General features: G+C 45.0%; 5 protein-coding genes and 3 long non-coding RNA genes across 12 annotated transcripts in view; 2 read left to right on the top strand and 6 right to left on the bottom strand.

The window, feature by feature from the left end:
* Positions 1-23194: 23194 nt before the first annotated feature.
* ACY1 (aminoacylase 1) lies at positions 23195-50123 on the bottom strand. Of its 2 annotated transcripts, none has more exons than XM_083726628.1 (15): positions 49796-50123; positions 47017-47167; positions 40766-40830; positions 37799-37903; positions 34762-34856; positions 32966-33042; positions 31376-31465; positions 30942-30998; positions 29607-29680; positions 29295-29344; positions 28412-28556; positions 27312-27380; positions 26914-26993; positions 26457-26517; positions 23195-26343 (listed from the first exon to the last, which is right to left on the bottom strand). In XM_083726628.1, the coding sequence occupies exons 2-15, from the start codon at positions 47132-47134 to the stop codon at positions 26179-26181; spliced, it is 1251 nt and encodes a 416-aa protein (XP_083582754.1). In that variant the 5' UTR covers positions 47135-47167; positions 49796-50123; the 3' UTR covers positions 23195-26178. The 2 variants fall into 2 exon arrangements, with proteins under 2 accessions (XP_083582754.1, XP_083582753.1); XM_083726627.1 differs by lacking the exon at positions 49796-50123 and adding an exon at positions 49430-49740.
* Positions 50124-57848: 7725 nt separating this feature from the next.
* On the bottom strand, positions 57849-70782 carry LOC310838810 (uncharacterized protein). The gene is made up of 5 exons (XM_083726604.1): positions 68636-70782; positions 65627-65903; positions 64047-64162; positions 61193-61428; positions 57849-59122 (listed from the first exon to the last, which is right to left on the bottom strand). Exons 1-5 carry the CDS (start codon positions 69450-69452, stop codon positions 58940-58942), a joined length of 1629 nt encoding a protein of 542 aa, XP_083582730.1. The 5' UTR covers positions 69453-70782; the 3' UTR covers positions 57849-58939.
* Positions 70783-74461: 3679 nt separating this feature from the next.
* On the top strand, positions 74462-83266 carry LOC310838846 (putative protein-lysine deacylase ABHD14B). 2 transcript variants are annotated; one of them, XM_083726702.1, is made up of 5 exons: positions 74462-74665; positions 75463-77199; positions 77372-78116; positions 79221-79462; positions 81538-83266. In XM_083726702.1, the coding sequence occupies exons 3-5, from the start codon at positions 77903-77905 to the stop codon at positions 81718-81720; spliced, it is 639 nt and encodes a 212-aa protein (XP_083582828.1). In that variant the 5' UTR covers positions 74462-74665; positions 75463-77199; positions 77372-77902; the 3' UTR covers positions 81721-83266. The 2 variants fall into 2 exon arrangements, with proteins under 2 accessions (XP_083582828.1, XP_083582827.1); XM_083726701.1 differs by having other exon boundaries at positions 74463-74665; positions 75463-75613; positions 77875-78116.
* Positions 83267-87735: 4469 nt separating this feature from the next.
* Positions 87736-89062, bottom strand: LOC310838873. Its single transcript, XR_014561194.1, has 2 exons — positions 88958-89062; positions 87736-88318 (listed from the first exon to the last, which is right to left on the bottom strand). It is a non-coding gene; the product is annotated as an uncharacterized lncRNA (long non-coding RNA).
* PCBP4 (poly(rC) binding protein 4) lies at positions 88586-128463 on the top strand. 2 transcript variants are annotated; one of them, XM_083726630.1, is made up of 13 exons: positions 88586-88891; positions 108794-108962; positions 109645-109668; positions 109767-109799; positions 110626-110742; positions 111511-111642; positions 113488-113616; positions 116265-116339; positions 118669-118713; positions 120151-120226; positions 121427-121479; positions 123492-123661; positions 125177-128463. In XM_083726630.1, the coding sequence occupies exons 2-13, from the start codon at positions 108852-108854 to the stop codon at positions 125475-125477; spliced, it is 1266 nt and encodes a 421-aa protein (XP_083582756.1). In that variant the 5' UTR covers positions 88586-88891; positions 108794-108851; the 3' UTR covers positions 125478-128463. The 2 variants fall into 2 exon arrangements, with proteins under 2 accessions (XP_083582756.1, XP_083582755.1); XM_083726629.1 differs by lacking the exon at positions 88586-88891 and adding an exon at positions 88920-89226.
* On the bottom strand, positions 96888-102055 carry LOC310838880. The gene is made up of 2 exons (XR_014561202.1): positions 101105-102055; positions 96888-96976 (listed from the first exon to the last, which is right to left on the bottom strand). It is a non-coding gene; the product is annotated as an uncharacterized lncRNA (long non-coding RNA).
* LOC310838862 lies at positions 110575-114186 on the bottom strand. The gene is made up of 2 exons (XR_014561181.1): positions 113827-114186; positions 110575-110820 (listed from the first exon to the last, which is right to left on the bottom strand). It is a non-coding gene; the product is annotated as an uncharacterized lncRNA (long non-coding RNA).
* A 9112-nt stretch (positions 128464-137575) lies between the features above and the next one.
* The window catches only part of GPR62 (G protein-coupled receptor 62), a 12040-nt gene continuing 7181 nt past the window's right edge, over positions 137576-142434 (bottom strand). The window contains exons 1-2 of one of the 2 annotated variants that reach the window (XM_083726631.1): positions 140655-140795; positions 137576-139088 (exon numbers count right to left, since the gene is read on the bottom strand). In XM_083726631.1, coding sequence (XP_083582757.1) covers positions 137751-138986 — 1236 coding nt within the window. In that variant the 5' untranslated portion in view covers positions 138987-139088; positions 140655-140795 and the 3' untranslated portion in view covers positions 137576-137750. Of the gene's footprint in view, positions 139089-140654; positions 140796-142434 lie in introns of those variants that run through there. The other variant, XM_083726632.1, reaches the window with a different exon arrangement.

The following is a 142434-nucleotide window of genomic DNA, read 5'->3' as shown; positions in this document are numbered from 1 at the left end:
ACTGTGTTTGTTGCAGGGAGACCTCCGACTGAACTGATGCATTATCCACAGAAAGTTTGCAAACTTTTCAGTCACTCAGGGAGTGATGCAATCTGCAGCAAAATGTTTGCAGTGATACTGCTGGGAGCCAGCTTCACCTTTTGCAGAGTTCAGCTAAAAAACATCAAAACCCGTTTAGCGAGGGTTGCCATAGGTCCGGAGGAAATTTCGGTACAATGTCCGGGTTTTTGAAGCTCAACAACTCTTTATTGTCCCGATTTTTTACTTCTTGAAATATGGCAACCCTAGTTTAACTAGAGGCCATGGCAGGACAAAACCATGATTGTGGTTCCCCAGCCCTCCCACCAAATCTCTCTGTCAAGCTACCAGCTGCACGCGGCATTGGATTTTCTTTCTCCCAGATGCTGTGCCCAACCATCAGGCAACAGTGCCGTTATCGAAGGTGGCCAGCGTCGCTTGCCTGACAAGCTAGATGTCTAACTGGCTGAGCCCCAGGAGGGGAAACAGAGACATAATTAAAAGCTTCCAGCCTGCAAGGTCAAAGGGAAAAACAAAAGGCTTCCCTTTCCCTAAAACACTCAAGGCTTCTCTGACCTTTCCCTCTCTCTGGGGGCAAGTTCTCTAGGCCACTGACTTCATGAAAGGCTCATTAATACTAGAGGATCCCCTTCCAAGCTCCCTGCTCTAGGGTTTCAAGACTCCTAATTAAAATAGAAGCCAAAAGCATGAGGTTCACGTTTTGCTTGTGAGATCTTGGATGGACACTGAGTGATGGTGTGTCAGCCTCCCAAGCAGGGAGCAATGCCCCAGTTGAGTCGTCCTTCCAAGAGGCTACTTTCTCCACACCTAACGCCACCACCTTCCTCTCAAATTTCCTAATATTGCCTTTGTAATCCATCCTGCTCTCACAGCTGCACAGAGCAAGCTAAAACTGCCTCTGATCCTGCTGGCTGGCTGGCTAGATGTTTCAAAAGAGACAGGGGACTGTGATTTGAAGAGAACTTAAAAGAGAGAATGGTTGGGGATGAGGGATATGTGTGTGTGATTTCTTGTTAGCAGTTGGTTTTCCATTCCTGTTTAGGTTGTCGAATGCTTCAAATGCCTTTGTTCAGCAAGCAACCCCAGATCAAGCACGTATCTAGATTATAAAGTATGTCTCTTCCTGGTGCTGGTTACTCTTTCAGAAACATAAAAATGATCAGAGCCCTGATTTGGCTATACTTTTATATTTTTTCCAGAGTGCATTCAATTTTCCATAGCTTTAAATATATTTAATTTAGGGGTTTAATGGCTTAAGGATGGCCAAAAAAAAGGAATATGTTTTAAGTCAACCTGATGAGGTATTTTTCTCCAAGCTGGTTTTGTTCATGCTATAATTCAGTATGGCTATCAAATGTAAATAGGAGTGGCACCCTCATTCTCACACACAGGTTATATATAGAAGGAGACTTGACATTTTAGAGCCAAGTGCTATTCTCTAGGCCTATCTACAAAACAAATGTAGACCAGGATAACAACCATTTAAATGTAAAGAACTGGATTAAAAAATAAAAATAAATTCACCCCAGGTTAATTTCTTCTAACAAAAGACTCTAAGCACTAAAATAAGAATTCCCAGCATTGCTTGTTGTATTTGTTTGTTGCATTTATAGACCCCTCCCCATTTTTCTCTAAGGAGTTCAAGGAAGCAAACATAGTTCTCCCCCTCATTTAATCCCCGCAACAACCCTGTGAAGTAGGTTAGACTGAGAGACTGTGGGTTGGCTCAAGGTCACTCAGTAAGCTTCATGGCTGAGTGGGGATTTGAACCCTTGTCTCTCAAGTACTAGTCTAACCATTGCACCACACTGCCTTCTGCAACCTGATGTCCTCCAGATGTTGTTTGGTAGCTAGGCTAGCTGGAACTGATAGTAATGTTTTGGTTGGTTGTTTTTGTTACACACAGGCCCAAGTCAGAAGCTTGTCAAAAGGTCAACCCATTCTCACTGCAGCAGGTATAGGGAATAGTAGGATGGGTAACAAGAGGCCTTTGGGTGCCCATCTGAACACTGGAGCAAGCTGCCGGGGGGGGGGGGGGCATCCACATTTTTCCTCCTAAGCTTTTCCACTCCATAGCTCAGCTGGGAGGTGCACGAGCTTTTCATCTGCATCTTGGCTAAGGTCAAGGAGAGGGGGAACTTTCTTGGCTGTCATCCTCCAGGCATAGAACAAATTGCAGCAGTCCAAGAAATGAGTCCATTGCTCCTAGGCTCCTTCCCTCGAGCCTATCAGTGCAAACATATGCAGAATTCCTCTAAGCGCAGCAGCTTCCCAACCAATACACTGAACTCCATCTAGGTGCTCAAAGGCAGGTCAGTGAAGAGAATGGAGCCCCATAAATCACACACTAACAGACTTATCTCTGGATAGTGTTTCTTAGGCTTGAACTCCAACTGGAAATGAATCACAGCGAGAGAGGAATGGGCCTCTTCATTTAGAGCAACATTCACGCACTGCCAATGCTGCGCAGACGGTACCAGCCGGGCCCCAGAGACAAAATGCCTCCCTGCTCTCCCCACTTCCAGCAAGAATGTGACCCTCCTACCCATTCCGCTTCGGCTCTGCCCACTAGTACTCAACCCCATCAAACCTGTACAGCTAAGACTCACTTTGAACATGATTCCAGCCATGTGTCAAAAGCTTGTCCCTGCAGCAGCATCCCACGCACCTGTGCCACATCTAGTCTGACCTGCGACTGTGCAAGGATTCCGGGCTCAGCAAGGTACGGCCTTGAGCTGGCATGCTCACACTGCACCTGCAAAAACCAGTGACCCAATTTAGATGTGACGCTAGGTACTTGATTCTGAACATTAAGGGTGAGGAAACTTTTTGCAGTCCAAGGGCCGAATTCCCCCATGGGGAAGTTTTGGTGCAGCTGTGTGCAATATATGGATCTGGCGGTTGTAAAGTAAGCGCAGTTGCAAGGCAAGGCCCCAAACCCTTCCCTTTGTTGGAATAAAGACACTTGACACCAGTATTTTAGGTTAATGGGCTAAAAAAGGCCACAACTTAATTGGTTACAGAATGTAAGTGGCATTGGCTTAGGCCAGGGGTCAACAAACTTTTAGCAGGGGGCTGGTCCACTGTCCCTCAGACCTTGTGGGGGGCCGGACTATATTTTGAAAAAATAACAATGAACAAATTCCTATGCCCCACAAATAACCCAGAGATGCCTTTTTAATAAAAGGACACATTCTACTCATGTAAAAACATGCTAATTCCCGGACTGTCCACGGGACAGATTTAGAAGGCGATTGGGCCGGATCCTGCCCTCGGGCCTTAGTTTGCCTACCCATGGCTTAGGCATTGGAACCGAACTGACTATATCTGACTCCTGCCCACCTGCAGGAAGTCTCAGAAGGGTTAACCACCAGTAGGGGGAGCTCAGTTGATGCACATCAATTAGGAACTCCCCCAGGGTCACCAATAGGGGTCGTGCCATGGCCATAGTCCCCGCCTTGGCTTCAGATGGGGCCATGCCCCCCAGATTCCTTTAATGGAATACCCTTGAAATAGCAGGAACCAGAAAAGGGGCGAGTTCCCACCCTGCGGGCTGCTTAAATAGAGCACACCACACCCCCTGGCCGACTGGATTGGTCGGCTTGGGGCATAATGCGGAGGGGATTCCCTATGACGAGGGGGCTAGCCACAACCCTGCGCATGGGGTGGGCTCGTGTCCAGCCTGCAACTCCATTACCCCGGAGAAGGGAAATGGCTTTAGAATCAATGTCATTAGTCAGCACTAGTGATATTAGAGGTATACAAGATCTGCCAAAGAAAGCATAGTGTTATCTGTTATTCTCTCTGCTCCTTCACATACCCTCCAACATTTCTCCAATGAGCATAGGGACATCCTAAGGAAAAGTGGGACATTCCAGGGTCAAACCAGAAACTGGGACAGCTTCTCTAAATCAGGGACACCCCTGGAAAATAGGGACACATGGAGGGTCTGCCTTCATACACAGCACCCACAACAGAACATTACAGTTGGCGTAATCTGGCCAGGCAAAGTCAGAAGTTTCTACACACAAACACACCTCTCTCCCTCTTCAGGCAAGCAAGAGACCCTGGCAAACTTCTTGTACCCTGTCAGCGCACAGAAAGGAGAGGCCTAGCACACTTTTTCCAGGTAAACCCTTTGGAATCAAAGTGATGTCATCAGAACCACAACCATTCTTAGCTTGGCAGAATTCTCCATTTTGTGCCGCCCTTGATCAAGTTCTGAAGCTAACAACTTTAATGAGCAGGACAAGGATAGCTGTAGACCAAGGGTGCCCGCTGTGGTGCCCATGGGCACCAGTGTGCCTGCCCAGTACCTTGTATGGCACCCGTGAATGCTCCCATTAAATAACTTATCAAAAGTCCACGATGTGTGAGAGACTCTTTGCTGCTCCTGCTCACATCTTGTTTGCACTGGCTTGGCTTCTACACTGAATATGCACCTTAAACATGCTCACATTTATTGGATGTCAGGACTGGACACACAGCAAACTTTTTATACTGAACAAAGGAGAGGTGCAAAGAGCTGCTCTCTGTGAGTGAGTGCAATGATGGCTGACGCAGGTGCCTTTTCCTCATTTATGGGGTAGGACTGATAGGGAGCTTAATGGTGTGGGGGGGTATGCCCACTGGCGTATGAAGGGGGGCGGGGGAGTGCACCACCCCCGGCACCATTTGGGGAAAGGGTGCCATCACAGCCACACACACACATCCCTGGGACGCACGCCACACGCAGCACAACCCCGGACGCGCACCATGCCCCCCTGTTCTCTACTCCGGGGTTGTAGCATGTTGCTCTGCCACTGGGTATGCCTTCACCATTTTATAGCCCCATCTCTTTTTCTACTGTTTTAGATATGGTAGCCATTTTTTGTTATGCCACACCTACACAGCAGACATTTTGAGTTATATGCCCCCTGGCAGCCATTTTGTAGCAGGCACCTACAAAACTTTCTCAAAATTCAAAGTAGGGCCCCAAAAGATTGACAACCTCTGCTCTAGACAGTAAATTATAGTGAGGAGTGTTATGAAGTTGTTTAACACCCTTCACATTGCCCATTGGGGGGGGGGAGTTCTCCACAGCTACGATGACCTTTCATAAGTCATAAGTCCTTATTTCTCAGGTATTACAGCAAAAAACAGCACTGAAGGAGTTAATGTTACGGGGATTTTTTTTGCTTTCTTTTATTGGTTATCATAGCAAAAGAAATTTCACTAGCTATGGTCCCCTTTGTATGTAATAATGAAATTGGGAACAAACAAGATAATTGTAACAAGATTACATTTTTCCTGATCTAATTTGCATCCATAAACGTTTCAAGGTTGAATCAATTTAAACTTTCTGTTCCTTGCCTTTCTAGCATATGTGAGTTTTGGGTTTTTTCTTCTTCATAAATATGGGTAATTTAAGAGCCAAGATTTTAAAAGCAAAAAGTAGAGACAGATTTGATATTTCAGACCTGCTGCAATCCTTGAGAATGAGTTTCGTTTAACTCCATAGCCTTCACTTTTGAGTAAGCATGCATAGGATCAGGTGGGTCAATTTTCTTGGGAGAAATTTGAACCCTCAAGTTCAAATAAAGCCAAGATACTGTACTTTAAAACAAAAAGAAAACAGTGGTACATGTGTTGCATTTGATCCCATGCTGGTAATTGCCAAAAGGTTTCTGAGCACAGTGCCACTGAAATGGTGTGTTAAAGAAATTCTAACACATGCAGCTACAGTTTATGGATGACTCATACTTTACGGGGTTGAGGAGAGGTTGTGAAGTTCTAGACAAAAGCAAACAGGTTGTCAAACATTCAGTTCAACAGACTGATGCAATGTTAATACAATCCCTCTTTGTATTTTAACACAGAATGGACATTCCTCCACTCTTTAAATTCCAAAATTGTTTGGGTTTTTTATAAATAAATAAAAACAGCTAGTCTGGTGTTTTATAAAACGTGTTTACAATTTTGCAAAACCATTTTTTTTAATTCTCCCGGAAATGTCACTTTATAAATTTTAATCAAAACCATATAACCAATGTGAGATTTCAAACACAGCATCTATATCAGGGGGAAGATGTTTGCAAAGGCTCAATATTCTATCACCCAATAACCTATACAATTTTGTCAACTGGTTGTGTTTCCTCAACTGTGAGAAAAAGCCACAGTGTAAATGCTGAGGGGCTTTCTCTTTCTTCCCGTTGCTTCACATGCTCCAAACCGAACTGTAGTGAAAATCAAGGCATAAGCTTACATTATGGGGAATGAGGCTTTATGAGATCCAATGGAATTGTATCCAACATAACGCTAAGTGAATGTTCCATCAGTGCAAGAATTTCTGCTTCTCCATCTCTCCTCCCTCTGTCCATCCTAAATCTGCTTTATCCCATCAAACCTCTGGAGCAGATTTGGGGAGGACACAGGACACACAATGAGAGAGTCCTGTTGCACAAGTGGAAATCCTTGCACTGATGGAATGCGGTAGTTGAATACTGTCCACAGCCTTTATTATCCCCAAAGACATAGGACTCAGCTATACAGCTGTGAATAAAATGTTTTAAGTGTGTTTTAAGTGCAGTATACAATGGGACACTAGATGGTGATGGTGAGCCTTATGGAAAATTCAAAGTTTTTAAAAACGCTTTAAAAAACATTTCCAGAACATTTTTATATGTATGTATGTATGTATGTATGTAGATTTCACCATAGTATATGACATGCTACTGTACGTGTGCACACACGCATGCACGCACACAAATACACACACACACAAAACACACACAGACACAATACTTTGTTTCCATCATGTTCCTCTTCCATACTAAATATGATTATTTTGAAAAATTAAACTGTTATTTCAGGACCTGCCTTTTTGGTACTTGTTCCATTTCCCAAATCTTAAAATAAGAGGGGGAAGCAGTCTTTATTTTGCTCCCCCAAAAGGGCAAAATGTCACTGAAATCCAGAGGTCTTTGCAAAAAACAAAACAAAAACAAAACATTCTATTATAAAAAAGAGGTTGAATTAGTAAGCCTGAAATTCTTAATCAGAAAATTCAAGTCTGAGGTAGTTGGCCTGGAAGGGTTCATGGGAGGGAAACTGTTGCCCCTGACTTTTTCTGGGGCTTTTAAAGGAGCCTGCATCCCATTAAGAGAACCATGGAACTAGAAAATCAAAAATCTTTCAGAGATTTACTGATACCTTAGGAATGGAGTTGTATGCTTGGCTAGTAGCCATGAATGAAGCTATCCTCTACATATTTATTCAATAATTTGGAGATCTTGGTTAACCTAACAGGCATCACATAACTCTTTGAAGTTTCTCAGATCTGTTGGATGATGTATGAAAAAGCACTTCTCCTGTTGCAAACCTGTTTCCCGTTAATTTCATTACATGTCCCTTACCTCGTTTATAACAAGGACACGTGATTGATCCTTATTCATTTCATCCACAACACTCCTGCATCATCTATCTCCATCAAACAATCCTGCAGGCAGCAATACCTGAAATATCTCTGTTAATTTGTAGGGAGAAAATGGACCAGATTCCTAACTAACACTGGTATAACCTTTGATGGAGAAACTTAGCCCAGGGCTTGTTGCCTGGGGCGCCAAATGGGAAACTCCAAACAAGAGCATAGGCGCCGACTCCATGGGGCCATCCGCCCCCCCAATAATTTAAGAAAATTATTACCGTAAATTTCGCTCTATAACACACAGATTTTTTCTCCTAAAAAGTAAGGGGAAATATCTGTGCGTGTTATTGAGCGAATGTGTGGTCCCTGGAGCCGGAGCGCAGGGGCAAAAATCAGGCAAAAATAAGATCGGGCGGTCGGCGGAGGGAAGGCAGAAGCTGCTGCTTTCCTGCATTCTGCCTCAGGGTCTTACTGCCCACCCGCTTCTGTTGCTGCGTTTGCTCAAACTCAACAAAGAGCAAGGAATCCCCTGCCCTCCTGGCAAGCAGAGGGTTAAGGAAAGGATCGAGTCCTTCCTTCTAATTCTTTCCTAGTCACACTGCGTGCAGGCTCCAGCCCACCACCTCCTCCTCTCCGTGCTCTAGGGACTCGCAGGCAGCCGAAAAACATGCAGGTGGGAGAGAGAGAGAGGGCTGGCTTGGGGGGGGGACTTTTGCCTTCCTTTCCTCCCCCCCACCCCGTTAAACTCCTCCCCTGCATTCTTAGCCAGCTGCTTCTCCGCACACCCCTCTTGTGCTTCTTGTCCCTTCTGTGTTTTTCCTTCCCTCCCCATTTAAAACGTGGTGACAAAGCACGGATCCACATGGATCCTCAGGATTTTTGCATTGGGTCACCCCAAATTCACCATCAGATCACATAGCATGTCCATGGCTACAGTCTGTACCAAAAAAATCACCCACCCACTGTTGCCTGGGGCTGCAATGGTGCAAAAACGTGGTTACAAAGCATGGATCCACAGGATCTTTGCACTGGGTCACCCCAAATTCACCATCAGATCACATAGCATGTCCATGGCTACATCTTGCACCAAAAAAATCACGCACCCACTGTTGCCTAGGGTCACAGTGGTGCAAAAACGTGGTTACAAAGCATGGATCCACATGGATCCTCAGGATTTTTGCATTGGGCTACTCCAAACTCACTGTCAGATATTAAAAATCTTTATAAAATAGAGAATTAAATACATACAGAATGTTAAATTTTCAGTTTTGAAATATTAGTACTAGTTTAGTACTGTATTTCTATATTACTATAGTACTGTATTAGTTATTTTCAAATACTTAAATATTTTTAGGGTGTAAGACCCAATTAAAGCCCGTTATTTACATACAGTATTACAGTATTTACATACAGTATTAGGCATACTGTATTAACTTTATTAACTGTATTAAAGCATTAACTTTGAGATGTTATTTTTATTTAATGAACCCTCAGCCTTATTCAAAGTAAGCTTAAATTAGCTATTTCACTTATTAATCAAAGTGCTATTACTGTGCGACAGCAATATTTTATGTTTTATTCTTTTAATGATAGTTTAGGATTTATTTAAATATCATTTTAGTCTTTTCAGAGCTATATATTCACTGCTCTGTAATAGTCTATAAGCATAATTGTTACTGTAAATTAAATTAGCTTTTTACGAAAATACCGTGTGTGTTTATGTTTTGTTTCTTTTTTCAAAGCCAAAAATGTTTCAGGCTTGTCGAGTTTCCCGGAGTGTGGAGTTATAGAGAGTCGAGTTTTCGGGGTTCTAATGTTGATCATATGACTCTAAAATACTTTTAAAAAACTTTAAAACTCACTAATTTTCATCTAAAATTTAGAAAACTTCCTGGGGCAGGACCCCGGTATGGGCCCCCCCAATATTTTTTATAAGTCGGCGCCCCTGAACAAGAGGCAGGCTTGAGTGAAGCTTTTGGGCATATATTGAGTATACATGCACACAAGTAGTCCTATTGAAAACCCTGCTGGGTCTACAAAGTCCTCTGGGTTAGTAGAATTCTTATACATGTCCTTTTGGGCATACATGCGATGGCTTCCAGCCTATAAAAGGGATACAGAAAAAGGTTCCATATTGATTACATCAGAGCTTTCCAAACTCTGTGTCGCGACACGTTAATGTGTCAGCTGCAGTGTGTAGGTGTGTCGCAAGAAAGCTCCTGGAGCTGAAAAGGGGTCAGTTTAACCTCCATTTGGCTAGTAAAACTGAATTACTATGCTGCAAAACGATGCATGTTTTAAGAGTATGCCACCAACAGGAAAAGCTGTGTATTACATCATACCCCCTCAACTGCCCCGATTAAATCAGGGCATCCCATGGGGGGGGGGGCTGTGCTCTCTGCTCTCTGCCTCACTCTGTCTAATGATAGGACAGCCCCACTAGTGACATCATAAACAGGTAGGAAAAGGCACTTTCGGGTAAGCTAAGATGACTGGCTTCTAAGTCTGCTGTTGCCTATGTGCTCTGCAGAACAGACACCAAGTACAGCACAATCCTATGGGTGTTAGTTTGGACAGACAGCCATGCTCATAGGACTGGACCTACTGCCATTTTGGCTTTTCCTCTTGCAGAACTGTCTCCTCATCGGGACGCTATAAGTTCAATTATCAAGCTTTAAGGCTGCACACCTATTTTGCCTTCATTCCCCTTCACTCCCCATTCCCTTTACATTTTACATTATGCATGTTCAATTGCATGCCAGCAGGCGGGATTATCTGTACAGTACTTACAAAAAATTAGGTGTTTTATGAATGAAGAATAAAAATCCCATTGATGCCAATGATGCCTGCTCCCAAAGTAAGCACACATAGGTTGAAGCCTAAATGTTGCATAGGGCTAAATTTATCCCATGCAATGACCCTGACTGGGATGTCACGTTGGGATGCAGGAAGAGTGTGAATGAAGACATTACCCCTCCTAATGAGAACATTTCTGATGATTAAATAAGAGGGAGACCTCTAGCTTCAGAAAACTAATATTTTGACAGAGATTAATGGGTCTGGAAGCAATTGGATTTGCTGGTAACCTAAGAGAAAACATGTGTTCTGATTTATGTGGGGATAGCATGGGGAAAACAGACAAGAGGCTAGGAAGGAGGATTCCTAGGTGGTTGCCTAACTCTAGTTTGTAATACAACAAGATCCACTCCTTAGCAACACAAAACCTGGAGCATCTCCTAATTCAGTGTTTCCCAACCTTGTGCCTCCAGATGTTTTTGGCCTACAACTCCCATCATCCCTGACCACTGGTCTTGCTAGCTAGGGATGATGGGAGTTGTAGGCCAAAAACATCTGGAGGCACAAGGTTGGGAAACACTGTCCTAATTGCAAGTTAAGAAGCTCAAACCTGTTGCAGCCAGTCCCTCTATAATATTGTGCAAGCTGGTGACACACCCCATCTACCTTCTTTTACAAAGGCAGTCCTTTTCTCATACTAGTTGTCTAGCATCCTCTACAAGATATTGTTTTTTCCTCCATATGAGAGTAATAAGAGGGTTCAAAGGTTAACACAGTAAGAGCAAGTACTGCCTGGAAATCCTAATGTTACCTGGATTTATATTTTATACTCAAGTACTGCCTGGCATGCTCTGGTCCATGGGGTCACGAAGCGTCGGACATGACTAAATGACTAAACAACTACTCTGGTCTGTAGTCTAAGAATTTGCTTTTAAAGTCAGACACTGAAAGGATAAGAAATCTTTTGGGGAAACACATCTCTTCTATGCCACCCACATAACCCCCATGCCTTGGGGGGGGGGGGAATAGTGTCACGTGTCAATCCAGTGCTGTGCCAGACATGGATGAAGCTGGCACATACCATACATGGATTATTTGAGGCAGAAGTTCCAGTCCAAGAAAAAGATCCTAATTTTGCCTACCCCAGGGGTTGTCAATGTGGTGCATCCCATACGTTGTTGGACTCCAACTGCTATCATCCCTGATCATTAGCTATGCTGGTTGAGGTCATGGAACTTGGAGTTCAACAATATCTGGAAAGAACCACATTGACTAGCCCCTACAATTCAGAACGTCCACCATGTCAGCTTTGTCTGTAGGACAAACAACACATTAATTTAAAATAAAATGGGTTATTACAATGAAAGTTCTTGGTTTAGTTAATTTCATAGGGTTGTTTTCAATAAGCAAAAATACGTTTTCAGCGGCAAATCTGAAACGTTATTGGCAACAGCTGATAACACTTTTCCAATTATTGAATGCTTTTGGAAGAGAGTAGGCCATCTCAGAAAAGTACAAGTGAGATGCCCCTTGACTGCCTAGTGCACTAGAAGGTGGTCACACAGGCCAAATGCTTTGGCACTTCTTATGACCTTGGGCATGGGGAAAGGGTAAAAGAGCCAGATGTGCCTAGTGCTTCCGGAACAACTGCAGTTCATAATCTCCCTGCAGCAGCAGAAAGTCCCAAATCTGATGAGACTTTGAAGTGGGGTTCTTAGGAAGGCCCTTTGGTCTTTTCCCTGGTTTGTATCCCTTTGAGCTGGGATCACAGGAGCCTACCAAAAGATAAGCACACAGGAGGAAACCATCAAGCGCAGCAGGTCTTGCTTTTGGAGATATGGTTCCCCTCAAGGTATTTATGAAGAGTGCGATAAGACCCTATAAGTGCAGCGGGGGCAGAAGACTACAGTAGGGTGTAAAATGTCTGGACATGACCCAGAGCCAGGCCTTCTGAGTGCTGCTATAGATAAGCAAAGCATGACTATCTCAACTTATAGCCTGAAACGATTCATTTTTTAGACTTGAGATTGGGCAACAGTTTACTTGGCAACAGACCGATCCCAAGGGGACAAGTGGATTAGGCCTGGAGGAAGAATAATCAGTACAGGTCACCCCACACCAGCAAGGAAATAACAACAACAACAATTTAATTTCCTACTTCTTAAATCATGGGTAACCAAAGTGGTTCCCTCCAGATGTTTCGGGATACAACTCCCAATGTCTCTGTTGGCCATGCTGAGGGGAACTGATGAGGTTATCATACAAAACATTTGGAGGGCACCTGTTAAGTTCTTATTTAAGGCAAGATTACTCACTTTGTAGGAGTAGATAACAATAGGCATAGGGAAGTAAAGCAACTAAAAGAATCAGCTATCATGTAGAATCTTAGCTCTAACCCATAATAACTGGAGACAGAATTTATCGTTTGCTATACTACACCTCCACTTTGGCTACCTGTCTTAGATCTCAGAAAGACAGTTACTGCAGCAGAGCAGTACTAGCTAGAAGCCATTCTAGCAACAAAAAACCCCACAGCAAACATTACATGAATAGTACAAGGTGGGCAGTACATTAGGCAGAGGGAGGCAGCTGCCTTAGGCAGCTGATTTGCAGTGTCAGGAAAATGCAGCAAACTGCTAGTTACTTAATTAATTAAGATTGCTTTTTTTACAGCCCACAATCAAGATGCTTATGGAATTTTCTGCCTCAGGTACCAAAATAACTTGGGTCCAAAGCTCCTTTGACTTGGGAAGGAGCACCATTTGATGCTCTGCCTCAGGCAGCAAAATATCATGAAAGGCAAAGAGAAGATGAGCTGGTGATTTGTACTTCCTCTTTATGCTTCTAATGTAGCATCTGAGTTACATTCATACATTTATGCAGTTTATATTATGAGGAGTTATATTGGGTTGTACTCAACGTTACCAGTAAGTGGCACTTTGCTGAGGTCAGGCTCAGGGGAAGGAGAGAGGAGAAAGACCCATAGTGCAAAATAAAGTCACTCCACTCACACTTTTTTTTTAGTTGAATATCGCCCCATGTTGGAATAAAGTGAGACACCAGTTAAAGCCAGGAGAGTCTTGGCCTGCCTTCTGCTTTTGTGCATATAGAGTACAAAGTGCTAACTGATCATGAGCACATTACCAGGCATGAAGATAAGTAACTATATATGTTGTGAGTCTATATGCAGCATGAAACAAACCAGACTTTCACATTTCTTTGTTTTAGAAGCTGAACTTCAAATGTGCAGGCCTTATCCTTTTCCTGTGCAAAACTCATGCACCAGCCACCCATACTTTCCCAGGACTCTTGTCCCCAGCTCCTAAGGATGGGCATCGTGTGTGCTCCATCACCTACCCTGGGACTTACCGTATTCCCAGAGACCCTACGGAGTGGCAATGCATCTTGGGAGATGACTTCATTAAGTCCTTCTGGGGATAACTGTAGCCAACTCATTGCCGGCTAATTAAACACACATTATAGTCAGATAAAAGGCTGCTGAAGTTTGCAAGGAGTCATGCCAGCTTCACTCTCACTTCCTCAATTAAGCAGAAATGCAAATCCAATGGAGCTGTAATTGGAGTCAGATGCTTTCATTAAGCAGCACACATTGGCTCTATTGTCTGAGTGCATATCTCCTCTGCGGGAGCACCATGGTCCCTACTGTTAGATTTAATGGGATGCGCTCTGCAGGGGCAAGGAGTCAGTCAAACAGCAGAGATGCTATTTGTTACAGTCCAGACCAAGGCTGCTGTCACCCAGGACCCTAAAGATGGATGCCACTGTGCCAGGGCCACGCTGTGCAAAAGTATGGTGGCAGCTTCCAACCCCCTGTTGAAAAAAACCATGAAACGGAAGGGTTGTTGTCACTCCCTAGTGATGCTTGACTGATGCTTTGGCATAGAAGTGATCCGTTTATCCTCATGGCTTTTAGAGGTAGTGAAAACTCTGCACTCTCCTTATGCCCTAGGATTTTTGTTGTTGTTTAGTCGTTTAGTCGTGTCCGACTCTTCGTGACCCCATGGACCAAAGCACACCAGGAACTCCTGTCTTCCACTGCCTCCCGCAGTTTGGTCAAACTCATGCTGGTAACCTCGAAAACACTATCCAACCATCTCGTCCTCTGTCGCCCCCTTCTCCTTGTGCCCTCCATCTTTCCCAACATCAGGGTCTTCTCCAGGGAGTCTTATCCAGGGAGGATAGAAGAGCAATATTGTTGTATAATCAGCTGCCAAATGAAGTGTTGTGGAATTCTAAATTCTGACCAGCTTCTGTGCAACCAAATCCAGCCAAAGGTAGCCATGTACCTTGTTGTTGGGAGACCATGCACAATGATGCTTAGGTTCCACCATTATCATCTTCCTTATGCTGCTGCTTTGATGTTCTCAAGAAGATTCTCTTCAGCAGTGTCTGCATGATTCTATTTCTGGTAGGTCTTTGAGGTGCAGATTATTGCAAAGAGCACAAGGCCTGCATATTCACTAAGCACTGTGAGCAATGTTCCACTTAATGCATTGTAAGAAAGCACAACTGTTATCTCTCAGGGTGCAAAATGAAATTTTAAACTCCAATTAGTCTCGCTCACTTTAAAAATGTCCTAATATCCATCTAGAACCTGAGCCTCAAGTTCATACCTATAGCCCTAGATAGCATCTACAAATCCTATAGGACTGAATATGAAAAATCTCACCACCTTAAAATGGCAAAGGAATTATGAGCTTATACATACCAGCCACATCTATTGACAGAGCAAGTTACTTGAGGCAGATAAAGGGCAGCTTTGCACTTGCATGGATGTCTCTTGTTATTTCATGACTTGTGACTTGCAACTGAACATGTGACCTTGCCTCAGCTGAGAATTGTTGGGCTTGGATTCAGGTCACCCAAGTGATATGAAAGCTCTGTCTGTGGCATTTTAAAGTGTGATGTCTGTTTCACAAATCCAAGTCTTCACTTCTTGTGGGAGGAATAAAGTGGGTAATATATATATGTGTGCAAACTCTCAGGATGTGCAAACCCTCAGGATATATATGCAAACTCTTGGGGTCCACATGTGTTAACAAATCTGTCATCATTGCACAAACTATTAGGAAAAGAGTGAGATGGGCAAGAGCCAGTTACACAGCAAGGAAGGCCACATCCTGAAGACACTACAGATTGGCCAAGCCAGCAGATGACAGAGCAGGGGCAGCAGCTGCTGATCATAACTGAAAGGCACCAGAAAAGTTGTGTAGATTAGAAAAGAGGGAGGGAATTGCAGTTTTAAGTCTGTACTGTGTTTGCAGAATAGTGTGGCAAGCAGTCACACCTCAGCACTGAACTGGGGGGGAAAGGGAGGTCACAGCTATGAAAGCAAAGCTTTGTTTGTCAAGGGGGTGCCTCGTTTCCTCTCACTGTCCGACGGCACAAGCAGAGAAAGGGTCAGTTTCTGGTTACAATGAGAGAGCTTCAGCTCTTTCGAGGAGGGAAGGCAACTGACCATGTGCAGAGGCTCCCGCCCTTTCCATTAACATTCCTCACCCACCAACGAAGCCTAAAATTGCCACTCAGTGATCCAGAGACAGCCCACCCCACCCCCCGAAATCCAAGTAATACTACCAATGGCCTTATTGTTCCAGGCACGTTGAGCTTGCCCAAAATGCCTTTGCCGCCACACATGCCTCAGGTCAGATCTCCCTCACCCACATCCACTTGCTCCCCATTCAGTGGCTTCCTTAGAGAAAGGAGATGAAAGTGGGAAGCAGATGCCAGGGCAGAATTTTCTGCTCCACTAAGAACCAGTGACCAAGGTTCGAGCTGAGGCTTTTAAAGGGAAAGAGGTTTTGGAGTTAGGCATCAGTCAGAGAGGACTGGTGTATTTCAGTGATAGGAATGTCACTGAATCAAAAGCTGAAGTTTGCCAGGGAATAATAAAAACCCACTATTTGCAAGTCAGGCTTTGTTATTATACAGGGAGCTAAATTATTTTTGTTTGTTTCTGACTGGAATCTAGCCTAGGACGGTTGCAGCCAGATTAACTCTACATAGCTGGTGGTTCCAAAGTGTCATGTTCGCCCGAGATAACCTTCACTTCCTCACCTCTCCCCACCACCCCTGGCTTTTGACCTTTCCCCCATTATCTAAGGATGAAGGAACTGAATGCTACTGAGCATTCCTCCAGAATAAAGTTGGGATATTTGTGTGGAGATCAGGAAACTTGCTCCTCAGATACCTCTGCTCAGTCTCTTTCTGAGTAGCTGTAGAATTTCATTCCACAGATCTGTCAGCAAAAAAATCTAGTTCTGAGGGAAGGTATTATCTTCTCTTTCATGCCAAGCCATTGGTTTTTAACTCTTAATCCATCAATCTGTCTTACTAGATGTCCACTATAGTAGCCCACCTAGAGACAGTTTACCTCAGAATACCAGATGATGCAGAAGGCCATTGTGATAATGCCTTACTTGTGAACTCCCAGAAGCTGTTGACTATCAAAAGCAGAATGTTGGACAAGATACATTTCAGTCTGATCCATTCTTAAGTTCAATAAAAGGCAGCTTCCATCTTGGAATTGAAAGCTGTCATTTTCAGTCATTCTTCCACAGTATCCCAGGATTAGTCAACTCTTCCCCAAGTACTCTTTATGTAACCTCTATGGCAATGCCTTATGTTTCTTGGAAGTTCAAGACATGGGAGTTGTAAGCCTGCGGTACTTCAGATAGATGCTTCCATTCTGTGCCAAGACGCAAAGGTCAACACAAAGACTCTCCTTAGCATCAAAGGCCTTGTTCCATTCTCTCTGATCCCATTAAGCTCTGGGTTTTACTGAAACGAAGACTGGTTGGTGTTTTGCTTGGAACGGGCCTGACTAACATGGCAACTTAACATAGTATTTACAAAGCTCTTTAGGTAGGGGACGCTGACACAAAAGGTCTTTGTTTCTTCATTAGAACATCATGCTTTAAAGAGTAGTGAATGTTATGGTCACAAAGTGGATAATCTACCATCCCCACTTGAAGCAAGCTAAGGGGACTATCACTGTTAGGTTTCACACTTAACACTGCCTGTTTGACCCCATTTTTTTAAAAGCTGCTCTTTCATCTACTCTATCTTTGGAAATTCCTTTCCCATTTGTTTTCACCTCAAGTTTTGCACTGATAGATTTGCAGGCAACTTTAAGGTCAGCTATGCCGTAGTCTGGATCTTAACATGCAACAGAATGAGGTGCTAAAATCCTGAAGTGGTAGAGTGGACTGTACCACTTCAGACTGCAAGGAGGGGAATTAGTTTCTGAATGCTCTCTTGTGTACAGAAATTCAATGCAAGTAGAAAACTAGCACAGTAATGAGAAAAGCTTTAGCTCAACCTTCTCCCTGCTGAGCTAATTTTCTACTTGAAGATATTCCCACCCCTTCATATGTAGAGGATCATCTACTGCATATTCCCCACTTGCAGGCTGAAGTGGTACAATCCATTGTGCAACTTCATGTGTCGATTCAGCCTGAGTCCCTACTACTAAAGATCAACTGGAGATGTCAAAGAACTGAACTTGGAATCTCTCCATGTAAAGCATGGGAGATTCTAATAGGCTATAATCTCTGTACAGTACTGCCAGAACAACCACTTACCTGCTCTCATCAGTCAGTCCAGTCTCATTCAAATCCATCATCCAGATCAGTCAGAACTCAGGTGGTGGAAAGGAGCAGCAATGTACTGCAATGGGACATGGAGCAAGTAGGAAGGGTATGGCCTCTTGCAGGCCAGCCCACCCATGAGGCCAAGTAAGGCCATTGCCTCAGGCGGCAGGATCCTCAGGGGCAGCACATCCTAATGTACAGTAGATCTTTATTCCCCACTCCTTATTTCTGACGTAGATCTTCACTCAACCCTTATTCACTTGCGGGGGGGGGGGGACACCATTTGGTGGTTCACCTCAATTGTCAAAATGTCTTGGGCCAGCCCTGGCCTCTTGAACCAGCTAGATGGTACTGTTGGAGAGCAGTAACTGGGATGTTAACGCCTTGGACAGAGGCTGCTTAAATTTCTTACTACATCTTTGTGAATTGTGTGCACCTTTTCCACATTAGGCATCATCATTTACAAACGGCACAATAGCTTATCTTCCATGTACAGAGAGAGCAAACTCATTCAGTTCACAGAAATGAGCTACAGTTGCTTAACTACACACAACCATTATCTACACGGTTAATCTAGTTGCCACCTTCACAGCATGGAATCCCTCACGGTTAGTTTTAGCTGGGAGAGGTTAGCTTCCCAGTTGGTAAATTGTTATTCTTGGTGAATGCCGTTTTCACTGCTCAACAACTCGTTCTCAATGCTAGGCCTAGCTAATCACCAATGCTCTAAGCCAGAGGTTTATTTGGCTAGTAATTCCAGAGGCAGGGCCCTGTGGCTTTGGTGGTAAAGTCATCTGGCAGCCAGCTGGTTCCTACCCCCAACTTTCTTCAGGTTTCTCTTCCCTGCTGAATCAATGAAATATTTCAAAATGTTTCCTGCTCCCAATCATCAGCCTTATACTCAACTGTGATCCAAAAACAAGCTAATATGCAAAATATATACCAAAGAGATGGCTGAGCCACACTAGAAGCTCTTGCATTCAGAATTATTGCCCAGAGGCCTTATTTCAATAGGCTGAAGAAATAAGGTCTGAACTGGTCAATCAGTGAGGCTTATATTCACTACAGGGAAGCTTAAACAGAGCAGTCTGTGGTTAAGTACAGCGAAGGAACAGGGATGAGTCGTAACACTATAATGAGGCAAGAGAGCACAGAACAGCAGTATAAACAAATAAATCCTCATATGCAACAATGAGGCATTTAGTATTAAATGTAATGTGAGATTACCTTCCATTTTCACATACACTTCTGGAAGTGAGGTGGGGATGAAAAAGGGCTCAGCAATCACTGCTAGGTAGACCAGATGAAAAGGGACCTTGTACTTTTAATCACTGCATAGAAGAGGGAATTTTTTCAAGGGGTGGGGGAAGAAACACTGCACCAGCTGAAATTTCCACTTTTACAAACTATTAAAGGTGTAAGGGCCTGACTTCCTTAGCGTCCATGCAGTCACCATAAATTACTTGCTGCAATTCAAAAGTTGTTTATTATTGTAGTGTTGGTCACCAAATGAAACAGGAGAAGCTAGAGGCATTGTAGTTAATGTTGTATTTTCAAAAACTTCTCTTGCTTTTCATGGCAAAAAAAACTCACTAATTTCAGGGCAAATGGGAGAATGTTTGCTCCCAACCCACAGGGCTTGAATACTGCCCTGTTGCCTTGAAAAACAGACACATTTCTGTGTTTCTTTGGGCTCCTTAGGAGTCAGCTAGCCAGGCATGCTTGGAGAAGAGCCAACAACTAGTTGAGAAGCAGGATAGGTGGGAAGGAACAGGTTAAGTAGATTACCATTGAAGCTTGTAAGCCACCATTCTATGCATAAAAGGTAAAGGTAAAGGTACCCCTGCCCGTACGGGCCAGTCTTGACAGACTCTGGGGTTGTGCGCCCATCTCACTCAAGAGGCCAGGGGCCAGCGCTGTCCGGAGACACTTCCGGGTCACGTGGCCAGCGTGACATCGCTGCTCTGGCATGCCGTGCAGCTATTTTCAGCTGGCCACACCCACCTCTCACTTACCTGACATGATCTGACTAATCACCTTCAGGAGAGGTAAAACTACATCTGCCAAGGAATCACTGGGACTGCACAGGTGCATCGATTGTTCCTTTGGCAATGAAGCTTCATTTGGTGCTGCTTAAATCCAACTCCAACTGCAAATCCCACTGGGATCAGCTCCAGCTGGAGGCTCCCAAGCCAAGTTCACCAGTGGAGTCAATCCCTCTTGAAAGCAGAGCTTGTATTTGGTGCTAAATCAATCAATCAGTAAATGCAAGGCCAACGTTCAGCAGGAATCTTTGCAGACACAGCTTGGATTCAAACCAGGGTTGCAGAGGAAATATCACCTGACCTCGTATGACACCAGGTGATACGACAGGTAGGCAGCCTCATTCACATGTCAAAAGTGGGCTGTAGAGACTGAGCTGGATTCAGTCCCCACTCCCATGCATGCTTCCATAAGTACATCTGGTACCCTCCTCCTGCCATGCCTGGAACTAATATGTATAACAAATACAAATGAACATCTTTAATCTGAGAAAGACAATATGGGGTGTTTTAAGTTGGTAGACTGACTTGCTTTTAACTAATCATATGCAATATGATCCTATGCTTGTTTGCACAGAAGTCAGTCCCAAGGTCCCTTATTCCCTAGTAAATATGGCTGTATCCTTTTTTATCGAGTTCCCAGTAACTCCAAACACAGGTGCCATTTTTAAACTATTGAATGAAAATAATTTCCTTTGTTGGTAATATGGATAAATAATTTCTTTTTGTGACACCAACTTCAGCACATTGCCTGGATTAAGAAATGTTAATAGATGTTTTGTAATGCAATAAACCCCTCTATTCACTGGATACCATTATGTCACGAAATATAAATCTATTAATCAAATTAATGGTTGCTTTTGGCCCTAAGAATTGCAAATCCCACTGGCTCAACTTAAAATTATAGCATTCTTCTATATTAATATTCCATAACAGATTTGCCAATGTGAAAAAAGGAAGCCGAAACACTAAACTTTTCAACTAGGATAGGCTTCTTTTGAGACACGACTAATCCAGAATCCTCATCTCCAGTGCTATTTTTCTGGGAAAAGAGGTGCCGGAACTCACCATGAATGCCTCCTTCTCTTAGAATGGCAATGGCTCCCACCTGAGAGGTGCCTGAATTGAGTTCTGGCAAATTCCCCCTGGAGATCTCTCATTTTGCCTCCTAAGACCCAGCAATAATCAGGCAATGGGATTAGTTATTGGCCAACTGCATCTTTGGCATAGGAAGAAACAGACTGGAGATAGACCCTGTGCCATCTCCTTAAGGGGTTAAGATCTTGACTTCAAGAAACTGAACTGAACTATTGAGACCTGCCCCACTGCTAATCCATCTCACCCCATTGTGCCTGTCATCGCAATTGCTCACTCATCATTTTCTATCAGGTTGAGCAGGTTTGGGGCCCCCAAGAGAGAGCCCCTGCCTTGGGAGACGTGGATCTCATTTGTGAGGAGAGGGAAAGTTCAGACCCAAAGCATAATATTTTTGCATTTCATCTGATTTCAATTTTGACGGCTGCCTTTAAGTTATTCCGCTTGCTGTTGTGTTTTGAGTGGAGAGGAGACAGCAGGGCGGCAGAGTAAGGGGGCTTCTGCAAATATTTGCACGCAACCTCAACAGGCTGTTGTGGAAACAACTTTCCCTCCAAAGAGGGAAACCATGCTGTTCCCATGTGATGCCCTTCCCCAAACATCTCATTGCACCATGTGGATGTTTGCACTGTGGCGTAAGGAGTGCAAGTCAGAATTATGCCACTCCACACCTGGCTTGATTTATCCGGCGGGAGAAAATGTCCAGCGTGACATACAAGCTTTGGGGCCCAACTTGATCCAGGTCAAATCCCAGATGTGACTGGGCTGTGTCTATTCCGGGAGGCTTTGATCCCACCTGTGTTTCATATTCTTTGAACAACACCCCCCAGCAGATATTACTGGGTTCTGAGCATGCCCTGTCTACCTGTACAGTGTATTGAGAAGCAGATTCAAATGAATATACAAGAACACCATTACCGAGTCAAACCAGCCGTCTCCCTAAGACACAGTTGTTTCTTTAGCCAGTACCAGATGCGTAGATCAGAGGAATTGTAACAGAGCAACAGCACAAGAGTACTGTGGTTCTCCATCAAGCCCTCCCTAGTGGTCTCCCAACATTTGGTTTTGCTTTTTTGACAGCTGCAGCAAATTGAGTGGATGTTTCCCACAAGCTGACCACAGTTATTCCAGGATCTTTCCCCCTTCCTCCAAGTGTTTTCAACTAATTCAGATCTCAAGAATATTGAACGTGTATAGCGAGAAGTATTCCACCCCCCTGATATAATCGTAGTTGGAGTCTCTCCACTGCTACTAAAGTGACCAATGTGAAACGTCCACTGCCTGCTTCTTTTAGCCTTGCGAAGTTCTTTCCAGTTTGCTTTAGAGGGACCAGTGCTTAATGCTTCTGCCAAGCTTCACATCCCTTTCCAGGTTCATAATACAGATGAGGCAGAACGCAGGGCATACTCTGCAATGTACATTTCACACTGAAACCAGCCACTGGCAGCTTTTTTTTTTTTTTTTTTGGAACCAATTTTTGTTACCAATTCAGCACACTCTTATGTCATAACTATCTCACAATGTGAACATTTCAGATGAAAGGTATTTCCTCCCCTCCCCCCCCATCCATTTGTGGGCCACTGATGTCCATTCAAGGACACGGTGTTAGGGTTTCCTGCTTGTTTGTTTTGCAAACACAGGAATAACCAAGCCAATCCTCTAATCCAGCGGGCATATGCCTCCCTGCATGGGCTTCTCAGCGGAAAAGTGGGAAGTATAGCAGATCATCTTCTGGCCTTCCCCCACACCCCTTACATATTTGCAGCACAGAGAAGGGATTTATAACTGCAGTGGGTGCATCCCTTTCTTCCTCAACCTCCTCCTTAATTAGTAAGCACACTACTAATCAGTTCAGTCATTTCATATTCATTCAAAATTGCTGGATAAATACTATGTGTGCTTTGAAACTTGTGACGTACTCTAAAAACTCTCTTCTTTGAGCATGTTTGCCAACGTGATTCCTACAACCAAAAAGAAATGGATAAAACAGCAGCAGCCAGCAGCCAAGTACTTAGGGATTTGCATTGCCCCTTTCTGCACCAAACTGCAGCAAACACTACAATGCAGATAGTGCCCTGTAAAGTGGGAATCAGCCTTTGCCAGAGGATAGTCAGGTGTAGGGCGCCATCTGGTGGAAAACAAAGAAATTATAGTACCACATCCTCCTCAAGGAACATTTTATAACATCAACAAAACTGAACACATTTTGAGTTTTTGAAATCTGAATATATTTTAATACCTTCATCCTATTTTTGTTTTAAAATCATGTTTGTATATTTCTGGCCTTTTGACATGGAACATTGTAAGCAAATTTGAAGTTTTCTAATGTTTCTAAATCGGAACAAGCTTGTTATTATTTTCGTTTAGCCAGCAAGCAGATTAGATAATTTAAGACTACAGAGGGCCAGGTGTCAAATCCTCAAAACCTCAGACAAATAAGCCCTTAGACATAATTCGCAGGGGAATGCAGAACAACTGTCAGCATTCAATGATCATGTTCATTATCTCCATATTCATGCCTTACGCACCTTTACAATTTTTTGTTGGCCTGCAGTACTTAAATCTTCTCAATGTGAATAAAAATATATGTATGCTGAGATATGCATCTTTTGGTGGAAGCTATGCACATTTAGGGTTTCTACCTGTGAAAAGGTGTGCTTACGAGGCGATAGGGAGATGTAGACACAATCAGCACAAACCACCAGGAAGTTTAATGGCACTTGCAGAGGAGAACTTACTGGTTGATTGCGCACTTTCAAGTCAAGCATTATTCAATGTGACATACTATATATGCTGTACTGCCAGGTTCCATATACCTTACTTGCTAACCTAAGAGAGGGAGGAGTGCAGGGATGGTCCATCTTGCAAGCAGCACCTCCCTTTCCCCACCAGAGGAAGCAGCTTGTGCAATGCAGGGAGCTACACGCTCCCTGCACTTTTCCCAGGATGACTGAGGGGGGGGGGGGGGGGCTGTACCTCTTTCTCAAATGAGAGGAAAAACAACATTGCAGGTGTGGAAGGCTCCTCCTCTTGTGCAATGCAGGCATTGCTGACTATGCAGCCTGTGCCACTATTAAGGCTTTTTGCTCCACAAAGAAGCAGTGCTTAAAATTGTCAAATACATTTACTTGGGATGGGGTGTGGCACCTTGGATCCCAGAGGCAACACCCCTTTGGGATTCAAACAACCACTTGCTGTTTTTTTCTTCTTCTTCACTAAACTTATTTGAGAGGAGGGGCAATATACCTCCATAAAGAGGTGATGTTATGGGGATGAATATCAAGGCAGCTCTATAAACATAGGTTTACTGATGCAAAGGTACACTTGCCAAGAGGAGGATTGTATCACAATATTTACATTATGTATCCCTCTCCCTTGTAGTTATTCATTAACTTCTCATATTGCCATTCATAAAGGTAGCCATTCAACTCTTTGCCCATGGCAGCAGTCTTGTGAACACTTACCAAAGAGTAAGCCTCACTGAAAACAGTGGGAGTCATTGCCAAACATGCTTAGGGTTGAGTTGTAAAACAAGCATCTTGTGGGGGGTTTTTTGCTTTAGGTTTTTAAAAAGTATGCTGATTTATAGGCCTACTCTGGCATCAGGGCATTTTGGGATACGAAACAAAGTGAACCCCATTTTCTTCCTCATTATACTTCAGTGGATGATATTATACTGATACTAGCAAGGACATATGTCAAATTAAAGCATCATGCCATTATCCAATCTATTGCTCAAGCCGCATGCGGATAACAGTGAGATGAAGGGGCAGGTATTCCTCATTACTTAAGTACATGTTGATCTACAATGTCAGCAACTGTGAGTATAGTTTCTAGGGAATTTGCTGGCAATTCCAGATGATGTTATCAAATATCATGTAAACCTGAGGATGAGGAATTATATTGTAGCATAATGTGAAAAACGATCTTTCCAAGCAAGGGCAAGTTTTGCTAAAAGCATCATAAAGTAGTGTTGTTCCCTTGGAGCGTTATGGGGCGGGGAGGAGATGGCTGTCCTTTATGGCTGAATCTTGTTCACCCAACTCTTACCTGCATGGGAATGGCAAGTGTTAGCAGTAACTCGTTACAGTTCAACAGAAAATTAAGGCACCATGCTGCAGCCAGCTCCTCTGCTGTTAAGTCCCAAAGAGTGAATATCCAGAGAGACACCCATCCCCACGTCAATCCTACTTTGGTGTGTGGGGAAGGCAGGTTCCAAGTAAGGCAATATTAATTACTATCTCCCTCAGCAAACCTGCCTTTTCCTTCATCTTCACCAAGTTCTGTAGGAAGATCTCATGTGGCAAAGTGCCCATGGCAACATTTCATGCCCCGCTACGAGTGAGGGGCACAGAGTGTGTAGATTTGCCCAACACCATACAGGATATAATGGAGGTAAAACAGAGGCTTTTCCACGGTGCCTGGACTCCCACTGAAAATTTGAGATTGCTGGATCTTTGAGAACTAGGCATGCCTTGTAGCAGAGAAAACCAACTAGGTGTCAAGAGCATCAACCCGCAAAAGGAAAGAAGGAACCGGGGGGAGCTCGATTAATCCTGCAGCTTAGGACTTACCCTGCTTTTCCAGTTGCTTTGGCCTTGGGTTTGGTATGTGGAGAAGGGAATCACATGGCAGAAGGGTGCAGCATTGGTGTTAAGGGGAGAAGGCGGTGAAAGGAGCCAGTGACAAGGCAATAACGTTCTGCCACAAAACCCAAGAAACCTCAGTGGTGAGAACCTCAGTCCTACAAACCTGGTGCGTGAGGATTATCCTTTAAAACGCAACATGGGTAGCTGGTGATGATAAAGAGCTGGAGCTCTGGGACCTGATGCAGGAACTGTGCAAACAAGGGTCTTGACTGTAAGTGCTTTGGTAAGGAGCAGAGAAACAGTTGCCGACGCCTACAGAGCCCCACTTTATATGTACTGGTGTAAGTGTACATTTCTGCTTCCAACATGCTTTGCCCCCCCCCCCTTGTGTACCACTCAGGGATGCTGGAATGCAACAGTCTGCTTTGGGTGTGATCTCAGCAAGCCCTAGCCCTCAATCAAAACATCTAAGGCCTACGTCCCCTCTAGCAGGGTCCCGTCTCAAAATAGGAAGCAATGCAGGTTTTCAGCTTCTCTCTCTCTCGTTCTTTGGTTTCTCTCTCCCTCGGACTGCTGCCTTCTGCTCTGCCTGCCCCTATTCAGGCCTCTGCTTGCAGGGGAAGGACACTGGCCAGTGCAGAGATGAGATGGGCGTAGATCTCAATCCCGTGAAGGAAGACCTGCTCATTCAGGAACTCGTTGTGGTCATGCAACAGCACAGGGGTGCGGTTCATTGGGGAGAAGCCGATAGCCGGGTGTCCCGCCTGCAACACAGTGGGAGGAGGAGGGGGAAGAGGAGACAGGAGAAGCTCAACCAAAGTACTGGAAGAAATCAACTGACAAGATAAATGCACACAGGAAATGCACTTGCACTCACCGCTCTGATATAGCGGCTGTCTGTGGCAGCAGGGAAGATCTCGCATTGCAGCTTCATGTTCCTGACAAAGACAGAGATACTATGACAGGGGAGCTCCCGTTGCTAAGCTAGGCTTTTCTTTCTCCTGTCATGGAGGCTCCGAGCTGTCTGAAGGTGGGATTCAGATGGTGAGAATTTTTAAAAATGGAGCACAGGGGACCTCAGATGAACAGAATGGGAGACGTTGGGAAGGGTGAGGATAACTGGGCCACTCTCCTGTTCTCCATACTGATCCTTAGGGGAGTCTTTTTCTGAATGCCTTGAATGTTAGGTTCCCCCCCTCACACATCCCTCCCTCCAAAATGATGTTGTGTTTACAGTTCCTTCTGCATCCGGCAGGTGAAAACAGCCACCAGCCTCCACAGGAGTCTTCATAAGAGTGAGTGTGAGAATGGGGGGAATGAGGCATCTTACTCACATGTCCCTGCAGGTGCCACTGAACGCCTTCCACCAGGGGTCAGATTCCTCTGTGGAGGTCACCGACTGATCCGTGTATTTCTAGCCCAAAGAAAAGGGTAGAGGGTGAAGCTTGGAGGAGGCAACAGGGCACCTACAGTGCAGGAGACTTGTGGCAAGGGCTCGGCAGAAGCAGCAGCAGGAGTGCGAGAGGTTGAGGGAGACAAGGCAGAAGGGCAGCCATATTGAGAGAGGAGAGGCCAAAGAGGGAGATGGAGGAGAGAGGGAGAGAGAGAGGTGGCAGCAGCAGCTTCAGCAGCACAGGCGGCCATGTAGCCATAAGCCAGGAACAGAGCTAGGTGCCTAGATCTAAGGGGGTGGCAACAGGCTGCTGGAATATTCCCTCGTCTCCACAGTTACCTGGTGGAACTCATAGCTAACACCTTCTCCAGCCGCCCGGCACCAGGCTGTGAGCTGCTCCTCAAATGCCTGCAGAGCAGAAACAAAGCAAGATGGAGTGTTATTTATTTCATCCAGGAATTGCTTCCTGTGAAACATCTTGAATCTGTTTAACAATAAAAACATCATCAGTAAAAACATATAAAAGTCATTTCAGATATAATAACAGATAACAGACCGGGTTGGTTTTTTTTTTAAAAAAAAAACCAACTTATAAGGCTTGTTTAAGAAAGCACAGTCTTCAATAGGTGCTGGAAAAATAGAATCTCTCTGATCTGTACGTAGCAGGAAGGAGGTCCAAAGGGTAAGTACTGCCACACTAAAGGCAATGTACATTGTACAGAAAGGACCTCCTGATGAAACGGTATCTGGAGAGGGTTCTCTCATGCGGAGTTCTCAGCTGGGTGTAAAAGGGGTTAGTTGATGTCAGAATGATTCTGATTTCAATTTATCCCACAGTCCTTCTAACTCATCCCAGAATCCTCTGCACTCCTTCCTGCCATTCTTACCCCCACAAATATATATAAAAAATCAAATGCTCCTTAAGCTTAACCACTGATCCAAGGATCCATGCTGGCTTAGAACCATGCCAAACCTCAGAGGCTTCCCTCAACTGCTTCCCCAACCAGCTCCTTCCTCTCTTGCAGCCTCTGAAGGCAGGTCCTGCAACTGGAGACGATCCTTCAGGGCAAGGAGGGAAAGTGGAATGGGAGAGTCAGCAGGGCTCTTGGATGTACCTTACAGACAAAGAAATCAGCCCCTTCAATTCTCCTAATCATAACCAGGAAGGGTTGCAAGGTGCTTTCATGTGATCAATGATAACCAATGCAAGACAAAAAAAAAAAGTAACATTTCGTAATATTTTATAGGATGTCTCAAACAATTTTAACGTAAGAAGCCTAGGAATGAGAGCTCAAGGTGACACAGTCCAATGCAGGAAGGATAAGCATACACTCCCCAGCCATTTCCCAGTAAGCATATTCCAGGCAATACCCCACAGCCTGAAAATTAGTCGCCATTCCCCTACCTCCTTCCTTTCTGTCAGTAGCCAGATACTGTACCTTTAAATCTACTGTGGGAGGGATGCGGATGTCAAAGGCAGCAGACATCTCAGAAGGGACCACATTGAAGGAGATGCCCCCATTGAGCATGGTCAGGTTGAGGGAAGTGACGTCACCCAAGGTAAGGTGCTTCTCTGATTTCAACCTGCAAGAAACAAGGGAGAAAGACTTTCACCCCACATCTTTGAAACTCTGCACTTAATTGCTCCCTAAGTACCAAGGGTGAAGAAACAGGAGGCTAAAATCACTGTTCCAAGTATTGGCAGGAACAGTGGGTATTTTCAATCATCAGAGCAGCTAATATTCCCACCCATAAGAAGCGGAGTCCAAATGACAGGTGACTCATACAGCAGCTTACAAGTGGTCTTGGAAACATAGACACGTTCCACTGCAAGCCTCTTGTCTCAGGAAACAATGAGTGCCACTAATGCTGGGATAGGGGACCAGAATTCTTCCAGATGTTGTTGGCCTACAGCTCCCATCATCCCTCACCACTGGCTATGCTGGTTGGAGCTGGTGGAAGTTGTAGTCCAACAACATCTGGAGGGCCATGGATCAGTCCCCTCCCTGCTATAAAGCTTCTCTACCTTTGCCCAGCAGGGCTGCTGCTCATGGGCTCTATGACAACCTGAATGTGCTGCTCAACCCACGCAGATGGCAACGAGTCACACATCAGTGTGGCCCAATGAATAATGCTAGCATCAGTCCTAAGGGAGGGCTCTATCTCAGTTACGAGGACAAACTTAAGGACTGAAAGGCCTTTGCACATTAGAAATGGTCGCCAAATAAATAGCAAACAAAAGTGAGCCATAGAGAAGGTCAGGAGATACACCCCTTCCCAACGCAGTCAGGCTTCCCATAGGGGCTCCTTTTCCCTCCTCACCTTTGTTTCTCACGCTCTCTAAACTCCAGGAAGGAAGTAATCACTCTGTGCTATGGGCAAGAAAGCAGAAAAGTCAATGCAACAATATGGAAACATAGATGCATATTCTTATGAACAAATGTTTTTCAAGGTGGCCCAGCAGCTGGATGGCACCAGGCTCAAAGGCTTGTGTAAAGAAAGGTCTATGAAAACAGAGCTCAGCTCGGATGGCTGAAGGCATTGCTTTTAGATCTAAGCAAACAATTCTGTCCCCTGCCAAACAAAAGCAGCCTCGCCTCCCACACCACTTCGCCCCTATTCCTAATCTCTTACCATCTTTTCAGCAGCTGTGTTCTCAATGAATCTGGATCCATGTCCTGGGTTCCCTTCTACCTTCACTTTAATCCCTGCAAAGTATTCAGAGGAGACACAAAACATGAATGGTAAGCAAGGTAGTCAAAGCAACACCTTGATGCCCAGCTCCTACAGTAAGTGAGAACCACATTCAACACATCTTTTAGAGGAAGCGTGCCATGATCCAAAGGATCAACATGCACAAAGAAGAGAGAATAGTATTGGAGTGTTGTACAGACCCCCACGGCTGACGAGTCAAACGGCTTCTGCAGTTAAATAGTAGGCTTGTTTCTTCAGCAACAGAAACTGTTGCTGCAAAAGCCCCTGCAACCTAGCCAATTTGCATCCATATTGCATACACTGTTTTTCAACTTATATGGGGAAATGGCATAGTCTATACTTTAAGAGCCCCATTTGTGGGCATCGTACTAAGAGGGCAACAGAGATGGGCTAGAGCACCATAGGAATATATTGAGGAAGAGCAAGGGAGATGGCAGTAAGGCAGCAGATGAGACATTGGACTGTGGCAGTATCCCAAAGAGAGGGAGCCAGAAAGCAAGCATGGGTGAAGGGGAGAAAATGTGAGGCAAAGCCATCTAGGAAGGGGAATAAAAGCAGCAAACTATAGTAAATCAGCTTTATGGCAATGTTACCATTTGTATATCCAACAAATGGTGGATATCCTGTTACCTTGATATGAATCCCCACTCCCTTTTACAGATATAAGGCAGGGAATGCTGGCAATCACACTTATACGATCGGTTAACACTCACATGTGAATGCCGACTTTCAGACATTCACTGCAAAATTATCCGAATTCACAAGTTACAAGCCCTGACTGAAAATCCCAAGGTTTAAAAAACCACTCAAGGAAGGAGGCTTAAAATTCCAAGTTGATTCCAGTGATGTTAACTGTGACTAAAAATCCACAGATTCGAATCTACCGTGAAAGTGAAAAACAGCTGTGGCTAAGAATTATGAAGTCCCAAACCAATTTCAACAGGATGCTGGTCTCATTATCTGCTCTGGCTCCTTCATAAAGCCCCAAAAGCTCTAGGAAGGTTTTACATGTGTGACTATTTTACAGTGAAGACATGGGTATGGCAGAACTCCAGAAACTACTCAGAAGAATTCGTGATTTCCCTGTGAAAGACGCTCAGCAATTCTTTCTTTCAAAAGATATTATCTCTCCCAAGATCTGTATTGAAAATGCAAGCAAACATCATGTAAGACCAGAAGTAGCCATGAGGAAACCACAAACAGAGACAAAAATCCAAACACACAAACATAGAAGGAATCCCGGATTGTACTCACACCACGGACATTTTTCGCCATAGAATACAGTGAAAGTGTCTGTTGGGTTTGCCAGGCCTGCGGGAAGAGAGAGAATGGAATTAGCAAACAACACATTTAGCTAGAAGACACAGTAGGCTTTCTGAAGCGCCTTTTGACCAGGAAACAGACCGTCAAAGTGGCTGAGAATTCATTAATCTCATGCAAGTGAGTTCATCATTTGCCTTGCACCAGTAAAACAAAGAATCTTCACCACTGTATGCCCATTTTTGACAGTAAGCCTGTGACCAAACAGAATCTCATTCTCTCTCTCTCCCTCTCTCTTTCTGGCAATGAGAGAGGAAGTGTGCCCAGGTAATCATCAAGGATAAACTGAAGCAAGGGTAAAGCAAAATGTATGGGCTGGTTCCCTCATACCCTCAAGTCCAAAATAGCTTCCCTGATGGGAGCCTCACCTTCATCCAAGGCAAAGCCAACATTAAGCGTTGCAAACTCAGGACGTTTCACAAACATTTCCATCCCCTTGTGGCCCCCGATCTCTTCATCTGCAGGGGAGGGAAAAGAGACCAGGTAAGTGAATCACCAATCACCATATAAACCCCTTTGTTTTCATTCTCCGGAGACCAACCACATCTCTCTCTGCACTTGAGAATCAAAACGGGCCCAAGAGCTTATGGCAACTCACAGTTCCCTATGGGAACCTGGAGGGATTTCACTTGTGGCGATTCAACTCACAGTGATGATCCACCTTACCAATGACACAGAGATTTGTGATGTTCAAATTGTTTCCTGCTGTGTAGCAGGAGCCAGTCAGTCTGCTCAGGAGAGCCAGGAAACTGCAGACTGTACTAATACTGAAAAGGCTGCAGAAATAGCAGGTATCAGTATCTGGTTACCTGGGCTGCAACAGAGGGCCAGAAGAAACATGCCATGGGAGAACGGTGCTTGGATCCCCTCGGATGTATTTTTATTGAATTAAACCTATGTGGTTATATGTTGCAGAGGAGGTAGGGGGGCATGAACCTATATTGCAGTTTATAGCAGCAGTTTGTGGGGATGTGGGGAGTGATTAAGTCATGGAAGTAGTGTGAAGGGAAAGGGTTAAACACCCACCCCTCCAGTGGCATGGTCTCAACCCAAATTGGGAGGCATCATGATTGCTTTTAACCACAAAAAGGGCATAAGGAGAGAACACAGACTTTCCATTTACATCCAGTCAGGCCCAAAATCCTTGGTACATGCATCCTCTGTACATGTACATGTAATCCTTGTACATGCATCCTCTGCAGGTGCCCTCTAGTGTTCCAAGGATGGAACAAGAATGGCTGTCTATTAAAGGATCTACAAGCAAAAACCTTGTTTGGGGCAGCTACAAAGACCACATAAAGAAAAGCCCAGCTGGATCAGGCTACAGGCCCACTTACATTATTCTCACAATGGCCAAACAGATGGGAAGTTTGCAAGCAAGACTTGAGTGCAACAGCGCTCTCCCCACTTGTGATCCCCAGCAACTGGTATTCAGAGGCATACAGCCTCCCGCAGTGGAGGAGGAACAGCCACCGCCACTACCAGATATTAAATTCTGGTTCCCCTCAGCCACCTCCTATAGCATCTCTTAAACAGACAACCACCAAAGGAGATGGGAGTGACTTATTTTCTTTTGTTTTGGGTGAGTCTGGTTATTGAGAGGGGATTAGGACAGTCAATTCAGTGAAGGTTTGTATGGCAGGGATTAAAAAGTTGGGTTGACTTGCCTGGTGTAATTTACAAGCTGAGAGGGGAGGGGAGGGACATGAACTTCTACTAGCCGCCCCGAGCCCAGTATTGGCTGGGGAGGGCGGGGTATAAATAAAATTTTATTATTATTATTACTACTACTACTACCACTACTTCAACTGTCTTTTGGGAGGGAGATCTAAGGAAAGAGGAGGGCTGGGCCTTTTAAAGTTCATTCAAAAGGGTTGAGAGAAATATGGAAGGAGGAGAAACTATTAGGGGCAAGAAATACAAGTAAATGGGAAAGAATAAGCCCTTGGTTAACTCACCTGGAACAAAACTCATATGAACAGTACGTGGGAACTGTCTCCCTTCGGCTTTCAGTTTCCGGATGGCCTCTATGTACCTGGAAGGAAAGGAGCCTTATTTAGTGGCTGATGATACCCATGGGACAACCCAGAGATGCTTGGTCTACACCCAGTCAGGATCATGCACAGGTGCAGGAATGATAAAGGAGGGAAAGGGAGGGTGGGTTTTTGGGGGGTGGCAACTGGAAGCTAGCTGAAGCCTGGATCAGAGTCCATTGACTTCTAAGATATACCATACAGGGCAGAGCAAGACAAGTAATTCGTATTAAAGGTAAAGGTACCCCTGCCCGTACGGGCCAGTCTTGACAGACTCTGGGGTTGTGCGCCCATCTCACTTAAGAGGCCAGGGGCCAGCGCTGTCCGAAGACACTTCCGGGTCACGTGGCCAGCGTGACATCGCTGCTCTGGCGAGCCAGAGCCGCACACGGAAACGCCGTTTACCTTCCCGCTGGTAAGCGGTCCCTATTTATCTACTTGCACCTGGAGGTGCTTTCGAACTGCTAGGTTGGCAGGCGCTGGGACCGAGCAACAGGAGCGCACCCCGCCGCAGGGATTCGAACCGCCGACCTTTCGATCGGCAAGTCCTAGGTGCTGAGGCTTTAACCCACAGCGCCACACATTAATAAGAATATGGGGGTGCTCCTGGTTCTGCCTTTATTGCTGGAGGCTCAGATAGCCTTGGTGGCTATGAATGCCTTTTACCAGCTACAGCTAGTCTGCCAGCTATGGCCATTCTCATAGTTTGGCCACGATAATTCATGCATTGGTAATTTGCTCTATGTGGGGTTACTCTTGAGCCTTTTCTGGAAGTTCCAGCTACTGCAAAATGCTGCAGCTAGAGTGTTGATGCAGACGGACTATCACCCAACATACAACTCCAATGCTCAAAAGCTTGCACCGACTGGCTATATGCTACTGGGAGAGGTTCAAGGTTCTTATATTAATTTACGAGGCCTTTACAACTTGGATCCAGGATACCTCAAGGGCTGCCTGGTTCCATAGATTCGTGTCCGACCACTGATGTCTTTGAGGGAGTCACCATCAGGGATCCCCCATGGCTCGCATGCACAGTTTGTATCTACCAGAAGCTGTGCATTCAGTACATGGGTGTAGCCAAGGAGGGGGCAGGGGGGCAGCTTTCCCCCCCCCATCAAGTAAAACAATAGAAATACTTAACTAACTGACCAATCACGTCAGTCCTGCCCCCCTCCGCCCGCAGCAAATATCCTGGCTATGCCCATGCGTCAGTACTGTGAGCTTAATTTTATGGAACTTCCTTCCAGTTGAGATCAGACGGGTTCCCCTCCCTGTTGGACTTCCGATGACTACTGAAGACTTTTTTTATTCAAGCAGGTATTTTAACTGAATTCTGATTTTATGGTTTTAGATGATTTTTATTTTTATTGTGTTGAGTTACTTGTATACTGCTTACGATGTAATTAAGCAGCACATAATGTAATAAAATAAAAACAAAATGGCTACAAAAGTTATACAAAACTTTGCTACTTGCAGGATTTAACCACCCACATACTATTCGGGCAGCATTTGTGTGTATTAGCAGTCTATCTATTCCTGTTTACCTTTGGGGCACTGAACCCATTACCATTTAACCCAAGGCACACTGGCCAATCAGCATTAAGTTTTCCACTGACTTCTGTACCCACTAAAGTGAACTTGAAATGATCACTCTATGTGAACTACGATAGGATGAGATCATCTCAGTCATGTGTCCTCTCCCCCACCATGGATGGACTTACTGGATAGAAACACATTTCATATCTTGGGCTCCACGTGCATAGATGTTTCCCTCAGAATCCTTGAAGGCTGAAAACGGATCATAGCGCCAATATTCCTGTGGGAAGGAAAACAGCACAGAACACCTCAGGAAGATGGGAGTGATGGGAGGACATGAGGCACTGAAAATGTGACATCCTATTACAGCACAGGGGAAATCCTATGTATTTGGAATATTAGGAGCAAATATATGAGCTCTTTGATTCCTCAACTCCTGTCTGGAAAGACTCGCAAATATTATGTCAGACACTCAAGTACTAACTTTGGGCCAAATCGCTTCCACATAACAAAGGCAAACAGGAATATTTCCCCACTGTGATAGCTTGAGTTGTGATAGCAAACTGACACCTGTAATGTTGCCACTGGTGGATGAAGGTGAGGGCGGGGGGAGCGGTCCGCCTCAGGTGCCATCTCTAGGGGGGGTGACAAAATTCCCCTGTGCAGATCTTCGCAGTGGCGCTCCTCCCACGCCAGATGTCTCGTGCACCCTGGCAGGCGGCGCTGGCACCCCTGGCGGGCATTACATGCACCCACCGATCCCACTTCCTTCCTCTCCCTTCCCTCCTCCATGATTTACTTGCCTGCCTCCTTTGTGTCCTCTCCCCTGCCTGCCTGCGAGCGTCCTGGTGGTGCGCTGCCGGTGGCAAGCCTCCCAGGATGCTCAAAGAGGAAGGAAGCGGGATTGGTGGATGGGAGGGGCTCCCTCCATGCCCCACCCCCCTTGGGAGCGCGCCATGCCTGGGCAGCGCGGACATATGCTCCACCACTGAATGTTGCAGGGGCACCAATTCAGTGCTGAATGCAGAGTGAAGCAGGTTTTAGGAACTACTGTACCTTATGCTAAGTCAGGCCATCTAGTTTGGTATTTTAGGCTGGCAGTAGCTCTCCAGGGTTTCAGAAGGGGTCATTTCTAGTCACATCTGGAGATGCCACAGATCGAGGCTTGAATGTTTTGCATGCAAAGCATGTGCTCCACCACCAAATTAAGGCCCTGCCTCAATCTTCCCACCCAAGCGTAGAACAAGCAAGCATTTCCAAGAAAGTGATCCTAACACAATGTGTCAGCTAAGGAAACAAATGAGGAAACACCCATTGCTTTCCATCCAGAGGTATCCAAGTGGTTGAAAACAAGGAAAGCAATTTTTATATTTCATTTGCAGGCAAGGAGTTCTTAGGAAACAACCTGTTATATGATTTGGTTTTGAAACTAGGAATCCCTTTTTATTGCATTTAACTGCTTTAAGGAATATGGCTATCTCCCCTGACTCAGACGTAACTTAGTAAATATTAACCCAATCTGGACATTCTATGTATCAAGTTATACGAAATGATTTGACTACCAAATATGTAATACACTTGAAATAGCTTTGTGGGATAGGTAAAACAGTATGGCATTATGAATCTATGTTTTGGCCATAATTTCCAGGGTTTTAGGCACTCAAAGTGTTATAGCACTTCAAACTTCAGAAAGATTTCCCTGATTATTATATATCTGGTAGCAGGCTTCTTACCTTCATTTTTGTGTATAGTATGTCCAAATCAGTCCATTTTTCATAACTACAAAGAGTTTCACGAAAAGTAGTCTAGCCCATGCTGTGCAATGATATGTGACCTTTTTGAAGGTGGCATCCATCCATATCTTCTTTGTCACCCTATGCGATTTGGCATGTGTGCCTGCTTTAAACACTCTGACTACAAGTGCAATTAGAAAAACAACACTGTGGGAGACTAACTACAGTGGTACCTCAGTTTTCGAACCTCTTAGTTCACGAACAACTTGGAACCTGAACGCTGCAGAACCGGAAGTAGGTGCTCTGTTTTGCATCCCCCTGTGTTTCCTGTTGCACTGCTAATTTGCGCCCCCCTCCCATTGTAATTCAAGCCTTCCGTTTCAGATTGCTGTGTTCTGAGGTGATATTTGGAGCTTATATTTGGTGCTTTTGTTTCTGCTATTTATTTTGCGTTTTTCTTTTGAGGCTTTTTCAGTTAATTTGTTTTTGAGACTGTGTGGATCCTAGTTCAGCTACTGATTGATTGATTGATTGATTGATCGATTAATTGATTGTGTGACTGCGGAGATGGATAAAAGCAGGTAAGGGAAAAAAATACTTTTAATTTTTATCATCTACACTACTGTTTTATTTATAGTGGTACCCCGGGTTATGAACTTAATTCATTCCGGAGGTCCGTTCTTAACTTGAGGCATGCTTTCACCAATGGGGCCTCCTGCTACTGACGTGCCACAGATGCACAATTTCTGTTCTCATTCTGGGGCAAAGTTTGCAACCCAAGGTACTACTTCTGGTTTAGCAGAGTTTGTAAGCCGAAGTGTTTGTAACTTGAGGTACCACTGTATTTTATAGTACAGTACATAGTTTATTGCCTTCATTTTATGGATCAATGGTCTTGTAAGATAGTAAAATTCATGTTAAATTTCTGTTTTAGGGGTTGTTTTTAAAAGTCTGGTACGGATTAATCTGTTTTGCATTACTTTCTATGGGAATGCATGCCTTGGTTTTGGAACGCTTTGGTTTTGGAACAAACTTCTGGAACAGATTAAGTTTGAGAACCATGGTACCACTCTATTAAAGAAACCATCTAAATGCCTACAGCTCTTTATTTCTCCCTGTAGGTGGCACTCTGCTGGTATAAAGCTGGGGACTAGAATAACGAAGAGGGCAGAGTTTCCTTGAGTTTACTCAAAGGTATCTTGCATCTCATCCCTCAACTGTTGTAATCCTAGGAAGTGCTAACTCTACGGTATGTATTACTAATCCCCCAGGATGACACAGGTGTTGATGTGAATGAAAACGCATCGTACCAATATGAGCACCATAACCTGTGTCCTCTATATATTCAAAACAAGAAGCAAGCAAGGATTATCACACTTCCCTGGGTCTTTCAAAGCATTCTGAAGGAGGGGGCACATTTGTACCACCAACGCCCTTTCTGAACAGCAACATCACATGCAAGATGCAGAGACCTGAATCCCCTTCTAACCTCAAACACTGGCACGACGTCTGTATGGGAATTCAGCAGTATGGAGCGGAGATGAGGGTTTGTGCCTTTCCAGGTCAGGATGGTGATCACACGGCCAGGGCAGACCTGCAACAGAACACCAAGTCAGTTGTGGGTTGCTCGTCCTGCCACTAGATCAGTATGGACAAAAAGCTCCACAGATGGTTCCCAAGTACTTGGAAATGGTTTTTCTGTGCAATCCAAAGAGGCAGCAAGAGGGGCTGATGGATGATGATGATGATGATGATGATGATGAGAGAGAAGCACCCTGTTCTGGCTCACACTCTTCTACCTTATTGTGGTTTGGACTTTATAGTCATTTTTTAGTTTCCATAGGGTCTTATTTTCTTCTCTGCAAATTGTTCCATTAAATTAAGCGAGAATCTGATGGACAGCAAGCGCACTGGAGCCTTAAGGTGGCTTTGTCTCAATTCAGGTTTCTGCAGTAGCCACTTGTGGGAAAATAAGCATCACCGTGAGGTGACGAGGCAGTAAAAACTTTTTAAAACTGCCACTTGTGGGGCAAATGGGTAGCGAGGGAAGCATTATAGGTGAGTAGTTTCTGTAGACTTGTTTGCAAGGCTGAGCATAGTGTGGGTTGTATTCCAACCAAGTTCTACTCAGAGTAGACCTACTGGAATTAATAAATCCGAGCCATTCAGGTCCATTAATGTCAACGGATCTACTCTAAGTAGGACCGGCATTGGATAGAACCCTGTTCATTGTGAGTTAAAGAAACAGGTGTGAGATACAGTGCCACAGGCTGAATCAAAATGAGCTTCGGAATTCAGGCAAACACAGTGTCTCCTTATGGCGAAATCAGGCAGCCCCAATCTGCTTCTGAGGATCCAGGTCCATACCTGCAGTCTTCCAATGGCATAATAAAATACAGTACTTTCCAACACAGAGAAGTTCCAGAGATCACTGGACGGAGTCTGGAAGAGATACACGACTCTGGGAAATTCATATAGGCTTATGGTTGCTAGTCCTTTTAAAGTACCCTTGACTATTATGATAAAGACTGAGGTAGAGGCAAACTCAAATATTTGAAACTGACCCATTTAAATTTTAACATTTTGGGGGGGAATTAGCCTTTAACTATACATAGGAATAGAGAAAAGAACACAAATCACTCCTTTAAAAATAAAAGTTTTCGTTTTTGCATGGCATTAATTTGTAACAATAATCAGTCTAAATACAGGCCCTAATGCAGGGAAGGTCATGCTGGATCTGTTCAAGAATAGCCTGAGAACATGGTAATAAGAGATTAATGGGATAGCCAGCTCATGAAGAGATTATAGGCTGCACGAGGGCTGCAACAAATTATAAAACAGCCAATATGAGCACCAGCATTATCAGAATGCTTCCCGCAGCGTGGCTTCATCAGAAGGTTGCCTGAGAATAAATCTGAAGACATTCCTCACCAACACTACCTTGAACCACACAAATCAAGGGGGCATAATTGATCAAAACTTGTTCAAGACTGCCTATGAAACCATTTATTTATTCTGCTTCTATTCCACCCTTCAAGTCAGGCCAACACATGTGGTCCTGAAGAGCCTGAATTCCTCCCTCTTCCCCACCAAAAAAACCATTTTGCTCCATCCCAAGTCCTCCCTTGATCTTCAGTTCTTCTTCCCCATGGCCTCCATTGTCTAGCATCTAGTCTAGCATCCTGCTCTCACAGTGGCCAACCAGATGCCTGTGAGAAACCTGCAAGCAGGACCCAAGCACAAGAGCTTCCTGTGGTTTCCAGCAACTGATATTCAGAAGCATTAGTGCCTCTGACTCTGGATAGGAGGGGAGACTCTGGATTTCTCTTTGTACAACAGAATGTTTTTTCCCCTGCACACCCCCTAAATCTGTTCTAGGGGTTCCCCCAACCCTTGGGGGACTCAGGGCACACCCAGGGAGGAAAGGGGGGAGTCCCATTGTGCAAGTGGAAATCCTTGCATTGGCAGGACTCATTAGGCGAATATGGCCCTAGGCTCTTTGGAACCTCTGCTAGGCACTATTTTGAGGTCATTAATTAGCGGCTCTGACTCCAGCCTCCGTACTAGGTGCTGGTATTGGACACCAGTATTGTAATAGAACCGGTGATCATTTGTGTAAAACATTATCACCAGCAGCAGAGAGGATTTACACGATTAACAAATAAGGAATGCCAACATTCTTTCACTACTAGGATTGACTGATTATCTGTATCTTAGGCCCAAACCGTCAATAATAAGTCTTCTCTGGAGAAGCGTTAAAGAGCACATTTCTGTGGCCACAAGGAAATAATAAGGGGTTGTAAACTTAATGCAGTGATTCCAACTACGGAATCTAAAATTGTGGTCTACATTTCACCCATGACTAACAGGAGCTTTGTGGACACTTTGCTCATGTGAATCCAACGCCATCTTCTTATTCCTGGTACTTAAAACAGATGGCAGTTTGACACTGACAACAATCCAAGAATGTTAAGAAATATCCCTCTTGCAGAGGTTAAGAGAATAAGCAGATGAGACAGAATTTAAAAGACATGTACCGTTGTGATATCAAATTTGAGTCTGTGGTGGTGTAACTAGAGCTCTGCATTATAATTCTTTAGGCAGTATAGTTTTACAGTTTTATTTACGCCTCTCATTTTGCTAGCTCGTTATTAATACTGATGTTTTGTTGTTTTTGCATCTGGTATGAATAGTTTTATTCATGCTCATTGTACCCAGCTCTGGAATGTGTCTTGGTCAAGGGAGGCCTAGAAGTACTTTAAATGAACAAACAGACAATGTTCTTGAGAGCCAGGAACCATTTACTTTAGCCCAAAGCTTCCTGTACGCCAGGAGATTAATGGCACCTCCTTTACCAAGTCATAAGCTTTGAGAGACTACGTAACAGTAAATTGGAGATGGGTGATCAGACATCCTGACAGAACTGAGACGGGGCAATGGCTTTCTCATTAATTACCTCCACTTTCTGACACTGTAGGCCAAGTTCAGAGCCTATTCTCTCCAAGAATTTCACTGCTGTGTCTGGAAGGAGAGAGGAGAGGAGAAGCAGCTGTAAAAACCACATATCAATGAAATACATCGCTTTAACCACCTTTCGGTCAATGACATTTATTTTACGTATGCATTTACTAAAAGCATTTATGAAATGGCCTTAAGAGACAGCCAGTGAGGTATAGTGGTTAGAGTGTTGGACTGAGATTGGGAGACCAGGGTTCAAATCCTCACTTAGCTATGAAGCTCACTGGGTGACCTTGCGCCAATCACTCACTCTCAGCCTAGTCTACCTCACAGGGTTGCTGTAAGGATAAAATGGGGAGGAAGAAGAAGCATGCACACCACCTCAAGCTCCTTGGAGGAGAGGCAACATAGAAATGCAATAATAAATACATAAAACAATAAATTACCAAGGCAGCATACAACATGAAGCAATTCAATAAAACTTACTCAAATCATCAGTGTAGCCTCTACAAAAAGCTGCACATCCATAGTTCCCAATGCTGTATGAGCAGTAGAACTTTTCCCCAGAGGTGGACAGCAAATGGTGTTGAAGCATCGGACAAGGTTTTAAAATATTTTTGGGAACACATCTTGTTTGCATACCCTGGCTTTTACATGTTTCTTTGCAAAATGTCGCAAAGGCCTCTTGTTTGAGCCCTCTGTTTCATATTAGCTAAAGCAGTTCTTTGTCTTAAGTATTTTCCATTAAACGTTTCAAATTATAGTAAAGCATTACTGTGTTATATTCTTATTTATTACTTGCTCTTCTCCCCAAGGTGGGTTACAACATACACCTCATGTCAAAAGGTAGGGTAAAGAGATGTATAAAGACGTATTCGGAAAGACACATAGCCAAAAACATAAAATCATCTGGTAAATATGGCGCCACACTGGTTCTCCGAAGTCCATCCAACACTCTGCCAGTTGGATCATAGTTATTCTCCTTTTTCTTGTCCAAAATTGTGAACCCGTTTTGCCTTCTGATAACACGCTGGAATGCTCTCCCATCACTCTAATATTTCTATGTACAAAGATGAGGCTTCAGGAGAGAGGCTGATCTCTCACTCCACACAGGTTTTTGCAGATAGACACAGTTGGGCAAGGGGGAAACAACAAGAGCAACTTGCACCTTTTCATTTTTTTTTCTCTGAAGCCCAGTGTGTCAAGTAAAGAAAAGGCCTGTCTTGTCCTCCCCTTCCGCTATTCTTCTGCCTGAATATTGCTCTGAGGATTATTTTGACATATTTTGTCATTTAATCTGGAAAGGTTCTCAAGACTTGTCTGTGCTACTAATTTCCAATGCTTCCCATTGCACACTTTATATCCATCCATTCTCCCTGCCCCCCACCCAGTTGACTAGCCAGTTTGACAGGGACCAGCCAAGGCATGATGAGAAGTTAAAGCTTTCTAAAGATGGTAGGCCTGCATGGAGCAGCGTTGCCTTATTTTCCTTGTAGATTAAAAGTACAACTTCTGCAAGGACTACAGGGTCCACTGCATACTACTGTACTGACTGTGTCCAGAGAGCGTTAAGTTTTTGTTTTTTTGTTTTTTTGTTTTTTTTTTGCAAAGCTAGCCCTCTCCTTCTGGCAGCCCCTCTCTATTTCAGAACCTTCTATGTGGGCCTCCTTGACCCAGTAGGGCAAAACAAACGGAGGGGGGTAAAAAAAAATTGCTTTCATTCTGTGGTTCCTCTCAGGAGTTTACTTGGCCAAGCAAACAGGAAACAGACCTTATTAAGTCCCCTTTGATGGATTCTTCTCCCTGCAGGGCCCCTCCAGCAAAACAGGGGAGGGTGGGGGGATTTCAACAACAAATCTTTTCTCCCTGCAAACGCTTTGTGCTGGAGTTTTCTGGCGCAGTCCTCCTATTGCCCTTCTCTCCTTGGACACAGGAAACAATTCATACAGTTTCATTCTGCCTAGCTCAAAAGTGTGCAACAATGATAGTCCAGTAAGAACCTAATGGTTTCATCGGGTGATGCCCTCTTCATGGACCCAAGCCAAGACTTTCTCCACTGAGACTTTTTCACAAGCAACACTTAAATGGGCTTCTCCTGCTTCTGTCAGTGAAAAACGCACAACAGCTAATTATGGCTCTCTTGCACTTTTCTTTCTCCCACTAACATTCACAAAGTGGGATGCATCCCAGGCTGCATATCCTATACAGCTAAATAGGATTGTGACATTTTACCTACAGTATTTTTCAGTATATTCTTCGGCTGAAAAAGGCTCCTAGACCAGCTTACAACAGCCTGTAATAAGATGGACCCTACCCTCAGGTTTTTAATTTAAAATACACAAAACGGAAGGAAAACGAATTGCTAAGGAGGAGGAAAAAGGCAAACCTGCGAGAGCAATCCTAACCCCAGCCAGACAGCAGCTGAAGTCTAATGCCACCAAGTGATGGCAGTGGGTGGGTGGGTAGCTCAGGATCTAGTGCAGGCATAGGCAAACTCCGGCCCTCCAGATGTTTGGGACTACAATTCCCATCATCCCTAGGTAACAGGACCAGTGGTCAGGGATGATGGGAATTGTAGTCCCAAACATCTGGAGGGCCGGAGTTTGCCTATGCCTGATCAAGTGGATCCCAGGCCAGGCTAAAGGCCATAGCTGTTTTGAAAAATGATCTATAAAATCCCCTCCGCCCCAGCCATCACCGCATGCAGAAGATGGGAGGGGGGATTGCATGCTAAGGCAATAATTCTTAGTTACAAAAGTTCTTGTAAGTGTTCTTTCTGGCAAAGCAGCGGAGCAGTAAGCCATTGCTTTGCTTGAACTGAAGCAAGTTGACATAAGTAAAATGCAAATAGTAATCCAGTGCAGGTTTGTAATAATAAAATTGGTTTTTTTTGTTTTATTTTTTCCCCAAAATGACTTGGCCAGTTTTCTTTAGACTATTCACAGAACCAGCCAGAAACACAGTTGGTGACAGTGTGAACAAAAGACTGAATGAGGTTGCCCATAGCAATCCTGTCATGTGTACCCTCTGCCATGCCTGGGATTTGATTTTCAGTGTGCATTACACAAGAGCCATTTCTCCCTCTGGTATATCCCGCACATGCTGCAAGCATGTGGCAGGTACATAAGGCCAGGGGGTAGATAAGGGGGCTACCCCACAGAGGCTTTCTTTTCAACAACTTTCCAATGGCCACCATGCAGTAGGTGGACATGCAATGGGTGGAAATACAAAGTATTTTCAATTAAAATACACAATCTCACTTCTCATATGAATTTTGACCCTAGCTCAAAAAGGCCAATGTAATGCAATTCAGATGCACCAGGCTGGCCAGGACTGCAGCCTTTAAGCCACTCATTCCAGAGTACAGTGGTACCTCAGGTTACAAACACCTTGGGTTACAGACTCCGCTAACCCGGAAGTAGTACTTCAGGTTAAGAATTTTACCTCAGGATGAGAACAGAAATCATTCAGTGGTGGCACGGCAGGCCCCATTAGCTAAAGTGGTACCTCAGGTTAAGAACGGTTTCAGGTTAAGAACGGATCTCCGGAACGAATTAAGTTTGTAACCAGAGGTACCACTGTAGTCCTGCTGGCTTCAGTGGCCTTACTTCAAACTATGTGATATGGGAACAGGAGCCTAAGTTACAAGGTGACTTAGAAAGGCTAACTTTGCCAACTTTAGGCTGAGTACACTGAGGACAAGGGTTCACATGACTGCAACTCAATGTCTGCCTGAACGAAGTGGATGAGAGCCAATGTATACGACAGACAAAAAATTCTCTTCCAGCTTGCTCAGTGCATACAGATTTACTCCTGTTGCCATGAAAACAAGGCTTAAATCCCCTCACTTTGTGACTCATTAATACTGTACTTCAGGATAACAGAGGGGCAATACTTGTCTGAAGTAAGCTCTGGAATGTGGACTTCACTCAGCACCAAAGTTCGAAAAGCAGCAAAGTGTTTCTTAGATAAGCTATTAACATCTGCTGTTTCACACTTCTGAGTAGCTTTGGGTGCAAAGTATCACCATTAAACCCTTCCAAATTACTTTCTGATCTGACAGCCCATGGAACACATTATTTCTTTCAAATGGCAACTCAAAAAGCCGTATGTAGGGATTTGTCCACCAGGCATGAGTGGGGGTGGAGGAAGAGAAAGGGATATCACATCCCTATCTGATGTCCTCTGAGGCACAACCTGCACTCTATATCAGTAGTGGGGAAACTAGGGTTATCCAGATATTACAACTCCCACAATCCCTTGCTGGCTGGGGCTGATGTGAGCTGGAGTCAAAAAAATCTCTGGGAGGGTCACAGGTTCCTCATCTCTGGCCTATACTGTGCTCATCTGCACTGGGAAGGAATCATGGTTAGGAAGCTGAAGGTAGGAAGATTAAGTCTGCTGAAACAACGTACATGGGTTGGAAATGTGACTTGAATCTTTTGAGGAATAGACTGAATCATGCAAGGAACAGAAATTTTAAACAAACACACATACACACACATCCTGAAACTGGAGCTTCCATGTGACTTGCATTTTATGAAACATTCCATTCTGGTCTAGCAAGTTTCTTCTGCTCCTCTGCCTATTGAGGACCACTGGGGGTTTTGATGTGGATTTCTCCAGTAGTAGCTTTCAAAAGTTCCAGCCAAGTATTTCCGAAACTCAAGAAAGTGTCAAAAGTTGTTTGTGCTACAGTATGGTGATTTGCTGTTCAAAGGGGGAAAGGGCACAAGTCCGACTGGGTGCATTCAAGACCTTGTGTTCTCCTAAAATTGTTCTCTGGATTTTGGCAGAAGGCTATAATCCAACAAAGAGAGACTCATGCATAAACCTGTTAAGCGGTTAATAGTTCAATCCTATGTGTATCCTTCCACTCTGAAACAGGCCCCATTGGGCTCAGTGGGACTTACTCTCACAGAAGTGAGTACAGGGCTGTCTGTCACCTTATTTAACTGTGTTGAATTGTGTTTTCATCGGCCTACTCCATATCAGCTGTGGCTTCCCTATTTTCCCAATGTTGAGAATGTCTCCAACCAAGTTATGCTGGTTCTTCAGCATAGTAAGGAATTTTGTGCATCTAATCCTCAGGAAATTTTACTGACCTAGTTCAGAAATAGTAAGTTTGTGTCTGGTCTGAATCACTCAGACTGAAGATGGTGGCAGGCTAACATGGCTGAACATTACAGCATATAAAAATGTTGCTTGCACATATGAAACTTTTTGTCAGCGGAAAGGGTTGTAGTTCTTTACATTCTAGTCTTCTATGGGCAGCAAACCAAACCACGGGAAAATGTCATGGGACATGTTACCATTTTTGCAAGATACCCTGTCTGAAAGTATTTTTATGTTATGATTTGATTGAGTTAGAAAAGGAGGCTAGAGAAATGTTCTGACTCTGAAGTAGAACATGCAATGATGCATTGAAAAGATGGCAAATGTTCTGGATTGTATTATAACGGTTAATTTTGTTGTCAATTTTACATATCTTATCTGGATATTTTAATTAAAAATTTAATAAAAATTATCCCAAAAATATCCCTGGTCACAGGTGTGTTTGTGTGTGTGTGTTTAATAAGGCTAAAATGTTGTTCTGAGCTTCCCAGAGAAACAGTGGCATAGAAGCAGACCAATCAGGTCCTGGCAAACTCTGATGGGATGTTGTTTTTAAAAAGAAAGCAATGAAATGCATGTTATAAAGTGAGAGGAAAGATATTTCCCCTCACTCTTTATAACACAGTTTAAGTGCTGAGGGGAAATGGAAGTCAGGCTTATCCATGTGATTATAAAGGCTAAATAATGAAAATAATACATATAAAACATGGGGTGGTGGTGCTAGATAGATACTTACAAGCTGTACTCAGAATAATTCATATGGACCGAATGATCACAGCACAGATAATCATAGGTCTATGTAAATATATCCAGGGATGCATAATTTGAACTAGATGGTTTTTCCTGTTTAAATTATGCTGTATGTTGCAAATGCATTCAGTGCATCTTGGCCAGAACAGGTGAGATAAAACCATTTCAAATGAACTCTAGAAATCAATTTGTTTTGTTCACTCTGGCAAATGATGCAGGAACATTACCTCCAGCTGCTAAAGTAACCAGCCTCCGAATGGACTCCCATTGGTTGCTGATTATGTAATGTTTCTGCAAAGCTCCAGCAGTGACACCAATCAAGTAGACAGCAGCAGAACTTCGCCTTTTTAACATGAAGGAGGAAAAAGAAAACACCCTCCATACCATAATCAGGGTCTGGCTGGACAGTCTTGATTCTCAGATATTCCCGGAAGAGGGTGACTGATGGATCTTCTTGGGGGTCCTTCTCCCCTTGCCTTTTAGGGTCTTTCTCTGGCAGCATGTTAGCCTTCTGGACACAGGATATTAGAGTCCTCTGTGAAATTAAGAAGTGAATACATAGGAAATGCAGAGAGCAAGAGCAAGAATATCATTCTCCCTTATTTATTGTTCAGAGTGGAATTGCGCTGCTACAGGTACTAACTTGTATAACCACATTTAATTCCTGCTGTGCCTTCTCTCGCTTTCCTGAGGCTGCAGCAACAGGAGGAAATTGCCAGATGGCACCAATAATTGACTGGTAATTTAAAAACTTCCCCAAAATGGATTCGCTCCCAAAATTGTAATGGTTCAAAAAAGACACATCCAAAGCTATGAAAGCTGAGCTCAGCACTTGAGGGAAATCATCATTGCACCCAAGTCGGGGAAAAAAATCCCAATCAAGGCTTTCTTTCAACTCAATTACACCTACTACTATGAAGGTCACAAGGTTTAATCTGAAAATGAGGATGGCCATGTGCACTTTCTACAATAGCTTCTTCTGGGTATTGTGTCTAGTATAGAGCTCTTGGGCTAGAGCACAAGGCAACTTTTGCTGGAAACGAGAAATGACTGTACAGTAATGGCAAGAGTAACAGGTGATGTGTTCTCTTAACACCTACATGGAAGCATTCAAACAGGCAGCTTAGCAAAAGGTGCTGGAAACACAGAAGGCTGCGAAACTGACCTACAAGTTTGGAGTAGCGTTGCCACCTCCACACACACCCTGCTCAAAAACTCCACAGGTATAAGTAGCCATGCCCTACAGGTGTGAAGAAAGCTGCATCCATTGAATTACTGCCAGTCAGACAGCTGTAAATAGGTACAACTTGCATTATCAATATGTAGCTGCTCCTAACAGATGAGTTCAACAGAGTGCTTTTTTCTGGAGCGACGCAGGAGTATGCATACCCTGAAACATATTGTGAATCGAAGTTTGGCCTCATTGAGGGGTAGTATTTCAATAGGAAAATGAGAGTACCACTAAACTTTTTTTTTAAGGAAAAAAAAAAGCACTGGGTTCAAGACCCGTATTGAGGGAACTGTGTGATATAAAGGTCCAGAGTTTGTGCTCTCCTTTTAATAAGACAATAATTCTGTAGGATATTGAAGACTCGATATTGGGGTTTTTTAGACATCATGGTAGTGACTAGAATAGAAGGGAGGGAGGTAAAATTAATTGCACAGGAGAAATTTCTTGTGGTTAGGTGTTAAGGAAACTGGTGATAATAGAATAGGGAGAGGGAGCATTAAGTGGGCAAGAGCAAGTATGGGAAGTAGGGTTTTTGGGGGGGTTTGTTTTGTTTTGTTTTGAAAGAAAAGGTATGGGAAGAAAGACTGCAGACACTTCTGCCCAGCAATTTATTGTGAAGAAGGTGCTGCTCAAGCATGGAAATATTTCATAACATCCACACATCATAGTTGATTAGTCAGGAAAATAACATGGGATGGCAGTTTCATGTGGACAGCATTGATGCTTTCCATTTTCTTTAAAAAACACCAAAAAAACCTGAATGTATGAGCAGCACTGAGTCCACAATTCACGGCTGTGTGGCAATACCTGTGTGGCAAGAAGCAAGGCTTGTAGAGTCGCTTCTTTACCACAGTCAGTGCAACCAGGCGCTTCAAATGGGCAGGCATAGGCAGGTACAGTAGGCGAGCAAAAAAGTTCGCGAGAGGTTGTAACTTCGGTGGACTTGCTTTGCAAAGCTAGATTCGTGTTAAACAGGCACAGGGCGTCGGGGGGCAGCAAGTTATTAAGGCAGCGGGCATCGAGAGGGAAACTTTTAGAAAACGAGCAGAGGCAGATTTGGCCAAGGGAAGTTTGGGGCATGGCAGCATACGATGAGTGCTGGAAAATGCTGCGGCTTTCGTTTCTCGTTTCTTTTTAAAATGAAGCATTTGAGGGCAGGAGGGAAGAGAATGCGTTTGTGGAAGCAAGGCTGCACTTGACAGGGGGAAAGGCCGGCCAGATAACGCAGGCAGCGGGACTGGGAAGCCGCAGTCGATTCCGAAGAGGGGGGTCGCCCGATAGCGGAGCTGAACGTGGAGAAGAGCAAGGCGCGTTTATGGGGATAGCGGTTAGGAGCGGGGGGCGCCCGAGGGGCGCCGAGCCAGCTCGCCCCTCCCCAGCCCCCTCAGGACGCGCCTTCCAGCCCCGGCTGCTAAGTAAACAAGTAGTTCCGCAGGAACCTCTCTCCCTCCTCCCTGCAGGCGCGAGGGCCGGCGGTGCCAGGCGCTGCCGCTGCCGTGCCCGGGCCGCCCGAAGGGGACCTTCTCGGGCAGCCTCCCCGGGTCCCGCCCTGCCCCGCTCACCCACCTCTCCGGTCGCCGCAGAAGCCACTGCCTGCCTCCAGCCCTCCTCCTGCTGCCGGGCTCTGCTGCACTCGCGGCAGCAGCGGCGGCGGAGGAAGGCTGGGCGCGGGGACAGTCCTGCCTCCAGCCCGCCCGCCGGCCTCAGGCGGGGCCAATCCCACGGGGGGCAGCCGGGCCGCCTTGCCTCCGTCCCAAGCCGGGCGAGTGGGAGGAGGGGGCTCTGGCGCACGTGGCCGAGCGGGGCGGGGGGAGCTTTCGGAAAGAGGCAGAAGACGCCTCTGGTTCAGGACTTCCTGGGAGGGAGGGAGCTGGTTAGGGTTACTGCGGAGGGAGGGAGGGAGGGAGGGGAGAGCCGAGCGCGCCAATGCACCTTTGCAGCGGGGTCCCGCCTGTCCTCTCGCCTTCAGGGCTGGCCTTGGCGCCAAGTTCCGGGGTTTAACACCCCTTTCCCGTCGCCCAGGCCCGAGTGAATAAATCCTGGTTGCCAACCAGAGAGAGAAGAGAGAGAGAGAGAGAGCGCGCAAAGGCCAGGTTTTAAACGGCAGGCTTGGGCACGTCCAGGGCCCTTCCACAGGGAGCACTTCCTGCTCCCCAGCGCCGGCTCTTCTCTTGAGCAGGCTGGCTATAGGCTGGCAGCACGAGCCGCCTGCGGAAACTCGCAGCCCAGCTAAGAAACTCCAACTCTTAAGTCGCCTCAGCCCCTTTTTGAGAGCGCCTTCAAAGGCTCCATATACATCGCTTTGCAATTTTTTGCCACAGCCCTGTGAGGTAGGTGAGGGTATTAATCGACATAATGGGTGGGTGCCCCGGTGGAAAATATTGGGGCAGGGGAAAGTAAGTTAACTCCCACCGAAAGTTTTTGCAAAGGTGCCAACTTGAATACAATATTGGAGGGGAGGGGCAGGTAAGCCCCGCCCCGCAGAATCGATCACATGACGCGATACACTCTCTCTCTCTCTCTCTCTCTCTCTCTCTCTCTCTCTCTCTCTCTCTCTCTCTCTCTCTCTTTGAAAGGTATTCCCCATTAACTTTGGGGACCCTGGTCCCCTAATTTTATTTGGCTCCTAGGATTTGGCTCCTGTGAATCTTTGTCCTTTTCAGAAAATTTCCTACAATCTGAGGGCTCCTAAAATGCGCCCCTGGTGCAGAAGAAAGGATATTGGATTACTCCCACCAGATCTTTGGATAACTTTTGCTGAGAAAAATTCTAGCTCGTGACTAAGGGCGCAAGTCCTTTGGGGGAAGTAAGTTCTGTTAAAAGCCAGCGGGACTTACTTCTGCATAAATATGTAGAAGTTTCAGTTAATCACTTTCTTTATGCTGTATTGAACTCCTGCCCCTTCCAAAAAGAAAATGGGCAGGGTTCAAGCTTAGGCTTAACCAGGAGGCAGAATACTGACACAGCAGCATATTTTTATACACACTTCACCTGCCATGGCTCTCAGTCTGTTTACTGAATATCCTATATTGAGTTTTTAATATGTAGATTGATTAGTAATATGTAGAAATATGGAGTTTAAAATTAAGGCTCAGAAACGCAGGGTCCGACAAAGGGTGTAGTGATAATGAAATTAAGCCATTATCCTGAAATTAATGCTTAGCATGTTAGTACTTCAGAGCATTCAAAGTGCTTCACATGTTACCTTTGTTGTAAAACCTTACAGATGCCTATAAACTAGTATTGTTTGGCACCAAGTGGCAAGTAGTTCCAAGGGCAGCACTCACCTGAACCTGGATTTCTTTGGAAGGAGAAATCAATGGAAACCTACAGCATTTTTGTCACATGTGAGTTCATTAGCAAGCTAAAGATGGGTGAAGGCAGATAGAAGGCAGATATTGTCTTACTAAACAATAATGATAATTTTATTATTTATAACCTGCCTATCTGGCTGGGGTGCCCCATCACTACCCAAAGAGCATCCCCAAACGGTACCTTCCAGAGCTCTAAACTACAACTCTCCTTTCTGTCTCAATCCAAGCTACATGTGACATATGTTTAAATAAACATAACTAGTTGAGGTAGCAGCAGCCCCAGGCTCATGGTTTTCTACTGAAAAGCATCCACTTCTATTTGCCCCTGAAGGTGTTGTTTGCAATAAACAGAACTTTTGGAGTTAAGCAGCCAGGAAGTAGCAGTTTTCAGCACACACAAAAAAACTGATACAAAACTACATTCCAGAAGGGGGCCCCCCGTGCTGCTTTTTCTCCTGAATAGTTTTTGTTAAGGGTGCTGTGAACTATAGCTCTGTGAGGGATAAACTACAGTTCCCATGATTGGGGGGGGGGGTTTAAATGGTGTGGAGACAATAGGCATGCTTGTTTAAATACATGACTACGTGTCCTATGATCTCAGATTCAAACTGGGTTCTTTGTTGCTTTACACACAGAGACCCCATCCTTGCTGGGAAAGAGGATGGTGGCTTAAAAATAAACCATCATCTTCAGCTATTTCATAGCTTTTCCAAACGTTTTACCTGTAATTTCCCCTTTAAAAAGGTGTGGGTGGTCACTGATCATTAAGGGACTTTAAGCAGTCACACTGGTCCCCTTAAACCTTTTTCTTGTCCAAATCCACCTCCTTCAGAGCATACTTTGCCTGATTGCAAATGAAGGTTGAGGGGCTATTAACTGGCTTGCCAAATGTAATAAAATCTAGGCAACTCATGGTTGATGCTACATTTTAATTGAGAACTTCCTGGCTCACAGCCCACATTTTTAGCCACTACATCAACCACCTTCTCATCTGTGTATAGCCAATTTTACACTAGTAACACTTCACAAAAAGAAAAGTATTGCTGCATACATTTCCAGATGCAATTCTTATATCCCTGGAAGGCAGGTCGAAACCCTTATTGAGTACAACAACCCACAATAAACTCCTACTGCATGTATTTAATGCATAATGGTTTTCACAGTACATAACCCTTTGAGATGTAATTCCTTGTGACACTTCAACTCTCTCTCCTAAATTATTTATAAATTGAACTTTATGAAGCAGAGATTGGTGCACTTAAAACGGCCAAAATGTCTGCACTAGACACATCTTCCTTTCAGATACCCCAGTCAGTCTGGAAGCTCTCCTGTACTCCTTGTTCTTTCAACCATTGCCTGTACCATAGAGATAATCAGTAGGAAGGGAATATTGGTGCCTAGACTCTGGGCTCATCCATACTGTTGTTTAACATGGATAGTTAAGTTTCCTATACCTTCATTAATTATGGGTTGTACATATAACGTTTTTCTCGAAAACACTTCCTTTCCATACTTTCCTCTCCCTCAGTCTGGATTTTCTCATGTTCTCGTGTTTCTTATATGGCTGCAGCTGGTGTACCAGATGAAGCTGGCAAAATGCACTCCTAGCCACAGAGGTCACTTGAATGTATCTATGAGTACCTCCAAGATATACACCTGCTCCTTTGGGGGGGATGCAACCCCATCCAGAACAGACAGCTGGCCTATCTTCTGGACATAGGAACTACCTCCCCATATAGCCTATGTCTTCTCAGGGCCCTCATCCAGTCCACCACTGCATTAAGACACTGGTCCAGGGCTTGCATAGCCTCTCCTGATTCAGATGTTATGGACAAATAGAGCTGCATGTCATCAGCATCCCTATGGCACTGTGCTCCAAAATTGTTAATGACCACTTCTAACAGCTTCAAATAGATGTTAAGCAGTCCTGGGGACAACACAGTGCCTTGTGGAATACCATAGCACAGGTGTCAGGGTGCTGAAGAGCACTCTCCAAATGGTACTGTCTGCACTCAACTGTGCAGGTAGGAATAGAACCACTGTAGAACAGTACCTCCAATACGCATCCCACAACCAGAGGATACAATTGTCAATGGTATCGAAAGCTACTGAGAAGGTTGTACTTCCTGTCCCCCTCCTAATCAGATCATCCATTGGGGTGATCAAGGTCTACGCAGTCCTGAAACCAGATCTAAACTCAGATTTAAGTTGATCTAGATAACCAGTTTCATCCGGCAACACTAGTGGTTGCTCTGCCACCACCTTCCCCTCAAAAAGGTTTTTGGAAACTGGCTAGTAGTCATCACACAACACCGGCTCCAGGATGACTTTTAAAGCAGTGGCTGCAACACTGCCTCTTTAAGCATGGTTGGCCCCACCACTTCATGCAATGATGCATTTGTAATACCCTGGACCTGACTTTCCACACCATGGCTTTAATCAGCCAGGAAGGGCAGAGGTCCTTGCAGATCTTCAGTAGATCTTCAAATGAATGTTGCACAGCCGAAGTCCTTTGGTGGCACTATAGCTATGACAGTGCATATCCTATTACCCTAAGTTCTCAGGCAGCTTCCCAAATTCATTATGGTTGCATGTTGTGTTTCCCAGAACCTCTTGAGGTCACTGTCCTCACTCAGTACTGCAGCACTTGCTGTGCCATGCTCTGAATTTTAAGTGTCATCCCATACTCGCTGTGTGCAAGACTGAGTGTTTGTTCTAAAGAGTCATGTTCACACAGCGCCCAATTTCCAGTTCCTTTGGGTGGGTCTGCACAGGCCTCTTAAAAGTTCTATTTCTCTGGAAGGGTACAGCTACTTGCAATTCTCATTCATTTCATGTTGTTCAGGATGCTTGAAACACCAGTTGGAACAAAGAATATGTAGCAATCTAATCTGACAAATATCGCATATCCACAGAGCATACAATTTTTAGTGCTGGGTGCAGCAGGCATAGCAAGAACAAAGAAAGCATTTTATCTGTTGATAAAGAAATAGATTCTCACCCATCCTATGTAGCACATCTATGCTGGCACTGCAAGCTACTAAGTGGAGAAAAGGCAGGTGTTTCCCACTGATTGCAAGCATATACAGTTCTTTCAGAAGCCTGAATAAAAATGGTGATCCCACTTAACTAGCTCTTAACTAGCCATTTACAGATTCAATAGCCAGGTTGTATGCAATGTGACACTATGTTTTTCATTCCTCTGAGGGTCAACGTGCTCCTTTTATGTGTAGTATTATCTTTTATCAGATTTCCATTGAGAAGAGTAACACCTCAAATGTTAAAAACCTTACTCAAGGCTTATTGTCATTCAGATTCAAATACACCACCATTATCTTCCCTGCTCAGGGTCAAAGCTCTCTTGAGCAATTACTCCTATTTCATTTTTACACATTGCACTATTGTAAGCTGCTGAATAAGTTTATCTCCAGCAGCTCCTCTTTGTTACATGCTGAACTAGTTAAGAGCAATGCCCTGAAGAGGAGGAAGTGGCAGTGCAAAGCAGAGGACTATAACAAGTATAAAATAGTTTTAGGCAGGGCCATCTCTTTCCAACTTTCGTTGCCAAAATAACAGAGATGTTTGTTCCGTATGTTAATCACAAAGAGAATATGGGCTCATGTCCCATTTGGAGGCATTGAAGTCTCTGCCTATTATTGAATCTGACATAGGCAGGATGGCAAAAGTTAAGTAACACTATGCTTCTATCCCAATTTATGAAAGCAGTTGTTAAAAGTTAAGAGTTTCAGTTGGTTCCTTACGTGGCTGACTAAAATCAATGTTAGTACAGTGATACCTCTAGATACGAACGGGATCCGTTCCGGAGCCCCATTCGCATCAAGAGCTAAAGGTATCTAGCGACGGCGCTTCTGCACATGCGCATGACGTCATTTTGAGCATCTGCACATGCGCAAGCGGCGAAACCCACGGAGCACAACTTGAAGCAAATTTAACCCGAGATATGACTGTATATGCAAACCATCTGGATAGTGAAAATACTTGATCTATCAATGTGATGACCATTCCAGTCAAGTCAGTAAACTATAATAGTACATATCCCCAGCTCCTAACGGGAGTGCTCCTATTTAGGGTTCCTGAGAGCCAGGGGCAGGAATCCTGTAACACTGTTTTGGACTCTCAGGACTAGCCACCCCCTTCCTCCAGCAAGGCTTTGTTGCTGCCTTTTGTAGGTGTGCAGTTCACTTAGGATACTTACTCAGAAGATCCAGGGGGCAGCCTGAAGCATTTTCCATCTAGGTGAATGATGAAGAGCTGCAGCAGCAGACTGGCTGAGGACTCTGTTTCAAGGAGCATGTTGGAGCCTTCTCTACCAACAGCCCCACTTCTGAGTGAGAATCCTTCCCTGGAAATATCATCTGGATTTTAGCTCTTATATTACTCCTGGCCAACAACTCAAAGTGGAAGGAATGGCTTAAAGCTTGAGAGTAGAAGAGAATTACTCTGAAAACCAGATTGGATGCTAATCACTTTTAGGACTATTCTTGAAATGTATTTGTTGGTTTTATAACAGTGAACTGTTGAGGCTTCTCCAGAGAATCCTAGGAACGTCATTTATTACAGAAATCTCCCCATTTATGCAAGGGTTGTGTCCTAAGTTTCTAAAAAAAATAAGTTATAAAATGAAGCTTAAAAGGGAGGTAGAAAGGGGTACATTTACTCTTGGGCTATTTATAAGGACCAATTCATATTTTTGTAGCAGATATACAAATTTGCATGTGTGCAGGAGATACACAATTGGCCAGTGGAGCTGGTCAGCATGTGTATTCATACTGCATATCCACTGGGATGTGCTTCCGGCTCCAGATTTTATTGTGCTTGCAGCAGTAAACACAGAAAAGCACAAAGTAGACACATGTCATGGCAATGAGCTGTAACTGGCTAGTTTGCATCCATTGTATGTTGTCAAATACACACCATCATTTAAAAGCACTGATTTTATACAGCAAACATATTATCATGTAATATCCAAAGTAGGCACTCTATCCATTATTTTGCTCCTAGCATTCCATGTTCCTAACTGGAATCTCGCTTGGTAAAATAGTGATCAAATGTGCAGGAAAGAAAATGAAGTGTTGGACTTTGTATCCTGTGCACTGTTGCCTAACTAGCATTTTAATAATTATCTTGAGCATCTGGTGCCATTTAACCCTGCCCCCCTCCGTGCTCCTTTGAATCTTGGCATTCTTTCCAGTTCTAGGCTGTCTCTATGAGTAAGAGCCAAAGAGACAATTCCCATCATGTCATTTTGCAAATAAGAAGTCCTAGAGCCATTAAGTAATAGTCCATTTTACTCACAGTCAATTATAATTTCACCATCCCCCAAAGAGCACACCACTCCCAGTGAGGCTGTGAGGCAGATCCAATCCTAATGTGCAGCACATTCACTCCATCAGTATCTCTTTTCAAGTATGAGTACTTGTACCACAACCAGAAATAGTCACCCATGGTGAGTAGGAGTCAGCTGGAAACGCATGAAGGTGCTAGATGAATGAGAGACCCAAAGATAGGCCACTGGCTCTTAAAGAACTAGGATAGGATAGGCACCATGCTAAACTAACACCAGCACTTAGAACTGAAAGTTAGCAAGAACTATCTCTGCAGTGTCCCTACTTCGCAGGGGCTCAGCAATGGAATTTAGTTTTCAAAGCAGAAACTCACCAGACAGATCTATCCTTTGCTCTATAAAGAACAGCTACCTACTACTTTGTACTGTTAGCTTTCAAACCACTTAGTCTGCACCGTGACACGCCATCCACAAAACTCTCAGACCCCACTGAGGATATTCTACTCACAGATGTCTTAGTAGGCAACTAAATTGCTTTGATCTCAAACGAGAACCTTTTATTTCATTCATCTCAGCAGTTAAAATAAATTCAACCTGAACAGTTCGGTGTGCAAAGGAATTAGGATGGTAATCACCTGAACATATTTTAAGGGGAATTTATTAACGTTTAGTGCAAGTGTACAATACTTGAGGTGGGATGTTGCTTTAAAAAGGCATGTGAAGTTGGGGTGTTGTGTTGTAGTAGTATCACAAATATGCCCAAGAGCTGTTATCGGGCTTTTAATTTGTGAGGCATCATAAACCCAAAGGCGGTGGCTCCTTTGTAGTAGGTGCTTTGAAGTCTTTGGCAACAGCGAGGCCTCTTAGTCTTAATTTGGAAAAGTCTTCAGAGGTTGAGCATCCTCTGAGTTGGAGGGGGAGGGATCCTGTTATCAGCTAAGAATAGATCAAGCTACATTTGCTCACATGGATGAGCAGAGAGTAAGCTGACCCCAACACACAGGAATGTATAGGGGAAATTTCAATCTTCTATGACAACTAGTAAATAAGCATGTACAGTCATACCTTAGGTTGCAAACGCTGCCAAGTTGCACGTTTTCAGGTTGTGGACTGCGCCGAACCCGGAAATACCAGAACGGGTTACTTCTGGGTTTTGGTGCTCGCACATGCACAGAAACACAAAATGTCATGCACAGAAGCTCCAAATTGCGTCACACGCGTGCGCAGATGTAGCACTGCGGGTTGCGAACATGCCTCCTGCACAGATCACGTTCGCAACCCAAGGTATGACTGTATGCTACTTCAAGGCAAGGCTTTCCTGCTCCACCCAGTCTCTACCTAGCATGTAACACATACACCCAACAAGATCTGTACAAATTATTTATTGACCCTTAGCAGTTGTGCAACACTAAAAAAAAGTAAACAGCTTATGACACCAAATAGAAGCAATCAGCCACAACCCTGACATATGGGCTACATTCCCTGAAAACCTTGTAGCATCGTTTCCCCTCTATCCCGCACCTCCTCTTTCTTGGGTGATCATCTATGGAACACTAACAAAACAAAATCACCCACAACCAGCCAACTTGTTTCAGCTGGGTTCCCAAGGCATCACAATTATCACCAAAAGTTAAATGGAACAGACATTTAAACATAGTGCTTTTTCCAAAGAAAAGAAAAGAAAAGAAAAGAAAAGAAAAGAAAAGAAAAGAAAAGAAAAGAAAAGAAAAGAAAAGAAAGATAATTCCCCCAAGTCCCTCAAAGGCCTCCTTGCCAATTTCATATATATTAGTGTTTTCTGTGGTTTGTTCCTGTTCAGATCTTCCAAACAAGGACACACACTCTCTTCATCTTATTGGGATGCCACAATTCAGCACGGCAGCCCACTTAGTTGCCTTCCACCGATGGGCAAGTTTGAGGAGATCCCTTCCAAGAAAGAGGAGAGCAGTAAAACAACATACACGTAGAAAACACTCAATCCTTAAAGCAGGAGTGTACACACCAGTTGAAGTAGTCAACTGATGATGGAGAAGTGCGGCCTCGATGTAACATGGGCTGCTTGTGCTCCTGAAAGAAGAAACTGGTGCTGAAGTTGCATCATTGTCCAGAGGGATCAGTTCTTAAAAACGGGGCAAGAGGCTGACAGCGATGTGTAGATCAAGTTCTCCAGGCACAGTCACAACAAATAGCTTGAAAACGGTGTCACTCTGCTCCATATAGCCTTGTTCCAATATTTCTGCAGGATTCAGACAGTCAAGCCTGGAGCAGTCGTAACAAAAGCAGCCTCAAGAGCAAGCAGGGAGAAGCAATTCCCTGTCAACAGTCAGCAAGTCCTACAGCCCTTTTAAATATGGAGAAACAGATTCAAACACACAGCACCCCAGCGACATGGCAAAGGTTCAGTCTTAATTCTTTCCCATGAAGAGATGGGCAGGGCAGATATACAGATTACCACAATCACTTCAGCTCACCAAGGAAGTTCAGGAGTGCTTTGTGGAACTCCTGAGGCTTATCAAGGTAACAGGCATGGCCAGCTCCAAGAAGCATGACAACTCTGGAGTTGGGAATCTGTTGAAGGCTCTGAAGAGACTGAGTGCCCAAGCCAGTATCACGCTCTCCATAGATAATCAATGTTGGAATCTAGAGAGATCAAAACATTAACACGTCAGTAATGTTCCAATGGGCCTGGTGGAAGTGAGCATGGGAAGTACAATCCCTGGAGCACTGCGGATGAAGAAATGCCATACTTTTATGTATGGGCACTTGTGGGCGCTTCTTTGAAAGCTCTGCTGGAAATGTATTTGTAACATTTCTGGGCTTCCTTTCCAGCCAAGTGCTCAAGATGATTGCATTTTAGCTGACAGTGAAAAGGTTATAGGGGCCAATCATCATCTTGGTAGGAAGTTTGAGCTTGGGATTTACAATTGCAGATGTATTATTCCCCCTCGATTCTCACCTGACAAGAATAACAACAACAACAACAACAACAACAATAATAATTTATTATTTGTACCCCGTCCATCTGACTGGGTTTCCATAAAGCAGCAGCTCATACAATATTCAGATATGGAAAGGCATATATATATATATATATATATATATATATATATATATACACACACACACACACACACGAGTTAATTGAGATAGGACAGCCAGTGTTTGATGCACTACTGTCCCATATGGTCAGCTACATACCATGCTGTACACATCATCTGGACTAACACAATGGCCAAACGACTGGCCACAGGGCTTATTTCCACCAGCTTCTTTCTTTTGTGATTATGAAGCCAGGGTGCCTGGCAACACTCATCATCACTTCACTTTTGCAAAGCTCCACATCTCCTTCCTAATTATGCATTTCAATGTAAACCAAATAAATCTGATTCAACAAGTGTGCCTGTTGCCAAGATGCAAAGCAGAAAGTCTACCTAGAGACCTTCAGGCAGAAGAGGATGTTGGGAACCAAGTATCTCCCGAAGGAATACATTATTACAAACTTACATGATTGCACAATCATGTGAGGAGCGACTTGTTTTGTAAAAGGCTTTATTTGTAACTGACTAAAGGGACTAAATGTACAAAACGTGTTGGCACAGAAGAAAGATGTACAAGAGTAGCAAATGAGGTGCCCTCCAGATGCTGTGGACAACATCTCCCATAAGCCCCAGTTAACATGGCCAGTGGTCAGGAATGTTGTCTGCAACACCCGATAGGAACCACAGTGGCTGCCTCTTTCTATAAGGAGTAGGTAGGCCAGTGCAGCTGAGAGAAGAACCCTGTTCTCATTGTAATCTGGGTGGAGTCCTGTGCATGTTCTGCTCTGCAGAAGTGTTGCACCTAGAATCAGGCGGATGAAACAAGAGAGCATACATTTCCATACTTAGAGAAACTGTTTCCATATACAGTGGTACCTTGGTACATACACTTCAGGTTACAGACTCTGCTAACCCAGAAATATTACCTCGGGTTAAGAACTTTGCTTCAGGATGAGAACAGAAATTGTGCTTCGGCGGCGCAGCAGCAGCAGGAGGCCCCATTAGCTAAAGTGGTGCTTCAGGTTAAGAACGGACCTCCGGAACGAATTAAGTTCTTAACCCGAGGTACCACTTTACAGAAGAGTTAATACTGAGGCAGCAAAAGGCAGAGACAGAATGGAATGGTGGGAAAGATGGCTAACCAGAACAGAGACAAGAGGCTGTATTAAACTAACTTTTACTCAGAGTAGAACCTTTAAAAATAATAACTTTAGTCATAAGCATTGATTTCAATGGATCTACTTTGAGTAAAAATGGTTAACTAAAACCCAAGGAGGCAGAAAAGCCTGGAAGCTGTTCAAAGTTACTGAACTCTATTATTTTCCTGAAATTTCTTATCCTTAATTCAGTATGTATTCCATCCTGCCCCCCCCCCCCAGGAAAAAGTCAAGCAGGCCTAAAGCTTCCTTCTAAACAATGAAGGTCAACTTCCCTGGAATGCCAGATGTTATGCCAAATTCTGTACCTGCTGTGTGTACACATTATTGGTTTTACACAGGTTCCCTTCAAAGCATGAGAGATGCACTTGTGAACGAAGAGTAGGCTGACATTCACTTTTTCTGCTCCACCGCTAGAATCGTATGCTAAGACTTGCCCCCATGATATCTTGATCAAATGAGCTCCAGGCCACAACATTAGAAGGGACACCACGACACAGCTCCCTCTCTCTTACCTTGACCTGCTGATACTGCTGAGTAGTGAAGTCCTTGGTGCCTACAGGTGCAATGGGCACAAAGCCCTTCAGCTGCTCCCCGCTAGCCAGAAGGAAGGGAATAGAATAGCGACCACTCATGGAAGAGCTTATCAAAACCGGCTGCTGGAGTCCCAACTCCTTGAAGACTTGCTGCAGGAAAGCAACACGGCCTTGTGCTGTCTCAACAGTGCTGGAGCTTGGGGACTCCCCATAGCCTGTTGAGAAACAGAAGGAACGGGGGTAATTAGACAGCCAGGACACACACAGGCAACAAGCAACATGCACTGGTGGAAAAACATGAGACTGATTCCAGCTACTGACTTTACCAACCGATCCCCATTGCCCAAAGTGAAGAAAACTACGCCTTGCACAAGCTCAGGCCACTGTCGTCACTTTGTTAAGCACACAGATCTAGGTTCTTTCCTCAACAGGATGGTTTTCCTCTGTCCAATCCTGTGGACAATCAGGGTCTTAGGAAGGTTGCAGAGTTAATTGATCTTTGCCAGTGGTGGTTTCTTTAGTTACATAGTGGTTAAGAGGGTGAGCCATGAGCCAAGTGCCTCCCATTTCAAATCAACCAAGTAATCTATAAGGTGGTCTCCTTATATTGGAGCAATATTATCGAATTACCTTACAGTGCTATTGTAGGAATTACCAACATATTTGATTCCTTCTCTCAAAAATGCAGTGATTATGAATGCTAAGCATCACTGTCATTTAAAGAACCTGCACCAGCTTTAAGTGTGTGGGGTGGGGGTGGGGGGAGAAATACTCCACTAGCACTGAGGTTTGCTGCAAAATGCAGAGCTGAGTTTAGCTCCTATGAAACGAAGACTCAAGGAAGCTGAACATTCAAGGAGAGATAACTACATGGCTTTGCTGCTAAACCAACTAATTTTCAACCTGAACTTACTAGCAATTACTTCTGGCTTCTTTTGTAGAAGATGCAGCGATCTGTCTAAAATTTACACCACTAAGCAAAAAGCACCTTCAACTCATAGGTCACTGCTTACTGCTAATTAGCAGCCACCTTGTGCTCTAATGCAAGCCAAACTTATCTAGGCTAGTTCTGTCATATCTCCAAGGCAATGAGTAACTATGACAAAGAATCCCAGAGCAGGGACCAAGCATTGCCCTCTAGTGAACAGTGTTGCCTGAAAGAAGAATATATCCAAGAAAGATGGGCAGTGCAGTTTCCCCTTGTCTCACTCGTCACAGACTTCACAGCACCCTGAAATGATGGGAGCTGTAGTCCAACAGCACCTAGGGTCCTAAGATCAAAGAACACTGAAAGCATCATTGGAATCTGGTGGCCTTATGGAAGATCTTCTAGGCAGTCATTTGTCAGCCAGCAGTATAGCTGGCTTATTCATGGCCACTGGGCTAAGCTGTCTGGGAATGATGTGAGTTATAGTCTAACAGCTGAGGAACTCAAGAATACTGCCTGACTTTGTACAGTACTTCAGTCACTTTCCCCCAATGAGATTGATGGACAGGGATTTTGGCAGGTCCTTTATTTCTGTGGCATTCATGTTGTGAAGGAGTTATGGATCCCTTTACCACAGTGGTGGCCAAACTTGGCGCGCCAGCTGTTTTGGGACTACAATTTCCATCATCCCTGCCCACTGGTCCTGTTAGCTAGGGATGATGGGAGTAGTAGTCCAAAAACAACTAGAGGGCCAAGTTTGGCCACCACTGCTTTACCAGTTGCTGTTGGCATCCATCTGCCTAGAGGGCATCCATCTGCCCTCTAGGGTGAAGTCAAACCCTAGTGCATTAGCAGCACTAAAGTAACCTCCCCAGGGTGCAATCCTGGGAAGTGTGTGTGGAGGTCTTGGGCTGCCCAGACAATAAGACCCTCCTCTCGGCCTCACTGATGTGGTCCAAAGGACATCACAGCACTACGTTTGGCACCAGCCTGGCTGCAGGAGTTGCCGGAATGAGGCGCACAAGATGCCATTAGGGATTTACTCCTTAGCCTTTTCTTCTCTAGAAGATATCCCACAAAACAGAGAAAGTTTAGGACCAGAATTTTCCTTGTCCAAGAAGGGCAACCTTCCCAGACTGACTAGCCCAGTCTGCCCCTCACTTCCTCTACAACATGAGCAGAAACTGCCTTCCTGACTGTTGGACCCACTATTGGTTTCATCTGCTCAATCCGCCAAAGCTTGTCTTTGTATGGAGGGAAAGTCCTAAACTCAATGAGGATTTGAGACCCATCAGCTACCCTCACCTGGTTAGATGGCCAGTCAAAGCTGCTCCTGGGCTGTGGCTGCTATTGCATGCTGACAGCTTCTAGGAGCCTCAGCTGAGAGCTGAGTAGGGGGTGGGGACCAAAGATAGACAAACTACCCCAGGAGAAGCACGACACGTCCCCCCCCCATGAGGTACAGTGGTACCTCGGGTTACAAAATAAATTCATTCTGGAGGTCCGTTCTTAACCCGAAACCATTCTTAACCTGAGGTGTGCTTTTGCTAATGAGGCCTCTCATTGGCGGCGCGCAATTTCCATTCTCATCCTGGGGCAAAGTTTGCAACCTGAGGTACTACTTCCATGTTAGCAGAGTTTGTAATCCAAAGCGTTTGTAACCCGAGGTACCACTGTACTACCTCTCCCCTAACACCCTTACACGCCAAACCTTTACCTCTGCCCCAGTTATGTGGGAGTAGTTAAGTGAACACAGTTAGTGGTGCTTTTTCTTATACCTTTGCTCACTGTCAACTAAATTGCCAGTGATGAAATTAGATAGACACATTTTTATGTTATTTCTCCCTGATGAACTGCAAGAGCACATAAAGCTCCAACATGGGTAAGTCTGCAGCTTATTCTCACCAGGCAAATCAATGGCTATTGCACGATATCCATTCTCAGAAAGTAAAGCTAGTGTCCCCAATTCTTCCCATTTTTTGGAATTGAAGGACTGACCATGCAGGAAGATCACTGCCAACCTGGAAAAGAAAACACAGTGTATAGTCTATTTGCAAATGAAGAAACAAACAACAAATACAGAAGTAATGATAGCCGGGATGGGGGTGGGAAAGAAGTACAGATTTTCTGAAGGGGAGGGTTTATGCACACTCCAGCGCTTGTGAGCTGCACACAGCCCATAATTAAATGTAAATGAGGAAGAGAGTTCACACAGTAACACAGGACTGCAGCAAAGGATATATACATATTTAAGATACTGTGGCATTGTAAACAGTACTCAGGTTCTCCAACACAGAAAAATGAAAGTAAAATATTTTATAGGTGTGGATATTGGGAATGAGGATTGCAGATCGTCACCATTGATGTCACCAGCGCACACCAATAAGAACTCGTGTCAAAGAAAGTGAGAAATTATTACATTATATGACTAACAGCAAGGATTTTGTTAGTGAAATATTGGAAAGCGAAAGAATTTCCCCATCTGAGGTAATAGTTTACAAAACTTGGGAACTGGCGCTTTACATAAAATTATCTAGTTGCTTTGGGTCTGACAAGGGCGGCGGCGGCGGGACCAGCAGCGAGAAAGGGTTCCTTTCAGCCCACTCATCCCTCTGCCACTGCTACCCACCTCACTCGAGTATAAGCCATGGGGGGCTTTTTCAGCATAAAAAATGTGCTGAAAAAGTTGGCTTATATTCGAGTATATACAGTATCTATCTATCTATCTATCTATCTATCTATCTATCTATCTATCATCTCTTTAGTGCTGAAATATTGTGCTTGATGGCTAGGAAAATGAGATTCTTTACAACAAATGTGCTAGCTGAGGAAAAAGGTGTTTGGATCTTCTGCAATAACGTAGTAGGACTTGCACAATAAAGCTACCACCTGAAAAGTCCAATAGGTTAGAACAACAAACATAGGAGGAAAACTTCAGCATCAGCAAGACTCAGCAGGCTACTGCTATGTCGAACATTTCTGCACTTTGCTGGAAAGAAACAAAAATATCTGTGAAACAGCTGATCCAGAGGTAAAGTCTAGATCTGGATACTTCACCATCGTAACAGTCATCTTTTGGCACCTCTGAGTGGAAAAGTAACTGAAAAGCCAAAATGTATTTATTCTCCCAAGTGCTGAAAGATCATTTTTAGCAGCAGAAGTGCAGCTACCAGGATAGTTTTAATTCAAAGATGCTTTGGACAACAGCCATCTTGGTTTAGTCAACAAGCACTTGCATATCTGCAGAGGCACAGAATGCACTGCTGGATCAAAGGAAGAACAATTTGTCAAAATTTGTTTTGTCTCTAGTTGTCTGATTATTGCATGAGGACACACTACTAGAATCATAACCTAAGCTGATGCAGTTGCAAACTGTCAGTATGGACAGGCTGCCATGGAAATTGTTTATTATTTAAGGTGACAAGGGCCATTTTATCTCATTACAGTCAAGAGTTTGGCGGGGGGGGGGGGAGACAACACCTTACCTTTCAGTGAAGGGTGGCCCATCTTTCTGTACCTGTACAGCTTCTCTAAAGAAAACAGAGGGATTTTGCAGGACTGTCCCTGTCAAGATGGTGATGTTGCCCGTGCCTTGACCCTTATTCATTTCTTCCTCCATAGCCCGTGGCTTGGGGATGTCTACCGAGGATGTGAATCTCTCATGCTGGATTGCCGGCAGCAACAGGTAGAGGACGAAGGTGACAAGGACTCCTAAGACCAGCAGCCCCAGCCTGTTGCGGATCAAAGTCATAGTCATCTTTTCTGAAAGAGTTTGAGACAGAAAGAAAGGAAGAGAACCACTAGGATCAGAGAATTTGAACACGGGCAAGGAAACAGGTGAACTCTATACAGCAACTCAAATTGCAGGATCACAATGGGGAAAGGCTCAGGAAAAATTAAGGAGGCTGTGTCCAGAGTAGCCTCTCTTTGGGCATGTGGCCTTCTCTGCAAGAGCATGCATACTCCATACTCCAAATAAATAATAAAATGATGCCACTGGGTAGTGGTGCTTTGATCCAGGTTCAGTGTAGGAACCGTATATCCCCAAAACCACTTCTGATTTTGTACCACAGAAACCTAGACCTTTTGCTGAGAGGTTCAGAGAACCCAAGATGCCCCAACTCATCTTGCTCAACATTAGCTACTTCAAGTTTGTCCCTGCATCAGTGATATTCTCCAAGTCTTTACGATACCTGCTGGAGCTGGGTAGGCTGAGCCCAAAAGTTGCAATTGCCCAAGCAGCTTAGGAACAATTAAGTTCTACTAATGCTTCAGCCTGCTTCTACACATTTTCAGTACATCCTCCAGGAAAAACTCTGCTGGGTCCCATCTGCTGCAGTGGCCAACTAGATGCCACTAGTAAGCCCACAACATGGGCATGAGCACAATGGCATTCCCTCACTGTTTGCCCTGGCACTCAGAAGGGCTGCCCCTCTGATTTTACACCAGGCAAAGAAAAAAGGTGGGCTGGCATGGGCCACAAGGACCACACTTTTAATGGGCCCCAACCAAGAGCTCTGCACTCGTGCTCCTCACCTACAGAGAGCAGGGTGAACCACTGCCTGCTTGCTCACGCCATGGCAGATGAGCACACAGTAACAATGAAAAGAAGTACAGGAGCATCTTGAAACAATGAGAAGGTTGGGCCTGTACTAAGAGGCAGGGGACTAATGATAACTTGACTGAGTGCTCTCCAAAACCTGCAACTGACACTGACAACCTGCCATTAATAAAAAGAATGTATATTACACCATGCCTCTTCCCCAGCACAGTGGTCAAGGTCTGTCTAGAAGGCTGGCCTATCGTGTTTTTATCAGCCACACAACTGGCAAAAATTCAGAAATGCGTTTCACTCCCCAGTTTACTGGATTTCTATGCTAATGAATGCAGAAATTCAGCATCGACTCACACAGTTATGAATGCACAGGAGATCCGTTAAGTGAAAAGGTGACAACTGAATCCTCTTTTCTCTCTCCCCATTTGCAACCCACCATTCTCATACTCTTCCAGAGGGAGCCTGCTAGGTGTCCCTCCATAGCCTCTTCCCAATACCTTTTCCAAATCCCCCGTTTTTTTCAAAATTTATTTTGCTGACTCACAACACACATGTTCAACAAGCATAATGCAATATACCTAATGTAACAAATAATACAAACTTCGCAGCCAAATGGAATAGCTAGTATCTCTAAACGGACTCTCATTCGTTGGCTTGTTTATCACTAGGCTGTTATTCCCATAGGAAACATGTTCCCATAGGAAACAAAGTTATCCTTATGCTTCTCCTTAAAGTGCCTAAGGCTATACATCATCCTAAACTCTTAGCATTCCAGTAGACATTGAAAAGGCTCATTTTTTCAATAAACGCATTGCCACTTAAATCTCCCTTTCCTTAATTCTAACGATAATAGCTAATTCAACCATAAACTATATCCTACACTCTTAGGAGCCTTTTCTCCAGGCAAGGCAGACTGATATTTGTTCTATTTAGCAGTTACAGCTAATATTCCAGCTGTCAGTGAGTGAACTGCCATATCAATATTCTCTGGTAAAACAGCATTTTAATCATATCATTACATGCTATTACCAATGGGCAATGAAATAGGCGCAGGAATCTAACATTTGGTGGGCCCTCAGTTCCCCAGCCCTGGTCAAGAGGTCCTGTGCAGCTCACTCAACAGTGGGCAGGGAGGGGGGGATTCCTGTTCCCATGAGCCCCAACCAGAATGACCAACAGTCACAGATGACGAAAATTGCAGTAACATTTTGTGAGACAGAACACACCTTGATAAGAGGGACGCAAAAGAGGGAAGGGACCCCAGATTCCAAAGATGTTTCAAAACGTGCTGCTGATTTTCAGCAACTGGTATTCAGAAAGCAGTACGGCCTCAAACTGTGGAGGCACAGCACAGTCACCATAGAAAGTAGCCACTGCTAGACTTCTCCATGAATTTGTCTAATCCTCTTTCAAAAGCCATCCAAGTTGGTACCCATCACCACTTCTGTAGTTTAACTATGCACTGCATGAAGAAGTGCTTTCTTTTATCTGTCCTGAATCTTTCAACATCCAGCTTCACTGGATCTCCACAAGTTCTAGTGTTATGAAAAAGGGAGGAAAACTTTTCTCTATCCGGTTTTTCCATGCTATGCATACTTCTATAAAGCCACCTCTTACTCGCCTTTTCTCTAAACTGAAGAGTCCCAAATGCTGCAACCTTTCTACACAGAAATAAACAACTTTCACAGAAGCTATCCCAAGATACTGCATAACTCACAAGGCTTGCGGTGATGGTAAATCTTAGCTAGTTTTCATTCCTTTGTATCAGTTACTAACTACTTTTTACTCAAAATAAAGAAGGGACAGAGATAGCCAAAACAAAGCTGTACACTAGTGTGAAATTCACAATCATAAGAAAGAAGGGCCATAGCTTCCTGGCTCAGATTTCAATTTATCCTTCAAGACTTATCCTTATTCACCATAACCTTTCACCAGCTACCTTGTTGGATTTTATCCAGCAGCTGGGCTGCAGATTTGCTGTCCTTGAAGATGTAGGTTTTTCCCTGGTGCACCACCTTTAACTTTGCAGGGCTCAAGATGTAAGCCCGAGCTCCTGCCTTCAGGAACTGTTGCTTGAGTGCAACGAAATGCTTCCGCCTGGCGTACGTGGCAGGGCTGAGGTCAGGAAAGAAGGATACCTTGTGTCCGTTGAACTTTGTTGTCTGGGAAGCCCACGGTGCGTTCAGTATCCTCTCCCGATGGCGTACATCTGAGAGAGTTATTAGCACTGTACTGCCACTACCCTCGTGGGCATGCTTTGCTGGGAGACGGTATGCACTTTCAATGCAGATGGGAACCTCTTTCCCATTTAAATCCAAGGCAGCTGGCATCAGATTTTCTAGGTACGGAATGAGGTTGACATCTCCAACAGCTGCTGGGACACCAGTGACCCTTAAGTTCCGAGCTCGCACTCTGTTCTCTAGGCTCTCCAGCCTGCGGTCGGCCACCAGGCGCCCTACCGCCAGTTCCCTCATCAGAGTGGAGTGTTTGACAACACAGCTTTGCGTGGACACCACCTTTGTTTCCAGAGCTTCTACCCGACGGTCCGTCTCTTCCAGGTGCTTCTCCAGTCTGGCCAGTCCAGCCGAGAGAGAAGCCAGGGCTTGGCCTAAAGCATCCCGCTCAGATATTATCTGCTCCAACAGCTCTTGTATCGAATTTGCCACAGATGAAGAGAGGTGCACCCGGCGGATTCTTCCACCATCTTTCAGGAGCATAGCGCTACTATCTCTTGGCTGCCTCTGAGCCCCAGCCATTCACCAATTCCCCCTCAGCAAAGAGGAAACATTAAGAACCTCAAGAAGAAGCAGAGACCATTCCTGCCGGGACAAGCACGCAGCTTCCCAATGCTCCTACCAAGACACACCCTTGTTTACAAGCCTTTTTTTTTAACCTCCCACTTACATACACACCTTTCCTTTTTCCCCTCCTCCAGTTCCTTCAGTGACACAAAAAGGAGCATGAAGCAGGCACCTCCGATGAGGAAACCCACACTGGACACTTTGCCGAACACAGAGAGATGCAAAACTGAGTTGTCAGTTGTTATGGCAATCATATTACAGGATTATATACATGACAACATCCACATCCCAGAAACCCCACATGTTCTACTCAGCAAACTAGTTTCCCATGTACTTGCAGCCACAGGTGGTCATAGATTTAAAAAGGGAGGAGGAAGCAAAACCAGGGAGCCCCAAAATGTCACCTGTTCCACCCCTCTTTTGGAAAACTCCCTCAGAGATAACAAATAGGTATACATTTTCAATGGTCTTGGGGGCCTGGTCAAAATCCCAATAAGCTAAATACAGTATAGCAGAATTGGGGAAGAAGGGAGGGCGTTCTTTGCCATGGAGGAGTGTGCTTTTTGCCGTTTAAGGCTGCAGAGTTAAAACGAAAAGGAATAAAAATTCCTGAAGTAAACAAAGAAGGGTTTGCGCGGCGCTGAGCAACAACCGAGCTCGGCTTCTCGCCTCCTTCGATGCAAAACCTTGCAGAGAGGAGGCGGGACAGTCTTTTAGCCAACTCTGACCCCCCCACATCTCTCTCCCTACCCCCACCTGGCGGGTCTGGCCGGCTGGTCTCCCCCACGTCCGAGCTCCCCAACCCCTACAGGGAGGGCCCCCCCCCCAGCCAACGGCGCCGCGCGCATCTCCCGCCCCTGCGCGCGGCGGCGGCGGAGGCTTCTCCTCCGCCAGCCACGGGCTTTGCAGGCAGCGAGCCCGGCAAGCGCTGCGCTCCCCCGCCCCCCCGCCCAGAGGACAGCCCGCCCGGCCCGTGACAGTACCTCCACTTAGCAGCCTCCGCGGCAGCTGCGTCCTGCCTCCTCCCCCGCCCCCTGCGACACACTTCGACCCGGCTGGCTCGGAGCGAATAGCGCCACGGCGAAGCCTCCCCGCCCCGCTTCCACGGGGCCTAGCAGAATAAGAAGCCGCCGGCCTGCTCGCCTTGCCCTTCTCCTCCAGGCGGAAGGCTACACCTAGCGGCCGGAGGAGGGATTACGCGGCGTCTCGGGGAGGAGCGACGCAGAAGGCGTGGTCGGGGCCTGGTCAGCTGCGGAGGGAGGGAGATCCCCTGCTTTCCTTATGCATATTCATATGCATGGCGGCTCATGAATACACGATGATCGCCGATCGCGATGGCAAATTAGGAACTCCTGTGTCTGTGTGTGTGTACCCCACACTAGCTTTGGGCTGTGCCAAATCATGCATCCGAACCTCCAAGTGAGAGCCCCCCCACAGCCCAAATCTGCCTTGGGTGCAAAGACACTGTCAAATGTGACTTATTAATAATTGCACTTATTCGTTAGTACTTTTTGCAAAAAGTAGAAACGACTTACAACCTGGGGTCCAGTTGTGATGGTGGGGTTCAAGATCTGCTATTATTTCTGCAGCAGGATGCCTGCATCCAGCATCAGCAAACAACCCAAAGAGCAAGAAAGGGGTGCTTTTTAGCTTTTTAGCAATTGAGAAGCTAATCAGAGTGAAAGGAGGTGAATTGGCCACTGAGGATTGGCTCCTAAGGTCATTCTGAAGAAGGTGTGCAGGAAGAACACCAAGGAGGGGCAGTTCTGTGTGCTCCAAAGTTCAGCTTTTAAGAACCCTGGAATTATAAGATGCTTGTTTCTGGAAAATGGTGTGCAAGCTCTGTTAACTTGCAATGGGACATCAAGAAAAAACAGCCTAAATCACCCAGAAAGAAGATATTGGAGCACTCAAAATCACTTGCCCACACATTGTTAAATTATTATTGTGTAATTATAGAATAAGATTATACACTAATTTTAGAAGGTTGTCAAAACAAAAAAAATTCCTTCCAGTAGCACCTTAAAGACCAACTAAGTTAGTTCTTGGTATGAGCTTTCGTGTGCATGCACACTTCTTCAGATACACCTCTTCAGAGCTTTCGTGTGCATGCACACTTCTGTGTATCTGAAGAAGTGTGCATGCACACGAAAGCTCATACCAAGAACTAACTTAGTTGGTCTTTAAGGTGCTACTGGAAGGAATATTTTTTGTTTTGACTATGGCAGACCAACACGGCTACCTATCTGTAATTTAGAAGGTTGTATAATCTTAAGCATTCCCAGGATTCTTTGGTGGAAAGTAATATGCTTTAAATGTACAGTGTTCTTTAGCCTTTGTGTAAACTAATCTGCTCCCACCCCCCCAAAAAAATCATACATTATCTAGCCATCAAGATAATCTCCAGCAAACCTACTCTAAAATTTGCTGCTTCCATATCAGATCTCAGGAAGGAGAAAGAGAACCAGACCCTCCCTCCCAAATGCTGTTGGTGTGCAAACCCCAAAGCTCAATTCTGGATGTCTCTTTTCCGTTCACTCAAACTGCAGTCTGTACTCCATCCACAGTCAGGTTGCCTGGCAAGGGGTGGGTGTCAATAGGAATGAATCATCTCCAAAGCCTCACTCTGGTCTCAAGTCATCTACCTGTAAAGGTAAAAGGTAAAGGGACCCCTGACCATTAGGTCCAGTCATGACTGACTCTGGGGTTGTGGCGCTCATCTCGCTTTATTGGCCAAGGGAGCCGGCACACAGCTTTCGGGTCATGTGGCCAGCATGACTAAGCCGCTTCTGGCGAACCAGAGCAGCGCACAGAAACACCATTTGCCTATTTATCTACTTGCACTTTGACATGCTTTCAAACTGCTAGGTTGGCAGGAGCAGGGACCAAGCAACAGGAGCTCACCCCCTCGCGGGGATTCGAACCGCCGACCTTCTGATCGGCAAGTCCTAGGCTCTGTGGTTTAACCCACAGTGCCACCCACGTCCCCATCTACCTGTAGTTTCCCTAATAAAGGATGTATTTCACAACATGGCCTCTTGAAAATAAGAAACATTTGCACTCATTCAGGCTCTCTCCTTTCTAACCCCTCCCAAACTTACAATGCTATCTCTGAAGTCTGATCCCTTGGCCTGGTTATCAAAAACAGACAAACAAACCAGCTTTTCTTATGCAACACATGAATGAACACATTAATAGGCATTAAAAGTGTACACGACTCATTCAATCAAAGCACAAAAATACATTTCCCCGTTGCTGAAATGATTCTCTTCCTTTGCATTGACTATCAGACTCCAATTTGTGATTGGAATGCCAGGTTCATTGACAACGGAAGCAAACTAGAAAGGGAGAAAAATCTCAATTATATAATACTTCCATCACTTTGAGGAGATAGAAGCATAATGAGAAAACCTTTAGCATTTAAAGTTCATGTAACATGTTGAATGCAGTTTTACAGAACTCTATAATTATGTAAACATTCACCAACAGTGATGTATGATGTGTATGGTAATTTTTCATGAATTCACTCATACGTATGATACAATAGCCTTCTAATTTACAAGCAGAAGATACTAGATAAGCCACCAACCTTTTCAGTCCTCCCTCTGCCCATGCTGTTCCCGTATTTCAACTTAAATATTGCAGAGCCACCATTTCTGCCTTCCCTTTCAAACATTCTGATGTGTGTTCTGAAATCTGCCAAGCTTTCCATGGATCCAGTGACAAATTACACTCGCATGAAAAAGTGTCTTGTTTTCTCACAGTATTGTATTTCTCACATTTCAACCCTTTTGCAGCAAATCACATGCACGGTGTGTGATATTATTATACTTCAACTGGTTTGTATTGAAAACCCATGTGAGAACAACCAAGTTCCTAGTCTCTCTGGTTTCAGAGAAAAGATTGGAAATGATGCTGAAGCATAATGTGTAAGACAAACACGGGGGGGGGGGGGGGGCTAATTTGAATGGTAGAATGTTTGGTATCTGGTGGGCAGGGCTTGTGTGTTATGCTCCGAATCAGCCTCTTCTTGCAGTGTGAGCTCTGTTCTGTTCAGTTAAGAGGGACCAACTGTGTCTTCTTGTTTCTTGCCTCAGACTTGCCTCATCTTGCATTTAAGTTTCTCTCTTTTTTATGATAATATTTATTAAGTTTTCATTTTTCAACCGAACATTTATAACATATCTTTTCATCACCTATAATTTGACTCTTTCAAGTCTCAAACTCCCCTTCATCCCCCCCAAACCGACTTTCTATCTTCCTTACATAATTTCCTTGCATTTCCAATTCCCCCTATCTTACCTACTTTCATTCCTTAAGCATTTAAGTTTCTCTCATCGTGTTATTTTGTTAGTTTTCTTTATTATTAAAACTTAGTTTACATTTATGTGAGCCGCTCATTTTTATCATAGAAAAAGAAACTCTGCTGAAGAATGGTGGAATATCCTAAACTTGGGGGAATGAGGGGATATTCCCAGTTTGCCAGGAGGGCTGATTTTGTTAATCACCCCCCCACACACAACATATTGTACTTGTTGACTGTTTTAAAAAGAAAAGGAGGGGGGATTGATTTCAGTTTAGCACTTCAAATCTTTAATTGTTTCAAACCACAGGTGGGCGACTTCATTTTATGTGGCAATTTACACTTCCCGAACTTACACTTCCCATGAGAGTTTCTTCCTCCCTGTTAATTTCCCTTTTATTGTACCTGGCTTTTTAATTAGAGTGTTCCCCCTCCCTTAGGTAGTTACAGAACACCCGGAAAGGGCTGTAAAAATGAATGGGTGTCTTTATTAGGTAATCCAGAGCATTTGTCTCTGGCACCACTCACTGTCAGCTTTTCCCACCACTGGCATATACTCCCTGCACAGTCATGTTTTAAACCAACAAGTTTGTCTGGGCTTGTGCTTTTTAAAAACAAATCCCAAAGTACTTCAAATTATCTTCTTGTCTCCTCAGTCCTGAACGCAGCCTAGCCATCTTGTTTCCACCAGCCTAAGGGAAAAGATGCAGTGCACCTACTTCTACAGGCTGCTGCCAAAGACACACTCCCAGTATTTTAAAAACAGCAGCAACAACTGACTCATGTATGACAGCATTTATTCAAAACAGCTGCATTGCAAGCAAAAACAAAGCCCTTACAGGTAAAAGGAGAAAGGAAGAAAAAGGTAAGATCTGAGCTGCCTGTGTCTGCACCTGCTTGGCTGCTCCTTGCACTGGCAATGGGTCACTCACTCTCTATGTAGTGGCCGTGCATGACATACACATGCATTTGTTTTAAATTTTGAAACTACTCTTGCACTTGTTGACTGTTTTAAAAAGAAAAGGAGGGGGGATTGATTTCAGTTTAGCACTTCAAATCTTTAATTGTTTCAATTTATTTATTTCTTTTTTATTTCTTTATTTCTTTTTTTTATTTCTTTTTTAAAAATTTATTTATTTCTTTTTTAAAAATTGGCCGTTTTGCCTACTTGGAGCATGCTTGAAATGTTGGCTTTGGTGGGAGTTTGTTGTTGCACTGTTCCAGATAAATTATAAGGAAGAAGAAGTGTCCCCGTGCAGGAAAACACCTGCATGCATGCCCTTAATGGCCCTCAGGTATCCAGTACTGTACTAACTGAGAGAAGGGGACATCACACAAGGCCAGTATAGCCCATCACGCACGGCTCACAAAAGTGGGTGGGAAACACAGAGACAAATTTAAACGGAAAGCGCGCATATGTGGACGAAAGTGCGCGAGAGCGCACGCAGGGGGACAAAATTGGATCTGTGCAGTGCAGCCCACGTGCGCATGGACGCCCAGGTGTTGCGTACCTCCCGGTGTTTAGGCTGCTCGTCTAAGATCGCTTGTAGTGCCATTACTTGTCAAGATGAGTTTGCTGATGTCCATTAGGTGTCGCTAGTGTTCGCGCGAACCTTTGCTTAGAAATGCTGTACATTTCCACATTTTGTCCCTCCCCTCCAGCCTCCGCCCCCGTTGCTCTCTTTCGTCGGGTTTACGACGGTACCTTTGGATCCGGAAGTCGAGGGGAGCATCAACTCTTTCGGCGATCGGACACGACGGACAGTGGCGCATTCCTGAAGTGTCTTTGTTTCGGAAAGGGAGCAACTTGAGGGTAAGGTGGTGGTTCCGTTTTTCTGCCTGCCTGTCCCTTCGCCGTCTCAAAGAGCTCTTCCTCCGTTCTGAGCTGGTAACTTGGCCATTCCATTGCAGCTGCCAGAAAACGGGACAAAGTTCAGAAGTTGTCTCTCTCCGCCCCGCCATGCACTCATAAGAAGGTGCAGGAAAGACCCAGGCAGGGCGAGTTTAAGGAGCTTCTTGCTGGGTTCCCAAGCGGCTTGCAAGACATATAGAATGTGATTGCATAAAATGAATCCTGGCCGCTTAAATTCTCCCCCACCCTATAGGCTTGTTCAAAAGTTACGTCTCTGTGGAACCAAGTGTGCGCTTCTTGAGTTATACAGCTCAACTATCTGTGTGGGCGATGAGAGTGTACACTCTTTGAATGTAGCATGTGAATGCCCTTTGTGTATATAATCACACATGAGTTAATAACACCTGGTAAAGGCAAAGGCAAAGGGACCCCTGACTATTAGGTCCAGTCGTGGACGACTCTGGGGTTGCAGCGCTCATCTCGCTTTATTGGCCGAGGGAGCCGACATACAGCTTCCAGGTCATGTGGCCAGCATGACTAAGCTGCTTCTGGCGAACCAGAGCAGCTCACGGAAACGCCGTTTACCTTCCCGCCAGAGTGGTACCTATTTATCTACTTGCACTTTGACGTGCTTTTGAACGGCTAGGTTGGCAGGAAATAACATCTGAAACGCTAAACCAGTGTGTGAAACTAAGGCTGCTTGGAAGCTACGCCCACTTCCCTAATCCCAGGTGAGGAACATGATCTACAGATACTCAAAGGTGTTTGTTCTCTTTCTCACTATTTAAAATGTCCCCTGGATAAATACTGATGGTGAAAATGGGCTGCATAGTTTAGTCCTGCCAGTGCCTCAAATTACTTTGGTGTCCCGACCTCTTGCATTATTTTACAGTTATATATGAATGCAGATTACACCCCAGTTCTCACAGTATTTGCACTGCAGTAAGATAAGTGCTGGTGAGTCAAACAGGATAGCACGATTCACATCACTTGATTTCTCTACACATTATTCCTGTGTGCTTGATTATATCCATACACACAAACACACACACACCACCTTTCTACCCCCTTGCCTCCACACACAAGCTCAGGATACTTTGAACCCCCAGAGGAAGTGGGCTGGACTAGGTGAGATGGTGAAAGCATTGTTTGCTTTCTGAGTTTGTAAGGAGATGAAATGGCAGCATTGGCTCATAAAAGGGTGCTGTTGGCATTCCTCTGAATTCACACAACTGTCAGATCTTGAGCTAGGAGATTGTTAACTGGATTGCAGAGCACACTAGAATAGGCCCAGATTTGAAGGGAGAAGAACTGTACAAATGAGGTCTTGTGAGCAGGCTTCTACAAACCTTGCTCAGATGACAATTTGCACATGTGAATTGGGCCATCACAGATCTGAAAGTTCTTCCACTCCATCTACACACAATGCTTTTCAATGGTGTCACAGTACACATACAGCTGTCACCTATCTGCACATGTGGCTCAACATTTTTATTGCCCCCCATTTGCAAACCTGTGGCCAGTTTGAGGAAAGAAGCATCGAGAAGGTTGTTTTCTTTTTTAAAAATATTTTTATTGATTTTAACATATAAATTATAAAATGTACCACAAAACTTATCACTTATACAATCTTTTTAGACTTCCATCAGCACCTCTGATGATCCACCATTTTAATCACTTATGTATTTCTTAACTTTATATTGCCTTTACATCGAGAAGGTGGTTTTCAACCAGAAAAGGCTTAGCAGCAAGAGGAGGCAAAGCCCCGCCAGCATTTCCTCCTGCAGTTCCTACAATACTAATGAATGATCCCTTGCCTCAGGTATCAAAAGCCAGGATAAGCATTCACCTAAAGCTGTATAATGAAGATGCAAGATTCACCTCTGTGAGAGGGAGTTCCACGACTTAGGGGCCACCACAAAGAATACCCTCTCCTTGGCTGCCACCACCCTGAGCTTTCATGGGCAGTGGAACAACCAAGAGGGCTCCCTCTACCGATTTTAGCACCCGAGGGACTTGCAAAGGAGGAGGCAGCCTTTCAGATATTTGTGGCCTGATTTATTTAGGGCTTTAAACACTTTAAATGTAAGCACTTCTGCACACACCATTTTGTGCCAGCTTTGTCAGTCAGAAAATAAAGTAGTGTCATCTCCTCCCTCTTAAAAAAAACCATGATTTATTTGTTCCATTTTCTTCTTTTTGTTTGGTGCTCTCATTTTCAGGCTTCCCAGAACACCCTCTTTGGCAGTGATGGCTGCTACCACCACGCAACTGACCGAGAGCACCATCACGGTGGGCGGGCAAACGCTGTTCTACCGGCAGGTCCAGCCTGCTCAGCAGAGCCCCCGGTTCTCTGTCTTGCTGCTTCATGGCATCCGTTTCTCATCAGAGACGTGGCTAAACCTGCAGACTCTGTCTAAGTTGGGAGAAGCAGGATACCGTGCTGTGGCTGTTGATCTGCCAGGTATGTCTGGATCTTGACAGGTGAAGGGATCACTTCCACACCTGTGGGCGACTCCAGTGCAGTTATAATTTGAAATGTAAGAACCTGGCCCTTCCTCAAGGTCAAAAAACTGATGCTGACATCCAGACCCTCATTCTTGTTTTGCTTTTTAACAATGTGGTAAGTCTCACTCTTGTATGGAAGAACATGTGCAAAAATTGTCATGCAGGTGTGTGTGCCTTTGGGTTCTGGTCATACACATTTGGCTCAGTTCAGATATCTTGCCAAGCCATGGGTGTCATAACCAAAGATAAATATCCTCAACTATGCTTGGGCTTAGTTGGGTATAACAGGCAAACCAAGGTTTAGGGCTGCTCACCTGCTTTTGTTTTTCAATGGTGAGCTTCATCTCCATACTGCAGCAGCATCCTCTTCAGTCCTCTGAAGTCTCAGCAATGGCCATAACTGTGATTTATCAACGTTGCCTGAACTTAGAAATAACAGCTGGATCCAGGTTGAGCATGTATTTACCTCCAAAGTCCAGCAACCCCATCCCTGTCCTAATTCCCATGCCCCACTATAACTGAGCCTGTGGCTAAGTCTAAACACGTATAACTGAAACAACCAGCTATTGGCTTCCCTGTTCACCCCCTGCTTTCTCTCCCTCTGTTTCAGATTTTAAATTGAAAGCTCTTTGGGTCAGACACCTGACCTCTGGGACTCTATAAAGCACCACGCACACTAGGGATGAAAAATAAATAAATGGCAGCAGTAGCAAATCACAGTTAGTTACAACTGTGGTTTCAAAATCAGCCTCAAAGCATGCTTTGAGACCCTGGTTTGGCAGTCCCCCTCAAATCACAGTTTGTAAGCTTGTTGTAATTCCAGACCTAAAGTGAAACAGAGCACAAAGGGAGCTTTCAGGTGCATGTTCATTGTTGGATAGGTGCTGCTTGTGCATGCAAGGGTGTGTCCCCCCCCTCCCCCCGGCCAACATCCACCATCCACATAGCTTTGTTAGCACTGAAATGCCACCCTGTACTCATTCCTCCACCCAATTTAATCAGGATTCATCCTTCCCACAGAACATGTGTGACGTGCAGTGTCTTGTTTCTTGCGGTCCAGGATTAGGTCGTTCCAAAGAGGCTACTGCCCCAGCTCCTGTCGGAGAGCCAGCACCAGCCAATTTCTTGAAGTCTGTCTTCGAGGCCCTGAAGCTAGACCAGGCAGTGGTGATCAGCCCATCTCTCAGCGGGATGTATTCACTTCCGTTCCTCTTCCAGCACAGTGAGATGCTTAAAGCCTATGTCCCAGTGGCACCCATCTGCACAGAGAAGTTCTCAGCCACACAATACGCCGGTGTCAAAGTACGTCCGCCGGGCGGCTAGGCATGCAGAGGGGAGGGGATTCTGAGGTTAAAACTGGGGCAGGTCTTGTTTCAGCCAATGACACTTAACAGTGTCAGCTGCAGATGTTGGGAGGGTGCGCCTAGGCCAAAATTACCTGGGTGGGCCCATCTCCTGGCTACTGTCACTACTGCTTATTCAGAGCCTTCTCTGTCCATGCCCAATTGGCACTGCTGACCAGAAGAAGAAGAAGAAGAGTTTGGATTTGATATTCTGCTTTATCACTACCCGAAGGAGTCTCAAAGTGGCTAACATTCTCCTTTCCCTTCCTCCCCCACAACAAACACTCTGTGAGGTGAGTGAGGCTGAGAGACTTCAGAGAAGTGTGACTAGCCCAAGGTCACCCAGCAGCTGCATGTGGAGGAGCGGGGAAGTGAATCCGGTTCACCAGATTACGAGTCCACCGCTCTTAACCACTACACCACACTGCAGCTCCTCTTCCTTAGTCTTGCCTCTGCTGATACTCCTGGAGAGGGCAAATGACTATGCAATGGTATGGGCCTCAGCCAGTGCCTTGCAGTGCAGACCTCTGACACCAGCCCTGGAAATTAAATGACATTGAAAAATAATTGAGGGGAATACAGAGAACAGCAGTACGATCGTACCTTGAAATTCGAACAGCTTAGTTGCTGAAAGTTTTGGCTCCCGAACGATCGAAAACTGGAAGTGATTGTTCTGGTTTTCGAACGTTCTTATGGAAGCCAAACGTCTGATGCGGCTTCTGATTGGCTGCAGGAGCTTCCTATAGCCAATCAGAAGCTGTGCCTTGGAAGTCAAACATTTTGAAAGTCGAATGGACTTCCAGAGCGGATTCCGTTTGACTTCCAAGGTACGTCTGTATCAGCAATTGCATACAACAGGGAAAGGGTTCCTGAGCTAATCACTAGAGGGCAGTGCCTACTGCTTCGTTCTCAGGCACAAAACCGCTTTCAGAGATGCAAAGCAGGCCTATAATCAGGCCTACAAACACAAACAGGGAAGCTTGTTTGCTTTTTTCTTTCTGCAATGACTCCCTGTCATCTCATAAGAACTGCTCCAAGGATAGTATGATGCAGGGATCATTTCACCATTATGAGAAAAAGAACTGCTGTGATAGCCTTCTCCCCATTAGTGGGTTGATGGAGTAAGTGTGATCTTTTACATGAGAAAGGAAAGTAAGTCTGCTTCTACACAGAAGAGAAAATGCATCGTTAGAAGCAAGAGGGATTAGATTGTAACTGCTGTAAATCTCTGAGTGTTCCTTAACCTCTAAGTGTAGCTTTGTAATGTCTCTTGCAAACGCAGAGCACTTGATCTGACTGTTATCCAAATTCCTCACTTTTTAATATTTTAAGCTCCTCCTCCTATTAATCTCTGGGCTGTGCCTTTGCCCAGGCAAATGTGGCTGGCAAATGCAAAATCTCCCCTTGCAAATGTGACCTTTTTTTAGCCCTGGTAACCCTGTAAGACAATAGCTTTGACAGCAGTGGGAATTCTCTGTACTTCTATGAATCCTGAACATCTCTACCGCAGAGATTCTGAGCTATTTAAAATGTGGGAGAGGTTTGTTTTCCTTGCTAGGAGAAGATACTGCAACCAGGAAAGGATAATTCTACTGGCAGTAATACCATTAATAAAGGTTTAAACACTGAATAACACAGAGATCAAAGAGACAGCAAGCACATATTACCTTCCTGAACTTTTTGTTTGGCACAGATCAAGCCAATTACTGTGAAGCACGCAGACACAATGTGCACATTTGCACATTTAGTATAGGTAAATTGGACATCTAACTGGAGCGGGGTGGGGGGAGAGGATTGGGGTGGTGAGCTCTGCCACCAAAACATGCACAAAAGTGACCCTACATGGGTACAATTGAGGACTATGCTTTTTGCAGAGTTCCTGAGCTTGTGCACAATACAGTTTATATGTGCATAGAGTTTTTTCCAACCTTGAACCTGCGTTTCACTTGAGATATTTGTTGAAAGCACCCAAGAAGGGGGAAGTTCCTTGTTTGTTGACTTGACCACACTTGACTTCTCTTCTCCCATACTTAGACACCAGTGCTCATCGTATATGGGGACCAGGACGCCCAGCTGGGGGAAGTGAGCCTGAACAATCTGAAGAACTTACCTAATCACAAGGTGATGCTGATGAAAGGGGCAGGCCATGCCTGTTACCTTGACAAGCCAGATGAGTGGCACCATGGGCTCCTAGACTTCCTGAAGAGCATAGAGTGAAGAGCAAACTGGCCCGGCCTGCTCCCAACCCACCCACAATGATCAGTGGCTTCCACAAATGTCTGGTGTTTGCTTCCTGGGTACTGGGTTCTCTTTCTGCCATTCAGTCGGCAATCGAACAGGAGCCAAGTCCTTTGGGGACTACCCAATAATCCAATAATTATAGAACTAAAATACTTAGCAGATGGATCATGCTGCATCCAAAACATGCTCATTGCTTAATAAAATCATAGAATCGCGTTCCATGAATTGCATATTCAGAATGACACCCACTCCCCCATTTCCCCTCCCTTGGCCATGGGATTTATTGGGTTACCCTAATATATAAATATGGATCTGTTACACAGACACGTTGGCACCTCAGTGTAAATTTGCCATTTCACGATCTGGCGTTAAATCCACCTCTTCCTCATCACTCACCCATGATTGTGTAATTTCCCCCTCTTTGTAGTCAAATGAACACAAAAGGCAACAAGCCAGCATGCTGAGTTAGCTGAAACAGATGTCATGAAGGTGGGGCAATGTACGTTTCCCCAACCAAACAGTCTGTTCAGAGACTGCCCTCCTTGCTCTCTGGAACTTTTAGCTATCTTTGCCCTTGACATCTTTGCCAGGGGACATCTGTCTTTATTTCAGAACCTTTTGCTATGTCACTGCTGTGGTGTACACACCATCTCTTTGTCAGAATCTGTTTCTTCCTGCTTTGGGTTGGCAAGACTATGTATTCTTGACGTGCATAGTGGCAGCCAGCTGCTTTGTGGTGAGCAATTATTAGAAAGCAGGGCTAAGGCTGACTCAGTGATTTTAGGGAGGATAATTTTGTATGACAAAACCTTTAGCATCTCCAGGGCTTCCCCTTTCTAACAGTGCAATCTGGTACCCATGTCTGCTCAGAAGTCCCATTCAGTTACCCCCAGGGAAATATGCATAGGACTGCAGCTCATCAACAACGTGCATATGTTAAATACTATCACCTCTTCTGCCTGAGCCCAGCAAGAAAATGTGGCTACCTATTTTGAAACATCCTCGTGCTCTACGGTTATCACTCTCATTGGTGATTAAATTACTAGATGGTTCTGGGAGTCTTCTTAGAAGTTTAACATATGGGATATGTCAGAGTATTGTTTGTCTAAGGTTGCAATAGTAGAAGGAAGAAATGCAATGGCACTGAACACTATTGTTGGGGAACTTGTGGCTTTCCTTATGTTGGGACTACAATTCCCACCATCCTTCTCTACTTGCCATGCTTGCAGGGGGTGATGGAAGTTGGAGTCCAACTACCTCTGAAGAGCCACATGTTCCTTATCTCTGCTATGCACCTTGGAAGAGTTGGGGTGCTCTGAGGGAGGAAGCATCACTCACCACTGCTACTCTATACCTGAACAATTTTATCTTGCTTGGAATCAAATGGACTGTCAAGTTAGCAAAGAGTGCAGACTTCCAATAATAAAAGTTGGATAAAGAAAATTAATTAAATCAGCTGTGCAAATGATACATTTTGTAAAAAAAAAATACCTTTTTTAATCAATTAAAACATTGATTTATACTTCTGCTTATTTTGTTGATGTATTCTTTTCTAATGTAGCTCAACCACACATTTGTGAATCATCCTATCTCCACAATTACATTTGACACCGTAGTTCGAAGTAGGTTTTTGGAGAATGTGGGAATGTTGGGGAGAATGTTTGCTATTAGTTGAACTAGTCTTCCAGGTTGCCTTATAGACATGGGGAGCACATTGTGATTATAATCAAGAAAGCTCAGTCTGCCATTTAGAACACAAAAGCTGGGTTTTGAATCTAACACTGGAAAATAGCACCGTCTTGGGAGTTGTTATGATGAATCTAGTTGTAAGGAAAAGACAAAATCTGAACTAATAATGTTGTTGTTTTTTAATTTCCTTTAGGGCTATTGAAAGATTTCTAGTTTTAGTAAATGTGCACTTACTCAGATTTCATAATGTGTGGCTGTAGCATAAACTATATTGGTCTTGGGTCCTCCAACCTTAGCAGTCTTCAAAATTAGGTGTAGCCTTGGGTAATAGGGATTTGAAATGATAGACATACTAATCGGCCTAGCTAAGGCATGCTCATGAACAGGCATAATTAACAATGTAAGGGAAGGAGAGATTCATAGGAAATATAATCAGGCAAATCATGGGAGGTGCTGGAATGTCTTCCTAGCAGAACTGGTGCAGAACACAGAGGAAGCCATTATCAATCTAGATTCACATGTTCCGTTCTGGCTGGCCAACGCACAACATGTGCTCTACCACTGAGATATGGTCCCTTTGATTGCCACCTTTCCTGTATCATCAGTGCACTGCCTCTTCCCATTATCCACATGAGATGGAATTAGATGCTCTAGCTTTCTACAGCTTAAGAGAAAATGCTTGCCAGCTCCTGGAGCAACAGCACAAATGGATTCCTTTAAATGCCCAGGGGATTACCAAACTAATGACCAAGGTGAACAGATGGGAGACAGGTTAAAGTCAGCCGAACGGCTATTCCAGAGCCACCTGGCCTTGTTCCCTTGTGCTCATTTTCCACAGATGGAGACCAGACAGATGGAGCCAGCAGTAAGAAGGAGGGAGGTGGACTCTAATCGTCACATGGCACCCTGACTGGCTGAAGGCTGTGATGGCTGTCAAAAACCAAACTTTATCCTATTAGGCAGAGGATTTGCTGGCAGGGGGCTGGCAAGTCCAGGAGTCTGATTCCCACACAGTCAGCAACTTCCATCTATAGCTAGGATCTAAAGCACTGGGATTGACTGCACCTCAAAGGAAGGGAGAGTGCTCTGGCATGTCAGTGAAGTTGGGTTCCTCGCTACTGAAATTTTGTGGCACGAAAACACATCAAAGTAAATGGAATGTGGAGTGGAGCCATATGTTGAATAGCATCGGCGTGAAATAAGTATCTCTTATGGGGCGATATCCAAATCTCAAGGATCAGCAACAGCTATATTGGCCAAGAATATAATCTGCCAAGGTGACATGACCTTTAATGCATTTTCAGGCCAAGAGATACTAGCTGGGTGTCTTATTTCTAGAAAAAAAAATCCATTTTCTCTAACTATTCATGCTGGCATTCAACAAGACTAAAATGTCTGAAGAAAATCTCGTCCAGTCTGGATTGTCCACGGAACTTTGAAAATGAATATGAGCAGAACAGAAGCTCAATTAATTTTTGATATTCCACTTCAAAACACGAGGCCTTCCTGCAAATCACAGTTCACACAGCCTTGGTAGCCATTCATCTAGGTGTGACCACCTTAGTGTCAGGCCTGGAGCCTAGCTAGCTACAACTGCAATCCAGTTTGAACAAAGGGGCCTGAGGCCATAACGCAGAGCATCTGTGTATGGGGAAGGCCCTAGGCTCAATCCATGGCATCTTCAGATAGGGTTGAGAATGTCCCAGTCTGAGACCCTGGACAGCCACTACCAGGCAGTATGGACGGTACTGAGCTAAATGGATGGGCTGATTCATTATAAGGCAGCTTCCTATGCTGAGGCTGCAGAAGTCATCGACTGGCTGAAGGCCAAATATCAGAGTAAAGGAGGAGCAGGCAAGCATGGTGTCAGTTTGAGTGGGCTGTGGACAAAGATCCCTCTGGGGAAAGACCCCTCCCCCACTTCCTGGTGGCACCCCTTTCCAACAAACTACAACTGATATACCTTCTTCTACTCCACTATTAAAGGAGCTGGAGCCCTGTCCTCTTTCTCATCTCCCCCCCCCCCCATGTAGTTTTTGCTCCCCCCCCCCCCCCGCTTTCCATTTGAGATCACTGTTGCACCAGTACTGTACAGCCTCTCTGTTTAAGCTTCAGGTGAGCTGTTAAGACCTTTTAATTTTGCTGAGCTTTTAGCATGGGTTAAAATCCCATCTCGTTTTTATGCTGAATCTGTTTTATTATACAAAATGTATTTAGTCGTGTGGATTTTTTCCTCAGGGCTTTATGTATTTTAGTAGCTTTTGGGGGCAGGTAAGCTGCTTTTGAGCTTATTTCATAAGGAAACATGGAGTATGCATAAGTAAAGAAATAAGTTTGGAGAGGCAGTTACATACCTTTGGTAGACCTGATTTTCAAGGCAGCTAGAAACTGAGAAGGGAAAAGTCAACTTTGCAGTAGCTTTAGAAAGGGGAAGCTCTGTGGCAGAGTAGCCTCTTATTGTTTTTCACTGACACTGGTAGCTGCATTGCTTTGAAGCTGAGGTGAGAAACATCAGGATGTCCACACATGATCATAAAATCAATAGAACTAGAAATAAAAGCCACCCAACAAGTATCTATTGTGCAAAAAAGAGCGCCATTCCCTTTCATTTTCTCATAGCAGCTAACACTTCCTTTCTTTAGGAACAGACCTATGCTCAGGAATTTTGAAGTCCCGTGAATGACAACCATCTAGGTGCCAATCAAGGGACTGGCAAACCATCTCCCCACATTTCACAGCCATAGAGTTGCCCCAGAAGTAGTCACATTGACCACGCCATTAGCAGACTGCTAGAGAGAATGTTAATAAATCTGCCTTTCCCATCCATGGCCCTAGGCCCACACTTTCTCCCTTCCCTTCTCAGCTTCCAAGAAGCTCCTGTTACTTACCCATCCATCTATACCCTGTCCACAAGCACGGGGTGTTTCTGTGCAATGCTGGCTTGGCTCCATCATCAACACAAGGCAATGCTTCCGCAATCCACAGTCCTACCTTACAGTAGGTTCAGGGCTGGCACATTTCTACTCCTGACAGATAGATGCTTGGCACTAAGCCTTAAATGTAGTCATGGGGTGTACAATGACAGGCTCACTCTCCCCACCCCACCATCTCTGAAGCAGTTGTGGTGAAGTGCACACACAACCTGTTGTGTGGTTAGTTGCACCCAACTCCTCTCTTTGGGTAGCCAGCAGCAGCAGATCACATTACTGTGCAGCTTTTCTCTCTCATCCCACACGAGTGTCACATTCCTCTGCCAAGGCTATGCTGGCAATTGTTAGATGATAGAAACGGCATTCTTCATCCCATGCTTCAGTTTCTATTCTGTTGTGGACAAATAGGGCCAGGGAGGGGTTTTCCCCTCCCCTTTTGCATTTGTAGCAGTTCTCTTCCACCCAACTACAGTCCTTCGGTTATCAAGTATTTCCATAAGGTGAGAATTCAAGTGTGTTGGGTGGCATCATAGAGATATGGTTTCTTTTCTTTCTTTCTACACTTACACTCCCCGTTTCTGGCTCCAGTATATGGGGTGAGAAAGAATTTTTGTCCAAGTCAGACTGGGAACTGACCCTCTTGGGTATTGTCTTTCCCCTCCTGAAAGATGTGCTTCAGTGAGTAAACCTAGGTGCTCTGAAAATGCCTTTCTGCAACGTACCTTCTCTTTTCTTATAGGACAATGTTGTATAAATTGCAAAGGTTCAGTATGGGTGGCACTGTGTTCTAAACCACTGAGTCTCTTGGGCTTGCTGGTCATAAGGTCGGCAGTTTGAATTTGCACAGCAGGGTAAGCTCCCATTGTTCTGTCCCATCTTCTGCTAACCTAGCAGTTCAAAAGCGTACCAGTGCAAGTAGATAAACAGGTACCACTGTGGCAGGAAGGTAAATGGCGTTTCCGTGTGCTCTGGCTTCCATCACAGTGTCCTGTTGCGCCAGTAGTGGTTTAGTCATGCTGGCCACATGACCTGGAAAGCTGTCTGTGGACAACAGTGGCTCCCTCAGCCTGAAGCAAGATGAGCGCAGCATCCCATAGTCACCTTTGGCTGGACTTAACCATCCAGGGGTCCTTTACCTTTTACCTTGGTGCCTGTGTGTGTGTGTGTGCATGCATGCACGCACACACTCATAGATTTATTTGCATGAGTAAATGGGAGCCACACACATTAACACCAACAACTTGCCTTGTATAGGGCTTGGGACTGATGAGTGACATGCTTGTGGTGCTTGGAAGACCATGATGGATCATTCACACATGGATGTCATCATGATGACACTGCAGCCACCAGGTGATTAACCTGCACATGCGAATCAGCTCTATATGCCTTTATTTTTCTGACACCAACAACTCTATATTAAGCTAAACTAGACACATACACTTAAACAGTAGTTGCATGACTACAGGATGGCAAGAAGGATGCTGTTATGGGATGCTAAGGACTTCATTATTTCCATTGTAAATTTTCAGTCCTCTCCTATTCTCTGTTGCAAACAGGTAGTTGAATTACAAGGCCCACTCTGCTGGCTGGACAATGACAAATTTAGCTAAGAAAGGGTCCCTGTTACTGTAATAATCAAGTACCTCAAATCCTCCTGAACCATGATGGGGGAAGATACTGTGTGCATAGAACACAGATATCAAGAGTACCCAAATAATAATGTTGTTGGCACCTGTCTGTCTCATGAGTAGATGAAGGAATGTGCCTTTGGGGGTGAGGTCAAGCTGTTGGAAGGTTGCAGCGTCTGCTGTGGCTGTAGAGATGTGTCTTGTTGCAGTTGGGGCAAATCAAGGTGTCCAGTTGTGCTGCTGCAGATGCACCAGGGCGTTTCTTCTCTCTGCTGACATTAATGACAAGTTATTGTGCTCAGCTTTAATGAAGTTGATGCAACAGAACTGGGGAAAGGAGAGGCTCATTGCAATAACCCGAATCCCTGGGGAAAACATAGGGTTTTCTTTGCAAATTATTTCAGTCTCCGCCAGCCTCAGAACTGTGCACTCAATCAGTGAGGAAATCCAATGAATGAACTACTAAGTTTAAAAGCACTGAGAGTGACCCGTGGATAATCAGGGGCTCTTTCACTTTCCAACAATTGGCCTCCTCTTGAGTTAAAAGAATTGCGCGGCGCCCACAATTAATTCGCAGCAAGCGCCCAGTGACCTGAGAGAGAGCCCACAGAGTGGGGCAGCAGGGGCAAGATCTCTGAACCACCCAAAGTGCATGATCAAAAGAAATCAGGCAGGCTTCTGGGCAGACAACAAGCAGGCAAAGGCGGCCACCTGGATTTCGAGTAAACAAATCAAGGGAGGGCGAGCGCTAAGCAGCGTGAAACGAAGCAGTGCAAGTCCTGCAGCCCGAACGGAGGAGGCCAGCCTCCAGCTCCACCCTGACCTCGATGGCGGGACCCCAGGCGGCCCGGGCCCGCGGCGGGTCGCTTTCCGGGAAATGAATGCCAAATACAAAAGAGGGTGAGCGATCTGCGTTGCCGGGAGGGGGGGGCGTGGAATGTCCCTGTCCTTGGCAGATGGTCTTACCCAGTGTGCATTGTTCCTTTAGTGTCTCCTTTATCCGCTGTAATTGGATCCTGGAGGGAGCCGGCGAGCAAAGGAGGGGCCGAGGGAGGCTGGGCGGGATTGCAGGGGGAGGCAAAAGAGTCCCGAGGCTTCGGCCTCCCTCGCCTGTCAAGCCTTTGATTTCATTGTTCCGGGCTGATGTCACTCCCAGTTGTCACAGACGCTTCTCCGGGTGACAATGTGGGACTAGGAGGAGGCACGGCAAGGACCCCCCTGGACAGACCCCGAAGGTAAGTAAAAAGGCGGAATCGAGGCGTGTGAACGCGCGCGCGGGTCTGGCCCAGTACCCAACTTTGGGGGAGTTGCGCGGGGACGGTCGCTGAAGGACTCCCCGCCACGGGGAGGGCATCAGGGACTCCGTAGAGCACCTTCCCACCCGCCCCAAATTCCCTACAAGCCGAGATCAACTTTGCAGCAAGATGCGCCGCGAGGCTGGCAACCGGGGGGGGGGGGGGGGGAGCGCGCCGCTCCGTCAGCGGCGGGAATCCCGGGCAAGGGAGCGGGGCGAAGTTTTGCCCGCCGTCTATTTGGACCATGCGCCTCCGCGAAAGCGACTTGCCGAAGGAGCGACGAGCAGGGGATGCTGCTGCGGAGCGCAGAGCAGGCGCGCCGAGGAGAAAGCGCTGGCGGTGCCTCCTCGGAGATTGCGCGCCGCCTCGGGATGCCTCGCCAGTCCCGCGCACTCCAAGCCCCGCGTGGCCAAAAAGCCAAAGCCGCCTTTGGCCCGGGGAGAGTTCATTTCTTCCCGGAACCGCGAAGATTTGTAAACCCACCAGGCGGGCATGATTTGACACCCGAGGCCTCTCCTGAACTTTGGCGCTCGCTTTCTGCGGCTGAGAGTGATCCTGCGGTTGCCTCTCGCGGTTGAAGACAAGTTATTGAGGGGACAGCGGAGGAAGGGGGGTGTATTGCAACTCCCGAGGATAGAAGCAGCGGCGTGTCCTTGCTGACGACAAAGAGGAGATCGGGCACGCTTGTTCCCCCTCCAGACCCTACAAACGTCCTCAAGCACTTACTGGGCACCCCTGCCCCCCCCCATCCTCCTCATGCCGCTTCTTCTCAGCCCTATTCTGACCTTCAGCACCTGCCTCGTGCCATTTGTTTCTCCTGTATGCATTCCTTTAAAAATTCAGGTGTTTGTTCGTTCCAAACCTTCTGATCTTAAGCGCCTCCCCTGCACCCCCCCCACGCACCCTTCTAGTAGCGAATCTAAGCGCGCCCTCAAGCCAACTTAACACGCCTTTCCCCAGTTCTGGCTCGCCACACTTCTTTCTGCGTCTCTCTGTCTGATCACCCGCCACCCTCTGTTTCTATTGTACCCCATTCATCCCCCCACCCCCCTTGCATCTCCAAACTGGCATGGCCTACTTCTGAGCTCAGCTTACTATTGTGGTAAGATCCCTGGGGACGTGTTGGGTGATGAATCTCTGCCCAGCTCATTCCATTTGTGACACAGCCTCCATTTCCAGCACCTGCCCTCCCCTCAGACCGCTCCTGAGTTTGGCAGCAGATTGCATTCGTTCTTTACAATGCACATCCTTTTGTTCCCAACCTCTACCAAATGCCAGTCCCCTCCCAGTCATTTCTGGCCACTTTATACAGACCAGAACCTCACATAGGTACAATATTCAAAAATAATGACAAAAGATGGCCCTGGGGCAGTCAAGGGTGAGGGATGTTGTCTCAGCTGGCCAAAAAATTACTCATTCCATCTCTGGCTATGCAGAACGCTTTTTCTTACTTGGTGGAATGGTCTGCACATGACTGCTGTGGCAGTACTAGGCTCTATTGGGGCAAGTTTCGCGGTGCAATACTGTAATTGCTCCATCTGTATGTGGGGGAATGTATGTGGCTCCCACAGAAGAATTTTAAGGTTCTAAGGATATTCAGTCTGCGTACAGGGCTTACTTCCAAGTAAACATGTTAAGAATCATTGTGTAAGTCATCCTAACCTAGATACGTTTTAAGGTGCAAGAGAAGCTAATAGAGCTGTGGGGCCAAAATGGCCTGTTCTTTTTGCCTTTGTCCAGCTGAAGGACCCTAAAAAGCAGGGCCAGAAGGAGGTGATGGAGGTAAAATATTATTCCTGGCTGTTCAGAAGGAATAGATCTACCATAACCCTGTCACTTTATGCTGGAATGGGCCTTCTCCAGGCAACAGAGAAAGCATATAATGATGCCTCCATCAACTCCACCACCATGTTGCAAAGCAAAACCTTCTTCCTAACAGGAATGATTTCCCCCAAAGGCGTATCCTTAATTTAAAAGCAGAATTGCTCAGCAGATCTTCTACAGCAGTTGATGAATGCTGAAATGTTATTTTTAATTAGGATCCCTGCCTTTTGGGAATAGAGCAGCTTCCTTCATTCTGCCTCCTAATTCAGGAGAAAACTTTCCAGGCAGCCCTCTTCGTCACGTGACCAACAGCCTCTTCCATATGGGCTTCTCTTAGGGAAGGCTGCAGGGCATTCTCTACAGTAACAGCCCTGTTCCAAGGAAATCCTCCTCCTGCTCTGGTGCTTTTACAGCTCCATCTGAATTATCCAAATTCCCTGTTTGTCCTCAAACATTTGCCCCTTTGTCCTTTTAAGTCCACACATCCTCCAACTCTGCCCTGCTCATTCAGTTTGGGAGCTACGCATCAATATTCAGAGCAGCTATGAGGTCATCTTTCTAAGGGCTTCCACTCTCCTCCTCTTCACCATTCAGGGAACACACCAGGAATTGTTCTTATGCTCCAGTAAGAGATCCCTCTCATGCGAAAGCCGGGGGTGAGTTGAGGGAGGATTAATGAGAAAGCTACCCACGCAAGCAAGCTTCCACTGGAGGCTTATTAAAACTATGTTATTCTTTGTGCACTCTGGATGCGATTGTAAGAGATGGAAGGAGAGATCTTAAGAGTGGCTTTGTACAAAGCTAAGATACAATCCATAACATAGACACCTCAAGAGGGAGGGGGGAACCATGCATGCATTATTGAGGAGATGACATAAGGCACCAAGTGCTTTGAGATTTATTGTCTTTTTATCCCATGGTGGGAATAAAACTAAATCCAAAGATCTATAGCCGCCATTACCATGTGATAAAAGAAAAATTAAAAAGTCGAGCTGCTGATATCTATTTTCAGAGTGGTAAGCTACTGCAGCCCTAAAGAGTTCTATTTTTAATTCCTTCCAATGGGTGACTGGATTCATGTTTGAGTCCCCCTTTAGGGCTGAAAGCTTTTGTAAGACTGCAGTCCTATAACCTCACTCACTGAAAGCAGAGGGACTTCTTTCTGAGCGCACATGCACAGGATTTTGCTGCAAAATGTCTTTTAAAATAGCAAAGGATTGGCTGGGGGTAACATGCTGCTAAATGTTAATCATGGTTCTTCCGCCATGATAATAGACCACCCAATGGTTTCACCTCTGTGTTTCAGTTTCTCCTTCTGTACAATGGAGAAGAAGGTCCTTACAGTTAGCTGAATGTGTGGTGGCACTTTGAAGATAGATATACGCATTAGCGGTTGTTACTGGCATCCATCTGTCTCGAGAGACAATGGATTGTTCTTCCGGGGGCAAAGCCAAACCACTGCGTTAGCAGCACCAAAGTGACCTACCCATGGCACAACCTGGGAAGTATGTGTGGAGGTCCTGGGCTGTCCAGACAACAAGGCCACCTCCACCCCCCACCTCGGCCTCACTGATGTGGTCCGAAGGAAAGGAAAGCAATACGTTTGGCATCAGCTTGGCTGCAGGAGTTGCTGGAAGGAGGCGTACAAGGTGCCATCCAACTGTCCTGAGGATACGTGTACGGTTTACTCCTTAGACTTTACTTCTCCTGAAGATATCCCTCAAGGCAGCAGAGTTTTCCTTCTCCTAGATGGGTCACCTTCCCAGGTGGACAAGCCCCACCTGCCCCTCACTTCCCTCTACCGCATATGCAGATACCACCTTCTTGACTGTTGGACCCACTATTAGGCTTGTCCACTTCATCTTCTGGAGCCTGTATTCACATTCAGAGAAAGCCCCTAACTCACTGAGGGTTTGAGAGCTGTCAGATACCCTCATCTGGTTTAGCCAGTCAGTCGGAGCCATTCCCAGGGTGTGTCTCATGCTGACAGCTTCCAGGAGTCACAGGTGAGAGCTGAGTGCAGGGTGTGGGGATCAAAGGTGGACAAACTACCCCAGAAGGAGCACAATGTGTCCCCCAGCATATTGCCCCTCCCTTAACACCCCATGCACCCCTAGTCAAAGGTGGATGATGTAGTGAAACTGGGAGGAGTTTTCTCAGGGTTGCAGAATGAAATAACAAATGAAGTTGCAGTATACCAAGATCAGGTCTAGCCCTACTGCAGACTCCTCTTTACCACAAAACCACATGAATGAAACACTTGCTTCAGATATCAGATTACAAAGGGGGCTTCGTTTTCTTCCTCCAGAATCCATTTAGAAGGGAGCACCAGGACAAGAGAGAGCTGGTATCCTTTTGACTTTCAGCATTAGTTACAAAAGCCAACATTTATAACTCTTACAAAATGCTCAGTGTGAGCTTTTGGGAAGACAGCTGTTTTATTCAGAGGTTTCCCTTACTTGAAGGATTATGGATAGAAAGTGTTGGGCTCAGCATTTTCAGCCCAAGGCCTTAATAGGGCTTAGAGGTAGAATTGGCTCAGAAGCTGTATTTTAAATGATCTTTAAATGCTGCCTTCTTATGTTTCAGGAAGGGCAACCCCCCCCCCCACCAAAACTTGAAGTTGATAATTTTATAGGTTAATACGCTGGGGGTCTTGCTCTAGAGTGAGACATGGTAGAGTAACCCTGTATAGATCATGGTAACGTGCATTACATGGGGCCACTTTGAAGATGACCCAGAAGCTGCACCCAGTCCAGAATGCTGCTTCCTGTTTGTTATTTGGAGCAGTGAGAGGGGTTCATATCACTCTGATCCTCAAGGCACTGCACTGTGTGTGAGCCAGTGTGGCGTAGTGGTTAAGAGTGGTAGACTCGTAATCTGGTGAACCGGGTTCGCGTCTCCGCTCCTCCACATGCAGCTGCTGGGAGACCTTGGGCTAGTCACACTTCTTGAAGTCTCTCAGCCTCACTCACCTCACTCAGAGTTTGTTGTGGGGGAGGAAGGGAAAGGAGATTGTTAGCCGCTTTGAGACTCCTTCAGGTAGTGATAAAGTGGGATATCATATCCAAACTACTACTACTACTGGTTGTCTATGAGCTACCTGTCCCAACTCAAGTGGTCAGAACATGTGTACAAAGTTCTAAGTGGTCTGGGAACTAAGTTCTTTACGAAACACCTTTTTCAACGCCTGCTGGCTACATGCTATGATCAGGAGGTCCCGTTGGCTAAGGTGGCAAAGAGTAGTGACACCGGACAAGGCGTTTCTGTGGCAGAACCCCATGTATGAAACTCCCAGGCAGAATTAGCCCTCTGCCCCATTTTTAGATAGAAGACCAAAACATTTATTTGGTCAGACCTTTGTTGCACCGCGGAATTTAACTGCTCCTATTTTAAACCTGGCTGTGAAAGTTGCAGTTTTTAAATATTTTAAGTTTTATCTCTCTTGGTCTTACTTTCATGCTTTAAGCCTCCCTGAGAAAGAGTGGGGTGTAAATTTAATTTCGTAAATTTGCCTGTCTTGTAGAAGAGTGACAAAGAGGTCTTTTTAAAAGCCTGATTGGTATATCCTGCAACTACATTCTCCAAGGCAAACCCCTGCATGTACAGTATGGAGATATTGAAAGAAGAATCCCTCTGGGCCAAGGTTGTAAAATTTGTACGTGCCTTCAGCATGAAGCAAGCGATGGAAATAGGCATGTCTGTATTGTTTGGGATGCTGGAAACAAAATGCCCAGCTTGTGCCCTAGATGAGGATGAAGCAGAGTAGAGGTGTGAGATGGAGATGCAAATATCAATGCACATGCGTGACAAAAACTACCCACCCCCGAAATGCACTATTACGTTTCTGCATCAGCAGTGTCTGTGGGTATAGAATAGGCTCTTTTTACTTACTGAAAATACAAATTAAATGTTTAAAAACTACAGGGTGGTGTTTTGATGGTGATGATAGGGTTGTGCAGATGCTGTGAAAAACATCTGCATGAGCAGCCCCCCAATCTGAAAGCAACTTGAGGTTGAGAAATAAAAGGGATACACCTCTCCACTCCTTGAACCTCACTCACTTTTCTCTCACAGGGCAGAGGTACATTTAGGGCAGGACTTTGGAGTAGAAGCTGCCTTGTACCAAGCCAGGCCATTGCTCCATTTAGCTCAGTATTGTCCACACAGACTGGCAGGCTTTTAGACTGAGTTGTCTCCCAGCCCTATCTAGCAGGTATTGGGTAGAGTCTTGTGTGGTTTCCGTATAGCTCCATGAAGGAAGAGAGCTAGATATATTTGATTTCGGGGCTAGGATTAATGTGGCATGTGTGCATCCATCTCCTGTAGGCCTCAATGTGTCTAGTCCTGCAGTGTTTGGCCTCAAAAGAAGGGTCCATATGGTGGTGGTGATCTGAAAGGATATTGCTCCCTTCAACATATAGGAATCTGCACCCTATCCCTTTGTGATTCAGTGCTTATGGATTCTTCCTGTGAATGTAACACAAATGGTACTATGTCATTGCATACTGCTACTATCTGAACAGTAATTACCCAAATATTTGGTGATACTGCAAGAATTGCTTGGATCCTAGTCTGTCACTCCTTTGGGGATATTCTAGTCACTCTAGCTTTATATCAGCTCATAGGAATATCTAAGGACTGCTCCATACTTTATGGAGTAAATGTGTGTGTGCATTGCATTGTATTTCTTTGTGGTATACTGTATATATGATGGATGATCACACTGGTCTTCTATGACTGCTTTTTTTTTTTTTTTTTTTTTGGTAAGCATTCGTCCTGATTTGTTTGCACAGTTTGTGGGGAGATTGTACCATGTCAGCTATTTACTGAGCATTCATTCTGATTTATTTGCCGGGGACATAATATAATGTTGCATGAAGCAATTGTTATCCCATATTTTCTGATGCATTTCCCCCCATCACATTCCCTATCACAAAAGACTGATTTTTTGGGTGGGGTGCAAGTAACATGTGTGTTGCGCAAGAGCACCAAATCAGTTCTAATTGTGCAACCTGAATTTCCACGACGGAATCCCATCCGAAAATAGCAACAGTCTGGAAATGACCCCTGCGCCTGCAAACACTCAACCAGTAATGTGTGAAGCAGAAAAACATTGACTAGAAGAGTTTAGTGTCTTTATGATGGTAAACAGGAGCTGTTCCTTGTGGCTTCCGGCCCAAGGCTTCAGCATGCTCAGTGGGGGCTTTGGGGGAAGGGTACACAGTATGTCCTGCTTGTTTCTTCAGCTGGATAAAATATAGCCCTCTCCTCATGCTTCCTAGCCTCTGCCAAGTAATCTGGGTGCTTTGATGGAGAGCTGCGCTGAGCCCTGGGAGCCGAAGTGCTGTCAATGGATCAGGCACTAATAAGAGGCGTGGGCTGATGATCCCTTCCATTGGCAGATATTGTCACTCATGCCATCTGCTCCCTTTCCAAGCTGCCAGTTGCTCATACGATCCGTATCATCTTTGCTCTCCTCGTCCTCTGAGAACCCAGCAACAGCCAGAGCTGGGATTTCCCATTTAGTTTGCTGCGCTTACCATCCTTTGCCCTAATTTTCAAGGGGTGGGAGAAGTCGTTCGAAAGGGCAACTAAGCATCAAAACGAAAGCCAAATCAGGCCACTTTTTCATTTGTGCAGCACAATCCTAAGCATGCTTACCCAGAAGTAGATCTCAGTGGGCTCAATCGGATTTACTCCTTAGTCAGTAAGTATGTTTAGGATTGTAGCCTTAGGCTTGGGATTTTGGACGGAGTCAGATAACTCACAGGTGATTTCAGTTCAGGATTTTTTATTTGTGATATTTACAGAGGCATGGACTGTGAACTTCATAGGGTGGAGGTCTTGGGGTTGCCATGTATCCCTTGAAGAAAAAAAGAAAAGACTGTTTATTTATTACCATTCCCCCAGAATTCAATAGCAGTGCTTTCATAGTTTTCTCTAATGTCCTTTTTGAAATTCTATCCAACCTGCATCCCTCGAGAGATAAGGCAGGACTCCTCAGGTTCCTTCTCCTCCTGTGAAACACCCACCCTTTCCACCTCAAAAATTCAGCCCTACTGCTTTATAGCAGAAATCTGAAAGGGGCTGTAAAATGCCTACAGTAATCTACAGAGCGGACTTTGCCGTAACAGGATTCCCTGGCAGGGCAAAAATAACTACAGTACTAGGATTGTATGAGCAATAGATCCAGATTCCAAATGGACTCCCACTGCTGTTACACCATTGACTTCACTGTAGAAACGTCCAAACTAAGCTAGTTCTGAACGAGTCCCTGTGGTCACTAACAAAGGATCAGGGTATAAGTGGGATTAAATGCTTAAGGAGGTTGTGTTTCAATCACATGCAGGGGGTTATATTGATCACCTGCTCTGGAAAAATTAAGGGAGGAATTTTCTCCTCAAAACATGTTGCTGTGGTAGATCAGGCGAGAGGCCGTGGCTGTGGCGGCATGCCAGTGTGTGGCCTAGGTAGTAGCTGATTTGTTGTTCCGAGGGAATACGAAATATATATTTCAATCCTGATTTATTTGTACACTCCTCGTTCCACAGTAATTACTATAAATGCTTGCTTCAGGTCAAGGACTGAAACCTCTCTACCAGGAGAATGCTACTGCTGGCAAAATTTATTTATTTTTAGTAATATTTGCTTAGGACAAAAGGGGGAGACAATGTTATTTGGCAGCAGTTCTTTATGGCGCCATTTTGGCAACAGGTGTGCCCCACTGCCCATTGGCTTGTAGGTAAAAAAAAAAAAGTATTGAAAACAGTCTATTAATGAATGTATTAGAAAACCAATCTCAGTGGAAGAATTAGCAAAATGGAACTAATTTGTGAACTTAGGGGCGGGGAAATAAGGGTAGAAAAACAAGCTTTGAAATCTAGGTTGGTTGTTCAAGGAGCGCTTAGATTTGAAAGGGGTATGTGCATGAAATGCAGGGAGAGGCAAACCACCAAGGATGAATGTCCAAATCTTGTAGGGAGAGGTGTGTCAGAAGGACTAAAGCTCAGAATGAGTGTAGGCTTGAAAGATGTTGAAAATAACGAAGGGGATGATTATTATTTCTAGGTTGGGAGCAAGAGGAAGAAGAGGGAAGTGGTAGATCTACTGGATGGAGAAGATGGAGATACGTTAGTGAGTAACAAAGGAGAATGAACTGATTAACTCTTACTTTGCTGCAGTCCTCTCTTTTCCCACAAGCGATACTCTGCTCAGCCTTGCAAAGATAGACCAAATGAGAGAAAGAGGGAAGTTGCAGCCCAAGATAAGTAAAGAGGCAATATAGCCCTCTAAACGAATTCAAATCTTCAGCTCCAGATGAATTCCTTCCTATTGTTTATTTGTTTTCATTCAGTCAGACACGGCCTTCCACTAGAATGATCACACAAGACAGGTTATTTAATAAAAAAAAAAGCATCAGAGCAACAGGTGGGGTACCCCAGGGTTCTGTCACAGGTCCAGTGTTGTTAAACATCTTTACAAATAACATGGACAAAGGATTAGAGGGAATACACATCCATTTTGTAGATGACATGAAGCTAGGAGCGGTAGCTAATCCCTTAGAAATAAAAACAGGATTCAGGTTGACTGGGTCAAAACAAGATGAATTTCAACAGAGATAAATGTAACATTCTGCATTCCAGTTGGAAAAACCAAATGCACATAGAATGGGTGGCACGTGACTTGTTTGTTGAATTTATATCACACCCTTCCTTGCTAAGGAGGCCAGGGCAGCAAATACACAATTTAAAAACAAAACAAAGCAAAAGCTTTCTGAAACAGATTAAAACACTCTAAAAACAATTAGAATTAAAAACGTCTAGAAGCAGTTGCAGTTGAAAACATTTTAAAAGCAATTACAGTTTAAAAGCATACTTCCATCCAACGATCTTGAGGTAGCCAGAACTAGACAGAAGCACATGTAAAAAAAGATGATTGTAGGGGTTTTAGTTGGCCACAAGTCAAAACAGGAGTTGGCAGTGCAATGTAGCCGCTAAAAAGCTAATGCAATTCTATCAACAGAAATGTAGTGTTTGGCTCCACAAGAAGTAATGGCGCCATTACTTTTTGCTTTGGTCAGCTTTGATGTGAGATAGTGTTCTGGGCTGCACAGCATATTGACAAACTGGAATGTGTTCAGAGACAATGGCAACAAAGATGGTGAGGATCTGGAGACCAAGTCTTATGGGGAAAGGCTGAAGGGACTGGGTATGTTTAGCCTGAAGATGAAAACATTTAAGAGAAAATATGATAGCTGTCTTCAAATATTTGAAAGGCTGTTGTACGGATGATGGAGCAAATTTGTTTTCTGTTACTCTAGACAGCAGGATGTGAACTAACAGGTACAAATGATCAGAAAAGAGATTTTGCCTTAAAAAGAGTAATTACTTCCTGATGCTAAAAAGCTGTTTGACAATGGCAGAAATTATATTGGAAGGTGGTGAACTTTCTTTCATTAGAGGTTTCTAAGCAGGTTGGGTGGCCACATATTAAGGATGCTCCAGCAGTAGATTTCTGCATTGTCAGGGAATAGGCTAGATGATATTTGAGGCACCGCCCAACTTTATTATTCTTGGAGAACCATAGCATATACGCACCATTTCTTATTTTAATCCAGGAGCTTTCCAGTCTTACTATTCATTCTTCTCTGAAATGTAATTTTCAGGTAACAAAGGTGCCATGCAGTATACAGCTTGCTATTTGTCATGAGATGTAAGAATAACCCAAGGCAAAATGAGTTAAATCTTAAACCATAAAAAGGTTTATCTTAGGGAAAACAGCAGAACATAATTTCAGATTTATAAAGCTACCTTTGCAAAATTCCCGAATAAAGCCCAACACTATGCATGTGCATTCAGAAGTAAGTCCCATTAAATTCAATGGTACTTATGCCCAGTTTGCAACTTTAGCTGAAGACAGTACATGTTAGAAATCAAGGCCAAAATGGTGAAAGTTATGAGAAATCTTAACATGTTTCCAGTATGTTTGGAGATACATTTGCTCTTCTCAGTCAGAGCATAAAACAAGAATGATTTCTATCCATATCTCTGCTTCCTACCATATTGCTGACCTTCAGCAACCATAGATTTGAATATATCTATCTCATCCTGTCTGAATGAGTCTAAAGCTTGGTCTGAAGCTCAACATCAAAAAAACGAAGATCATGGCCACTGGGCCCATCACCTCCTGGCAAATAGAAGGGGAAGAAATGGAGGCAGTGAGAGATTTTACTTTCTTGGGTTGCATGATCACTGTAGATGGTGACAGCAGCCACGAAATTAAAAGACGCCTGCTCCTTGGGAGAAAAGCAATGACAAACCTAGACAGCATCATAAAAAGCAGAGACATCACCTTGCCGACAAAAGTCTGTATAGTTAAAGCTATGGTTTTCCCAGTAGTGATGTATGGAAGTGAAAGCTGGACCATAAAGAAGGCTGATCACCGAAGAATTGATGCTTTTGAATTACGGTGCTGGAGGAGACTCTTGAGAGTCCCATGGACTGCAAGAAGATCAAACCTATCCATTCTTAAGGAAATCAGCCCTGAGTGCTCACTGGAAGGACAGATCCTGAAGCTGAGGCTCCAATACTTTGGCCACCTCATGAGAAGAGAAGACTCCCTGGAAAAGACCCTAATGTTGGGAAAGATGGAGGGCACAAGGAGAAGGGGACGACAGAGGACAAGATGGTTGGGCAGTGTTCTCAAAGCTACTAAAATGTGTTTAACCAAATTACGGGAGGCAGTGGAAGACAGGAGTGCCTGGTGTGCTCTGGTCCATGGGGTCATGAAGAATCGGACACGACCAAACGACTAAACAACAACAAATCTCACCCAGAGTTCTGGTTCAGGTTCAGGAAGTATCATCAAAAATTAGGTGTTTGTGAGCCAATAACCAATATTTGATGATCATAATTGAAATTATAATCAAAATGCTTTTGATTAGCTCAAAACCGACAAATTTATAATGATAGTATCTATACAAAAAACAAACCTCTCTTCCTGTATATAAAACAACAGGAGTGATGCAATGATGACATAATTTCACATAAATATCTCGTCCCAGCTGGGAGACAGGAAGTAGGTTTGGGACTGGAGGAAGACACAAGTTTCCCATAATATTCAGTTGACCTGAAAATACCTGAAAAGTATAATGATTAAAAGGATGGGTTTGAATTATTCCTCAGCACATCAGAGTGCCACATTTGTCTCACTTGACCTTTAGCACTAGGAGGCCTGACTTTTTAAAAAGTTATCAATTGACCAAATGTCCTGAATAAACAGGACAACATATTTTTTTCCCCTTCCATGATTTTTTAAAAAATGAATGCTTATTTCAGTACTAACGAGGCAACGATGTATATGCTATGCGTGTAAACTGGAGTTTGTGGCAAAATGTAATGGCTTTTGCTATTGCATGAATGCCTATGGTTTTGTTTCTTTCCTTTTCTGTATGATTTCCAAGGAATAGCTGAGGTGCAGAATAAAAGTCCTTTCATAAATATTGGTTTGCAATATTTGGGACTTCCCCACTTTTTGCTTTGTATTAAAGCGGCAAAGCCAAGCCCTGTGTGTCTGGGACCAATCTTAGGCTGTGTATGTAGTCCTGTTTACTCTGCACCCCCACAGCTGGTTTGCAAAGAGGTATGCACACAGTGTTAGCCACAAAATCCATGTGCATCCTAGCATTTTTTTAAATTGAATACAGTGGTACCTCAGGTTACATAGGCTTCAGGTTACATATGCTCCAGGTTACAGACTCCGCTAACCCAGAAATAGTGCTTCAGGTTAAGAACTTTGCTTCAGGATGAGAATAGAAATCGTGCTCTGGCGGCGCAGCAGCAGCAGGAGGCCCCATTAGCTAAAGTGGTGCTTCAGGTTGAGAACAGTTTCAGGTTAAGAACGGACCTCCGGAATAAATTAAGTACTTAACCCGAGGTACCGCTGTACAGTGTTTTGATATGTTTTCCCCTGGTAATGTGTTTGTTGTGCACACAGCCTAATACCCACAACCAATAATTACTACATAATTGAAGTCTGTGGTTCTCTCTCTCTCTCTCTCTCTCTCTCTCTCTCTCTCTCTCTCACACACACACACACACACACACACACACACACACAGTCTTCTGTCCTCTGCCTCAGAGGGGTCTTTTTCTGGAGGCTTTGTCTGACAGGAAAGAGGACCCCTCCAAGCCCAGCAAATGAAAGAAGAGGCCTGATGGCTTCTCTTCTGTTGTCTTGCCTGCCATAACTTGTTGTTGTCCCAAACAAAGCCCCAGGTTTTCCTGGCACTCAGTCTCTCAGGCAAGAATAAAGGCGCTGGAGTCTAAATAAGCCCCCTGAGGACTCTTTGATAGGGACAGTTGCCGCCTGGGACAGCTGAGAAAGATCAGAAAGGGGGGTGGGTGTCCAGTGTCTGCATTTACACAGCTGTCGCCTTCTCGCCTCATCACTGGGTTAACTAGCATTTTCAGCCTGTTTTCCTTATGGATTTTCAGAAGGGACCTAAGACCATTTTGGCTCGGGTTATTGAAGAAACAAAAGGGGAGGGGGGCAGCCCATGCCCTCCGCTGCTGCTGCTTCTGTGTCTCCTCGTTCCCCTCAGAAGAGGGTGATTAGGGACTCTGGTTGGGGGAGGGGAAGCACATGGGCTGGCACATCACTGTGTGGGTTTGCATTCCACAGATGCCTCTGATGATGCGCCTGACGCAGAGAGCCACACACATTATTAGCAGGAAGGTTGGGTTTGAGGCAGCATGGTGGAGGTTGTGCAGAGGGCAACGCTAGACCAAACATAGATCCAACAGGCAAATCAACACAGGCAGAGCACGGAGAGGGGTCTCTTGGAAAGGTCTTGTTTCCAAGATGAGGAAAGAAGCAGAAAGCTCAGGTTGATTAATCTTAAGCAAAGTGAATTATTACTGTTTATGAGGACTGCCAAGGATGGGGCAGAGCTGCTCTTAGGAATCGTAGAACTGTAGTCAGAGAAAAGCGAGGAGCAATCGCCCGAGGGGAAGTAAGGCACAGAAGCAAAGGAAGTTCAGCAGCAGCATCTACCTATGTTCTCCCTTTTCCGACCCTCTTTGTATATGGAGATTGGGGGGACACACAAAAAGAAGCTTGGTCTCGTTTGGCCCTTAACTACAAGGTTTTTAAAGTATGTTGGCCCCATCAAATTCTGGTGTCCCCATAACTTAGGCTTCCTTGCTGAAGAGTTTTGGAAACTTTCAGTTGAGATTTTGTGGTGGGACGTATCTCACATGGCAGCATTGCTGTTTCCGGTGCATGTGGCAGCAGGCACCCTCACATGCCTCCTCTTGCATCATCAGATGGTTTGACGACAATCAAACGCAAAGAACATATATCTGTTCACTTCAAAATTCATTTGAAAGCATGTTCTGTGAGACGTGGATAGATGTTCCCCATCCTTCCTGGTGCTTATAAAGACTAGAATGATTCTTTGATCTGGATGATACTCCAGGAACATGAGAGCCCTGATGTCTTCACTGAAACAGTCAATCAATACTGGTTGCTCCCTGGGTTTTGAGCATTAACTTGTTATTGTTGCCAGTGTGATGGAGGTGAGAGTGTCTTGCCTGCTGAACTTCCTAGCTTGCAATAATGGCTCCAGAGGACGTTTCTGTCCAACAGTTTTAATACTGAGTAAGTGCGCTTGGAATGCTTTCCCATTTCCTACATTTGAAGGATAGACAAGGCTCCATTGCTGGGGCTGCAGTTTGTCCTCCTATCTCTGAATCCACTTGACAGCCTGAATGAGGCTGCTCCATAAAGAAAGGGAGCGAAGGCCTTTGACAGCTGCTGTGCTCACTTCTGCTCCACCAGAAGCAAAAGGGTAAAAGGTGACGTCTGTACAAAGGTTTGCTGTGCGACCACTGAGCAAAGTGACAGATTCATGGCACAAAAAGCAGACATGGGAAACCTGTCATCAATACACTTTGGACACATCCAAACTGGCAGTTTTTCACACAACTGCTGAAAATTGTATGAGCTTATTAAAGGGACATAATTTTCAGCGTGTTTTTTATTGAGTGTGGAGCAACTCTACTCATCTTCTTTCCTCATCAAAGCATTTTTTAAAATATCTTAAATGACAGCCAATGTACATTATTGTACTCATGCACCTACTGAATTATGTTAGCCAAAACCAAACCTACTTAAAAGCAACTTCATGATCCGTTCTCAATCTTCCTTGTCGCAAAAACTTAATTTTCCAGCAAGCTGCAATAACTTATTATTGAATGCACACATATTTATAATTCAGCAATTTCTTATTAAGTAAAAATAAAACAAAAACGATATCCAAACCCACTCTGGCATTTTAAGTGCACCTCTTAATGGTTGGTTTTTTCCTCACCACATGCTCTGGCCATCATTTGCGGCTCTGATGCAGATTCCTTATCTTCACGAGGCGTGGCTGATTGCAATCTGGGCTACGGCCTTCTGTGTGGTGGTGCCCATTCTGCCAAATAGTTTGGCAGGCAAAGTGCACCAGGCCCCTTCACTTCTTGGTTTCAGGCAAGTGGTAAGGATGTTGCTGTTTAAAAAACACCTTCAGCTGATTATTTTTCTGCCTGGTGCTTGGCTGTGTCCGAATTAGTACCATGACTTTTGTGATGTTAATGGCTGGGTTCAGAAAAAGTGATTGTTTTATATCTGAAATATTGTTTTTGGTATTTGGATTTGTTAGCTGCCTTGAATTCCTTCGAAAGTAGGTGGAATGCAAGTTTTTAAAATAAAAACGAAACAAAAAAGTTATTGTCGAGCTTCCTCAAATATGAAAAGACCCAAACCAAAATAGAATCAATGGGGTGTACTTACAGTAGGGCCTGTCCAGACTTTTTTTTTTGGGGGGGGGTACATTTGTGATAATTTGTGTTCATGATGCTTTTGGTGCAGTGACACATGATCCTGCTTTCAATACTGTGGAAAAAGCTTTGAGGTTGTAATATCGCTTCATTTCCAGTCAATGCATATCCTGCAATCTTCTGCTGATATCCTGAAACTTTTATTTAATGCCTGGTTTATTTTTAAATGCTCTGGTTTATTTTCGTCCAGCATTTGTTGCGCTATAGCCTCTCAGGCCAGCAATATTGTGGTAACATTGGGGAAGCATTGCAGAACAAACTACAGTCATACCTCATGTTACGTTTGCATCAGGTTGCGTCCTGCGGCAACCCAGAAGTACCGGAAAGGGTTACTTCTGGGTTTCGCCACTCGTGCATGCGCAGACGTGCAAAATGATGTCGTGTGCAGAAGCGGCGAATCGTGACCCGCGCACGCGCAGACCCGGGTTGCGTTCCTTTCAGGTTGCGAACGGGCCTCCGGAACGGATCCCGTTCGCAACAGAGGTACCACTGTAAAGCAGAATAAATCCACCCACTAATGCACTATTATTGTCTCAATAACATGTTGCAGAAGACACCCGCAATAAAACACTAATCTGCAGGGGCCCATAGCACAGTGGAGAAAATGTTGGACTAGGACCAAGGAGAGAGACCTGGGGGAAATACTAGGAATGGTTGGTTGGTTGTGGCAGATTGAGTTTTGCTGTGCCCTAAAGGAAAAAGTGAAATGAACTGTGACAAAAGTGATGGTCTGGCTGTACCTTTAATAGCAGGTGAGGTATAGAATCAGAAGCTTTGATGAATATTTCAGACGTTGCCTGATACTTGCCCGGTACAGCAGTATCTGAATTCCAAATTGTGCTTTCATCCAGCATGTGCCATGTCTCTAAATGCCTGCGCTGGATCATTTGAGGGCCCTCCTTTACATCTCTCACCTTGGCAGTGCGGATGTGTGTGCAGGCTTTTATTTATATTTATTGCCTAGCCCAGAATTAGTTAGGATTACAGTAAATTGCTGGCAGTAGATTGTTCTGATAAAAAGAGCTGTGCATCTACAGAAGGCCTCACATTCTGTAATGAACGTGTTGACCTTAATTTTAAAGTATTATCTTTCTTGAATAAAGTATTATCTTCCTTTTGAGAGGCTTCATGAACGAGCCAGCTGAACATGTAAAATGCATTAACTGTGTCGTAATTCCCCTTCTGTGTCAGTTGCGATTTCTAACCCTCTCAAGTGAACTGCAGTTACCTTGCAAGCCGAAGTGGGCCTGAGTCCACGAAAGCTTATGACATAATACAGTTGCCTTCAAGGTGCTGTAAGACTAATTGCATTTTTTGCTGCAACAGGCTAACATGGCTTCCACTCTGTGTTGCAAGATAAAACACAGGAGGAGGAACACCTCTGGTCCACATGGTTTGCAGAAAGTTAATAATCTTGCTCCTATTTTATAGGTGTAGTTCTTGGATTCACAAATAAGCCTATAATGGAGCAACTAGTCTAAACATTGAGAGGGGACTCTGCAGAAAACCCAGGAATTAAAACCAGATGATCCAAAGAATCATAGAGTTGGAAGAGACCACAAGGGCCATCGAGTCCAACCCCCTGCCAAGCAGGAAACACCATCAGGGCACTCCTGACATATGGTTGTCAAGCCTCTGCTTAAAGACCTCCAAAGAAGGAGACTCCACCACACTCCTTGGCAGCAAATTCCACTGTCGAACAGCTCTTACTGTCAGGAAGTTCTTCCTAATGTTTAGGTGGAATCTTTTTTCTTGTAGTTTGGAACCATTGCTCCGTGTCCGCTTCTCTGGAGCAGCAGAAAACAACCTTTCTCCCTCCTCTATGTGACATCCTTTTATATATTTGAACATGGCTATCATATCACCCCTTAACCTCCTCTTCTCCAGGCTAAACATGCCCAGCTCCCTTAGCCGATCCTCATAAGGCATCGTTTCCAGGCCTTTGACCATTTTGGTTGCCCTCCTCTGGACACGTTCCAGTTTGTCAGTGTCCTTCTTGAACTGTGGTGTCCAGAACTGGACACAGTACTCCAGGTGAAGTCTGACCAGAGCAGAATACAGTGGCACTATTACTTCCCTTGATCTAGATGCTATACTCCTATTGATGCAGCCCAGAATTGCATTGGCTTTTTTAGCTGCCGTGTCACACTGTTGGCTCATGTCTCTCTGAGGCAACTGCATTAATTCAAAGATTCTCCCTTTACAAAGAAATAGATATCAAAATAGGGTTGGGGGTGTTGCTAGATCCTTAAAATTCCATGGTGCAAATTTGCATATGCTAATTTATAGATATAGTTGAGCATTTAGGCATTTTTTTAGAGGGAGAGCCACCCTGTAAGCAAAACAAATAAAACCAAACTTTTTAAAAGTTAATAACAACAGGGGGAAGCGGCTGAAGATCCTCAGCCCAGTCCAAAAGTCTTGAGGACTGCGACAAGTGATGGTGGAAGAGAGGTTGAGAGTATTTGGGTAAAAACTGTAGGAGAGGGAAACAACAGCAACTTTTCTGTGCGAGTCTTCTATAGACCACAAAGCCATACTGAAGACATGGCCGATACCTTTCTAGAACAGATTAACAAACATTCAGAAAAGAGAAATATAGTAGGGAAATTGCAGTCAAACATAACTATGCATAAGTGCTAGTTACCACACAAAGCGTTAAGAAAATAGAGCTGGATTCCTAGACTCTGCTGTGTCCCCCCTTCTCCGATGAGAAAGTGAAGCCTTCTCTTCCTGTTCCCACTTGTTCCACTCCATGTAACTGACAAAGGAAAATGTTTCTAAGCAAGCTCTAAGCTTAGAGCACATGTTTGAAGCTATATTTCTGCGTTTTCTACCCAAAAGTATTCTGCCTATGTTCTCCTTGCTGCTGCTTGGATAAATGCATGAATCTGACCTTTGGAATGTTTTGTAAGTAAAGTGTTTTAAACTTACTTAACAGGGGTGTGGTCGGTTCATTGAAAGAAGGGTAGAAAGAGAGCAGCACTGTTTGCAAGTGGACTAGATGGGATAAAAGGGTCTAACAACCTATATTCCTAGGACTATACTACTGCTTGACTTTTGTGTAAGTTCTACTACTGGGGACTCTCTCTTGCTGGCGGGTGAGTTTATCCCTGTGTTTTGAATCCAGGCACCCAGCCTATTATTTTGCTATTTACCCCACACATGTGGGTCACAGGGATTCATATTCCACCCCCCCATATATATGGTATCTATGATATTCAAGAGTTTCGCTCACTTGAACAGCAGCCAGCCATGCAATACACTGGAGGTGAGGGAGGGATTACACACCTGGTCATTTCCATCACATATCTGAACAAAATGGAGATCAAGTGTCCAGCAGGACATGGTACTGTGGCTCTGACCCAGGGATCCCCACTTCCTACCATCCAAGATCTCTGCAAATAGACTATCGAAATAAACTTGTCGAGAGGCAGGATATTCTTAAATGTCACCTACCTTTTTACCCGGATTGCTTATGTATATCATTGTTGTATGTTCTCCTGTTGGAGGGAGTTTGGGATATAAATCTGATTAATAAATCATAATGTTTGACTGAGTTTCTCTGAAGTGAATTGCATCTGGAAAGGCTGCTATGTTTCCTTATGTGATGCTTCTCTTCATCGTTGTAATCATTATCCTCCAGGGCGCCCTGACTCTGAGACGAGAAGCATCAAAGGACGTTGCATGAAACTCAACCACTGCTTCCTCATCACTGCAGCCCTGCCAACTCGCTGGGCTGATTTACAAGCAAGGTTCCTTCTGAGGCTCTTTTATTTCTCTCTCTGCGTCTACAGATTTGGCGCCTTCCGCTCCTGCTAGACCCTGGGTGTTGGTTTCCTTAGGAGCAGACCCATGCATTCCTACATCATGGCATCACCAGATAGGATGAGTGGCTCAGATAATGGACTAGACGAAGCAGAACTCAGCATCACTCTCACCCTTCGAATGCTTATGCATGGGAAGGTAAGTAAACAGAGACTCCCGTATTAGGTTGTGATCCTGATTTCATTAGGGTCCATAGCAGACCTCTCATTGGATCAGATTTGCTGTTTGCCTTGGTGGGGAACATTGGCTATGATGCAAACCTAAGTCCCCAAACTCAGTGAGCCACTACCCTACTTCTAAATCAGGAGGGCGTCTTGAAATACTAGTCACATACACACCATATATTTAATGTACACAATTCTTCCTTCAGTTTAGTTAAGGGTGCTGGGAGTTGTAGTTCTTTTATAGGTAAACTACAGTTCCCAGGATTCTTTGGGGGAAGCCATGTGCTTTAAATGTATCGTGTGGATGTGATTCTTTCCTACACACAATACCTTTTCTGTGTGGGGAATCTCGAGCTGGAATGACAAAATAGACTCAGCAGAAGACATTGCCAAGGTTTCTGGATTAACATGTAAATTCACCATAACATTTTTTATTTGTAAAATAAGGAAGGTCATGAGATTGCCAATGTCTGGGAAGAGGGATATCCCTCTTATTTAAGCTGTCAAATCCTGAATGACCCATGTTGTGGGGTGGTGGGGCGAAGAAAAATGCTGCCTTCTTATTTTCTGGCAGAAAGTATACAGACATTGCCAAACTCCTGCTGATTTGTAAATCTCCCTTAATTCAACTTCTCATGTCTTTTGTGTTTCTGCAGGAAGTTGGCAGTATCATAGGCAAGGTAAGATTGATGTAGGCTCTTGTGTGTGGCAGCTGTTTCTTTGTTGCATCTGTGAAGCTGCGGAAGTCTGACAAACTTTTTTGTCATTAATCCAACAGAAAGGAGAGACTGTGAAGAGGATACGGGAACAAGTAAGTGTGGAAGTAATTCCATTCTAGATTGGAATTGGCTGCCGGTCAAACATGGAATGGTGTAGAATGCCTATACGATTCTGGACATTTTATCTGGAAAAAGGTTTTTTTGTGAGGAAAGTGGGTATCCTGAATGAGAAATGAGAAGAGTATGCGGAGAAATGTGAAGAGGCACAAGGCAGGGGAGCAGCCTGCACAAGCCTTGTTTGTCAGCATTTCTTCAAAATTCAAATGAAGTTTAAAGTTACATGATTATTCTACAGAGGGGAAATACCATAGCTCAATGGTAGATAACTTTTTGTGGATGCAGAAAACCCCAGGTTCAGTCCCTGGGGTTCTCCAGGGAGGACTGTGATTTGGGAAAGGCGTTTTTCCTCTGAAATCCTGGAGAGGGAGCCACTGCGAACAATTGTCAACAATAGAGCTAGATAGATCTGTTATCTGGCAAAGGTGAGATGCAAATCAATGACTTGAGATGCAGAGAGTCCCGTCCCCCCCCCCCCCCCCCCGTATTTCAAGTCACATTTTTACATTGCTGTACACACTAGAGAGGGGGCAGGGATGTCTTTGCCAGGTGCAAATTACCTGATTTGTTTCTCTGTGCTTTTAATCCCCTGAACACCTATTCAGTGAAGTATCTGTGCATGTGCAACAGCTATCTCAATTCTCTCTCTCTCTCTCTCTCTCTCTCTCTCTCTCTCTCTTAGCTGCATGTCTGTAATATGGAGCCCATCTTACAGGATTCTTATATCAACAAAGCATTCTAAGCACTTGGTAGCAATGTTAAATTATTATTAATGACATTACTCATGGTTTGCTTTCTTAGAGTACAGCCAGGATCACAATTTCAGAGGGATCCTGTCCAGAACGGATCACCACTATCACAGGATCCACTGATGCAGTTTTTAGAGCTGTTTCCATGATTGCTTTCAAGCTGGAGGAGGTAAGGTGGTCTCTCAGTTCTACCTCCACATGGCAGAGTCTCCTCCTTACAGAGTTTCAGTGCCTTGTACAGATGAAACTGGAGGAGGTGTTACCAAAAGAAATATGTTTTTTCTCCACATATCACTTTAAAACACACACAGATACAAAAAGGCATTGGCACAGCAATCACATCCTAGATAGCAGGAGAAAGCAACCCACTTTCTATAAGGGAGCCTAGTTTCTTACGGTCTGGGAGATTTAGTGTTTCTGTGATCCAGTTGATAAACTTAATACACACCCAAGAAAGAAGACAATTGGACAATCTGATTTTGAGAAAAATTTGTTTTACTACTTGTGTATGGTGCAATAAAATACATGAGAATGTTCAACCACATACCTCATTGAACGATTATGACTAAACATGGAAAAGGTTCTGATATACTTATCTTTGCATGTAGGAGTTATCTTTTTAATGATACTGGCATGTAGAGTCAGGAGTTGGGGGGCGGGGAGTTAAATCATGCTCCCAATCATGACCCAGGTTAGGAGATCAGGCCATGTTATGCCTGGAAATCAATGTGGAATGTTATTGGCTGATTGCTCCAGGATTTCTAAAATCTAAATATCATCATATGGATCCTAGGAATGCTGGGGCAAAGAACCAAACCATCTGAGTGTCACGACAGGAGTGGTGTATCCGGAATGGTCTTATGCATACTACTACCAAAAAGGTGATTCTGAAGGAACCCATTGAAACTTGAACCTCATCCCGTTGGTTTTGTTTCAGGATCTGGGAACAGGAGCTGCCAATGGAGGAACTGTCTCCAGGCCACCTGTCACACTGAGGCTGGTCATTCCAGCCAGCCAGTGTGGCTCGCTCATTGGCAAAGCAGGAGCCAAAATAAAGGAGATCCGAGAGGTACAAACTTTGGAAATCCGTTATCTGAGTTCTTCTCCTATTGCTTCATTCCTTTCCATTCCATGGACAAGAACACCTGGTTCTTCTACATTTGTTTTCTGTACCTGAACCATTTTTCTTCCTAGTTTTCATATTTGCTACTCATCCTAAGATACCTGAGTGAACTTTTTATAAAACTAGGGGCTGCCATTCCCTTGCATTAACTCCCTAGAGCTTCCCCTTTCACCCCATGCAACTACTAAGCTCACTTTTCACCTTCCCAACCCCATTTCTGGGCTTCTCTCATCTGTTCTGCAGCTCTACTTTACACCTATTTGCACCTCCACCCCCATGTCCATGCCTTCCCCCTCCTTTTGTGCAACCCCCCCCTCTTGTACACAAACCACCCCCATGGGAACCTCCTGCTTCTTCCTCCACCCACACATTGCAAATATGAAGCACCCTTTTTACCTTCTGCCCAGTTCTGAAGCCACCATCTCCGCCTATTCTGCAGTCTTGCATGCTCATGCTTTCCTCTTCAACCCCATTTCCTTGCCTCCTTCTCACCTTTACTCCTTTCCCCCCTCCACCTGCCTCCTTACTTTTCTCAATTCTTTTTTGCACACAGATCACCCCCCGCATTTCCATGCCTTATGCCAGGGGTCCCACAATACGCCTGTCACAATGCCCAGATCCGCTGCCGGCCAGCTGGCCCCTCTGTCCATGGCCACACCGAGTTTACCTCAGCCACAGGTGGCAAGACTTCACATTGGCTGCAGGAACTTCCTGCAGCCAATCTGAAGCTGCACCAGCGTTCCCACCTGCCCAGAAGCCGTGCCAGCGTCACAGAAGTCAGTCCCCGCATGGCGAGGTATCTGCAGCGCGCAGGGACTGACCGAGCAGGCAGCAGGGTCCGCGGGCCGGATTTATGAGCCTGGGGGGCCGCATCCGGCCCCCGGGCTGTAGTTTGCCAGCCCTGCCTTATGCGCTCTCCTATTGTGCAGCCGCTTTTGCGCACACACAACATTATCACCTTCATCCCCTTTTCCTACTTCCTACTGCCAAATCTCCCTTACACACAGACCTCCCACATTTTCATGCCTTTTCCTCTCTCTTGTTCTGCAATCTCCTATCAGCATGGGGTGTGTGTGCAAAGCTGATATATGTTACTGCATCTTTAAGAGCAAAGCTGTCATTTGGCTTGCTCAGTTAGGGAAAATTAAATGGATGGGGGAGGTGATTGGTTGGTTGGTTGGTTAATAACATATTGTCAGGGACTCTTAATGAGTGTGTGGTGGAGGGTTGGAGACTGACCCAGAGGAGGGGACCAGTGATTAATGGGGTTTGGTGCCCCTCGTGAGGCATGAATGAAAGAAGAAAAAAATCTAAAACTGCCATTTTTTCCCCTTTCACTGTCTGTCCTTTCTCACTGTACTCAAACAGCGGCAGAAATTTGAGTAAAGCAGAGGTAGAGGGTCACAGAAATGAAAACTGGTTTTAAACAACAGCAGAGGTTTAAGGAAAGCAGGGATAGAGAGACATTGAGGAGTTGTTTATTTTTTATTTTTTTAAAAAAGTTCCAGTAAGGAGAAATAGAAGAGGTGGTATACAAATTTAATAAATAAGAAATAATAGTAATAAAATTGTGAGGTAAGCTACAAACATTTCTTTGAGAGGATCTCATGAATTCTTTTAACTGCGTGTGGATTAATCTCTGCTTAGGAAATCATACCATTAGAAGAAGACTCTGAAATACTTCCCTTCTAGTGATCCATGTGCTGCTTCTGACCTGGCTGTTCTCTGGGTGGGCAGGGTTCATCAGAATGCCCAGAAAGACTGAGAATTTGCTTTTGGCCCCTAATGCAGACCACAGGAGCACAAGTCCAAGTGGCTGGAGACCTCCTCCCCAACTCCACCGAGAGGGCTGTCACAGTCTCTGGAGTACCAGATGCCATCATCCAGTGCGTGCGACAGATCTGCGCTGTCATCTTGGAGGTATGGGTCATTGGGTCCACCTCACCAGGCGAGGACAACATTCTGCAAATTGTGGAGAAGTGTTACCGCAAGGCTGGGTATCTACATCTCCAAATTAGACTGTCCTACATTTCCTTCCAAACACGCATGGAGAATTGTTAGAAAATGCCACCCCACTGGTGATAATACGTATAAGCTGGCTGCATCCCTTCCCAGCTGGTTTTGCTGTACCTTTCTTTCCACGGATCTGATGCTTCTGTATCTTGGGTCCCTGCTTCCTTTTCCTGCACTTCTCTTTCAGCTGGAGCCCATCACTGTGGCTTTGTTCAGAGACACTCACCAGGGTTATCAGCCATATCTAGCGTAAGGAACAGTACTGCCTTTGTGACATCAGCTGCCATTGCACCAATCAGCACTCTCAACTATCATTGCCCCCTTTGTTAGGACACAGTTGAGAATGGGGATTGGTGCTATGGGTGTTGATGTCACAAACATAAGTCACATTGGCTTTTCCCCCCTTAAAGCAGAAGAAATCAGTGATATTCCCCTTTGATTTTTTCAACCCTCCAGAGCAGATTTGGGGAGGGGGTACATATGGGGGGGGAGTTCCGTTTTGCTAGTGTAAATCCTTAACAGCTGGATATTGCCCAATAAAATTCATTTATATCATTGTAAATCTGACCAAATATGGGACGCAGGTGGCGCTGTGGGTTAAAGCCTCAGTGCCTAGGACTTGCCGATCGAAAGGTCGCGGTTCGAATCCCTGCGGCGGGGTGCACTCCCGCTGCTCGGTCCCAGCGCCTGCCAACCTAGCAGTTCGAAAGCACCTCCGGGTGCAAGTAGATAAATAGGGACCGCTTACCAGCGGGAAGGTAAACGGCGTTTCCGTGTGCGGCTCTGGCTCGCCAGAGCAGCGATGTCACGCTAGCCACGTGACCCGGAAGTGTTTCCGGACAGCGCTGGCCCCTGGCCTCTTGAGTGAGATGGGCGCACAACCCCAGAGTCTGTCAAGACTGGCCCGTACGGGCAGGGGTACCTTTACCTTTACCTTAAATCTGACCAAAGAAGCAGCAGCAGGGGTGTATACCTGCAGGCAGTTCCCCTCATCAATATCCTCCTACCTATCTGCCTTTCTACTCTAAGGGGAAAATGTACCAGATCCCTGTATCTTTTCCCCTGTAAGGAGAAGAGCAGCTGGGTGGGTGTTTTGATCACAAAAATGTGTCCATGGGGAAAGGGTTAAACATACTTTCCCTACCATGCTACTGTTGAATCAGAAAGAAAGAAAGAAAGAAAGAAAGAAAGAAAGGAAGGAAGGAAGGAAGGGAGGGAGGGAGGGAGGGAGGGAGGGAGGGAGGGAGGGAGGGAGAGGGAGGAAGGAAGGAAGGAAGGAAGGAAGGAAGGAAGGAAGGAAGGAAGGAAGGAAGGAAGGAAGGAAGGAGGTGGGACATAGGAAGCTACCTTGCACCAAGTCTGAACTTTGCTCCATCTAGCTCTGTTGTCTTCACTGGCTGCCAGCAACTCTCCAGCACTTCAGATTGGGATCTTTCCTGGCCCTGCCTGGAGATGCCTGGAGAATCAAACTTGGGACCTTCTACATGCAGAACGGATGCTCTGCCACTTAGCTATAGTCCTTTCCTTCAGTGGCTGCTCACATGTCAGATCTAGTTTGGCCCATAGTGAACACTGTTTGCAGAGCTGAAGATGAATTCTGCTCTAGATGTCTCATGGTAGCTTCAGTCCGCATGAATGGCACCTGCAGTAAATCTGACAGCCCTGTCAAAAGCTAGTTCCATCAGTGGAATATATATCACACATTGCTCCTTAACACAATGCATGTGAAATCACTGAATCAGATAATATCCTCTGAAAACCTCCAGCAAAGCAGGGTGTACCATCCCTCGAGGTCACTGGTTCCATGCAGAATTGCTGTTATCAGGGTCAGATTTTGGTAATATCGTGCCCTGAGCAAGGACAAAATTTGCCCCCCCCCCAATATTTCCTATTTTCAGAATTATTCATTTTGGTACAGTTGCTTTTTAATAGATCTTCTATTGTATTGTATAGGTATTATTATTATTAGTAGTAGTAGTATTATTTTGTTCCCCCTTGGCTCAGCGCCCTATGTGGGGGAACCACCCACACCAACTTAAATCTGGTGCTGCTGTTACCATCAAGATGTTTCTCCATCTGAAATCTCCCCTTCTGAAACTGAAACTTATTAGATCTAGTACCGCTCTCTGGAGGAACTGAGAACCAGATTTTGCCTTCTTCTGTGTGGCAGCCCTTCCAAGAATTTGAGGAGTGCCATCATGTCCTCCTCTCAGTCTTCCCTTCTCCAAAATAAACATACCAGCTCATGAGGAAAGACTGAAAGAACATACCTAGTGCCTTCAACCTTTTCCTCATAGGACTGTTTTTTTAAAACTGCAGGCCACCTTTATTGTTCTCCTCTGAACTAGGCATCCCTAGGTACTACTCATATCATACCAAACAGGAGTTAGTTAAAGATATTCCCAGCCAGTGCCTATTTTGCAACTCAAAGAAATACAGAAAGTAGCAAGGGTACTATGGCCATTAGGATGTCATGGGTGGGGGGATACTGATGGGATTGGATGGAAGTGGCATTGTGTATATGGTACAGTGATTCCTCCTTTGGTTTCCTTCAGTCTCCACCAAAAGGCGCCACTATTCCCTACCACCCCAGCCTGTCCTTGGGATCAGTTCTTCTTTCAGCCAATCAGGTAAGGGACTCATAAATTCGCAGGAGACCATTTTTCTGTTGAGGTTAAAACGAGAGAGAACCGTTAGGCTTTGGTTCTCTTGTTACTCTGTAATCAAAGGGTGGGTAAGACTGCGGCCTGCCAGATGTTGTTGTGCTGTGACAACGCCTTTCTTCACTGTCCATTGGCCATGCTGGCTGAGGCTGATGAGAGTTGGGAGTTCAACGACATCTGGAGAGCCACTGGTTTCCCCCACGCCTACATTCACCACCACATCAAATATCAGTCCAGATTAGAAAGTATCAGAATGACTTAATGGGTATCGATTTTACCTTTCCACCTTGACTTCTGGCTTCTTCCGTGTCATGTGACCAAGCACTTGCTGTCAGATTCCTCAGAGACCATATATACAAGGACCATCTTGGCTGTGAATCCTAGGAAACTTGCTCCCTGCCTTGCAAGCCTTTTCCCATCTGGCCTGGGAGGTTGGGGCCCTGACTGACTCCAGCTGCAAAAGCTGAGGTGCTGAACAGACTCTTGGTATTGATAGGGGGTTTTGTGGGCTGCGGGGGGGAGGTGTTGCTGTTGTTGCTGTTCATTTTGTGTGTGCTTAAACCAGCAATAGCGCAATGGAATCTTTTAAAGTTTACAGAGAAAAAAGAGAATCTACGTTACGGTGAACCAGTTTATAGGACGTGGGGATTTAACATGGATATTTTCCTATATGCCTAAAATAACATCTGCTGTTTTGTTAAAAGTTGTTTATCCTTGCAAAATCCTGCCCTGCTGCGATGCACAGTCAGGTTTAACAAATGTTGCCACTCAAGCACATCTGAGGATTGACAGCCAGTTAAAAGCAGAACTTATTTACCAGATGACCAAAAATTGAGGCTGAAAAGTGTTGATTGGCTGAATAAAATAAAATTACAACTGTATAAGAATAATTTATCTCAGTGAGGTGGTGACCCAGTTCCCACACAATGGAGCTAGACAATAAGCCTTAAGCTTATTGGTATCAGCAAACAGATTATATTAGGTGTAAATCTGTAATGTTCTGCTCCATTTCAAATCTACTTTAAGCTTTCATTTACTATGAAATGATGCGTAACTGATTTGAATTTTATATTAGGAGGAACAATTACTCATTTGCATTTCAGCCAGATGAAATCATCATAATTTGGGGTCAATAGAATAAACTATTCCGAATTTAAGTGAAATAGAAGACCTAACACACTGAGTTTGGAAATACCACATATATTAAAGATAAGAGGGAGAATTGCACAGATACATCTGACTTCATTATTTACTAGTGTCCTCCTAGTGGTGCAGCTATAAAATTGCTTGCACATTTGCAAAGCTAAGCAGGGTCCAGTATGGTTTCAAATTAGATGGGGAATCGTGTGTTGAGATTCCTGCATCAAAGGGGGTTGGGCCAGATGACCCTCAGGATCCCAACTCTACAATTCTATGATTATAATTATCATCTATGTTTTATTCTACAATCAGTTTCTAAGGTTTTGTTTGTGTTATGTTCTAAAAGTTTAACTTTAAGCTTTTGGTGAGCAAAATGAATGAGATTCACTCCTCCCATATTGCTTATTCATTTGTTTCTGGGTAGGATGATGAAACTGCTTATGGAATTTCTACAGCCTCTTTCTGACTGGTCCTAATCCTTTCCACATCGTAAAACTGACATTTCAGTAACAGCAGTAGTTACCAGGAAGTCTGCTTTCTTGCGAGCTTCTCTCCCCCACCCCCTGCAATTTCTTATTTATTTAAGTCCTTTGAGATTTACCATCAACAAAATACAAATGACAAGTAAGCCCATCCATTCTTGTTCTCAGTTCTGGCACCAGCACCCAGTGTAGGTAGGCATTTGCCAAGGATCATTTAAAGCAGCATGGCCCCCTGGGACTGATGCCTTGCCTTGGCTCCCTGAGCACTTGCTGGCCCTTAAGCACCTGGCAGCATCAGTGTCTCTGCAACCCCCTCTCTTGCTTACTAACTTGTGAGCCAGGAGCCACATGGCTCCTCTTCCGGTTCATTTCAGCACCAGCACTGTGAGGGTAAGCCCACTCTCATGGGCAAGCACAAGGGGGAATCTGGCAGCTGCCTTGTGCTCACAAACATGCATGCTTACCTGGCAGCAATGCCTCATGAGCCTGCACAAGGGAGAGTGGGAGGCTGGTGGCTACTAACCGTGTTACCTTTGCTAGAGGGTCAGAATGGTGGCAAGCAATGGCAGGCAGCAAGGGTAGCTTCCCCAGCCCCCTTCCAAAATCTGGAACTGGGCCTATTCATTCTCTTACATTTTTGATAGTGCTGTTCTCCTTTGTCATCCCTTTTTCAGGGATTCTCCATGCAAGGACAGTACAGTGGTATGTCTCAAGCAGAGGTAAGTCAAGCTTTACAGACTAAAAGGAAGCTCCATTTTGAATTCACATTTCCAAGTAGTTCAATGTATGGCTAGGACCAGCTTCTTCAAGCCTTCACGTTCCATCGTTCCCCATGTCTTGTTGTGCTGCTTGCCTGTTCCGGACTTGCCATTCTGCCTCCCCGTTCTCTCCCTCCTGGCATCCAGTTGGCAAATCCTGGTGCCTCCAGAAATCTTTTTTTGGCGATCACTCGTAGCCGAGTGTCTTCAATGAACACTGTTTTAACAGTGAGTCCGTAAGTGACTGTGGAGGCCAATTCTGGATCAACACATCCTTCCACAGTGGGGGACATAGGTTTCCTGGCAGGAGTTGATCACGGTGAGGGTTTGCCAAGCCTGCCTTCCTCTTAGCACGCTCCTGAATTCGAGCGTCTTCAAAACTCATGACACCTTTGGTAAAGGCTGTTCTCCAATTGGAGCGCTCACAGGCCAGTGTTTCCCAATTGTCAGTGTTTATACTACATTTTTTGGATTTGCCTTAAGAGAGTCTTGGAAACTCTTTTGTGGACCACCAGCATTACGCTTACCATTTTAAAGTTCGGAATAGAGTAGTTCCTTTAGAAGACGATAATAATCAGACATCCACACAATACGACCAGTCCAACGAAATTGATGTTGAAGAGTCATTGCTTCAACACTGGTGATCTTTGCTTCCAGACATAGCTGGGCTCCAACTCCCACCAGCCCCAACAGGCATGGCCAATGGCTAGGCTATGGATGATGGGAGCTGTAATCCAGCAACGTTTGGAGAGTACCTTGTTGGGTAAGGCTATACAATAATTTATGACAGCAGGCAGCACCGCCGGTAACTTTCACTTACTCCATTTCATATACCGTATTTTTCCATGTATAAAATAATGCCTTTTGCTTAAAAAAAAAAAAAAGGCAAAAAATTGGTGTCATCTTATACACATAATGAATGCAGAGGGGAGACATACGATTAATGGCAGCAGCAAGCAAGATTGGCAGCGGTGATTGGGCGGGTGATTGGTGGCTGCAGTAAGGTCTGCTGGCGATTGGCTGTGGCTGCGGCAATTGGGCAGGTGATTGGTTGCTGTGGCAAGGTGTGCGATCGGCAGTGGCTGTGGCAAGCAATTGGCAGTGGCGGGCAGGCGGGTGAGCAATTGGCAGAAGTGACCTCTCCCCACCCCCCCAAAAAGCTAAACTTAATTTCTTAATTTTGGGTTAAAAAAAATAGGGGTCGTCATATACATGGGGGTGTCTTATACATGGAAATAAATGGTAATTAAATTTCACATGCTCAGTTAGTACTATACCTCAGGAGCAGCCAAGGCTTGTATTCTAGGTGTATGGCTGACCCAACTACTTCCTAATGTGAGCAGGTAGATGGGAACGCAGGACTTGCTGTCATTCCACTGACTTCTTCCTCTCATCTAGGTGTCGAAGTTGCAGCAGCTTTCTGGGCAGCCTGTCTCATTTGCTTCCTTGGGACAATCTCCGTCCATAGTAGCAGGTGAGGAACCCCAAAGAGCTATGAAGCCACTTAAACTCCCACAATCCTCTGTGGCAGACTATGGCCCTAGGGGCCTACTCAGATGAACAGTGAGCCTGTGCTCCAGCTGCCTTTATGCAATAGGTCTCCACGGAAAGAACATGGTGCACGGATAATTGGCCCTAGAAATGGGGAAGGCAGGACCTTCAAAGAACTAAATAAATTAGCAAAATGCTCATGAAATGATGGAGAATTGCTAGGTAAGGGAGGAGGTTAGCTTTGTTGGATCCTGCCACTTGGTCTTTTTTCAAAGGCTGGATCAGCACTCTTATGCTAGAGTGGGATACCAGAAGGAGAACTGGGGCATTTATCTTCTGACTCAGGAAAAGCTGTGGCCCTCCAGATATTGCTGGACTACAAAGCCCATCATCCCTGACCATTAGCCACACTATTTGGGGATAATGTGCATTTCAGTCCAACAGTATCTGGAAGGTCACATGTTCTGCATCCCTGCTCTGTTTTTTGTTTTTTGTTTTAAAAAAAGTACAACACTGGATAACTACAAGTCTAAAAACAGGAGTGCACTCTCTGGCATGTGCACACACATAAATAAGGGAGGTGGGTATCATTTTTTTCTGAGAATCTTGAACTCTTGGTTACAAAAACAACAAAAGATTCTGAAGGCAAGTGTACTTTTTCATATAAGGGAATGTGGATTCATGCATACGTACTTACGATTGCCAGGGGAAAGATGTAGACATACCCCCCCTCTCTCTCACACACAGCCCACCATACTTGTCAACAGGATTTTAAAAAAATTCATTATGAAAAGTAATCCAAGGATTTTCCACCTAGGATTTTTTCTTATTACGTTAAAAGAACAGCATTAACCAATGGGAGTCTGCATCAGACAGGAGGAGGGCAGGGCAGTCTCCCTCAGTCTAAAATTAGTCTGGTGTAATGTGACCCAAGCAAAGTGGCATAAAACAAAAGCCTCTTCTTGGAGCTTCTGATGGCTTTGCAGTAGCTGGGAAACGGTCCAGTCCTGTTTGCGTGCCTCCTGCTCTTTGCACCGTGCGGTGCCTGGAAAGGATTCTTTGGGTTTCATTTCTTCTGTAGCCTTGTGATGTGGTCATCCTAGCGCTCCTCCTTTTAGGAAGGCAAGAAAGAGCCGGGACAGAACAACCCCAGTAACGTTGTGCTTCTTTTCTCCCTTTTCAGCCCTGGACACAAACGCTCAGAATAGCTCTCAGGAGTTCCTGGTTCCTAATGATGTAAGTTTGCCTCTATGAACTACAGTTCCCAAATATATTTGGGGATAGTTGTGTGCTTTAAATGTATTGTGTACATTTAGTAAGCTCACACACGTGTCCACAGAGGTCTTCCTTGGTGCTCATAGGGTCCTCCCCATCCCACTTGGTGCTTGAAAGAAGCCTTGTATCGCAGCCAAAGGGAATAGGTTGTGGTGTGTGTTGAGTTGTGTGCGTTGTGCCCATTATAGTTTCCCCGGTTTGCAAATGTGTGCATGGGCCCCAAAAGGTTATAATCAGAGCCAAACCCATTCCACTCTTTATGGAGATCTTCAGAGAGTGATTCCATTCAAACAAAAGTAGAACAGCCCAAAGTATTTTGCTGCAGAGTCCTTTGGCTTCTTTCTCAGTCAAAACTAGGTTGGAAAAGGGGACAGGGCTCTTGCAGCTTCAACTGTTGTGTAGAAGAGGTAATTTCACCAGATGTAGCTTGTCATGCAAACTACAATGGTACCTCAGGTTACAGATCCTTCAGGTTACAGACGCGTCAGACTCTGCTAACCCAGAAATAGTACCTTGGGTTAAGAACTTTGCTTCAGGATGAGAACAGAAATCACGTGGCGACGGCAGCAACAACAGGAGGCCCCATTAGCTAAAGTGGTACCTCAGTTTAAGAACAGTTTCAGGTTAAGAACAGACCTCCAGAACGAATTAAGTTCTTAACCCGAGGTACCACTGTACAACTCTTGACTTTTGCATCAGGGCACCCTCCATGAAGCTTCCTCATTTGGTGAGAGACCATTCAGGAACACTCTTGGAGTACAGGTTCCTAGCAAACTGTGAACCCTCCTGCTAGTACTGTTACCTAGCTTGCAAAAGTTCATCAAAGCATGTGATCTGCTGCTCAGCCATGGTCCTTGAAAGGAAGATAAATTCAGCAAAGTCCCCGGTTGTTTTATCTATCCTCACTCTCACACAAACTCCAGAATCAAGGGCTGCTGTCTCAAGTTCATCCCTCACAGCCTTCTCTCCTCCACACAAATGCCATTGTACCTTCAAAACACATTAAAGGAAAAGTCTTCCCCAAGAGAACCCTGGGGACTATCAGAGCTACGATTCCCAAGTACAGTTCCCAAGATTATTAGTATGTACACAGACGTGTTTATGCTCCTGTGCTTTAACAGCAGCCTGGCATGGAGAGATATTAAGCAGGTGAAGCTTATCATGGCCCAGAGATAAATGGTGGGAAAAGAAGGGGCAGCAATAAACAGTCCTCTGAGAAAGAGGAGCATCAGCCGTGGGCAAGGTTAACTTCCTCCGACTTCTTCGCCATCACTCCCATGTCCTTCGCTCTCTCTGTGTGTATCTGTGGAAGCTGAAGGCCAGAAGGGGTGAAAATGATAAGAGAGGAATGTGCCAGCATTTCTTGTGCCCACCCACTTGCCAGCCCGGCTGCCAGTGTACCAGGCCTGCTCTGCAGATGTCAGCATGTGTTGCTGGGCACACAGCAGGCCACTGTAGCATCTCAGAAGGCAGGAAACGAGTAGGCAGGAGGGCAACACTGACCTTTACTTCTGCTCCTTGACCTTGCGTGGGGAAAAGTAGCTCTTTCTGAAGTTTTTGTTTATGGAACAAGCCTCATGAAACTATCTGGACTGTTTTATTTTTTAAAATAGGCCAATTCCTGCCACAGTGTGGTAGGAACCCTGAACTACATGGCTCAGTTCGTGTTTTCCACTCCCTTGAGAGTGAATAAAAATGGCTAAATCTCAGGCTTGGAAAGGTAAAGTGTAGATAAGCCTGAAGCCTTGATGGGTTCTGGCTCAGAATCATCTGATACTGAACAACAATAAATCAAGCAGACCATTGTGTACTATAGGTCAGGCTTGGGAAGGTTCACTCCTTCCCTCACTCAAGAGTTGCCTAAAACGAGTAAACGCTCTCTGTTCGCTTTGTCCAGTCCTGTCCAGTTCTTAGGCGATGAGGTTTCCAGCGCAGTTCCACTCCAAAGACTGATCCTTCCTTTCCCCTCCTAGCTCATTGGCTGCATCATTGGCCGCCAGGGCAGCAAGATCAGCGAGATCCGGCAGATGTCTGGAGCACACATCAAGATTGGGAACCAGACCGAGGGCTCTGCTGAGCGTCACGTGACCATCACCGGCACCCCAGTCAGCATCACTTTGGCTCAGTACCTCATCACAGCCTGGTAAGAGCCATTAGGACTGCTGGGCAGGTCAAGTGGGGAGTAACGCGGCACTTGTGCAGCCGTCTCGTTGCAGCTTCTTCCTGCTGTGCCCAAGCCTGTGGCCTCTTAGATGGACAGCTTTGCGGAGAGCAAGCGACAGTGCCTTGCTGTCATGGCTGAATTTGCCGGTTTGCAAACACTCAGCCCTCTGCTCAAGAGACAGGAGTGCTAAGCATAGCACCACGAAGTGTTCTCATTGCTTTGTTGTCTGTCTTTCATACTAATGCCTGCCTGTCTCTGACACACATGAGAGTAACCAGGCCTTGAGTTTTTCAGGTGCTGCAGTGATCTCTAGTATCCTTGCCTACAATATGTTGGGCATCAATGTTCCCTCTGCTGCTGCAAAGCACTCTTTTACTACTTTAAGCATCATGGCTTCCCCCAAAGAATCCTGGGAACAGTGGTATGTTAAGAGTCTCCTAACAACTCCCGGCACCCTTAACAAACTACAGTTCCCAGAATTCTTTGGGGGAAGCCATGATGCTTAAAAGTAACATAAGAGTGCTTTAAATGTCAAGTGTGGATGTGACCTTAGTTCTGTGCAGGAAGAACTGCTGTGTCCTAGCAGGGAATTCTCCTGTCCTCTCCAAAAGATAACCTCACTTAAACAGAGCAACATTTGTCATTGGTCGCTGTTGTGACCTGGCATTTGGGATGCTTCAAGATTTAGAGCAGGAAATAGCCATTCACGGTTCAGGGATCACCACCGCTACAGGGTGTAAGTTTCCAAGGCGTGGAGCCTGTCATTGACGGATGCATGTAAGTGTTTTTGTAATCAGTTTTCCCTGTGGTGATGACCCCAGAACTCATTTCAACTTTTGTTGCATTTGCGTGTTGAAGGAGAATTAACAGCCCCCATCTCCATTCTTTTCCTCCTGGGACAAGTTAATAGATAAACAGTACTATGCATCTCATGAGGAAGCTGTTCTCATTTCCCCAGAAAAACACAGTAGTCTGTCAATGACCTGAGAAAGCCAAGAAGGATATGTCCCTGGAATGCTTTGCAATTCCGTGATTGTTTAAATAGGGACCATGACAAGGTATAACATCCTTAACATAGCCACTTCTGAGTTCTAAACAAGCCCTGTATGTCATACTGGAGGTTCTCCACAAGAATGTAGTCCCAGAGGGAGAGGACTCTGGAGAAGACATTATCTGGAAGCCAAAGCGATGTAGAGTACCTTGTTCACTAGCTCCATTCTTTGTGTGTACCTATTCCTTTGCACATGTCAGCTCAAACACTTGCCTGTGTGTGTGTGCGTGTGTGTGTGTGTGCATATCATACTTGTATGTATGTATGTATTATACAAACTGCACATATCTGCCCACACCTATGCATATTTTTCCATGTGCAAGCTTGTACATGCATATAACAGCACATATACGTCCAAGTATATGTCCTCACACGCTGCATTTGTATGTGTAAATTGTGCATGCACGCACGAGTCTCATTCTTTCTCCCTTCTTGTTCTTCAGTTTAGAGACGGCCAAATCTACCTCCCAGACGCCCCCCGTTGACCTCGGCATGACTTTCTCCCAGCCCCTCACCCCTTCGCCAGCCCCAACGCTGACAGCAGTGGCCGCGCCTCCCCCAGCCTTGCTTGGTGCCCCCTATGCCATCTCCCTCTCCAACTTCATTGGCCTGAAACCCGTCCCCTTCTTGACGCTGCCTTCCTCAGCCACGGGGCACAATGGCAGCCTTGCCACCTACACGACCAAGATCTCGACAGCCAATGCCAGCAAGAAGGCTGAGAGGCAGAAGTTCTCCCCATACTGAAACAGGGAGGTGGGGCAGGGAGGGGAAACCTTAGGAGAACCCTCACACACTTTGTTAGATGGCATCAGCGTCGGGCCGCTCCAAAGCGAGACTACCTGGGGAAAGAGGTGAGGGGGGGAGCCAAATGTGCAGGAAAGGAAGTGTATGTGGGAGAGGATAACCGAGACAGCTCTTGAAAGCAGTGCTGGCCATGAGACAGTCAGGGAAGTGGTGCTTCTGCAGAGCTCCCACCCGATCCTGGCTAAAGATATGTCTATCATAGGTAAGAGCAATCAAGTCTCATAGTTTTGCTTCCGTGGAACAAATCTCTGTCCCACACTATAAAGTGTTATTATCCTTTACCTTCCATAAACCTTCCTGATCGCTTTCAGCAATGAAGATGAAGAGGTTCTCTCTCCATCTGGTTTCTTGACATGTTTTCTTTTTTTAAGGAAAACACGTTATTTAAAGACAATTGGAACCCCACTCAAATTCTTTGTACTGTATTGATAGAGCTGGAGGTCTTGGGAAAGGTCCCATCTCGACTGTGGCACTGGCTAGGGCTTGTTAGACCTTTGGTGATCCTAACAGAGAACATGCTATGCTACTTTCTCTCGTGGGTTCCATTTCCAAGAGCAGAACTGGAAAAGGGTTCTGATTTCTATAGAACTGGAAGCTGTGCATGTCCTAGAAATCACAGAATACCAAAAAGTGTTTTTTTGTTTTTGTTTTTGCCTAGCACCTCTCTCCTAATATATGAAGCTGGCTGTGAGTTCCATTTTAGCTGGATTAGAATACAGGATGGGGTTTTCATAACTGTTCAGCTTGGCCCCTGACCTCCTGCAAGTGGTTGAAGGGAATTAGTTTTCACCAGACATCCCTCTAATATTTAGCATGAACTGGCACAGCATATGCAAGAATTTTCTGGATCAGACTGGAGCCCCATCCACCCCAACATTATGTTCACCCACTGGCCAACTCAGATGCCCATGGGAAGACCAGAGGCATATTGTTGTCTTTCCTCACTGAGAAACAGAGCAGTTCTTTATAAATATTCCCTATCTGTTACAAGGTAAGAGCTTCCAGCACTGGCAATCCCAGCTGGTCACCTTATTGTATATGGGTGACATCTCCCCTCATTTAACTTTATGGCAGAAATCCATCCTCATATATATCTGGCAGGATGTGCGATATCTTGCCATGCCACTCATCTTTGGGTTTATCTCTTGCTGTCGTGGGATGACATCTCCAATAAGTGCTTTCTAATTTTGCTCTCATCTCTTGCAGTGCAATCCTAAGCACGTTTGCTCCAGAAATAAGCCCCTACCCCTTCCGTCACTCATTAGTGGATATAGGACTGCAGCCTTAGTAAATTCTGCCACATTTTGTTCTCTTTGTTATCAGTATTGTAAGGGCACTTGTCTAGTCAGAACATGCCCATGAGAGTCAAGAGGTGGCGCCCTGAGACCTCAGGTTGAAGCAGATGCCCATCTTGGTTAAAGTTACCAACATGTATGTCTGGCACTTAAACTTGCATCCTAAACAGACGGCCATCACAACAGCATATAATTCATCCAAACCGCACCCCAAAAAATTATCCCCATGGATTAAATGTACCATATAGCCAAGGATTCCATGGCTAACGTCTTAGTTGGTTTGCAAATTGGCGTGGCTTCACCAAAGTGGGTCGGATTGTTGGCTAATTGACAGGTTGTCAAAAGACTGCACAATTCGCTGTCAACACTTTATAAGGCATTAAGCGGAAGGTGATTGTTGAACGGACCTGGAGAAAACGGATGAAACGAACACAGCAAAAACTCAACTTGGCTCTGGCCCTGCTTGTAGCCATGAACTAGTTGGCTCATGATAAGCAAAGGTTAGTAGTCACAAGCCTGTTTGGAGTAAATGCATACCAAAAACAAAACACTGAAATTCTGCATGCGGTCGATGCAAATCCTGGAAAGCTCTTTTCTATGATCAGCATAAATCATACAAATGTGCATATACTTCTCCTATTTTTGTATAATATTTGCTATTTGGCAATAAAATAAATCCTCCTTTGGGAGGAAGGGCAGGGTATAAATGGTATGAATGAGTAAATAAATAATACTGGATTTGCTAAACATGGCAGGGGCAAAGGCACGGAAGCCTCACCCAAACCCCACTGCCTGGGAATCTTGTGCAGGGGGCTCATCTCAGTCACTGAGAAGCACGTCTTTGCAGCATTGCCAATGCTTTCTCTGTGCTCCTTCAGGAATCACAGGCTGCACTCAGCCCTGATTATGTTAGGACTGGTTTACTGAACCAAAGCCGTCAGGGGAAAAAAAGAAGAAGCAAAACAGGCTGCAAAAAGGAGACAATTGAGGTTGATTTGTTGTAGTAGTACCTTTACAATCTCAAGAAGCAACAGGATATCAGATTTGCCCTCAGTTACACATTGATTTGGTAGCATAGAGTAGACTACCTACACCTGTTTAGGCACTGATCACTTCTGATTAAATAGTTTCAGCAGATTCATGTATTTATTGTAGCCTTTCCTCAAGCTGGTGCCCTCCGGGTGCTTTGAACTACAGTTCCCATCATGGCTGGGGCTGACAGGAGTTCTGGCCATAGGCAACCAAGCTGGGGAATGCTCATCGAATGCGTCAAATTCTCAGGTGGTGTAATTCAGCACTGAGGCATCCCAGTATTTGGATTCCACAAAAACACAGGGGAATGGAGCCAAAATTTCCTATTCCTACAAACCAATCTAACCAGTTGTCCATTTCGCCTTGTTCCCTGGCTGGTCCCAATCTCTCTCACTTCCCTGCATCACTCGCTGGCAAAAAAAAAAAGCTTCTATCTCTTTTTAACCCTTTTTATTTTTGGCTGCTCCAAGGAATGTCCCATCTCCTATCCCATGATCCTCTTTGGCTTGTCTTTGAAAATGCTGTACATATAATTCTATATTTTTTCCTCCTTTGTAACTTATGATTGATTTAATAAAAATGCAAACTTTGTCAACTCAGAGGGTAATGTGATTAGGATTTTGTATACATTTGAATTAGGCAAAGCAAATGCACATGCACCCCTCCGGCTATTTGCATGACTGAATAAAAAGGGAAAGAAAAGGCTTATTCAGTGTTTTGCCTAAGAAGCAGTGGCAGCTAGATTCTTGCCCACCCATCCCACCTGGTGGCTGGGCACCTGGCCTTTCAACCAGATGCAAGACAGCGAGGAAAGAAAGGGCAGGTGAAACTTGTTCTGCTCTTAACACTGAATGCTGAAGAAAACTTCACTTACTGAATTTCTGTTTGTTGTGGAGGAGTCAGAATCCTTATTTGGGGAAGGGGGGAAGCAATTGTGCAGTATGATTCAGATTCCTACTTCTTAATTGATTCGGAATAATTACCACCCAGTGGACGTGTCCTAACAATTTTCTGTGGATTGACATTTGCAACGATTTAGCGGTGAATTGCAGGTTTCCCCAGGGAAAGCAGTGGGACAAAAAGAATCCTCTTCAGCCCGTGTCTGAAAGTCCCAAACCTGTGCCCAGAAATTGCAGCACAAACAGAAGTCTGAATGAGCCCAGTCGGCCAATTCTCATTTTGTCCTCCTTCTCCCTCCTGCTGGATTCTACAAGGGCAGCGCTGAGACCTAATGCTGTGTGCACATCATACATTTAAAGTGCATGACTTCCCCCAAAGTATCCTGGGAACTGTAGTTGGTTGAGGGTGCTGGGGACTGTAGCTCTTGAGAGTGGCAAACCATCCTTCCTAGAATTCTTTTGGGGAAAGTCGTGTGCTTTAAATGTGTGGTGTTTGCACACCCTGGTTCTAAGAAGGCAGACAGCTGGGGCTGGTTGAAGGCAGGCTAATGTGTTGGTGGGGAGGTGCCCCATTCGCCCTAATGCTCCAGCCTCCACTGGCTCTCACCATTATGACCATGAACAAATAGTGCTGGATCAAGCATAGCAGGATCATCCACGTATCAGGACTCTATAGACACAAACCCCAGTATGCCACGGTTAAAGAACAGGGCCTGGTTATTTATCATATTACTATCACTCCCTGCCTCCCTCCCTCAAAGAACCTTGTGGGTGCATGCAGGGAGGTTCCCGCATGTTATTCTCACTACAATCCTCCATGTGTTCCCTTGGATGCGAGTCCCACTGTGTTCAATGGGATTTCCTCCCTTGTTTAGTAGGTTTAGGATCCACAGACTAAATTAGGCAGTGGACTGCCCCAGAGTGACCCAGCGACATCAGCAGCTGAATGGGGATTTGAGCCTCGTCTTCTCAGTCTGACATTCTGTCCACAAAGCTGCACTGGCCCCTTGAAACAGTTCTGTAGTGGTGCGGGAGCTGGGGCCACCACTTCCAAGGTTGCTGCCAGTGCCACCTTCCTCTCATTTCAGCACCACGCCACCTGTCTTAGACCGTCTCAATAACTTGCCCATGATGGATGTGCCAAAGGAAATGTGGGAGCAGGAGGAGAGGAGAGGTGGCAAAAGGGAGGAATGGCAGCTGCCTTATTGGGAGAGCATTTGGCATAGAGGCCAGTGTCTAGTGCGCCCTAAGCCAGGCCATCTTCAGTGAGGGCAGCCTGTTGCTATGTGGATGAGAGACATGGGAACCCTCCCTTGCCTTATGCTCTCCGTTGCCACAGCAACCGCAGAAGGGGTGTTTACTTGCCAGCATGTTGGGCTCATGGGGCCAGCTGCAGACATGTGTAACTGACAGAGCGAAATGATAGTGTCGCACGCTGCTATAGAGGAATACTGTGTTTTCATGGGTGGATCAGAGCTTGCACAAACTGCCTATTGCCAGAAGAAGGCAACCATCCCCTGCTGGAACTGTTTGGTACTTGCCTGGATATAAATTGCAGGGCCTTCCTTTCTGCTAGGTCAGTGGTGAGTAGAGATGGCTGAGAAATGTGATGGGGAACCTGCAACCCGGCAGATCATGCTGGTTTGTAACTCCTTTTAGACCCAACCAGCATGGATGATGGGGGCTGGAGTCCAGCAATACCTAGAAGGCCCACAGGTTAGCTATTCCTGCTTCATTCTATATCTTTTCTTGCCACTATCCACTCACTGTAGGTGTGTGCAGTATTTGAGGAAATAATCAGGAAATGCTTATTCCTTTCAAACTAGAATGCAGCTGCCGAATGGTCTATCCTAGTAACTACACTCATAACGCAAACTAAAAGTTATCACTAATAAAACAACTAAAAGCAACTAAACAAATAGTGATCAACAGGCTACTGAAACAGACACAGGAATAATCAGATCAGGGAAAGCATGGCATGCAAAAGTACACTAAGGCTGGATCTAGACACATCAAAAATGTGTTTCAGGAAAACGTGTTGTAAACCTCAAAGTCAGGAATCACATTGGCGAAAGATGAAACTCCACAGCGCCATCTGATGTCACAGGGTTATAACACATATAAAATGCTTTTTCTTTACTAATGTAGCTGAGTCCTATGTCTAGAATGCCCTCCCCTCTCAAGTGTGAATGGCACCAACTTTGAGGGAGTCATTTCAGCAATAAGAAACAATGTATGGCTATTCACCCTAGCATTTGCCAAAGTTTTGTCATTACCTGGCTGATGGTGTTGATATACTGTCTGATTTTGTTTTTTAAGTTAAATCTAAACTAAATTTGTTTTCTATTTTAATGTTTTTCCTCTCTCTGGGATTGTTGAACAATGAAAAGTGGGGCTAAAAATAATTTAAATGAACATACAAGCAGATAGAATGAGAGGGGAGGATACAGGACCAGGGTAGAGGTGGAAAGAAAAAAGCAAGATTGCAAAGTATTTCACAGATTCGTTGATGTACTTTCCGGGCTGATGCGTTGATTGTGGGTTCTGCTTGAGGGAAATCCTGGGGGTTGGGGGTGGTACTCACACAGACAAAGCACCATGCACATGAAATTCAACCTCATGCAGCAAGAACCAAACTACAAGAGAAATAATATCTGTAGTAATGGAGCTGTTCTGCCAGTATAATGTCCGCTGCCATTAACATGCTGTGGAATGCTTTCAATAACCACTGTGATCCCTGTGCCATAGCTGTACCATTCATTGCTAATAGCCGGTCATAGTAACAGGGATGAGCTGTACAATGTAGCTACTGTGGAAAGAATAATAATAAATGGGAAAGGCTGCTCAGGGGTGTTGTTGTCCCCTCTGTCCCAAAAATAGCCCAGAAGACTCTCACAATATTATACTTCTGGTCTTCCAAACTAGAAAAACTTCCAACATGACAAAAACGCCTGTGTCCTCAGGTGGCCCTGCTTGTATAAAAAAGTAATGTGGGGAGCTGGCCCTGAGATATTACGGATGTGCTTTTGTCCTCCAAATGCTGCTTGCTCAGCCACATCTCTCCCAGGTGAGAAGAGGGCAGAGCTGTTGAATTGCAACTGTGCTATGGAAAATTGAATCCTTCCTGCAACGCTGTATATTATTAACTCAGAGGCCTTCTGCAGTGTTTGCCTTGGGATGTGCTCATCTAGCCAGCTTTTATTCGCGTGCGCTGCCTTTCTGCTTTAATAAATGTGCCAGCAGAGGCTGAGACAATGAAAGCCAGGCACCTCTTTGATCAGACCACTAGCACTGGCTGAAGCCCTTTGAGTGGCAAGGAACCGAGAATGTAGCTTCAGTTATTTCCAGGGTCAAAGGCGAAGAGGGAAACATCTTGCTTCTTCCAGCACGACATCTCCAAATGGCGGCACATCATAGGAAGGCATAAAGTGGTCAAAGGGTATGTGGCATCATTGCATTCCTCTAGAGTTATCCAGGGTGACAAGGGGACAGGATCTGCAAGATGGCATGGATCTGAAGAACCACTGCCTTTTATCTTCCTCACACCCCTAAACCTAAAGCACATTCTGTGAAAGCAAAGCAGGAGGCAGCAGATGTAAGCCTTGAGCTCATCTCCTACCTATGCATTTGGAACATGGAACGCAATCAGATATGTTCATGCACGATTCTCCATCTCCATATGCATATCCACAACAAAAATGGGCGGGCAGATTGCATGCACATACACACCCAGTCAAGAGAACATTCAACGTCATTTGAGAAGGGTAGGTACAAGTCTGGGACTTGCTGCTATGCATCCCCATGCGAATAGTTTATCCACTCAGGATCTGAATGGATCTGAAATTAGTACGACTTACTTCCATACAATATGTAGTCTGTACTTGGACAATCAACTGGCCAAAGTTGTCTTTCAGGACTCCTAAAAGACAGTAGGCTATTGCAGTTTTTTAAAAAGCCACAAAAACTTTGGCATGAGAATTTTACAAGATATTACTCCATAGAACTGATAGACAAGTAAATTGTGTGGCTCAAGAAATGATATAATAAAGTGAGAGGGCACCTCTGAAGGCCATGTTCTCTCCAGCTGTTGTATTATTAAGCATCTTGCTACGTAGGCTGCTAGTAGTGGATAAATAGACAACCCCTTTCTTGGGCATGTGTCAAAACAGGACCAAGGTTATGAATATGGGGTTTACTATAATCAGTGCAACCGTGTAAAGGGCTTTTGGAATTAGCTTGATGGGTGAAATTGTATCTCTACAAAGTGCTACAATTATAACACAATGCACACCTTCTGATTCAAAGGTGACTGTTAGGTGGAAAATGAAGGGAATATTGTTAAAAGGCTCCTGGTTGTATCAGGGAGCCTTTGTTAGTGCACCTCAGGTGGGCAATTTTTTCTCAGTGTCCACATGACACCCTCATCAAAATTCTGTTCCATATTCTCCCTTCCTGACCCCACTTTTAATCTAGCTTTACTGTTTCCACAAATACATATTTTGTTTGGGTACTCATAAAATGAGACAGCATTTTGACAAGGATGACAACATGTTCTTTGCAATGGGGCTCTGGCAGTTCACACATAGGAGAACTTTGCGTGCTCTGATATTCTGCTGGGAGTTTCTGCTAGCTGTCACTCACTGGATCATCCTCTTTCTCTCTCTGGCTGGGAGGCTGTGTAATTCCCAGTGAAGGAGCTTCCCAGGAGTGGAAGTCCTGGGGCCACCCCATGTTGTTGGACTCTGTCTCCCATCATCCCCAGCCAGCATGACAAATGCTCGGGGCTGATGGGAATTGTAATCCAGCAACATCTGGAGGGCCCCATGCCTGCTTTAAATGAAAGAACCATAAACTACTATAGCTGCTTTATTTTTTTTCCAGTCACCGCACAGATCTGACTTTGGACAGATTTAGCTGTCCAAAGATAAGCCATGCTTTGTTAGTCTAATCTCTCCTTAATCAAATACTAATGGAAGCAGTGGAGTTACAGTGATTCAACTGTGCCAGAGAGGCTTTCCATTTGGGTACATGTCCCCAAATCATGTAAGTAAGACAAGAGAGCGAGGTAAAGTGTCATTGAAAAATCACCCACCAGCAGCCATTTAATGCTTTATTTGTTTTTACAATAAGTTTTGGAGTTTTGTTTTGGAATTATTTATTTTTTTGCTTGCTGGATCCAACAAATTACAGAAATCAGATTTCCATTTTTTAAAAACCAACATTCAGAGAAAATCTCCATAAGGAAGCAAAGTGAGGTGGGTTGGTCGGTTGGCGCACTGCAGTGTAGTAACATAGTCCACCCCTGAGCAAAGTCACAGCATCTTCAACCATTTCCCCTACATAGACTTCTTCTATATGCCATGTTTGAATTTACAGGGAGTTGCCCCCATTAGCAAGTGTTTCTATATGGGTTTGGGGGCATTCTTTGACTGAAATGGGGAGAAGGAGTTTGTGGACCTAATTAAGGGGCCTGCTAGCTCCCCCCCCCCCCCGCATAGTTATGAATGTTGCATGTGGTGGAAAGAAGAAGAGGAGGAGTTTGGATTTGATATCCTGCTTTATCACTACCCTAAGGAGTCTCAAAGTGGCTAACATTCTCCTTTCCCTTCCTCCCCCACAACAAACACTCTGTGAGGTGAGTGGGGCTGAGAGAATTCATAGAAGTGTGACTAGGCCAAGGTCACCCAGTAGCTGCATGTGGAGGAGTGGAGATACGAACCCGGTTCACCAGATTACGAGTCTACCACTCCTAACCACTACACCACACTGGCTCTTTTTCATCCCCTGAGAGAAGGGACTTCAGTATGAGATGGGCCCAAAGCAGTCTTGCAAGGGAAAGTTGAGCCTGTTTTCTAGCTGCCCATCTTCCCTCGACTCGGCGGGAGACGGGAGAAAAATCAAGTGTGTTCTAATGCTGAATTATCTAAGTAGGCTACCTTCTTTCACTATTATTAGTATGCCCACTCACACCCCTTTCTAGTCTCCTGAGAGCTTGTGGAGATCCTTGCTCAAATTCTCAGCCCTGTCTCTCCAGCCATGGATGACTGTTTTCCCCACCCGGCCCCTGAAACTGAAGCAGGGCTCCAAGAACTCAGAAAGGAAACAACCACAGCTCATGGGTACTTGCCTTGCATGCATACGATCCCAGATTTAATTCTGCCATCTCCCTTTAGAAATAATCAGCTACCAGGTGGAACCATCAAGCAGGAGCATTGGCATGCATCCAGCTCCAGGCTCAGGCAACGTAGCTCACAACTGCTGGTGGTCCTTGGTGGGGATGCATGCACTGAAACAGGCTGGTGGGATATGGATGAGCACCGTGATGTGGATGGCGGTGTACTTTTATATGCATTTCTGATCTGCATCTGCATCATGTTCAGATGCCTGCTTTGGCACATAGAGCTCCCTTGTTGGATCAAAGGCAACTGGACTCCTTAATCAAACATAAGATGCAAAACCAGAAATAACCTGAGGTTTTGCTTCCAAGAACAAAAGATAGTTAATATAAGTGTGGATAGTAACTATGGCAGGGATGGGGACCCTATGACCCTTCATTTGTTGTTGAACTCCAGCTCCCAGAAGCTCAGCCAGCATGGCCAATGGTCAGCAATGATGGCTGCTATAGAGTCAACAGTGCCTGGAGGGCCACAGGTTCAGCATCATTAGGACTTTTCCTTCCTTCCTTCCACAAATGCTTCCTCTGTTGGGAGGTTGAAGGCATGTCATATTCATAATCCTTGTACCAGAACCATCAGCCTACAAGCCCAGTCCTGTGCAAGTTTCCTCAAAAGCATGTCCTACCTGAGGCTTCCTCTGAGAGAGGTTGTGCGCCTAAGTTTGTAGCCTTGATACATAACCCAAAACTCACTGCTGGTGAGAAAGTCAGCCCAAGCCAGCTAAGCCACATCACCACCACCACCTCCATCTCCTGTGATTTATATAAACAGCACCCGATGAGCATGCCCCTGGAACAAATGGAGTGCCTCTCTACTGATGAGTTAAGGACTAAGTCATCCCCTGACACAAACAACTCTTTGGCATCTTACTGTGACAGACCAAATTTGTCACATGGAGCCAATCAAGAGGCGGCTTTCACTTTAGATTAAGGCTGGCTTGCTAGAAGTGCCTTTAGGCAGGCAGGTACTGCGCTGGCTGTCTCACTCAGCCGGCTGCTGTGAGCTGCCTCCTCCACCCCTGCTTTAAGTGTTTGCTTCAGTGGAACTTTCTTCAAGGTCACCAAGGGATTCAGCTACACAGAACCAATGGCTCTGTTCAGCTGGAATGAATTGACTCTCACTTGGCCTCATTGGGAGAACAAAGCCTACAGTGTAGGTTCGCCTCCCTTTCTTTCCTTAATGGTCCTATCTCTGACCAACCCAGGATTATTCACGAAGAGCATGGAAACAGAGAAATTCTGTGAGCACCAATCACTCACTCAACACTAAGAACACTGGTAGGTGCCTCTTTTTGAAAATGCCTAGCCCTAAAGCAGAGAAAAATCTGTACTTGGTGTTGCTACACTATGGACAGTCACATCCACATCATACATTTAAAGCACTAACAATCATGGCTCCCCCCAAAGGATCCTGGGAGTTGTGGTTTGCTAAGGATGCTGGTAATTCTTGGGAGGCCCTATTTCCCTCACAGAGCTTCACTTTCTAAAGTTCCCCGGGGGATTGATAGCTGTCCTACTCTTCAATACAAACAAGAAATGAAGGGTTTACAGACTTTTCTCAACCCCCCCTGCCATTTTTTTTAGGAAGACCAAGATTAATTGGCAACTGGCGCATTCTGCGTATGCCACAAAACAAAGTCGGGGCAAGTGGCTTTGAAGGCTTGGATTATATTATCTGAGTTTGAATAATTTTATGGCAAAACAGCAGAAAACCGTCCTAAGAGCCATCTTAATGCACAAACCTTTCAAGCATCTGAAATGCAATGGATTCTGCCCCCTGTATCTACAGCTGCACATACACTATACTGCACCTTTAAATCACATTCAAAGCACATTCATTCCTCCCCTCCCCCCCCCGGAATTCTGGGCACTGTAGTTCATGATTCACACAGTTACAATTCCCAGTAACTATTAACAAACTACAGTGCCCAGAATTCTAGAGTTATTCTTGCCTAGGGCATATACAGTGGTTGTCCATTTGTTGAGTGTGATGCAGTGAACATTTCCCCACCTAGCAGTTGTGTTCCCTGCTTCCATGCCACAGCGCTGAATTGTTGGAGAAATGCTGTTTCTTCTCCTCAACCAAAGCATTGTAGTTATGAATCCAGTGCAGATCATGGTTGTTACAGCTCTCCTTAACGCCAGCTGATAAGGACTACAACTCCCATCAGCCATAGCGCAAACAAACTGCTCTAGTATCAGTGGTGTAGGATAAATGCCACATCCCTCCTTCCCTATCCATGCCATTTTGGAGGGTTTAAAAGCACCCCACCATTTCCAATTACTTTTGGGGTTGTGCAGGAATGCTCTCTAGCACTGGAGCTCACATTTAAAAAAATAAATAAATTACCACGACCTTCACTATCTATCCATGACAAAACTAAACCTATCCTTTCCCAGTGGTTGGGGAGAAATAGCACTATTGGCCTAGCCAGTATTTTAACACTTATACCAACAAGCACTTTGGGAGATGGGTAGTGTGGAAAGGCCTCCACTTCCAATATTATCTCTTACTGTCTGCAAATATAGTTGAGAGTGCTCTCCTTCACAGTGCCCCCCCTTCCTCCAGGTGGATGCCAACAGTAGCCTAATGGTACACCTGGCTCTGATCCTACCAGTTGCAACCATGAGCAAACAACCCGTTTAATCACATTTATTCTCAGAGAGAAAATCAATTGTTCAATTTCAGATTCCTCCCTAAAGGAGGCTTGGTCAGGTCTTTCAGCGCACTGAACCTTCTGTTCTACCCCTCTTAACTTAAAAGGCAGGTGGAAAGAGATGGCTGAAGTGACTTGAAAGCACTGGTCTTTCATCAGTTGGTTTCTTCTGGGATCTGTCCTGGGATCCGGAACCCCATTGTAGTCTGGTCCAAAGTGTTCCTAGGGCTGGAATTCACGTACGTAGAACGGGTCTCTGTTGTGCAACTGGTCCTCTGCAGGAACTGGAGGAAATTCTCATGGATGGACCCTTCTGGACTGGAGATGCACAGCTCTTGGCTCAGGGGCTTGCTGAGGCAGTGTCGCCCCAGCTTGGACAGCTCTTCCCTGATTTGACGGTTCAGCAGCCCATAGAAAAAAGGGTTGATAGCAAAGGAGGAATAGGCAAGCCAGGTCACAGTAATCTCACCATAACTGGGGATGGTCAAGACAGAGTTGATGGAGCAGTGGAGGTGGAAGGAGAAGAATGGAAGCCAGCAGCAGAGGAACTGACCTACAATCAGGACCAAGGTGAGGGCAGCTTTATTCCCACCAAACAAGCGTTCTGGTGACAGCCTGGGAGGTGCATTCCTGGTTGTGATTATAGTGACTTGGCTGTGAATGGAGTCTGATCTTGGTCTGGGTGTGGCAGTCCAGGATGGGACAGGAGCATGCTGCAAGGATGCGATCCGGGCCACTTTGTAGATGCTGCCATAGACAGCAAAGATGATTAAGGTGGGCACTATGAAGCAGAGTGTGCTGAAGATGATCACAAAGATCTTCTTGTGGGCACCTGGGCTCCAGTACACAGTACACTTGCTGGCACTGCTGGCCCCGTCGACTTGGGGCCAACCCACGAGTGCCAAAGCAGCTACGAGGATGGACTTAACCCAGATGAAAGCCACAACGGTAACTGCGAGCCCAGTGGTCATCTTGACTTCATACCTCATGGGGTGGACAATGTAGTAGTAGCGCTCAATGCTGATGACTGAGATGGTGAAGATGGAGGCACTGATGAAACAAACATTCAGGAAGATCAGAGTCTGGCATTCGGCGATGCTGTACAATACCCTGTTGAAGCAGGTGGAGCTGGATATGATCCCCAGCGGCATGACAAAAATGGCAGACAGCAGATCTACTAGGCAGAGGTGGCAGACAAAAATGAACTTCCTCAGCAAAGGCGTCTTGAGGATGACTACCATAACTGCTGTGTTGGCAACCAAAGCAATGACACTCAGCATGACCATGAAGAAAATGCCAATGGCCTCCTGAAATTGGGACACCCCAAGTGAAGAGAAGGCATCGAAACCCTGGGTAGAGTTGATCCTAGTTTTGTTTACCATTGTCCCCATGGTCTAGTTCAAAGTGGCCTGTGTCTTAGCAGCAAGAAGTACCAGTGGATGTTCAGAGTATATGTCACTGCCACCATCTTCCTTCCTGGTAGTTCTTGATCCCTGTGGAGAACAAGAAATCTTGGTGACATAGGAATGACTGGAACAGAATGTGCTGCCAGAATCGAATGGGAGACAAAGTAGCTTGAGGGAACCAACCATTGCACATGCAATACTGGAACACAGAAGGAACACATTGACTATAATGGGATAGGGATGAGACACAATTCAGTAGGACACACAATGAACTAGGTGAGGGCATTCTAGTGGTTTAAATACTAGGAGGTCAGAGGGGAAAGCACCGTCAATTGCTGTTTTGGAAGACTATAGGGGGCATAATTTTGTGCAGATGGTGTTGGGCATGCAGATGTTGTTAAGGGCCCCCTAACTCCCCCCTCCCATTATTGCAGCTCTGGGGTGCTCATTGCTATAATAATCAACTGTGACTTTATCCATCCTGTTAAAAGGTAATTGAGGTGACTGCAGTTGCTCCTCAGTGGTGTAGCATAGTTTGCTGGTAGACTGGACAATCTGGCGGTGCTGGGCTGCAGTGCAGCTCCCTCACTCACTGGAGCCCAGCAGAGGAAAAACATAGTGATGCTGCAGCTGCCTCTCCTCTCCTGCCCTGGGTCAGGCCTGATCTGAGAGTGGAGCTCTGGCATGTCAGTGCTGGGACATCACATGAGGAGCCAAACAGAGGAGAGGAGAGGCATGATGGGGCAGCGGCAGTAACACCCTCCCCCTCTTGGCTGGTCCAATGGGTGTCCCTTCATTGGCCATGAGCAAAAGGTGCTGCCACCACCCCTGCCCTGAAGGCCCAGCTCGGTTGTGGCTTCCTTCCCTGCAGCTCTGGCCTTGATAAGGGGGCCTGTCATGGGAGCACCTGCTTGTGCCCTCTGAAAAAAATATGCCCAGGGCAGCAGCTCCCCCAGCCCTGCCCATGCTATGCCTCTGAGTGGCAGTGATGCTGATGTCAGGAGTGCAGCTCTGAGGTTTCACCTTACCCTAGCTCATGGGACACTACTGCCTACTTCAACCTTCTGCCAAAGTAGGAAGTCCCCTCCTGCAACATATGTGGCCTCAGCTTACAAACCTCTAATAAAGGAGAGCCCACTATCTTCTGAGACTGTTTCACGGCTCAACAGTTTGCACCATCAGGAAGTTCTTGCTCTGGTTGGTATGTGTGGTACTTTCAAAATATGGCAGCACAATTATAATCACATTCTCCGATGAACCCTAGGTTAAGGCCTTTAGGGGCATCAGTAAATAAGATGCAAGGTGGTATTCATGTGGTTGAGCTAGCTTCTAACTTTTTTCCTGCAAACATTTATCTGGGCTGGCAGAGGAAGGGACATGACAAGGCCACAGCCTCAATATAATTCTAATTCTGTTTACTTGAGCAATTTTCTTATTGCAGTTGACAAAACCCAACAAAACCCAAGAGTGTATCCAGAAATCAAATTTCAGATTAACAGGCTAGCAGATTTTTGAAGTGGAGGATGGAATCTCCTCAGGTGAGATCCCAAGAACCTGAAGAGCCATGGCAACCTGGGAAAACTTTCCTCAACTGAATACAGATAACTGCTGGATCCTGCAGCTAATCTAACAGAGCCAGTAGAAAATTCCTACCCCTTCACATTTTGGTCCAGTCAAGAGCCCCTTATTCTGAGAATGCGACGTCAGGAAGAGTTTGCCATTGACTTCCACAGGGGCAAGACCAGCCCCTTTATATGCAGGGCAAAGAAAATGAAACCTAACAAGCCTGCATTATGAAATCACTGCTTACACAGGAGCAGAAATTGATCCGGGAGGTATTAAGTCACCCTGGGCTGATTTCCCCCTCAGGAAAGAAAGGAAATGCTCCCAAGAGACACCTTATCAGGGTCATTCTTGGGAACAGGCAGTGGTGGTTCTTCTGCACACAGTGACATCATTTTAGTAGGTGGAATAAGTTCCTCATTGGTTGCTATGAGCTCTATCTTCCTGGACTCTGGCACTTTCTGGTAGAATAAGCAGTCTGTGTGTGTGTGTGTGTGTGTGTGTGTGTGCGCGCGCGCCCTCTTAAGAATGTTGAGGATGGCTTATCTCAACCTAGAATCATTTTCAATCAAAACTGTCAGTGTTGTTACTTTGAATAGTGTGTATGTCTCTCTCTCTGTATGTATACCTCATTCCAGTAGTTTTTTTAGAAACAAGCTTTAGACTTCATCCTTGTATATTCCCTTTTCAGTCTCCAGTAGGGGTATTCACCAGGCACCCCACACTATCCACCATCAATAAGAAATAAAATGAGAGAGGCTTCATTCCCACCTCTAGATTAGCTAATCCTGGAAGTGACCACACTTTAATCCAGTAAAGTCAGCAAAACAACAAAAACAACAAAAACACACAACCCCCCCCTATCAAACTAGCATAAGAAACAACATATTGAAAGTTGCAATGTCTACCTCATTAAGGAAGAGGCTTGCAATGATTTTATAGTTTAACCTCATTTATGCTAGACTACTTGGCTGATGCCAAGCTAAACCTCTGAAAGTCAGGTCAATCTCCCTGCCATTGGTGCTCCCTTCTATTGTTTCCATCACTTTTTGGGGAGGGTGTAATACTTTTACAGATATTCTCTTATTCAGTCCCCTCCCCCACCGCCCTGTGATGAGGTACCATGTTTGAAATCCAAACTAAGGGCTAAACACAATGTTAGCATTCAAGATTAGGCCAGTTGTAGGGGAGCATGGGAGCGCCTTCCACACAAGTCCAGCCCTACCATTAAGCAGAGTGAGGCAGTCGCCTCAGGTGGCAGAGCTTGGAGGAGAGAGTGGTGTGTGACACATATCCTGCATCCTAAACTATTCTGCTGCCCTCAGGTGCAGTGGAAGACACTGTCCCATTACCAGTGCTAAAGTCAAATTCAATCACCAGCCTGGTTTGCTTTTGTATATGGAATGTGAGGGGGCACCATCTTGAGGTTTTTCAGGCGGCACAATGTGTCAGGCCAGCCCTGCTTCTGCATGTTGAATTCCATGCCACTCTCGAATCATCTGGAAGAAGGAAGCAAGGACAGTTTGTGGAAATGACATGCTTTCTTTCCAAGCCAGCATTGTCAACCCCAGGAGCAGATCAATGCTGGTAGAGGAAAGAACTGTATCATTATTCACCTGACCCACATTACCAGAGCAGCATGGATAATTCCACCCGTGAGGAAGGAACCTCCAACTGTTCTGGTAACGTATAAATTAGCTGTCAAGTCTGCTGTAGTAAACAATAACAATGAAAGCTTTAGCCATTAGCAGATGTGGATTTAGGGTAGAGCCATCAGTGCAGTTGTATTGGGCGCCGTGCTGCAGGGAGTGCTGAAACAATGCTGTAAAATGGAGCACGAGAGGCAGGGGAGCACCAAATTTCAGCACTG

The sequence above is a fragment of the Podarcis gaigeae genome, assembly GCF_964106915.1.
Source record: "Podarcis gaigeae genome assembly, chromosome: 2".
Lineage (NCBI taxonomy): Eukaryota > Metazoa > Chordata > Lepidosauria > Squamata > Lacertidae > Podarcis > Podarcis gaigeae.
This window is presented reverse-complemented; position numbering and strand designations above follow the sequence as displayed.

What these genes read in the sequence shown, in the direction of transcription:
- ACY1 (XM_083726628.1), bottom strand. Translation starts at nt 47,134, where the DNA reads ATGCTGCCAGAGAAAGACCCTAAAAGGCAAGGGGAGAAGGACCCCCAA. An exon ending in ACACAGCTGCTGAAAAGATG is followed by an intron (nt 29,345 to 29,606) that starts GTAAGAGATTAG and finishes TCTTGCCCATAG; the next exon opens with CACAGAGTGATTACTTCCTT. An exon ending in TTAGCTATGAGTTCCACCAG is followed by an intron (nt 26,994 to 27,311) that starts GTAACTGTGGAG and finishes TCTTTGGGCTAG; the next exon opens with AAATACACGGATCAGTCGGT.
- LOC310838810 (XM_083726604.1), bottom strand. Translation starts at nt 69,452, where the DNA reads ATGGCTGGGGCTCAGAGGCAGCCAAGAGATAGTAGCGCTATGCTCCTG. An exon ending in GCTGGATAAAATCCAACAAG is followed by an intron (nt 65,904 to 68,635) that starts GTAGCTGGTGAA and finishes AAACTCTTTCAG; the next exon opens with AAAAGATGACTATGACTTTG. An exon ending in AGCAGTATCAGCAGGTCAAG is followed by an intron (nt 59,123 to 61,192) that starts GTAAGAGAGAGG and finishes TGATCTCTCTAG; the next exon opens with ATTCCAACATTGATTATCTA.
- LOC310838846 (XM_083726702.1), top strand. Translation starts at nt 77,903, where the DNA reads ATGGCTGCTACCACCACGCAACTGACCGAGAGCACCATCACGGTGGGC. An exon ending in TGTGGCTGTTGATCTGCCAG is followed by an intron (nt 78,117 to 79,220) that starts GTATGTCTGGAT and finishes CTTGCGGTCCAG; the next exon opens with GATTAGGTCGTTCCAAAGAG. An exon ending in CACAATACGCCGGTGTCAAA is followed by an intron (nt 79,463 to 81,537) that starts GTACGTCCGCCG and finishes TCCCATACTTAG; the next exon opens with ACACCAGTGCTCATCGTATA.
- PCBP4 (XM_083726630.1), top strand. Translation starts at nt 108,852, where the DNA reads ATGCATTCCTACATCATGGCATCACCAGATAGGATGAGTGGCTCAGAT. An exon ending in TTGGCAGTATCATAGGCAAG is followed by an intron (nt 109,669 to 109,766) that starts GTAAGATTGATG and finishes TTAATCCAACAG; the next exon opens with AAAGGAGAGACTGTGAAGAG. An exon ending in TCTGCGCTGTCATCTTGGAG is followed by an intron (nt 113,617 to 116,264) that starts GTATGGGTCATT and finishes GGTTTCCTTCAG; the next exon opens with TCTCCACCAAAAGGCGCCAC.